Source organism: Parasteatoda tepidariorum, chromosome 8, assembly GCF_982258835.1.
Source record: "Parasteatoda tepidariorum strain Cologne lab strain chromosome 8, Ptep-v5.0, whole genome shotgun sequence".
Taxonomy (NCBI): domain Eukaryota; kingdom Metazoa; phylum Arthropoda; class Arachnida; order Araneae; family Theridiidae; genus Parasteatoda; species Parasteatoda tepidariorum.
This window is the reverse complement of record NC_141762.1, coordinates 106998239-107142417: the sequence shown is the minus strand read 5'-3', so window position 1 is coordinate 107142417 and position 144179 is coordinate 106998239. Positions and strand designations below refer to the sequence as shown.

Below are 144179 nucleotides of genomic sequence, written 5' to 3'. Positions count from 1 at the left end.
AATTTCAAACTCCGCCCAAAATTAGAATTTAATGTATCGAACACTTGTACCGAAGGATTTTTTTATATACCAATTAGTGGACCCACAATCTGCCAAAGTAAGTTTTGTTTACTGACCGGGAGGTGGTGATTTAAGCTAAATATTCGCGGGGCGGCATGTGAATCATGGCACAGTTGGTAAAGCTGTGTGGCAAATTAGATTTGTTGTCCCGGAGGCTATGGGATCGAAACCCTGCGACGGTCGACGTTCAAATTTTTTTCTTTTCTTATATATTATTTTTTAAATATATTTTTTAATATTTTAACGTGAATCAAGACCTCTGTATATAAAAAAAAATATTTTTTCTTTGGGAAACAGCGAATAATAGCTAATAATCAGATAAATTTTATTTATTTATTTATTATAATTTATATTATTTTTTTAACTTCTTTTCAATATTTTAAAGCGAATAAAGTGTTCGATATGTGAAAAGAAATATTTTTCTTTGATAAAGAGCGAATAATGGCAGAAAAAGGGACAGAAGTCATATCAGGAGGCACGCATACATCACACCAAGTAACTCCCTATAATATTAACCTATAAATTTCAAACTCCGCCCAAAATTAGAATATAATGTATCGACCACTTGAACCGAAGGATTTTTTTATATACCAATCAGTGGGCCCACAATGGGCCAAAATAAATTTTGTTTACTAACCGGGAGAAGGTGTTTTAAGCTAAATATTCGCGTGTCGGCATGTGAAGCATGGCGCAGTTGGTAAAGCTGTGTGGCAAGTTAGATTTGTTGTCCCGGGGGCTATGGGATCGAAACCCTGCGACGTTCGATATTCAAATTTTTTTCTTTTTTAATATATTAATTTTTTTTTTTATATTTTTTGATATTTTAACGTGAATCAAGTGCTCTGTATACAAAAAAAAACTATTTTTTCTTTGGGAAATAGCGAATAATAGCTAATAATCGGATAAATTTCGGATGAATTTTATTTATTTTTTAATTTTAATTTATATCATTTTTTTTAACTTCTTTTCAATATTTTAAATCGAATAAAGTGTTCTATGTGTGAAAGGAAATATTTTTCTTTGTAAAAGCGCGAATAATGGCTGGAAAAGGGACAGAAGTCATATCAGGAGGAACGCACACATCACACCCCGTAACTCCCTGTAATATTAACCTATAAATTTCAATCTCCGTTCTAAATTAGAATTTAATGTATCGAACAATTGAACTGAAGGATTCTTTTATATACCAATTAGTGGGCCCACTATAGGCCAAAATAAGATTTGTTTGCTAACCGGGAGGAGGCGTTTTAAGCAAAATATTCGCGGGGTAGGCATGTGAAGTATGGCGCAATTGGTAAAGCTGTGTGGCAAGTTAGATTTGTTGTTCCGGGGCCATGGGTTCGTAACCCTGCGACGGTCGACATTCAAATTCTTTCTTTTTTTAATATTATTTTTTTTAATATATTTTTTGATATTTTAACGTGAATCAAGTGCTCTGTATATAAAAAAAAACTATTTTTTCTTTGGGAAATAGCGAATAATAACTAATAAACGGATAAATTTCGGATAATTTTTATTTATTTATTTATTTTAATTTATATAATTTTTTTTAAACTTCTTTTCAATATTTTAAAGCGAATAAAGTGTTCTATATGTGAAAAGAAATATTTTTCTTTGCTAAAGAATGGATAATGGCTGAAAAAGGGACAGAAGTCATATCAGGAGGCACGCACACATCACACCCCATAACTCCCTATAATATTAACCTTTAAATTTCAAACTCCGCCCAAAATTAGAATATAATGTATCGACCACTTGTACCGAAGGATTTTTTTATATACCAATTAGTGGGCCCACAATGGGCCAAAATAAGTTTTGTTTACTAACCGGGAGAAGGTGTTTTAAGCTAAATATTCGCGTGTAGGCATGTGAAGCATGGCGCAGTTGGTAAAGCTGTGTGGCGAGTTAGATTTGTTGCCCCCGGGGGCTATGGGATCGAAACCCTGCGACGTTCGATATTCAAATTTTTTTCTTTTTTAATATATTATTTTTTTAAATATATTTTTTGATATTTTAACGTGAATCAAGTGCTCTGTATACAAAAAAAAACTCTTTTTTCTATGGGAAATAGCGAAAAATAGCTAATAAACGGAAAAATTTCGGATGATTTTTATTTATTTATTTATTTTAATTTATATTATTTTTTTAAACTTCTTTTCAATATTTTAAAGCGTATAAAGTGTTCTATATGTGAAAAGATATATTTTTCTTTGTTAAAGAGCGAATATTAGCTGAAAAAGGGACGGAAGTCATATTAGGAGGCACACACACATCACACCCCGTAACTCCCTATAATATTAACCTATAAATTGCAATCTCCGCCCAAAATTAGAATATAATGCATCGACCACTTGTAACGAAGGATTTTTTTATATACCAATTAGTGGGCCCACAGTGGGCCAAAATAGGTTTTGTTTACTATCCGGGAGGAGGTGTTTTAAGTTAAATATTTGCGGGGTAGGCATGTGAAGCATGGCGCAGTTGGTAAAGCTGTGTGGCAAGTTAGATTTGTTGTCCCGGGGGCCATGGGTTCGAATACCTGCGACGGTCGACGTTCAAATTTTTTCTTTTTTTTTTATATATAATTGTTTTAAATATATTTTTTTATATTTTAACGTGAATCAAGTGTTCTGTATACAAAAAAAAGCTATTTCTTCTTTGGGAAATAGCGAAAAATAGCTAATAAACGGATAAATTTCGGATAATTTTTATTTATTTATTTATTTTAATTTATCTCATTTTTTTAACTTCTTTTCAATATTTTAAAGCGAATAAAGTGTTCTATATTTGAAAAGAAATATTTTTCTTTGCTAAAGAATGAATAATGGCTGAAAAAGGGACAGAAGTCATATCAGGAGGCACGCACACATCACACCCTATAACTCCCTACAATATTAGTCTATAAATTTCAAACTCTGCCCAAAATTAGAATATAATGTATCGACCACTTGTACCGAAGGATTTTTTTATTAACCAATTAGTGGGCCCACAGTGGGCCAAAATAAGTTTTGTTTACTATCCGGGTGGAGGAGTTTTAAGTTAAATATTCGCGGGGTAGGCATGTGAAGCATGGCGCAGTTGGTAAAGCTGTGTGGCAAGTTAGATTTGTTGTCCCGGGGCAATGGGTTCGAATACCTGCGACGGTCGACATTCAAATTTTTTTTTTTTATATTATTTTTTTTAATATATTTTTTGATATTTTAACTTGAATCAAGTGTTCTGTATACAAAAAAAACCTAATTTTTTGGGGGGAAATAGCGTAAAATAGCTAATAAACGGATAAATTTCGGATAATTTTTATTTATTTATTTATTCTAATTCATATTGTTTTTTTTTAACTTCTTTTTAATATTTTAAAGCGAATGAAGTGTTCTATATGTGAAAAGAAATATTTTTCTTTGTTAAGGAGCGAATAATGGCTGTAAAAGGGACAGATGTCATATCAGGAGGCACGCACAAATCACACCTCGTAACTCCCTATAATATTGACCTATAAATTTCTAACTCCGCCCAAAATTAGAATATAATGTTTCAACCACATGCACCGAAGGATTTTTTTATATACCTATTAATGGGCCCACAGTGGGCCAAAATAACTTTTGTTTACTATCCGGGTGGAGGTGTTTTAAGTTAAATATTCGCGGGGTAGGCATGTGAAGCATGGCGCAGTTGGTAAGGTGTGTGGCAAGTTAGATTTGTTGTCCCGGGGGACATGGGTTCGAATACCTGCGATGGTCGACATTCAAATTTTTTCTTTTTTTTTATATAATTTTTTTAAATATATTTTTTGATATTTTAACGTGAATCAAGTGTTCTGTAAATAAAAAAAAAATATTTTTTCTTCGGGAAATAGCGAATAATAGCTAATAAACGGATAAATTTCGGATAATTTTTATTTATTTATTTATTTTAATTTATATCATTTTTTTTACTTCTTTTCAATATTTTAAAGCGAATTTTGCGAAATAAAGCGAAATAAAGCGAAAGTGTTCTATATTTTAAAAGAAATATTTTTCTTTGCTGAAAAATGAATAATGGCTGAAAAAGGGACGGAAGTCATATCAGGAGGCGCGCACACATCACACCCCATAACTGTGGAAATAAGTAGTTTCCATTTATAAACTTTAGTGTTTGAGTTTATTTTTCAGATTCGTTTCCAGGAAGGAAGTGAAGGGAATTCAAGAAACAAGCATTCAATCAATGTGACGAACGAAATCGTTATCTATAAAAGAACGAACAATTTCTTCTTTCATGCTGGTGGAGAGGGATGAGCCGCCAACTCATCTTTTGAGTCTTTGGCCGACTGTATGATGATCCTATATGTATATTTTATTATTCAATTAGAATTTTAGATTTAAGTTAACCATTGAAAGTAAAAATAAATGTGTTCCAGTTTATTTGTGTACGTCATGATTTTTAGCCAACTCTGCTTTGTGAGTTAAATCCACAAAGGTTATGGGCCTTTGCCCACCTCAACGCTATTTGCCAACGTCAACGCCATTGCCCACCTCAACGCTATTTGCAAACGTCAACGCCTTTGCCCACGTCAACGATATAGATTCATAAAAAATTTTATCTGGGAGCTCAAAGATTTATTTTAATAGCAGGAAGAAACCAAGTTTTGAATATGGAAGGAAATTCCGAATCAACGAACTTAGCCTTTCCCAAACTTGGAGCATTCAACTACGATAGTTGGAAGTGTGACATGAGAGTGGCTCTGATGGATCGTGGAAGTTGGGAATTCGTCGGTGGAGCTGAACCCCCACCACCACCTGTAGATACTGCTCCAGAATCAGTTAAACAGAATTTCGAGATAAGGAAAGCTAGAGCTTATTCTACAATATATCAAGGTGTTGAACGTCAATTTTTAAAGTTGATTCAGTCTACGACAGATGGAAGAAAAGCTTGGGACATTCTAAAAGAAAATTTTGAACCTAAATCAAGAGCAAGAATTGCTGGCCTGGTAGATGAATTTTACGAATTGAAATTTCAGCCAAATGAAGAGGTGATTGGAATATTCTGTCAACGAGTTCGAGATAAAAGTGCACAGATTAAAGAAGCTGGATTCGAGATTCCCGAACTATTAGTTTGTTTCCAGATAATAAGAAAACTTCCGGAAGAATATGACAATTTAGTACAGATCTTATATCGTTTAAAGGATTCGGAATTTACAATAAATAATATTGAAAGTCAATTGATCAGCGAATCCGGAAGAATCCAACTAAAAGCTCGAGATAGTGGGTTCGATTCAGTTACAAATGCTTACTTAGCTAAAACAGACATAAAATCATCAAGAGAAAGGAATTTGTCGAAGCACGAAGACATTCCACACAGCGGAAGTGGTCTGGGCCGGAGAAGTACACAAGAAACTGGATACAGACGAAACTTGCAGAGCAAAGGATATCGACCTAAAGGTATGGGGCCGTGTTTCAACTGCAATAAACAAGGTCATTATTCAAGAGATTGCAGAGCAAGCAAAACTGCAAATAAGATGCAAGATCGTCAAAGTGTGAGGCAAAATCCCGCTACTGGTCTTTTCTATACGGATATTGAAATTAACGAAGAAGTTGCCTCGGTCGACAGCACGGAACTGGATTTAGAAGAATGGCTTATTGACTCAGCAGCAACATCCCATTTCACGAACAGACGAGAATGGTTCGAGACATTTAGACCTCTGAAGAAAGCAAAAGTACTCGTCGGGGATAAGAACAGTACATCAGAAGTAGAAGGGGTAGGTGACATAATTTTTTTTGTTAAAGATAACTACAGATTCGTAAAGCTTATATTAAAGAACGTATACTATGCTCCAAATCTACGACGCAACTTAATAGCTGGATCTAATATTGATATAGCGGGATATAAAATTGTTTGGCAAAATTCAAAAATGATAATCTACGATAACCGTAGCAGATATTTCTTCAGTGTACCTAGAATAGATAAACTGTACATTGTGAAAGGATTACCTGACAAACGTAAATCTGAAATACTTAAAAATGAAATTAACGCTGCATTAGACGTAACACTGTGTCATAGGAGATTTGCTCACCTGAATGACAGTTTTGTTAAGCACATGAGTAATAACAATGTTGTAAAAGGAATTGAGCAACTTAAAGGTAAATCTGAAACTTGTATTACTTGCAAAGTGACAAAGTCTACCCGAGCATCTTTTAAAAGGAATTATCAACGTCTAACAAATAAAGTACTGGATAAGGTGCATATGGATTTGTGGGGACCTTCTCCAACACCTTCAATGGGTGGAAGTCGATATTTTTTATCGATAATAGATGATTTTTCCAGAAAAGTGGAAGTTTTTACTGTAGAGAAGAAAACAGAAGTTTTTAAATGTTTCAAAACATATCTCGTAAAATCTGAAAGAGAATTAAACTACAAATTGAAGTCAGTCCGAACAGACAACGGAATGGAGTTTTGTCACGCCGAGTTTGAAGATTATTTAAACAATCTGGGAATTCGAATAGAGCGAACTTCAACTTATTCACCAGAACAAAACGGGATTGCAGAAAAATTCAACCGTGACGCAGTTGAAGCTGTTCGAGCATCACTTCACGATAGTGGACTAAATGACCGATTTTGGGCTGAAGCTCTATATATGTACGTTCATGTACGAAACCGAAGTGAACACAAATTAACAAATGGATTAACACCTTTTGAAATTTGGCGTGGATACAAACCATCAGTTCGACATCTAAGAATATTTGGTTCTTTGGCATTTGTTCACGTACCCAAGATAAAACGCAACAAATTGAACAAGACATCAAAACTAGGAATCTTAGTTGGCTACGCAACAAGAACGAAGGGTTATAGGATCTATATTCCAGAAGAAAGAAGAGTAGTAGAAACTATTCATGCTAGTTTTGACGAAACGAAAAATGGAGTAGAGACATTATTTGGGAAGAATAAGAAGTGTGAATACGTAAGATACAAAGACAGCTACCAAGAACAAGTGTTAGACGATAACGAAGAAACTGTTACAAAGAAAGAAGAAATGCTACCAATAAAAATTGAAGAGTGGAAAAGAGTTGAAGCACCAAGAAAATTAAGTTCAAGAATAGATGTTTACTATTACCCACCTTCAAGCAAAGAGAGACTTCGATCAACTATGGACGTAGAACGATTTTGTGCTAAGAACGGATTAAAGTTCCAACCAGAACTATTTTCATTTAAGTCGACAAGTCCAAAGCAAGAAGATAGCGGAGATTCATCGACGGATTGTGTAGTTCAAGATTTCGAAGATATTTTTGAAGACGAAGTATACAACTTGGAATCGCCTAGAACGTACGAGGAAACCCAAGAATCAGCCGACAAGGATAAGTGGAATAAATCCATGGAAGATGAAATTCAAATGATGAAAAATCGTAAAGTATGGGATTTAGTTGAACCTCCAGAAAATGCAAAAATCATCGGAAGCAGATGGGTGTATAATGTGAAGCGAGATGATAAAAACCAGATAAAGAAGTTCAAGTCCCGGCTGGTAGCTCAAGGATTTAAACAGGTAAAAGGAAAAGACTTTTCCGACATTTTTTCACCTGTAGTAAATTTTTCAATTATACGATTTCTATTCATTTTATTAGTAAGTTGTTTATGCTGGAAATGTGTACAACTGGATATTAAAAGTGCTTATTTATACGGTAATTTAAGTGAAACTTTATATATGTCTCAACCGAAAGGATTTGAAGTTAAAGGTAAAGAATATATGGTTTGTAAATTAAATAAAGCTATATATGGTTTAAAACAAAGTGGACGACAGTGGAATATTGAGTTAGATAAAACTTTAGGACAACTAGGTTTTGAAAAACTACTTTGGTGTAATTGTGTTTATAAATTAAAATCTAAAGTTATTCTTTTGGTGTATGTCGACGACATAGTATTATTTGGGGAAGACCAAAACAAAATTGATGAAGCTGTTGACTTACTTAAAAGTAAATTAGAAATTCAAGATTTAGGCAAATTGAAATATTTGTTAGGTGTAAACTTTGAAACCGTAAATGATAGGGTTTATTTACATCAAGTAACTTATATTGAAAAGTTAATGAAGAAATTTGAAGAATTACCTAAAACTTTTGTAAATTTGCCTTTAAAACCTGGAATTAAATTACCACCTAAAGTTAACGAAGAAGAAATTTTTGAAACAGATTTAATGAAAAAATTCCCATATAGAACTTTGATTGGTTGTCTTTCTTTTATAGCTAATAGAAGTAGACCTGATATTGCTTTCTCAGTTAATATTTTATCGCAATATTGTAATGGTTATTCTTATCAACATTGGAATATAGTTGTTGATTTATTAAATTATGTGTTTAATACGAAAGATTTAAAAATTAACTTGTCAAGTGTAAATCAAAATAACTTAGTAGCTTTTTCTGATGCTAATTGGGGATGCCATTTAACCAACAGATATTCATCAAGTGGACATATAATATATTTTGGTGGTGTACCGTTCACTTGGAAAACAAGTAAACAAAAGTGTGTAGCTCTTAGTTCTATGGAATCAGAATTTATCTCACTTATAGAATCTGTTAAAGAAATTATTTGGTTTTCAAGAGTTTTAAATGAATTGAATGTATTAGAAAATATGGAAGTACCAATTCAACTCTGTGACAACAAAGCTGCAATTTATTTTTCCAAAAATTCGATTGAAAATGTGAAAACTAAGCACATAGACGTAAGATATCAGTTTATTAGAAATATGTTAGAAGAAATCTTATTTAAATTGGAGTACATCTGTAGTAAAGACAACTTAGCAGATTTTCTCACGAAACCTTTAAGTAAAGAAAAATTTCAGTATTTTATTGATAAAGTTTATAATGGGGCCGAATGTGGAAATAAGTAGTTTCCATTTATAAACTTTAGTGTTTGAGTTTATTTTTCAGATTCGTTTCCAGGAAGGAAGTGAAGGGAATTCAAGAAACAAGCATTCAATCAATGTGACGAACGAAATCGTTATCTATAAAAGAACGAACAATTTCTTCTTTCATGCTGGTGGAGAGGGATGAGCCGCCAACTCATCTTTTGAGTCTTTGGCCGACTGTATGATGATCCTATATGTATATTTTATTATTCAATTAGAATTTTAGATTTAAGTTAACCATTGAAAGTAAAAATAAATGTGTTCCAGTTTATTTGTGTACGTCATGATTTTTAGCCAACTCTGCTTTGTGAGTTAAATCCACAATAACTCCCTATAATATTGACCTATAAATTTCACACTCCGCCCAAATATAGAATTTAATGCATCGAACAATTGCACCGAAGGATTTTTCTATATACCGATTAGTGGGCCCACAATCTGCCAAAATAAGTTTTGTTTACTAACCGGGAGGAGGTGTTTTAAGCTAAATATTCGCGGAGCAGGCATGTGAATCATGGCGCAGTTGGTAAAGCTGTGTGGCAAGTTAGATTTGCTGTTCCGGGGCCATGGGTTCGAAACCCTGCGACGATCGACATTTAACATTTTTTTTATATATTATTTTTTTTAATATATTTTTTGATATTTTAACTTGAATCAAGTGTTCTGTATACAAAAAAAACCCCAATTTTTTGGGGGGAAATAGCGAAAAATAGCTAATAAACGGATAAATTTCGGATAATTTTTATTTATTTATTTATTCTACTTCATATTGTTTTTTTAAACTTCTTTTCAATATTTTAAAGCGAATAAAGTGTTTTATATGTGAAAAGATATATTTTTCTTTGTTAAAGAGCGAATATTAGCTGAAAAAGGGACAGAAGTCATATTAGGAGGCGCACACACATCACACCCCGTAACTCCCTATAATATTAACCTATAAATTTCAAACTCCGCCCAAAATTAGAATATAATGTATCGACCACTTGTAACGAAGGATTTTTTTATATACCAATTAGTGGGCCCACAGTGGGCCAAAATAGGTTTTGTTTAATGTCCGGGAGGAGGTGTTTTAAGTTAAATATTTGCGGGGTAGGCATGTGAAGCATGGCGCAGTTGGTAAAGCTGTGTGGCAAGTTAGATTTGTTGTCCCGGGGGCCATGGGTTCGAATACCTGCGACGGTCGACGTTCTAATTTTTTCTTTTTTTTTATATATAATTGTTTTAAATATATTTTTTGATATATTAACGTGAATCAAGTGTTCTGTATACGAAAAAAAAGCTATTTCTTCTTTGGGAAATAGCGAAAAATAGCTAATAAACGGATAAATTTCGGATAATTTTTATTTATTTATTTATTTTAATTTATATCATTTTTTTAACTTCTTTTTAATATTTTAAAGCGAATAAAGTGTTCTATATTTGAAAAGAAATATTTTTCTTTGCTAAAGAATGAATAATGGCTGAAAAAGGGACAGAAGTCATATCAGGAGGCACGCACACATCACACCCCATAACTCCCTACAATATTAATCTATAAATTTCAAACTCCGCCCAAAATTAGGATATAATGTATCGACTTGAACCGAAGGATTTTTTTATATACCAATTAGTGGGCCCACAGTGGGTCAAAATAAGTTTTGTTTACTATCCGGGAGGAGGATTTTTAAGTTAAATATTCGCGGGGTAGGCATGTGAATCATGGCGCAGTTGGTAAAGCTGTGTGGCAAGTTAGATTTGCTGTTCCGGGGGCCATGGGTTCGAAACCCTGCGACGATCGACATTTAAAATTTTTTTTTTCTATATTATTTTTTTAAATATATTTTTTGATATTTTAACTTGAATCAAGTGTTCTGTATACAAAAAAAACCCAATTTTTTGGGGGGAAATAGCGAAAAATAGCTAATAAACGGATAAATTTCGGATAATTTTTATTTATTTATTTATTCTAATTCATATTGTTTTTTTTAAACTTCTTTTTATTATTTTAAAGCGAATGAAGTGTTCTATATGTGAAAGGAAATATTTTTCTTTGTTAAGGAGCGAATAATGGCTGAAAAAGGGACAGATGTCATATCAGGAGGCACGCACACATCACACCTCGTAACTCCCTATAATATTGACCTATAAATTTCTAACTCCGCCCAAAATTAGAATTAAATGTATCGAACAATTGCACCGAAGGATTTTTTTATATACCGATTAGTGGGCCCACAATCTGCCAAAATAAGTTTTGTTTACTAACCGGGAGCAGGTGTTTTAAGCTAAATATTCGCGGGGCAGGCATATGAATCATGGCTCAGTTGGTAAAGCTGTGTGGCAAGTTAGATTTGTTGTCCCGTGGGCCATGGGTTCAAATCCCTGCGAGGGTCGACATTCATATTTTTTCTTATCTTTATATTATTATTTTAAATATATTTTTTGATATTTTAACGTGAATCAAGTGTTCTGTATATAAAAAAAAACTATTTTTTCTTTGGGAAATAGCGAATAAACGGATAAATTTTGGATAATTTTTATTTATTTATTTATTTTAATTTATATTATTTTTTTAACTTCTTATCAATATTTTAAAGCGAATAAAGTGTTCTATATGTCAAAAGAAATATTTTTCTTTGTTAAAGAGCGAATAATGGCTGAAAAAGGGACAGAAGTCATATCAGGAGGCACGCACACATCACACCCCGTAAATCCCTATAATATTTACCTATAAATTTCAAACTCCGCCCAAAATTAGAATTTAATGTATGAAACAATTGTACCGAGGGATTTTCTTATAGACCACTTAGTAGGCTTACAATCTGCCAAAATAAGTTTTGTTTACTAACCGGGAGGAGGTGTTTTAAGCTAAATATTCGAGGGGCAGGCATATGAATCATGGCGCAGTTGGTAAAGCTGTGTGGCAAGTTATATTTGCTGTCCCGGGGGCCATGGGTTCGAATCCCTGCGACGATCGACATTCAAATTGTTTCTTTTTTTTATATTATTTTTTTTAACATATTTTTTGATATTTTAACGTGAATCAAGTGTTCTGTATATAAAAAAAAAACAATTTTTTTTGGGGAAATTGCGAATAATAGCTAATAAACGGATAAATTTCGGATAATTTTTACTTATTTATTTATTTCAATTTATATTATTTTTTTTAACTTCTTTTCAATATTTTAAAGCGAATAAAGTCTTCTTTTTGCGAAAAGAAATATTTTACTTTGTTAAAGAGCAATTAATGGCTGAAAAAAGGACAGAAGTCATATCAGGAGGCACGCACACATCACACCTCGTAACTCCCTATAATATTGACCTATAAATTTCAAACTCCGCCCAAAATTAGAATTTAATGTTTCGAACAATTGCACCGAAGGATATTTTTATAGACCTCTTAGTGGGCCCACAATGGGCCAAAATAAATTTTGTTTACTAACCGGGATAAGGTATTTTAAGTTGAATATTCGCGGAGTAGGCATTTGAAGCATGGCGCTGTGGGTAAAGCTGTGAGGCAAGTTAGATTTGTTGTTCCGGGGGCCATGGGTTCGAAACTCTGCGACGGTCGACATTCAAATTTTTTCTCTTTTTTAATATTATTTTATTTAATAAATTTTTTGATATTTTAACGCGAATCAAGTGTTCTGTATACAAAAAAAAAACTATTTTTTCTTTGGGAAATAGCGAAAAATAGCTAATAAACGGATAAATTTCGGATAATTTTTACTTATTTATTTATTTCAATTTATATTATTTTTTTACCTTCTTTTCAATATTTTTTAGCGAATAAAGTGTTCTATATATGAAAAGAAATATTTTTCTTTCTTAAGGAGCGAATAATGGCTGAAAAAGGGACAGAAGTCATATCAGGAGGCACGCACACATCACACCTCGTAACTCCCTATAATATTAATCTATAAATTTCAAACTCCGCCCAAAATTAGAATTTAATGTATCGAACAATTGTACTGAAGAATGTTTTTATATAACGATTAGTGGGCCCACAATCTGCCAAAATAAGTTTTGTTTACTAACCGGGAGGATGTGTTTTAAGCTAAATATTTTCGGGACAGGCATATGAATCATGGCGCAGTTGGTAAAGCTGTGTGGCAAGTTAGATTTGTTGTCCCGTGGGCCATGGGTTCAAATCCCTGCGAGGGTCGACATTCATATTTTTTCTTATCTTTATATTATTATTTTAAATATATTTTTTGATATTTTAACGTGAATCAAGTGTTCTGTATATAAAAAAAAACTATTTTTTCTTTGGGAAATAGCGAATAAACGGATAAATTTTGGATAATTTTTATTTATTTATTTATTTTAATTTATATTATTTTTTTAACTTCTTATCAATATTTTAAAGCGAATAAAGTGTTCTATATGTCAAAAGAAATATTTTTCTTTGTTAAAGAGCGAATAATGGCTGAAAAAGGGACAGAAGTCATATCAGGAGGCACGCACACATCACACCCCGTAAATCCCTATAATATTTACCTATAAATTTCAAACTCTGCCCAAAATTAGAATTTAATGTATGAAACAATTGTACCGAGGGATTTTCTTATAGACCACTTAGTAGGCTTACAATCTGCCAAAATAAGTTTTGTTTACTAACCGGGAGGAGGTGTTTTAAGCTAAATATTCGAGGGGCAGGCATATGAATCATGGCGCAGTTGGTAAAGCTGTGTGGCAAGTTATATTTGCTGTCCCGGGGGCCATGGGTTCGAATCCCTGCGACGATCGACATTCAAATTTTTTCTTTTTTTTATATTATTTTTTTTAACATATTTTTTGATATTTTAACGTGAATCAAGTGTTCTGTATATAAAAAAAAAAACAATTTTTTTGGGGGAAATTGCGAATAATAGCTAATAAACGGATAAATTTCGGATAATTTTTACTTATTTATTTATTTCAATTTATATTATTTTTTTTAACTTCTTTTCAATATTTTAAAGCGAATAAAGTCTTCTTTTTGCGAAAAGAAATATTTTACTTTGTTAAAGAGCAATTAATGGCTGAAAAAAGGACAGAAGTCATATCAGGAGGCACGCACACATCACACCTCGTAACTCCCTATAATATTGACCTATAAATTTCAAACTCCGCCCAAAATTAGAATTTAATGTTTCGAACAATTGCACCGAAGGATATTTTTATAGACCTCTTAGTGGGCCCACAATGGGCCAAAATAAATTTTGTTTACTAAGCGGGATAAGGTATTTTAAGCTGAATATTCGCGGAGTAGGCATTTGAAGCATGGCGCTGTGGGTAAAGCTGTGAGGCAAGTTAGATTTGTTGTTCCGGGGGCCATGGGTTCGAAACTCTGCGACGGTCGACATTCAAATTTTTTCTCTTTTTTAATATTATTTTATTTAATAAATTTTTTGATATTTTAACGTGAATCAAGTGTTCTGTATACAAAAAAAAAAACTATTTTTTCTTTGGGAAATAGCGAAAAATAGCTAATAAACGGATAAATTTCGGATAATTTTTACTTATTTATTTATTTCAATTTATATTATTTTTTTACCTTCTTTTCAATATTTTTTAGCGAATAAAGTGTTCTATATATGAAAAGAAATATTTTTCTTTCTTAAGGAGCGAATAATGGCTGAAAAAGGGACAGAAGTCATATCAGGAGGCACGCACACATCACACCTCGTAACTCCCTATAATATTAATCTATAAATTTCAAACTCCGCCCAAAATTAGAATTTAATGTATCGAACAATTGTACTGAAGAATGTTTTTATATACCGATTAGTGGGCCCACAATCTGCCAAAATAAGTTTTGTTTACTAACCGGGAGGATGTGTTTTAAGCTAAATATTTTCGGGACAGGCATATGAATCATGGCGCAGTTGGTAAACCTGTGTGGCCAGTTAGATTTGCTGTTCCGGGTGCCATGGGTTCGAAACCCTGCGACGATCGACATTTAACATTTTTTTTTTAATATTATTTTTTTAAATATATTTTTTGATATTTTAACGTAAATCAAGTGTTCTGTATACAAAAAAAAACTATTTTTTCTTTGGGAAATAGCGAAAAATAGCTAATAAACGGATAAATTTCGGATAATTTTTACTTATTTACTTATTTCAATTTATATTATTTTTTTAACTTCTTTTCACAATTTTTAAGCGAATAAAGTGTTCTATATGTGAAAAGAAATATTTTTCTTTGTTAAGGAGCGAATAATGGCTGAAAAAGGGACAGAAGTCATATCAGGTGGCACGCACACATCACACCCCATAACTCCCTACAATATTAATCTATAAATTTCAAACTTCGCCCAAAATTAGAATATAATGTATCGACCTCTTGAACCGAAGGATTTTTTTATATACCAATTAGTGGGCCCACAGTGGGCCAAAATAAGTTTTGTTTACTATCCGGGTGGAGGAGTTTTAAGTTAAATATTCGCGGGGTAGGCATGTGAAGCATGGCGCAGTTGCTAAAGCTGTGTGGCAAGTTAGATTTGTTGTCCCGGGGGCAATGGGTTCAAATACCTGCGACGGTCGACATTCAAATTTTTTTTTTTTGTTAAGGTTTTTTAATATATTTTTTGATATTTTTACGTGAATCAAGTGCTCTGTATACAAAAAAAACTATTTTTTCTATGGGAAATAGCGAAAAATAGCTAATAAACGGATAAATTTCGGATAATTTTTATTTATTTATTTATTTTAATTTATATTATTTTTTTAAACTTCTTTTAAATATTTTAAAGCAAATAAAGTGTTCTATATGTGAGAAGAAATATTTTTCAAATGCTTAAGAGTGAATAATGGCTGAAAAAGAGACAGAAGTCATATCAGGATTCACGCACACATCACACCCCGTAACTCCCTATAATATTAACCTATAAATTTCAAACTCCACCCAAAATTAGAATATAATGTATCAACCACATGTACCGAAGGATTTTTTTATATACCTATTAGTGGGCCCACAGTGGGCCAAAAAAATTTTGTTTACTATCCGGGTGGAGGTGTTTTAAGTTAAATATTCGCGGGGTAGGCATGTGAAGCATGGCGCAGTTGGTAAGGTGTGTGACAAGTTAGATTTGTTGTCCCGGGGGACATGGGTTCGAATACCTGCGACGGTCGACATTCAAATTTTTTCTTTTTTTTTATATAATTTTTTTAAATATATTTTTTGATATTTTAACGTAAATCAAGTGTTCTGTATACAAAAAAAAACTATTTTTTCTTTGGGAAATAGCGAAAAATAGCTAATAAACGGATAAATTTCGGATAATTTTTACTTATTTACTTATTTCAATTTATATTATTTTTTTAACTTCTTTTCACAATTTTTAAGCGAATAAAGTGTTCTATGTGTGAAAAGAAATATTTTTCTTTGTTAAGGAGCGAATAATGGCTGAAAAAGGGACAGAAGTCATATCAGGTGGCACGCACACATCACACCCCATAACTCCCTACAATATTAATCTATAAATTTCAAACTTCGCCCAAAATTAGAATATAATGTATCGACCTCTTGAACCGAAGGATTTTTTTATATACCAATTAGTGGGCCCACAGTGGGCCAAAATAAGTTTTGTTTACTATCCGGGTGGAGGAGTTTTAAGTTAAATATTCGCGGGGTAGGCATGTGAAGCATGGCGCAGTTGCTAAAGCTGTGTGGCAAGTTAGATTTGTTGTCCCGGGGGCAATGGGTTCAAATACCTGCGACGGTCGACATTCAAATTTTTTTTTTTTGTTAAGGTTTTTTAATATATTTTTTGATATTTTTACGTGAATCAAGTGCTCTGTATACAAAAAAAACTATTTTTTCTTTGGGAAATAGCGAAAAATAGCTAATAAACGGATAAATTTCGGATAATTTTTACTTATTTACTTATTTCAATTTATATTATTTTTTTAACTTCTTTTCACAATTTTTAAGCGAATAAAGTGTTCTATATGTGAAAAGAAATATTTTTCTTTGTTAAGGAGCGAATAATGGCTGAAAAAGGGACAGAAGTCATATCAGGTGGCACGCACACATCACACCCCATAACTCCCTACAATATTAATCTATAAATTTCAAACTTCGCCCAAAATTAGAATATAATGTATCGACCTCTTGAACCGAAGGATTTTTTTATATACCAATTAGTGGGCCCACAGTGGGCCAAAATAAGTTTTGTTTACTATCCGGGTGGAGGAGTTTTAAGTTAAATATTCGCGGGGTAGGCATGTGAAGCATGGCGCAGTTGCTAAAGCTGTGTGGCAAGTTAGATTTGTTGTCCCGGGGGCAATGGGTTCAAATACCTGCGACGGTCGACATTCAAATTTTTTTTTTTTGTTAAGGTTTTTTAATATATTTTTTGATATTTTTACGTGAATCAAGTGCTCTGTATACAAAAAAAACTATTTTTTCTATGGGAAATAGCGAAAAATAGCTAATAAACGGATAAATTTCGGATAATTTTTATTTATTTATTTATTTTAATTTATATTATTTTTTTAAACTTCTTTTAAATATTTTAAAGCAAATAAAGTGTTCTATATGTGAGAAGAAATATTTTTCAAATGCTTAAGAGTGAATAATGGCTGAAAAAGAGACAGAAGTCATATCAGGATTCACGCACACATCACACCCCGTAACTCCCTATAATATTAACCTATAAATTTCAAACTCCACCCAAAATTAGAATATAATGTATCAACCACATGTACCGAAGGATTTTTTTATATACCTATTAGTGGGCCCACAGTGGGCCAAAAAAATTTTGTTTACTATCCGGGTGGAGGTGTTTTAAGTTAAATATTCGCGGGGTAGGCATGTGAAGCATGGCGCAGTTGGTAAGGTGTGTGACAAGTTAGATTTGTTGTCCCGGGGGACATGGGTTCGAATACCTGCGACGGTCGACATTCAAATTTTTTCTTTTTTTTTATATAATTTTTTTAAATATATTTTTTGATATTTTAACGTAAATCAAGTGTTCTGTATACAAAAAAAAACTATTTTTTCTTTGGGAAATAGCGAAAAATAGCTAATAAACGGATAAATTTCGGATAATTTTTACTTATTTACTTATTTCAATTTATATTATTTTTTTAACTTCTTTTCACAATTTTTAAGCGAATAAAGTGTTCTATATGTGAAAAGAAATATTTTTCTTTGTTAAGGAGCGAATAATGGCTGAAAAAGGGACAGAAGTCATATCAGGTGGCACGCACACATCACACCCCATAACTCCCTACAATATTAATCTATAAATTTCAAACTTCGCCCAAAATTAGAATATAATGTATCGACCTCTTGAACCGAAGGATTTTTTTATATACCAATTAGTGGGCCCACAGTGGGCCAAAATAAGTTTTGTTTACTATCCGGGTGGAGGAGTTTTAAGTTAAATATTCGCGGGGTAGGCATGTGAAGCATGGCGCAGTTGCTAAAGCTGTGTGGCAAGTTAGATTTGTTGTCCCGGGGGCAATGGGTTCAAATACCTGCGACGGTCGACATTCAAATTTTTTTTTTTTGTTAAGGTTTTTTAATATATTTTTTGATATTTTTACGTGAATCAAGTGCTCTGTATACAAAAAAAACTATTTTTTCTATGGGAAATAGCGAAAAATAGCTAATAAACGGATAAATTTCGGATAATTTTTATTTATTTATTTATTTTAATTTATATTATTTTTTTAAACTTCTTTTAAATATTTTAAAGCAAATAAAGTGTTCTATATGTGAGAAGAAATATTTTTCAAATGCTTAAGAGTGAATAATGGCTGAAAAAGAGACAGAAGTCATATCAGGATTCACGCACACATCACACCCCGTAACTCCCTATAATATTAACCTATAAATTTCAAACTCCACCCAAAATTAGAATATAATGTATCAACCACATGTACCGAAGGATTTTTTTATATACCTATTAGTGGGCCCACAGTGGGCCAAAAAAATTTTGTTTACTATCCGGGTGGAGGTGTTTTAAGTTAAATATTCGCGGGGTAGGCATGTGAAGCATGGCGCAGTTGGTAAGGTGTGTGACAAGTTAGATTTGTTGTCCCGGGGGACATGGGTTCGAATACCTGCGACGGTCGACATTCAAATTTTTTCTTTTTTTTTATATAATTTTTTTAAATATATTTTTTGATATTTTAACGTAAATCAAGTGTTCTGTATACAAAAAAAAACTATTTTTTCTTTGGGAAATAGCGAAAAATAGCTAATAAACGGATAAATTTCGGATAATTTTTACTTATTTACTTATTTCAATTTATATTATTTTTTTAACTTCTTTTCACAATTTTTAAGCGAATAAAGTGTTCTATATGTGAAAAGAAATATTTTTCTTTGTTAAGGAGCGAATAATGGCTGAAAAAGGGACAGAAGTCATATCAGGTGGCACGCACACATCACACCCCATAACTCCCTACAATATTAATCTATAAATTTCAAACTTCGCCCAAAATTAGAATATAATGTATCGACCTCTTGAACCGAAGGATTTTTTTATATACCAATTAGTGGGCCCACAGTGGGCCAAAATAAGTTTTGTTTACTATCCGGGTGGAGGAGTTTTAAGTTAAATATTCGCGGGGTAGGCATGTGAAGCATGGCGCAGTTGCTAAAGCTGTGTGGCAAGTTAGATTTGTTGTCCCGGGGGCAATGGGTTCAAATACCTGCGACGGTCGACATTCAAATTTTTTTTTTTGTTAAGGTTTTTTAATATATTTTTTGATATTTTTACGTGAATCAAGTGCTCTGTATACAAAAAAAACTATTTTTTCTATGGGAAATAGCGAAAAATAGCTAATAAACGGATAAATTTCGGATAATTTTTATTTATTTATTTATTTTAATTTATATTATTTTTTTAAACTTCTTTTAAATATTTTAAAGCAAATAAAGTGTTCTATATGTGAGAAGAAATATTTTTCAAATGCTTAAGAGTGAATAATGGCTGAAAAAGAGACAGAAGTCATATCAGGATTCACGCACACATCACACCCCGTAACTCCCTATAATATTAACCTATAAATTTCAAACTCCACCCAAAATTAGAATATAATGTATCAACCACATGTACCGAAGGATTTTTTTATATACCTATTAGTGGGCCCACAGTGGGCCAAAAAAATTTTGTTTACTATCCGGGTGGAGGTGTTTTAAGTTAAATATTCGCGGGGTAGGCATGTGAAGCATGGCGCAGTTGGTAAGGTGTGTGACAAGTTAGATTTGTTGTCCCGGGGGACATGGGTTCGAATACCTGCGACGGTCGACATTCAAATTTTTTCTTTTTTTTTATATAATTTTTTTAAATATATTTTTTGATATTTAAACGTGAATCAAGTGTTCTGTATATAAAAAAAAAATATTTTTTCTTCGGGAAATAGCGAATAATAGCTAATAAACGGATAAATTTCGGATAATTTTTATTTATTTATTTATTTTAATTTATATCATTTTTTTTACTTCTTTTCAATATTTTAAAGCGAATAAAGTGTTCTATATTTTAAAAGAAATATTTTTCTTTGCTGAAGAATGAATAATGGCTGAAAAAGGGACGGAAGTCATATCAGGAGGCGCGCACACATCACACCCCATAACTCCCTATAATATTGACCTATAAATTTCAAACTCCGCCCAAAATTAGAATTTAATGCATCGAACAATTGCACCGAAGGATTTTTTTATGTACCGATTAGTGGGCCCACAATCTGCCAAAATAAGTTTTGTTTACTAACCGGGAGGCGGTGTTTTAAGCTAAATATTCGCGGAGCAGGCATGTGAATCATGGCGCAGTTGGTAAAGATGTGTGGCAAGTTAGATTTGCTGTTCCGGGGGCCATGGGTTCGAAACCCTGCGACGATCGACATTTAACATTTTTTTTTATATTATTTTTTTTAATATATTTTTTGATATTTTAACTTGAATCAAGTGTTCTGTATACAAAAAAACCCAATTTTTTGGGGGGAAATAGCGAAAAATAGCTAATAAACGGATAAATTTCGGATAATTTTTACTTATTTATTTATTCTAATTCATATTGTTTTTTTTTAACTTCTTTTTAATATTTTAAAGCGAATGAAGTGTTCTATATGTGAAAAGAAATATTTTTCTTTGTTAAGGAGCGAATAATGGCTGAAAAAGGGACAGATGTCATATCAGGAGGCACGCATACATCACACCTCGTAACTCCCTATAATATTGACCTATAAATTTCTAACTCCGCCCAAAATTAGAATTAAATGTATCGAACAATTGCACCGAAGGATTTTTTTATATACCGATTAGTGGGTCCACAATCTGCCAAAATAAGTTTTGTTTACTAACCGGGAGGAGGTGTTTTAAGCTAAATATTCGAGGGGCAGGAATATGAATCATGGCGCAGTTGGTAAAGCTGTGTGGCAAGTTATATTTGCTGTCCCGGGGGCCATGGGTTCGAATCCCTGCGACGATCGACATTCAAATTTTTTCTTTTTTTTTATATTACTTTTTTTAACATATTTTTTGATATTTTAACGTGAATCAAGTGTTCTGTATATAAAAAAAAAAACAATTTTTTTTTGGGAAATAGCGAATAATAGCTAATAAACGGATAAATTTCGGATAATTTTTACTTATTTATATATTTCAATTTATATTATTTTTTTTAACTTCTTTTCAATATTTTTTAGCGAATAAAGTCTTCTATATATGAAAAGAAATATTTTTCTTTGTTAAGGAGCGAATAATGGCTGAAAAAGGGACAGAAGTCATATCAGGAGGCACGCACACATCACACCTCGTAACTCCCTATAATATTAACCTATAAATTTCAAACTCCGCCCAAAATTAGAATTTAATGTATCGAACAATTGTACTGAAGAATGTTTTTATATACCGATTAGTGGGCCCACAATCTGCCAAAATAAGTTTTGTTTACTAACCGGGAGGAGGTGTTTTAAGCTAAATATTCGTGGGACAGGCATATGAATCATGCCGCAATTGGTAAACCTTGGTGGCAAGTTAGATTTGCTGTTCCGGGTGCCATGGGTTCGAAACCCTGCGACGATCGACATTTAACATTTTTTTTTTAATATTATTTTTTTAAATATATTTTTTGATAATTTAACGTAAATCAAGTGTTTTGTATACAAAAAAAAAACTATTTTTTCTTTGGGAAATAGCGAAAAATAGCTAATAAACGGATAAATTTCGGATAATTTTTACTTATTTATTTATTTCAATTTATATTATTTTGTTAACTTCTTTTCACAATTTTTAAGCGAATAAAGTGTTCTATATGTGAAAAGAAATATTTTTCTTTGTTAAGGAGCGAATAATGGCTGAAAAAGGGACAGAAGTCATATCAGGAGGCACGCACACATCACACCTCGTAACTCCCTATAATATTAACCTATAAATTACAAACTCCGCCCAAAATTAGAATTTAATGTATCGATTAATTGTGCCGAAGGATTTTTTTATATACCAATTAGTGGGCCCACAATCTGCCAAAATAAGTTTTGTTTACTAACCGGGCGGTGGTGTTTTAAGCTAAATATTCGTGGGACAGGCATATGAATCATGGCGCAGTTGGTAAACCTGAGTGGCAAGTTAGATTTGCTGTTCCGGGGGCCATGGGTTCGAAACCCTGCGACGATCGACATTTAACATTTTTCTTTATATTATATTTTTTAATATATTTTTTGATATTTTAACTTGAATCAAGTGTTCTGTATACAAAAAAACCCCCCAATTTTTTTGGGGGAAATAGCGAAAAATAGCTAATAAACGGATAAATTTCGGATAATTTTTATTTATTTATTTATTCTAATTTATATTGTTTTTTTAACTTACTTTCAATATTTTAATGCGAATAAAGTCTTTTATATGTGAAAAGAAATGTTTTTCTTTGTTAAAGAGCGAATAAAGGCTAAAAAAGGGACAGAAGTCATATCAGGAGGCTCGCACACACAGTGCCTGTAACTCCCTATAATATTAATCTATAAATTTCAAACTCCGCCCAAAATTAGAATTTAATGTATCGAACAATTGCACAGAAGGATTTTTTTATATACCGATTAGTGGGCCCACAATCTTCCAAAATAAGTTTTGTTTGCTAACCGGGAGGAGGTATTTTAAGCTAAATATTCGCGGGACAGGCATATGAATCATTGCGCAGTTGGTAAACCTAGGTGGCAAGGTAGATTTGTTGTTCCGGGGGCCATGGGTTCAAAACCCTGCGACGGTCGACATTCAAATTTTTCCTTTTTCTTATATTATTTTTTTTTCAATATATTTTTTTAAATTTTAACCTGAATCAAGTGTTCGGTATATAAAAAAAAACTATTTTTTCTTGGGGAAATAGCGAATAATAGCTAATAATCGGATAAATTTCGGATAAATTTTATTTATTTATTTATTTTAATTTATATTATTTTTTTAACTTCCTTTCAATATTTTAATGCGAATAAAGTCTTTTATATGTGAAAAGAAATGTTTTTCTTTGTTAAAGAGCGAATAAAGGCTAAAAAAGGGACAGCAGTCATATCAGGAGGCGCGCACACATCACACCCCATAACTCCCTATAATATTGACCTATAAATTTCAAACTCCGCCCAAAATTAGAATTTAATGCATCGAACAATTGCACCGAAGGATTTTTTTATGTACCGATTAGTGGGCCCACAATCTGCCAAAATAAGTTTTGTTTACTAACCGGGAGGCGGTGTTTTAAGCTAAATATTCGCGGAGCAGGCATGTGAATCATGGCGCAGTTGGTAAAGATGTGTGGCAAGTTAGATTTGCTGTTCCGGGGGCCATGGGTTCGAAACCCTGCGACGATCGACATTTAACATTTTTTTTTATATTATTTTTTTTAATATATTTTTTGATATTTTAACTTGAATCAAGTGTTCTGTATACAAAAAAACCCAATTTTTTGGGGGGAAATAGCGAAAAATAGCTAATAAACGGATAAATTTCGGATAATTTTTACTTATTTATTTATTCTAATTCATATTGTTTTTTTTTAACTTCTTTTTAATATTTTAAAGCGAATGAAGTGTTCTATATGTGAAAAGAAATATTTTTCTTTGTTAAGGAGCGAATAATGGCTGAAAAAGGGACAGATGTCATATCAGGAGGCACGCATACATCACACCTCGTAACTCCCTATAATATTGACCTATAAATTTCTAACTCCGCCCAAAATTAGAATTAAATGTATCGAACAATTGCACCGAAGGATTTTTTTATATACCGATTAGTGGGTCCACAATCTGCCAAAATAAGTTTTGTTCACTAACCGGGAGGAGGTGTTTTAAGCTAAATATTCGAGGGGCAGGAATATGAATCATGGCGCAGTTGGTAAAGCTGTGTGGCAAGTTATATTTGCTGTCCCGGGGGCCATGGGTTCGAATCCCTGCGACGATCGACATTCAAATTTTTTCTTTTTTTTTATATTACTTTTTTTAACATATTTTTTGATATTTTAACGTGAATCAAGTGTTCTGTATATAAAAAAAAAACAATTTTTTTTTGGGAAATAGCGAATAATAGCTAATAAACGGATAAATTTCGGATAATTTTTACTTATTTATATATTTCAATTTATATTATTTTTTTTAACTTCTTTTCAATATTTTTTAGCGAATAAAGTCTTCTATATATGAAAAGAAATATTTTTCTTTGTTAAGGAGCGAATAATGGCTGAAAAAGGGACAGAAGTCATATCAGGAGGCACGCACACATCACACCTCGTAACTCCCTATAATATTAACCTATAAATTTCAAACTCCGCCCAAAATTAGAATTTAATGTATCGAACAATTGTACTGAAGAATGTTTTTATATACCGATTAGTGGGCCCACAATCTGCCAAAATAAGTTTTGTTTACTAACCGGGAGGAGGTGTTTTAAGCTAAATATTCGTGGGACAGGCATATGAATCATGCCGCAATTGGTAAACCTTGGTGGCAAGTTAGATTTGCTGTTCCGGGTGCCATGGGTTCGAAACCCTGCGACGATCGACATTTAACATTTTTTTTTTAATATTATTTTTTTAAATATATTTTTTGATAATTTAACGTAAATCAAGTGTTTTGTATACAAAAAAAAACTATTTTTTCTTTGGGAAATAGCGAAAAATAGCTAATAAACGGATAAATTTCGGATAATTTTTACTTATTTATTTATTTCAATTTATATTATTTTGTTAACTTCTTTTCACAATTTTTAAGCGAATAAAGTGTTCTATATGTGAAAAGAAATATTTTTCTTTGTTAAGGAGCGAATAATGGCTGAAAAAGGGACAGAAGTCATATCAGGAGGCACGCACACATCACACCTCGTAACTCCCTATAATATTAACCTATAAATTACAAACTCCGCCCAAAATTAGAATTTAATGTATCGAACAATTGTGCCGAAGGATTTTTTTATATACCAATTAGTGGGCCCACAATCTGCCAAAATAAGTTTTGTTTACTAACCGGGCGGTGGTGTTTTGAGCTAAATATTCGTGGGACAGGCATATGAATCATGGCGCAGTTGGTAAACCTGTGTGGCAAGTTAGATTTGCTGTTCCGGGGGCCATGGGTTCGAAACCCTGCGACGATCGACATTTAACATTTTTCTTTATATTATATTTTTTAATATATTTTTTGATATTTTAACTTGAATCAAGTGTTCTGTATACAAAAAAACCCCCCAATTTTTTTGGGGGAAATAGCGAAAAATAGCTAATAAACGGATAAATTTCGGATAATTTTTATTTATTTATTTATTCTAATTTATATTGTTTTTTTAACTTCCTTTCAATATTTTAATGCGAATAAAGTCTTTTATATGTGAAAAGAAATGTTTTTCTTTGTTAAAGAGCGAATAAAGGCTAAAAAAGGGACAGAAGTCATATCAGGAGGCTCGCACACACAGTGCCTGTAACTCCCTATAATATTAATCTATAAATTTCAAACTCCGCCCAAAATTAGAATTTAATGTATCGAACAATTGCACAGAAGGATTTTTTTATATACCGATTAGTGGGCCCACAATCTTCCAAAATAAGTTTTGTTTGCTAACCGGGAGGAGGTATTTTAAGCTAAATATTCGCGGGACAGGCATATGAATCATTGCGCAGTTGGTAAACCTAGGTGGCAAGGTAGATTTGTTGTTCCGGGGGCCATGGGTTCAAAACCCTGCGACGGTCGACATTCAAATTTTTCCTTTTTCTTATATTATTTTTTTTTCAATATATTTTTTTAAATTTTAACCTGAATCAAGTGTTCGGTATATAAAAAAAAACTATTTTTTCTTGGGGAAATAGCGAATAATAGCTAATAATCGGATAAATTTCGGATAAATTTTATTTATTTATTTATTTTAATTTATATTATTTTTTTAACTTCCTTTCAATATTTTAATGCGAATAAAGTCTTTTATATGTGAAAAGAAATGTTTTTCTTTGTTAAAGAGCGAATAAAGGCTAAAAAAGGGACAGAAGTCATATCAGGAGGCTCGCACACACAGTGCCTGTAACTCCCTATAATATTAATCTATAAATTTCAAACTCCGCCCAAAATTAGAATTTAATGTATCGAACAATTGTACTGAAGAATGTTTTTATATACCGATTAGTGGGCCCACAATCTGCCAAAATAAGTTTTGTTTACTAACCGGGAGGAGGTGTTTTAAGCTAAATATTCGTGGGACAGGCATATGAATCATGCCGCAATTGGTAAACCTTGGTGGCAAGTTAGATTTGCTGTTCCGGGTGCCATGGGTTCGAAACCCTGCGACGATCGACATTTAACATTTTTTTTTTAATATTATTTTTTTAAATATATTTTTTGATAATTTAACGTAAATCAAGTGTTTTGTATACAAAAAAAAACTATTTTTTCTTTGGGAAATAGCGAAAAATAGCTAATAAACGGATAAATTTCGGATAATTTTTACTTATTTATTTATTTCAATTTATATTATTTTGTTAACTTCTTTTCACAATTTTTAAGCGAATAAAGTGTTCTATATGTGAAAAGAAATATTTTTCTTTGTTAAGGAGCGAATAATGGCTGAAAAAGGGACAGAAGTCATATCAGGAGGCACGCACACATCACACCTCGTAACTCCCTATAATATTAACCTATAAATTACAAACTCCGCCCAAAATTAGAATTTAATGTATCGAACAATTGTGCCGAAGGATTTTTTTATATACCAATTAGTGGGCCCACAATCTGCCAAAATAAGTTTTGTTTACTAACCGGGCGGTGGTGTTTTGAGCTAAATATTCGTGGGACAGGCATATGAATCATGGCGCAGTTGGTAAACCTGTGTGGCAAGTTAGATTTGCTGTTCCGGGGGCCATGGGTTCGAAACCCTGCGACGATCGACATTTAACATTTTTCTTTATATTATATTTTTTAATATATTTTTTGATATTTTAACTTGAATCAAGTGTTCTGTATACAAAAAAACCCCCCAATTTTTTTGGGGGAAATAGCGAAAAATAGCTAATAAACGGATAAATTTCGGATAATTTTTATTTATTTATTTATTCTAATTTATATTGTTTTTTTAACTTCCTTTCAATATTTTAATGCGAATAAAGTCTTTTATATGTGAAAAGAAATGTTTTTCTTTGTTAAAGAGCGAATAAAGGCTAAAAAAGGGACAGAAGTCATATCAGGAGGCTCGCACACACAGTGGCTGTAACTCCCTATAATATTAATCTATAAATTTCAAACTCCGCCCAAAATTAGAATTTAATGTATCGAACAATTGCACAGAAGGATTTTTTTATATACCGATTAGTGGGCCCACAATCTTCCAAAATAAGTTTTGTTTGCTAACCGGGAGGAGGTATTTTAAGCTAAATATTCGCGGGACAGGCATATGAATCATTGCGCAGTTGGTAAACCTAGGTGGCAAGGTAGATTTGTTGTTCCGGGGGCCATGGGTTCAAAACCCTGCGACGGTCGACATTCAAATTTTTCCTTTTTCTTATATTATTTTTTTTTCAATATATTTTTTTAAATTTTAACCTGAATCAAGTGTTCGGTATATAAAAAAAAACTATTTTTTCTTGGGGAAATAGCGAATAATAGCTAATAATCGGATAAATTTCGGATAAATTTTATTTATTTATTTATTTTAATTTATATTATTTTTTTAACTTCCTTTCAATATTTTAATGCGAATAAAGTCTTTTATATGTGAAAAGAAATGTTTTTCTTTGTTAAAGAGCGAATAAAGGCTAAAAAAGGGACAGAAGTCATATCAGGAGGCTCGCACACACAGTGCCTGTAACTCCCTATAATATTAATCTATAAATTTCAAACTCCGCCCAAAATTAGAATTTAATGTATCGAACAATTGTACTGAAGAATGTTTTTATATACCGATTAGTGGGCCCACAATCTGCCAAAATAAGTTTTGTTTACTAACCGGGAGGAGGTGTTTTAAGCTAAATATTTTCGGGACAGGCATGTGAATCATGGCGCAGTTGGTAAAGCTGTGTGGCCAGTTAGATTTGTTGTCCCGGGTGCCATGGGTTCGAAACCCTGCGACGATCGACATTTAACATTTTTTTTTTAATATTATTTTTTTAAATATATTTTTTGATATTTTAACGTGAATCAAGTGTTCTGTATATAAAAAAAAACTATTTTTTCTTTGGGAAATAGCGAATAATAGCTAATAAGCGGATAAATTTCGGATAATTTTTATTTATTTATTTATTTTAATTTATATTATTTTCTTAACTTCTTTTCAATATTTTAAAACGAATAAAGTGTCAAATATGTCAAAAGAAATATTTTTCTTTGTTAAAGAGCGATTAATGGCTGAAAAAGGGACGGAAGTCATATCAGGAGGCACGCACACATGACACCCCGTAAATCCCTATAATATTTACCTATAAATTTCAAACTCAGCCCAAAATTAGAATTTAATGTATCAAGCAATTGTACCGAAGGATTTTTTTATAGAACTCTTAATGGGCCCACAATGGGCCAAAATAAATTTTGTTTACTAACCGGGAGGAGGTGTTTTATGCTAAATATTCGCGGAGTAGGCATGTGAAGCATGGCGCAGTTGGTAAACCTGTGTGGCAAGTTAGATTTGCTGTTCCGGGTGCCATGGGTTCGAAACCCTGCGACGATCGACATTTAACATTTTTTTTTTAATATTATTTTTTTAAATATATTTTTTGATATTTTAACGTGAATCAAGTGTTCTGTATACAAAAAAAAACTATTTTTTCTTTGGGAAATAGCGAAAAATAGCTAATAAACGGATAAATTTTATTTATTTATTTATTTTAATTTATATTATTTTTTTAGCTTCTTTTCAATATTTTAAGGCGAATAAAGTCTTCTATATGTGTAAAGAAATATTTTTCTTTGTTAAGGAGCGAATAATGGCTGAAAAAGGGACAGAAGTCATATCAGGAGGCACGCACACATCACACCTCGTAACTCCCTATAATATTAACCTATAAATTTCAAACTCCGCCCAAAATTAGAATTTAATGTATCGAACAATTGTACTGAAGGATTTTTTTATATACCAATTAGTGGGCCCACAATCTGCCAAAATAAATTTTGTTTACTAACCAGGAGCAGGTGCCCGCTGCTGGAGGGGGTTCGAATCCCAGGGACGGACAAATTTTCAAAAAATGTTCTTTTTTTTTGTTTGTTTTAAATAATATTATTTTTTTAATGTGTTTTTCGATATTCTGGTGGGTCCTGCATGTAGGAAATAATTTTTTTTATTAGTAAAATTTGAAAAAGCTGGAAAAATCCAGGAAAATCAATTTATTTGCTCTTTTTCGACTTCTTTTGTAACATTTTGAATATTTTAGCATGCATGGGGTGTTTTCTGTGTATGAAATCCAGCAAAGAAAGCGTAATGGAATAATAAAAAAAAAAGAATAAAAATATAAAATGGCGCGAGTAAGGTTCAAACTTCGAGACCCCCTAGCTCCCTTTAATATCAAGGTATAATTTTCAAACTCGGACCCTAAGTAGGGCTCTATGGTCCATACATGGCTGCCGAAGACAATTTTTAAAGGCTAATTAAAAATTATTTTTCGCATGGAATTATCTTTGATTGATATAATGAATTTTACATTTGTGTGCAAAACATTTGTCAGTTAGTTTAAAAAAAAATTTGATTTTTTTTTAACTAATTAAAAAAATTTATTAATTTTAAAACAAAATTTTCTTGACCAGTCTTAAATAAAAAATATAGAATAAAAGTTATTCTTCGCATGGAATTATCTTTGATTGATAAGATGAATTTTACATTTGTGTGCGTGATTCGTCAGTTTAAAAAAAATTTGAATTATGGCGAAATACCCAGAAAATAAAATTAACATTAAGGGGTCCAAACTTTGAACAGCTGTCCTGACCAAACTATTGGCAGAATTTGTACGAGATTGTCGCTAACGCCGTGTCTTTTGTCTGAAATCGTATCTGAAGAAAAAAAAAAGACTATTATTGAGTAAAAATACGTTTTTGCATCTGATTTCGCATCTTAAAATATTGTGTGCACTAATTAATTAGCAAATTTGAAGTCACCTTTTCGAAGCATTGAGTCCTCGAGCGTGAAAATCCGATTATTATATCAAAAGTTATTCAGATTTTTTATTTTGGGCACTGTACATTTATTATTTCAAAATAGTTTCTATTGCAGAACCGTTTCCAGCTTTCTCAGAGATCCTTTAGTATAAGTTACTTTATAACCGTCGTTGAACAGTTAACCCAATTTTGGGTTTACTACTGCTAAAGTTCAACTCCGTAGACTTGTAACTTTGAACCCAAACCTGAAGACAAGGAAAAACCCTAGATCAGGGATGGCGAACCAATGACACGCGTGCCATTTATGGCACGTTATTCAATATTTTGGGCACGTCACCGATCACAAAGAAAAGATTAAAATTAAAAAAAATTAACAAGCTAACAATAAATAACTAGCAAAGAAAAATTAACAGTTCTGCTTAAACTAACATCTTATATCACTAATATAAATTGTCATCTAATCTGCAGCAACAGAAGTCACACTGTTACTTTAAGTTGAATTACGCCTATAACTGAGACATTGCAAAATGTACTTTTTTTTTCTCAGTAAAAAAAGAGTTTTGAGTTGATAGTATTTAATATTATTATTTATCCAATAATCACGAAGTCAAAACTATTTGTCGGCGCGTCTATGACCTCATTAAACAATTTTCTAGAAAAAAATGGCACGCTGGTGCATAAAGGTTCGCCATCCCTGCCCTTGATGAAGTATTGCGAGAAATTTGCCTTCATGGAGGACCTTTTGATGGAACTTACATTGCCTCATTTTTATATTTGATCTACATTACAAAAGTGGCTCATTATCATTCACAGATATTTTTTCTAAAAAATTCTTATATATACATTATAATTTGACAATTTTGATAAAAAATTTTTTTCTCAGTTCAAGCGGATTTTTGATGCAAGATTCAATAGTAAAAAAGCTGAAAAAAAGTGATGAAAAGCAAAAAAATTAAAATGCAACATGTAGTTAAAAATTTCATCCTTTATTTGGGCACAAAATGTTTTACAAAATTGAAAAAAAAATAATCAGTGAGTAAACAGAATAGCAACACAATCAGATAAAACAAATTGAAAAAGAAATCATATATTCTAATCACATTAGTACCTTTGCAAATAAAAATAGATAGCATCGAAAAAAACAGTTCCAACATAAAATATGCATGAATTTCAATCGCTCTACCAAGTATCTTGAATTATTTACTTTTGAATTAAATAATTCATTGAATAATTAATTATAATAATAATTTATATAAATAACAATTCATGTAATTAATTAATGAAAATTAATACAAATAATAATTAAAATATTTCATATAATAATTCATATAAATTGGTGAGGAAAAATTACAAATTTTTGAAATAGTAAATTTATTTGAAACATAAATAAAAAGCAGAACCTTTTCGCTGTATAATTTTTTTATTTTTATTTGTAAAGATAGATTCGAAAATTGTGTATTTTTTAATGACATATTTCAAATCTACTCATGCTTCGGAGTTAAAATTATGAAATTTTTTTTTTTCATATAATGTTTTTCCTCTTATAGAAGTAGATCATAAAAAAAGGTGTCAGAAACTTAAAATTGAAAAACAATCATATAAAAGAAAAATTTTGAAAATTAATCTTTGTTAATTAAGATTTATTTTGCAAAAGGCAAATCGTATATATTAATAAAAATATGCAAAATACTAAGGAATCTGAGATCATTAGTTTCGATATATAGTCAAACCCAGCTATAGTGAACACGGTTTATAGTGAACTCCCGAATATAGTGGACAAAATGTTCGCTCCCGTGCCTTGCTACACACATATAATGTTACTTTTTGCAGATATAGTGAAACAAAAAAAGAGAGATAGTTGGATATTACAAACTTTTTTCTGTCTTCGACTGATTTATTTTCTTCATATTTTGTAATAATTTTGAAATTTCTACTTCAAAATAAATACATATACCGATTTTTAAAACTATTTAGCAATAAGCATTTTTTTCTTGTTTGCTTCATTATTGAATTCGTTCAGCATTCAATGAAGCCGCCATCTTCTAGTATCTGGACAAAGGCTTCAATTTAAAGCCGATGAATTCGGTAAGTGTACTTTTATGTGTTCGAATGGCTGGATAGACAGGTTTAAAAAAAGCGGAATAACATAAATTCAGGAAAAATTATCGAAGAGTCAGGAAGTGTTTCCCTATCTGATGTTGAGGATTGCTCATCAGCTAGAAATTATAAAAAAAAAATTTACACACAAGACAAAGAGTAATAAAAAATAAAAGTTAAAATTTTTTTTTTACTACGCATTATTTTTCAGTCATTTTTGTATTTCATTTCATTGATCATTTATTTAAATGATGTGTCATAAAAGCCATTATTAGAACCATTAGTTAAAACTGTTTGCGGAACAGATATAGTGAAGTCCTGGTTAGCGAAAAATCCAGATGTTTTCCGGAGCACAATCATCTCTGACTATAGTGATACTGAAAAATTAAGGACTTTTAAAAGCCTTGCACCAAAATTAAGTACATTTAAAAGCCCTCATTTTTCAAAAAAATTTTTTTTTGAAGTTTTTAAGGACCGTGGGAACCCTGTTGAGTTTCAACCAATGATAAATATTGTTTTAATGAAATAGCCAATTGAAAATGAAATATGAGCCTATAAAAATAACAATTAATTTTGAACAGATTTCATTTTGCAACTAGGGTTAGACACAACACAATATTGAAACGCAAGCATTGCAATCTGTTTTAAAAAGTTCAATTATTAATAAGAATTGAGATTCAAGAGATTCAGATTTATTGAAAATGTGAACAACCACCACAACTACAAAAATATAACACATTTATGAAAGAAATTTTTTTTTTTTAATAGAAATTACAATTTTATAGATTCTGGGCATCTGAGACTACTAACTAAACAAAAAAAAGAAGCATTTTAAACAACTAAAACCAACTCATATTTATATACTAAACAATATAATTTTGCATGATATAGTTTAACAATATATCATATCTAGTCAAAGTATTAGACACACTGTATAGTCTATCACCTGATAATTAAGATTTTACATAGAATCTTACAGTGTGTCTAATAATTTGTCCAGGGGCTGTAGATATAATTTATTTTGTTATTAAAAAAAATAGTCATAAATTTTATCGTTATTTGACATTAAAATAAATTTCCCTTCTATCATTGCATACTATGCTCAGTTGTTAATATTTTAAGTTCATCCAAAATATCTGTGTTCTGAATATAAAATCCCATATCTTAAATAATAATTAAATAATCAGAAAAAACAAACAAACAAATAAGTAATGAAAGAACAAATGGCTTATAGTCTAAGCATTGGGTGACAGAGAATACAGTGAATGAAAACAATCAGCAATTATTACAACTCTCAATTAAAAAAGAAAAATCATAGACATAAGAGTGTATCATGAAAAACAATTTTTTTCGATATTCAAAATTTTGAGACCATAAATAAGTTTTCGCTGTAGTAACATACTCTCCAAAAATATTGAGGTCTTTTAGAATGAGCCTACAGTTAAGTTCTTTTTTAAGCTCAAAAACATACATTAAAAATTTTTTTCCCTTCAAATCATAATACAAATTTTAGTTTTTAAGTTAACAAATGTACACAGGGGTGATTGTGATCCCAACTGAAAAATCCTGAACATTTCTTCAGTAAAATCATTAATGACACGTTTCAAAAAATTATCGTCTTTTTTAAATTTAGACCATTGATATTTTCACAACATGAAATTCTAAATAAATTACATGCAGCATAATTTAAATTAATAATTATGTATAAGTTTATTTTTATTTCTAATCACATTTATTATTTCACCAGAAAAAATAGTTTCAAATGGAAGAGAAGTCAAACATAAATTCTAGTTCTAATATTTTTAAATAAAAAATATTTTAATATATAAATGTGATCAATAATTTCTTGAAACTTCTAGACTTTGGATTTCCGGAAATTTCTGGATCGCGGTTAGCGAAAAGTCCAGATTTTTTCCGGAGCACAATCATCTCTGTGTACAGTAACAGTCGAGCATGAGATTAGAAAATACTGATCAACCCAAATCATGAAAAAAAAATAAAAAAGCATGTGAAACTATTTTGCTTAAAATGTAACTATTTAAATTATTTACATATTTATTTAAATTTTTTTTTTACTGCATATGTATTGTTCATTTACCAGGAATTAGCATTTGGTTCCCTCTTTGTCACCTGACTTTATTACGCCACTTTTGGGAGAAGGATGGGAACAATTCCGAGAAAAGTTGCCAATTGGCGACCATATGACAAAAATATTGATATTAAACATTTAAAAAATTTGATGGAGTCAAGTTTTACTTAATATATTTTAAACTTATTATTCTGAGTATTTATGGTAACAATTAGGCTAGGTAACAACGTTATGCATAATGATTCTTTTTATATGACCATAAACACCTGCTATTGAAGAACTTCCCAGTTTCATTACAAATTCACTATTCCAAATAGAGGGAAGCGGTTAAGAAAAATAAATACTCAATACAGCATTTTCTTTCATTACATTAAAGTTTAGGAAGTTAGGAAGAGTCTCATGTAAAAATATTATATTTAAACCCTCTGTTATCTACTTAAATATCTGGAATCTGGATAGTAACCTAACCTATAGATGGAGTTGAAAATTGAAAATACAGTTAAACCTGAAAAACAATTATTTCTAATTCAGATTTCAGGTGACCTAAATAATAAATTCCATGCATAACCTTTTAAAAAAAGTAATTTTCTTTCTAAATATTAAATTTTTAAACTTAAAAACTAAAATTTGTATCATGCTTTTGTTTCGAAAAAAAAATGTAAATTTTAAACTAGGGGTGCACAAGCTTTATAAGTGAAGGGTCATTTGCACAGCGGGTAGATTAACAAAGGGTCGCACGCATATTTAGTCATGTCCGCGGCAAATATGATAATTTTTATAAAAACATTAATGTTCTAAGCATTAAATATTTCTGTCAGAAAACTTAATAACATACTTCAGAAAATTAAATATTTTTAATTATTTGAATTTATTTATAACTAAAACAACCAATACTTTCTTTTAAAAAAACTTTTTCCATTTTTCTCAATAATTAGTTTATTTACCAATATATATAGGAGAGATACAAATTCTTATGGAATGAAAGTGCTAAAAATATACATATTTTATAGAGTAATATAAATTTGAATTAAATATTTTAACTAAATAAAATTTATAAAATTTAAAAAAAAAAACGAAATTGAAAGGAAATTTTTTATGCATTCAGAAGCTCCTGCGGGCTGCACAACAACAGTTGGCGGGCCGCATGTTGTGCATTCCTATTTTAACCAAACTTTTTCACCTAAATAAAAAATTAAAAAAAACTTTTTCACTTAATAATAAATAAAATTTTAGGCCCATTGAACAAAATCAAAATACTTTTTCTCAATAAGGCTAATTTTTTTTTCAAATAGTGACAACTATTACATTGTCAATGAAAACTTTTTACAGCCTTGAAATTTTCATATGATTACATATGTTTTCCATTTTTGTATACAAATGATGAGCTGATACATATATGATATCTGATGAAAAATATACATATTTCATGCAACAGATGAGAATGTCTGTTCCGTATCACAAAAAGATATTTCATATCTAACAGGAACATCAACAGTACACAAGTGGTTTTCGTTACTTACACCCAAATTAGGATGTAATGTTAGGATTCCATGTATTTTTCACTCAATTTCAGGCCAAGGTAAGGAGGATTCAGTTCAACTTCAGGCCAGGTATAGCCCAGTTTCAGATTATGGACAGGACTGGACTTGATATCTTTGGAAATAAACCAGAACAATTAATTTAAAATCTTATTCAGGGTGTATAGCCAAATCTTTCAACAAAAAATAAGTACTTTTTAAGCAATTAAAAAATATTTTTAAGCACAATATACATTAACAAAATGCAAAATAAATTTCAAAGACTTTACATGATCATGATAAAATAACTAGTTTCTGACAAAGAACTCTTTTCTTGATTATATCAGCCATTATAAAATACTGGAGAGATTTTTCAGCTCGATATCAGAGGGTGGAAAATGAAGCTTGAAATTGAGAATATCTTGCAAAATGCAGCAGAGTTGCACACGAGCAGGGTTTGTAATTTTTTTGATTTTTTTTCTTTGAAAGAAAAAAAAAATCAGATTTTTTTTATTTAAATCGGATTTTTTTGATTTTTATTCAAATATATTGTAAAAACTTGGATTTATAATTAAAAAAAACTTTATAAATGTTTAATCAATATGAAATTAATATTAAACTATATTATAACAATATTTTAGAAGATTTAACTACCTAAAACAATTTTTCATTATAATACATAGCTTTGAATGCATAGCAACCATTTCGAAACAAATGCAAGATTGAAATTTAAAGACTAGATGAAATAGAGAATTTAAAGAATACTTAAACTATTAAACCAAAGTTTCAATTAGCGAACCATAATTTTAATTTAAAATTGTGATTTTCTTTCTTTTGATTTTTAAAATGACAAAATAAATGTAACAGACTGTGTTTATGAATGTAGTCATTCATCAAAAAATAAACAAATATTTAATCTATAAATTTTAATAGCAAAATATTCATTCTTAATTCCAAATCAAAATAGATAAGTTAAGCTAAAAAAAAAAAAAAAAAAAAAAATTAAAAAATCTATCTATGTACTCATTGGAATTTTTTTTTCAGAAAATTTCTTTCTGATAATGTCAAAGATGTACACTGTAAACATGCACACTGTTACCAGTTAATAACCCTACAGCTTTAAATAGAGTTTAAAGGGGAAGAATGACACTATATCAGAAAAAAATATCTGAATCAATCAGCATTTTTATTCTATTTTTAGCAAATTAGGGCAATTTTTTTTAAATATAACCTCAAGCTTTAGAAATATACATTTTCCACCAATAAAATATAATGAAGATTTTACCTCCATGCTTTTTCAATCATAAGGTAGAATTTAAATTAACATTATTTGTATTTTTTTTTTGTGAAAAAAATTCATGTTTATTAATTATTTTCTACAGCTATGCAAGTCCATATTAAGACAGCCCTGAATGTTTTCTTTAATCTGTACTTTCAATTTCAAGCATTAAAAGATTTTTAAAAATGTAATTTCTAATGTGTTGGAATTTATCACACACGAAGAATGAAAGTAATTTTGTTAACTAAAATTAATTAATGCAGCACTTCATTTAAAATAAATTTTAAAACTAAGAAAAGAAAATAATAAAAGTATCAATAATTTTAAACACTGTTTTTTAACTTTTCAAATCAATATATATAAAAAAAATCTGTTGATTTAAATCAATGATTTTTAAAAAAAAAATCATTTGATTTAAATCATGATTTGCACATGAGAGTGCAAGAATCTCACTTATCCCAGCTCAGTGGACGCGCATGCTAACTCACAAGTATTTCACTAAACATGCAAAAAGATTGGCGCTTTCATACTCTATAGACCAATGATTCGCCGAAGTAGCCTGTGGTTGGATGAATTGTGGAAATGCTGAATAGAACAATGTGTAAAGCACGCTTTTGCATACTATGTGTTGAAAATCAACATGGTAGAGAAAAAAATCAAATTTTCGAAAATGGAAAGTTACACACTTTTTAAAAACACTCAATGAAAATAGCATCTTTCAGGGCTTTTTAAAAAAGAAAAAAAGCACCTTTAAGCACTTTTTAAAAATGCACCATGTTATTATTATTGGGTTGGTAGAAAGTATTTTTTTAAGAGTGAAATAAAATATAAAAAAAATTGTTAAACTTATTCAAGTGATACTTATTTAAAAAGAACATAACTGAAGACAAAAAACATTTTTAACAACAAATATCAAACCATTCAAAAAAGAAACTAACAAACATATAAATAATCCATAGATGGCTAAAGTTATTCCATATTTATTAAGTTAAATCAAATAGTATAAATAACCAAAAAGTAATGCTTTGAATTAATCAAAATAAATAAATAAATGAAAAAAATATAATATTTCATTAAAAATAAATAAATAAATGAAAAAAATATAATATTTCATTAAAAATAAATAAATAAAAGAAAAAAATATAATATTTCATTAAAAATAAATAAGTAAATTATCTTAAAATAAGAAGCAATGCTGTTGGAAAATGAAAATTAAAGGAAGAACTTATTAATCAATAAAATAAAAGATTAACTTTTTAACAACTAAGTCACACTAAAAAAAATACATCACCCTGAATTAATAAAATACAGTTAAACTCTGCTGAACTCCCGGACATTGTGAACGAAACGCTCGCTCACGTGCCTTGCCATACACATATAATATCATTTTTTGTGGATATAGCGAACCAAAAGATGAGAGGAAATTGGATATTCTGAACTTTTTTCTGCCCTTGAGTGATTTTTTCCTTCATTTGTCGGTAATTTCGAAATTCCTACATAAAATACATATACCAATTTTTAAGACCTCTTATTGAGTGAAATGTAGCCAGAAGCATTTTTTCTTATTTGCTTCTTTTATCTCAGTTTTTCATCCCTAAATTTTTTGCACGCAAGACGATGAGTAATAAAAAATATAAGTGAACACATTTTTTGTTACTACATATTGTTCTTTAATCATTTTTGTATTTCTTTTCATTGGTCATTTATTTAAATAATGTGTAATAAAAGGGAGCAGTTTGGAAAAATTAATTAAAATTGTTTGCAGTATGGATATAATGAACTCCCAGTTATAGTGAACTGAAATTTCGGCCCCTTGAAGGTTCACTATAGCGAGGTTTGACTGTATTATACAATAATATGTGATTAATTGAAATTAAATCATATTTAACCACTTACATAGTTTTTAAAACCAGAAGAAAAACTTTTAAAGATTCAATATGCTTAAATTTTCTATTTTACAAAGAAATGAATCAAATAAAGATGGAACCAAAGAATTGGGTTGAAAAAGCTCAGAAGAAAACATCAACAATAAGAAGGAATTACTTGAGATAGATGGCTCTTTTTCCACAGACTCAACAGGATGACTCGTTGAATGAGGTTCAAATTTGGACAAAGCACGACTTGAATTCTTTGTAGTAGGTCTAAGTGGTCCTTCTAACCTAAAATCATAAACATTTTGTTATTCTTCGAGCATTGAAGGATTTTTAAAAAAATATATACATAGCTTAATCCAAGCAAAAAAACGCTTACAAAAATTGAGTATTAAATGAAAAGATATAAAAAGTTAATTCCACGTGAGTCGGTGACCAATCGCTATTGGTCGTCGACACACTAGGTTTGAGAAATAAGTGGTCACCATGGGTGCCCACTCTAAAAATATTTCAAGACAGAACTTATTTTTTTGATAAATGAACACAATCTAGAATTATTTACTAGAATTTTCAGACATTTATAGTTCATCGACTTCAGAATGTACCTTTCTATAATAAGGACTTATATATTAAATTAATTATAAAGATTTTTTTCATTCATTATATTAATTTATTTTTTACAGCAACCAAGATTAAAATAACAGCTAACCTTGTACATCTTTTCACATCAACCACTGAATAATAAATAAAAATTTTTTTCTAAGTTATACATATCTCTATTTATTTTTTCACTTCATCATTATTTATTTTTTGCTCCATCTCCATAATTTTTTTTTAAAAATAATAATCTCAATTTAACTTGGGCCAGCATTAAAAAACGCTTTAGATACACTAATAGTACAAATTTTGTTTAAGCAGGTAGGCGTTGAAGTTCCATCTCATTCTTTGCTACATCATGAGCTACATCATTACTTGATCATTTCACAGTAATTATAAAAATTACCAATGTTTACATTAAAATGTAACTTTTATTTTTCCTTAACAGCAAAAATTTGTTACTTTTTTAAGGAAATACATAAATTTTAAAATTAAAAACAAATTGAAAAGAGATATTAATTTAATTTTACCTACTGATTTTCTTTCAAGACTGACTTTAGTTTATTTATAAAAATAATTAAAAAATTCCAAACTAAAGTCATAAATAAGGTTAACGAACAAATATTAATAGATTTCAAAAAATAAATCTTAAGATTAATAAACTGAGCAACCTGAATTTGCAAACTGAGTTATAAATGTTAAAATATGAGATGTTTGTTACGTATTTTACTTGAGAGGAAAAGAATTAAAAATTTCAATCATTTAAAAAAAAAACAATAAGGGACAGTTTTGTTGTTGACTAAAGATTTCCAAAAAGTCCCAACATCTTTTGTTGTGAAATTTTTTAAAGCCTGTAATTAAAAAATTGGTTAAATAAATATCAACTCAATCAATCTAAGCTAAATTTAAATAATCCAATTCCAATTTCTTACAAATTAAATTTAAATTTCCAATTTCTTAAATTTTCAACCCAAGTGGAATAAACCCTTTTTCAAAAAGAAATATCAGATATCTAAACAGTTTAAAATAGCAATCTAGTTTAAATAATAACATTAATTTTAGAGCTATTTAATGTCATTCTCAAATAAGTGAAAACAAGAAGAAAAAAATTATGAATTTCTTAAAAAATTAAAATAAGTGATATTTATTAATATTTTATATAAAAGAATTTAGGTTATGTTTTCAATAGTTTATGGACAACTTTATTTTATATTACTTAAAAGAACATAATCAATTTATCAATACCACTAAATAAACAAATCACATATTAAACATAGATACCACTAAAATCATATATTGAATTCACACAATTAATTACAAATAGCATAATAATTTTCATTATCAAATAATGTTAAGTATGATTACCCAAACCAACTCCTGAATAATATGAAAAATAGATTATAAAATTCTCTTTAAAACTAACAAATGTTAATTTTTTTTTTTAAGTTAATGTGACAAACTTTTTGTAACTATACTGAATTCAATTGGCTTACATACGAGTTATATAATACCTATTGTTAAACAATTGTATTTGTCATTTTTAATTCTTTTCCAGTTCGCCCTCTTTTTGTTTGTTTTATTCAGTTTCTTCCACTGTTCTGGAAGAAATATGTTTAGCGTATCTGCTACATTTTAGATTTTCAAATCCATGACTAATTCCAAGAAATTTTCATGACTTAATGAAGTTACTATTTTCTTTGATAAAAACAACCATAAATTTAAAAAAGCATTGTAATAACATTAATTGAAATGATAGGTATAACCAAAACTGTTATACTCTGCATCTTCATATTTACAGATTTTAAATTTAAAAAACAGAGTAAAGAAAAAGTTGAAGTAATAAAATAGCTGAAAAAAAATAAAAATAAAATAATTTTTTTTCCCTTTCTCCTGCAAAATTATATTCTAAAGATACTTTTCTTGTTCATCTGAAAGGAAAGATATTCCTGATTTTTCTGTTCTCATTTCGGAATAAAAAAATTCGCCATTGACTGGCTTGCTTTAGCTAGAATTTTAAATTTATAAAATAAATAAAAAAATAAATAAAAACAAAATTTCTGAAATCACAGAAGTATAAAAGATAATTCGCTCTAGAAATGATGTTCCTTCATTTTTTGATAGAAAACCATAATTTTTAAAGAACACAATAAAAACATTTAATAAAATATGACTGTGAGTGGGGATTTTGCTAGAAATTTAGATATTTGGAAAATCATGAAATTGGGAGAGGGGGAGGAATTCAATTAAAAAAATTTGATTTTTCAGCAAACTAAATCCATGACTTCCCATGATTTCTTTGAAAATATAATTAAAATCATGACAAATTTGGTTCAATACCAAAATTCATGAATTTTCATGATTTTCCAGGTGAGCAGATACCCTGTATGTTTCTTCCGGGCTGAAATGCCAACAATGTTTAGATAGATATTTTTGTTTAAAACTTTTTCTATGTTTATTTGAAATAATACAGATTCCCATTAGAAATTTAGTTCAAAATTGGAAGAAAATATCCTTTTTTTATATTTTGTTACAATTAAACTGAATGAATTTATATGAAGAACATAAAATTTAACTATATAAAATAGTTTAAAAAAAAAACTGTTTGGTTTAAATCACATAGGTCTTTATTCAACTATCCAACCGTCTATCCATGTTAGAAATTATTCCAAAAATATATGTTAAATGAAAATAAATAAAAAATTAAAAATTTTTAGAAAATTTTAATAAAAAAATTAACATTAATGAATGACTCACTCACTGCCTCATTTTGGCAACAAGACATCAATGAATGCCTCAGCTCATAAATTAAATAAGATAGTGGGACTCTATCATGCGTCACACCAAAATATTAAACACTTAGACATTTAAAAGCCACCATCTTATATTAACCGCAAAAACATTGCTTTATATAGTTTGTCTAAAGTAAGAATTCCCCTAACCATTTGTCTGGGCCTGTGGAGGTGACTATGGTAATCAAAGAATAAAACTAATTGACAAATTCAGAAAAAGACAAAATAAGTAAGTAATATTTAAAATAATAAATTAAAATCGAAAAGCAACTGAATCCAAATTTGTTTTATCTTAATTTATAAAGTCAGAAATACAATTCTGGCAGGACAGTACTTCATCAGGGGACACACTGCCGGACAACACACAGGAGCCTTTCAGTTGTCAGTGGTGAAATCAAAAACTGACTGCGTCCCCAAGGCCTCATAATGGAAAATTAAATAAGAAAAAGCAATTAAAAAAATTGAAATGTAAATGCAAAGAAAAATTAATGACAAACAGTCCCAATTTAAAAGTTGAACAGCGTAAGTCTAAGTAATGATTTAAAAGTACACAGACTAAGATCTAATAAAAAGATGCCCACATATAAGAAAAATATAAATTGCCAAATCATTAAGAAAACTCTAGAAATAAGTCAAGTGCTGACCCCTTTTTGAAAATCCTGAAAAAATAAAACAGAAAAACATTAAATGAGTAAAAAGTTTTAAAAAGTGCTGCCATCTATATGGGGTAACGAAGTATAACTATTTCAAGTGGGGTCGTTGTTTAGAACAGCTTTTGGCTCGAGTCGACGAAAGAAAGGGAATCCTTTTCTTCGCTCTATAATGAAGAGAAGCTACCCTCCCTGAAATGCGCTATTCTTGGTTCCATAGCTACAGACAAATGGCTACAGACTTTGTGGCGGGCAGAGTTCATATCATAGACAAACTATACCTATGTTTAACATATTAACCAATGTTCATAACGAGTACAAACTGGTTTTACAAGTAAAACTGATTTAAAATAAAGTTTAAAATAATGGCCACTTATTAATCTAAACAATTAAATATGTTATAAAATAAAATAATGAACACGTTGCATTCATTTTTATAACAAAAAATTTAATCTTTAACAACTAGTATGAATGAGTATTAGAATTGTAATAGATTAAACATCAAAAACATTTAATGCACTCAAAAAATTTTAAAAACTAAATAAATGAATATCTAACTATACTTTTCACTCACATTTAATTTAAAATATTTGCTTAACAGACCAATTGAAATCCTGAAATTTTAAGATTATTTAAATAAGTTTTAAAATGCATGAGTATATAGAAAATGAATTGCATAAACTCAAAGAATAACCAGTAGTCTGTCCAGGGTAAATTTACTACCGTTTAGCGGTACCTCCACAAAACCAACTTTTGAAAAAACGGTAGTTTAACAAAATACTTTAAAATAAGTAAGTTCAAAGATTCTCCACCTCTTAAAATTTTGTTTCTGTATCCCCATAAAGAAACTATAAATCCTAGAGTTTTTTAAAATGAAGCAATGAGATTCTCTCTCTATAAACTTTAAAGGAAGACAAAATTCAAACATCATTCTAAACATTTGAATATTATCTTCAACATTATTGTAAATTTATTCTAACAGATCTTTATTTTTGTATGAAACGTTTTTTTCTCTGTGAAACTTTTTTTTGTATGACCTAGTCGAAAATTTTCTCATAATGAAAATAACTTATTTCTAGTACTGTTAAATGCAAGTTGAAATTTAACTGTGAACAATGGATTTTTAAATTTGGAAACAATTTTAAGCCCGAAATTTAACAATAGCGAAATTATTTTTTAATACAGTCAGACGCCAATTATCCAAACCCTTATTATCCAAACGTCCAATTATCCGAGCTACGTCCGAATTCGCCTTTTTTTTGAAGTTTAGAATACTTCTTAACTTATCGACAATTTTTCTAAATTTAGAAGAATGAAAAATATCCATTACATCTGAAGTCCATATTTAATTTACAGCCTTTTTCAGCAGTTTAACCTACATACCCCTTTAGCCCTCTTCAATTGAAAATTATCTTAAAAGAATGCAAGCTTCATTTTGACAATCTACAATGGTTGGAACGAGGAAAGTGTTTATGAATAGACAAGTGCTGAAGTTCTACAATTGAGGGATGGGTAGTTGTCACTTATGGTTAATGATTAGTAATAACAGTGCTTGGAATCTTAAATCTTGGAATAAAATTCTTAACAGAAAAACAAACGAAACTGAAGTTTCTGAATGAAGTTTCTTTGGGTGAAAAGGTGCCAGGTTATACAGCAGAAGAAATAGAAGACTGGTGTCGAGACAATGAAAATGACTCAGGATTTAAAATTTTAATTGATGATGAAATTGTTGTTGAAATTTTGAATGAAAATCAAAACTCCACAGACTAAGAGGAAGAAGTAGGTGATCAAGTTCAAGATAGTGGACTTTCTCATATAGCAGCATGCAATTTATTAGATATTGTAATGAATTGGTTAGAATGTCAAAATGATGTTGATCCAGTTCAGTTGATTAATTTAAAAAGAATAAAGGATATGGCTGCACAAAAACAGCATCTTCTTTGAAACAAAAGTTTTTGCTGGATACTTTTGCAATGGAAAATGAAGAAAAATGTGGTAAAAATCAGTAATTGACAAAAAAATTATAAAAAAGCAGAAATATGATAAAAATAATTTAAATTGAAGAAAAAGTAATACAAACAAATATTTAAAAATTAAAAAAAAAAGTTTTAAACACACCAGAGCTATTTTAGATAGTACTGCCATTCCTAAGCCTAGAAAAAGTGTGAAGGGAAGCTAGTGCATAAATAATAATTATTTAAACTAGATTTTAAACAACTTTCCGAACTTTTCATTATCCGAACCGCATTCGGTCCCGAGCAGTTCGGATAATCGGCGCTCTACTGTACATGGACAAAAATTTACTAATCATAAATGATTTTTATTTGTAGTGACAATTTTTGAAAATAATTTCTTATTTTACCATATTTTTGTGTTGATTTTTTGATGCAACTTTTAATTTTCACAAATTATGCCTAAATTTTCACAAAATAGGTACCTCTCAAAAACACCTAGGCAGACCCCTAATAACTTTATCCTTAAATCTCATAACAGTTTTGAGTCATTTGTAAAAGCAGCTATTTCTTTTAAATATATCTTAAAAAAGAAATCTCCAGAAATTACAGCTTGATGAAACGCCATTGTCTCAGTTGCTTAACACAAAACTACCTTGCAATGTCTAGTTTTTAGACTAACTAAATGAGAAAGGAAAAAACTAACTATTTTTAAACACTTTGATCAGCATTTAATAATAATTTAAATAATGCATAGTTAATTTTGAGTTACAGTTTATTGCTACTCAATAATTATGTAATGCTTAACTTTTACAAAGTCTAACTATGAGGCTGGGATAGCCTGGTTGGTAGGGCACTGAAGCACTAAGAGTTCGTGGGTTCGATCTGCGCCGGCCGAAGACTCCTGGTTTAGTAAATGGTGACTGATGCACGTTAAATCTGTCGAGTCACAAAGTCCTCCATGTTCCGATAACAAATCATACCTCTGGGAGTACTGATACAGGAGTTTCATTGTCTTCTGGATTATTTCAACATTACAAGGGTACGGAGTTGAACATTAGCAGTAGTCGTAAACCCAAAATTGAGTAGATTGTTCAATGACGAATATATATATTAAAAAAGTCTAACTATGAACAAAAAAATTTTGAGATAGTTTTGATGTTTTTAAATCTAACCAACCACAGTTTTTATGGGAAGTTTTACCAGCCAAAAAATTCCAAACTCTGAAGAGAATAATACACAATTCATGTTTATTATTATTATTTTTAAGAAGCAAATATTTTCTACCTGTGCTGTTTTATTTAAATACGATCTCCTCCCATTTCAACTTTCAGTTCATAGATATAAAGAAAACCTTCGAAAGATGCAATCATCACACACGGAACATTTTGTATTCTGAAATCATTCAATAAAATTAAACAGTGCAATGTGTAATACAAAACTGGACAATCGCAACATTTATTTTAAATTTTGAAACTTTTATTACTTTATTAGACACAAAGTGTTAAAATAAATGTTGAGTACAAAATGTTAAATGGAAAAAAAAACAAGAAAAACAAGAGCTTTAATTTTAAAAACACTATTTCCAAAAAGGAGTTTTAAGGAAAAAATATACATAAAATTTAAATTTGTAGATAGTTTTGCTCCCAGATGACAGACTTTGAACAAGCCCCCAGCTTTAACAAACTTGTTTTTATTATTATTTCATGGCAGTAAGTTTCAAAAAATAAAATGGTAAGAAATTTGTATAGTTCTCATTTTTCCTTTCGGTGACATAAGTGATTTGACTGTATATCATCAAAAAATTAGTTTTTTACCCATCAGCATAGGAAAAATTCCAGTAGATTTCATGAAATATTATAAATTTCATGATAATTTTTGCATAATGTACTAAATATTTTACACATAAGGAATTTTAGGGACTTTTATAGTAATAAAAATAGATTTTTTTTTTATATTTTCCAGTTAGGTTTCTAATCTAATAATGATACTGATGACTACCATAGAAATCACACATTTAAACATGGCAGTGAAAAAAGGAAAGAAAATCAGTTCAGAGAAACAAAAAGAGAGAAAAACTAGTGATTTCATTTCCACATTTGATTATCATGAACACAATGCCACATTTATATTAAAATCACACAAGCAGGCCAAGAGCAATGCTTTGAATTATCTTAAATAAAATTTGACTGGGTAACACTGGACATATTAGAGACAGTGAAGATGTAAATTTTGTTGAACTTTTTTTAATTGTTCGTTCATAGTTATGAAAAGTATTTTACTCTATCTTATCAAATAATAGATATATAATAACACAGTTTATTTTTAAAATAATAGTATTTAAATTATAAATTATTTAAGACTGAGAAAGACTGTTTTAAAATATAATTTGGCTATTCTTTTTTAAAAAAATCCTGCTATTACATCTTTATTAAATTTTCTTTTCTTAGAGTCATTAATTTTTAGATATAATTAGTGAGATATGCACAATTCTGAAAATGGCACAAAACTTAAAGAATTTCTCAAAAATAAGGAGAACTCGTACACACAGAGAGCATTTTAAACAGAAATATTTTTCAAATGGTATCTAAAGTAAACATTTTTTTAAAAAAATGAGTAATTTATTTAAAAATAAAGAGAGAAAAAATCATGTTTCAGAATAAAGGAAAAAAACAAGACATATTTAAGCAATAAAAAAAAGCATTTACTATCTCTTAGCTCTGTGGCTAAAGTATGACGGGCTGCAACGAGCAATTCTTTGCACAAGTGGGCCACTTCTTGAGGACATAGACACAACAATCCTATCATTCCTTTAGCAAACTATGAGGAATGTTCATTCACAACATACTACAAAGAAATAATCAAATTAAAATCACAGCTGGGTTAAATTATTATCAAAATTTGAATTAAAATTAAATTTGCAACTAATTTAGGATAATATTACTCAGATAAATATAAATACAGTGCATGCTGTGTATTAAAATTACATCCGTTTTGAGAACACTCGATTTTAAAAAGCAACAAATTTTAAAAACCAAAATGTAGGAAAAAATCATTTCGAAGTTGAATTTTAAACTAAATTAAGTTGATTAAAAACTAAATTGATTACTACATCTTTGTTTTAACAAAACAAAAACTACATTTGACATTAACATGAACTACATTTTTTAACTTAGGAGGGTTTTAAAATATTATATTTGATAAGTGAAATTTCAAATTAAAGATTCACCATAGTTTGAAAGCATGTAAGAGTTTCTAAAACATTAAATATCCTTTTCTTTTTTGTAAAGTTCATTTTAAGAAATCAAGAGTTCTTCTGAAATCCATTGAAGTTTGATTTACCTTTTTGAATGATTGAGGATCCATGACATTGAATGATAGACATTTTACAATTTTTTTTAGTATATAAACAGTTTTCTTTTGGATTCCTTTAGACTCCTTTTTTCATAATTTTTTAAACTTTTGCCCTTCAATTTCAGCACAAAATGCAATCAACACCAATAACTTTGTTCATAGAGAGCAGATAAAAATTTATTATTTATATGTATTCAGAACTTGAGAATATAGAAAATTCTAATCATTCAAACAAGAAAAAGCAACGTTTTTCATTGTTTTAAACAAAAGCTTTACAAAATGTTGTCACATTTTTCTGTATTTAAAAATAAAATTTCTGTAAACATTCTGCATTTTGTCTGCATATTTCCCAAAGAACAAATTAAATGTATAAAATTTTATGTTTAACTTTGTCCCACAGAGTCATTGAACATAAAATTCTTTCACAGAATACAATTGAATAAGTAAAAAACAATACTGAAGAGTTTTATTGTATAAAAACACTCTGACTTGATCATTTGGTATGAAATATAAAATGAGTCAAAAAGAAAGACATTTAAGGTATATCCTACATGCAAGTAGTTAATTTAAAAAGTTTCTCTCTATATTTTCTGCTACAGTTTGACTGTAAACATTATAAAAATAAAATTAAAATGACAAGGGTGTCAAAGATAAAACAACAATCAAGATCAAAATCAATAAAATAGATTTTACAGCAAAAATCATGCAAGTTGACCATTTGTAATGTACAAATTTTTGTACCTAGTTTGAGAAGTGGTCAGTATATTAAAAGGTGATACAAGAGTGGTGTTAATTATAGTCTTGGTATACCTAGTGGGCTGATCAACTTAATAAGTTACATTGAACTCCATAGTAAAATGTTTGTTTCAATTAAGAAAGCTTTATTTTTAATTAGTGTAACAAAGTAATAAAATATGATATACACGATATCATCAATATTCCTTAGACTATTTTTGTAGTTGAATATATGACATCGTTTTAAGATATTTAGAAAAAAACTTACTCACACTTTGCAATATTTTTGCTGCAAACCTTTTCAAAGAAAAAGAAAAGACATTCCAGCTTCAATCAAGGATAAGAATAAAAACTGAGACGAATAAAATAAATCTGATTTCATTTGGATACAACATTTGTTTTAATTAAAAAAAGATTAACAAGCTTTTATTTTTGAAAAAGATTACAAAATGTCAAATTTTTTGTGATATTGACAAATATTTCTCAGGCTAACTATTTTGTAACTAAATTATGAGCTGGTTGTAAGATATTTAAAAAAAATTATATTCTAAGTTTAGATGATTTGATCCAAACAGAATAAGAATTAGAAAATTATATATCCACATTGAGATGCATTTTATCAAAGAGAATACTTTATCGTTGCGAATTAATTGAAACTTTATGGGATGTATGAGTTTTTCTATAAAATTAGAAATTATTTTTTCATGACTGTTCTGAAATTAATCAAAATTATATATTTTAGTGATATTTCACATTGCTAAATTTAAATTAGTTTTTATTTAGGTACTAGAAAATTTGAATAAAACAAATACTATTGTAGCAAATATGAGAATCAATGCTAGATAAATCAAAAGTTATGTAAATACTGACTATGATCATTATCAACTGAAAACTGCTTCCTCTGTTGAGCTGTGGGTTGTAAAGTATTAGTTGTCACTATCAATGGCACAAATTCTTCGACATCTTTATGAACACTCATTTTATATAGCTGGTACATCAAGACAACAATTATAGGTAGCTCTGTCAGTGCCTTTAGGGACATAGTAGCTATTGGGATTAAATAAACCTGTAAAAGAAATCAAATATATAAACAATATAAAAAAAGAAAAATCACAAAGTAACAATTTTTAATGCTAGAAAGTATAGAAAAAAGTAATTTTGTAATTTTTAGTATAACATTTTTCTTTAAACACACATAAAACTGGAGAACCATGCTATTAATTTGGTTAAGAGAACTATCAGTTTAACTTTATAGATACAATAAATTGTTATGCCTTCATTATGTATTATAAGCAACAAAGTATGACATTTATAAAAGGATGGGTGAGTTCAGGGACAGGGAGCTTTTGGAGCTTGCTCTAAGTCCTTTCGGTTTCTGAAAAGTAAACAATAATTTGAAAGTTGAGTTTTTCAATGATCCAGTACATATTTTTCACATGACATCATTTTTCTTAATCTAATAATTTTTTTAACAATATTTTAAACAATTCTATCAAGAAAAACAAACAACAAAAAAAACAGTCCAAATTTTGAAAAATAATGAAATACAAATCACGATTTTTGGAAACCTAAGGAACATTCTTACTGATTGATCCTTCTGTTTAAAATGCATCAATCAAATTTTCAATTTCTGAGTTTCATATGAATTTTAATTTTCTTGAAAAGGATAAAATAAAAAACTGTCTGTGTACCATTGGAAATACTTGCATAAAAAATTAGTTTATTTTTAAAATATTTTAATTCAATACAAAATTGTTTGTTAATAAAAAAAAATTTAATAACTCTACTCTTTATCTCAAAATTAAAGCAAATAAAAAAAAAATCTGTTTTTGAATTATATAGCTAGAATACCTAAGAGCAAGTTCCAAAATCTCCAAGGCAGAGAACTAACCCAATGTAAAAGGACACAGGTAATGCTGAAAGTTAAATAAATATTACACTAATACAGTGTCTTTTCAATGACTTAACAAGGTTATTTTTCAATTTTTGTAAGTCTTTCAAATTGAAACATAATAAAAACTTAGCTTGAAAAGTAAATTTCCAAATTCTAAATTTAACTTCTTTTTTTTTTTAGCTTGAATATGTAATTAAAGACAGTTAAGTCAGCTGCATGTTTTAAAAAAAAATTATAAAATATCTTAAATGTAAAAACCACACAATGTATGTTTTTATGCAATCTGTAGTCAAAAGAAATTGTATGTAAATCTTTCACATTTATTAAATTTAATATTTATACTGTGAAAGATTAACAATGCCTAACTTTCTAAACAATATTTTAATTTTCATAAAAATTAAAATATTATTATAATATTGTTATCATTTAAATTAAAATATCTTCAGCTTAATTTAGATAAAGTTTACTCCTAAAAACTTTGTATTAAAAATGCAACAAAAAAAGCTAAATAAGTATATGTAATTCAAAACTGTGGGATAGGACATTGAACAAAGGATTAAAACTTTTAAATAAAAATTTTAAAAAGTTTGATTTCTAAGGTTTGTACTGTATCTAATTATTCTAAAATAGTATAATTACAAGTTAGTATAATTAGTAGCTCTGTAAGTTCATGTAATTAAGTTGATAAATCCATAGATTAAATTGATACTAATTAATAATAATTAAAAAATAGATTCTTAAGATCAAAATTAATGTTTTCTTTTCTCTTCCAGCCTATTCTCTTGTAATTTATTTAAAATTAATGTTTTAAAGTTGGAGTATATTCCCTACTAAATGCTGAATCTTATTTTGCACTGAAAGGGTTTTGTTCTAATTTTAATAATTTTTATCCCTACAAACTTTCCATTGATAAAAGAATTTTACTGGCATTTATTTTATTAAGTAGAATATTTATTTTTTTAAAAATTTAATTCTATGAAAGTTAAAATTTTTTAATGTTAAAATGTATGTTAAATGGACTTTTGCATTATGTAATGTAATAAAAAAAAACATGAATTTTTCCTTTTTTTAATATTTATTTCTAATTATCTGTTCTTTTCTCATAAATTGATTCTGATTGTGTTTTTTCCCCTGGGTAATCAGTTTTTAATTTTAAACATTTAAAAGTATTTAATTTAATGCAAATATATTACAAGGTTAACTGATAAAAAGAATTTAGTGCCTAGAACAATGATGTTTATAAAACAATTACTACCTATAATTGCTGTCAACATGCCTGTCTAAATTCTTGGGCATGCAACCCTTCATAGGTCAATCTGATGTGCATGTGGCCCCTCAGGTCAAAAGGTAGTGCACCTATTATAATAATAGTAAAATTTTTTCTTAACTTTGAAAGCTTATACAGATTGAAAGCATGCATATATGATTTTTTTAAGCGATGTTAAAGTAAATACCACTAAAAATTGACCTGAAGTTCGAATTAGCTAAGCAAGAAAAAAGATTCCAAGCATGTTTTAGAATTAAATTACGAAAAAAATGCTCCTCACATTAAATTTTTAAATGAAGTTACTTCATAACTTTTTTTATCTTACTTGAATATCATTTTTGAAATTTAATAGCACTAAGAATAATAATGAAAACAATTATAAATTGCAATTGAAGTCCTCAAAATTAAAATATGAATGAGCTTTAAGAAGGTTTAGAAAGAAAAAGAAGACCTTTTAATGGGCTCCTAAAACCATATTTAAATTTAAGGCTTTTTTAGGAATGGAAACCCTTTTATACTTGTGAATAAGCTAATTTTTAAATATTACCAAAGCTACGTCAAATAGTTTAAATTTTACAATGGTTTAGCCAAATAACTATTTTTATTGCTTACTCAGGAAATGAAAGAGAAAAAATACAATAATCTAATCTACATGCATTTAAAAAGGCTTTCAAACACAAGACTTGAAATTTTCATATCATATGAACTAATAATTATTTTAATAACTAAAAAAAAAACTGATACACAGACTCTAAAATTATTCTTACTCACCATCTCAGTAGTTGAATCTGGGCCTTTTTTCACTTGTCTGAATTTGAATCGGTGTGATGGTAAATGTTTCTTTCAATGAAGGTTCCAACGTAGCTGCCGATAAATCCTTTACTTTTCGAGTAGGCCGTGTTTCAAATATACCATGCAAGTAATTAGGCAGTTCTTTGTAAGTATTCTTTACATAAAGCAGAAACATCTGTGTCTAAAAATAAATGGAAAATCACAACAGCTTAATCATTTTTTACAATTTAGAATATATTTTCTTCACACAATTAGTATGTAGCATGATAATGTAACCAATCGATTTCATGATGCTGTTAAGAATCATACTAATAATAATCATACATCATACTATTGCTCTTTCAAATATTTTGCCTTTTATAAATATAATCATAATTAATATCATGATGCTATATGATATGATAATTATATGATATGGTAAACACATCATATAATTATTATAATTTCATATGTTATCACAATAAAGGTGGAGCTTGTTTTATAATCACAAAAATGTATTCATATTGAACAATGCAGAGAATTAAATATTTATACACCATATTTTTTCTTCTTCAATAAAGAGTTTGTCATAAACCAATTCTGATTAAATAAATAACACACACAACAAAAAAAGGCATCCACAGTCAATCATTTTTAATTAAAATTTTAGAAGTAAAAAACACATAAATGTTTCGTAAAATTTCAACAAGAAAATTAAAAAGAATATAGTTTCTTTAAAAAAAAATACAGCAGAAAATTGCATTCAGTTAAAATATTTGTAAGCTATTAAATTTATGATGAAATCTACTTTATTTTAATACATAGATTTAAATTTGTTGAACCCTATTTTCAAGCGACACAACCATATCATAATTAATATTTTACATGCTTTCTTTTGCTTTGAAGTCACACGATGATTATGCTATTCTTCACGAATTTTTTTTATTTGTTGTAAGTTGAAGAGGTGTTAGTAATAGCTAAATTTTTTAAATATATCATTATTTTCACATCTCTGCATGCAACCCTTAGATTTCTCACTCAGTTAAGTTTTATTTTAATATGCTTGATGTTTTGGTATATTGTGGTTTAACAGGATGGTGAAGAATACCAAAACGAACAATATAAAATAAGTGAATAACAGAAGTATTTAACCCATGGAAGTAAAAAAAAGAGGTTTTAATTACATTAAAAAGATTTATTTAGAACAAATTACCAATGAATTGAGAAACTTATAAACACTGAATTGAGAGTATTTCTATATTTCTCCATAATTCTTTTTTTTAATTTATTTTTCTCTACTTAATAAATCATGAAAATTTTAAAGGTTTCTTTCACATTGGACTTTAAAATAGTCAAAAAAGTTTAAATAATTCAAAGTATTAATAAAATCGTTCTGTTGTGTTGTGGGGGAATCATTGATATTTCACATCCCCTAATATTTTGAGACACCAAAATTAAAAAGAGCCCACAATATTTTTTTTTTCATTATGACTTCCATTTAAATTTAGTGCAAAAAAAGCATTTTATGATATTTAAAAAATAAATTTATGATTAAGACTCGTTATAATTAAAAATATATATATATATTTAATGATCAGAGCGATTTGGATTGGAAAAACAATATTCCTCAGAATTTTTCATTTAGTAAAAGCAAAAAAATATGGAATTCTTTTATGCAATGTCTATTAAAAATCTTGAGAAATTAAAACAAAAAAATTTTAGGAACAATTTGCCAAGAAATTTCTGTACAGAGAATTTAAAATGAGTTCACTCCTTGTGATCATTAACATTTATATTGCAAATTATAGGCCAATAAACTTTATTTATAAATTGATTCATTGCAGAACTAATCCTCTGCAACGTTTCTATATCCTCTGTTTATTTATAAATTGAATCATTGCAGAATTATCTTCCTCTCTTTCCTTCCCTCATTTTATCAAGAATTATTCATAGAAGCATTTATCAATGTAATGGAAGCCGACATTTGAACTTTTAAGTGCTAAATAACTAATTAATCAAACAAATGAAAAATCTAAAAAAAAAAATTTAATTTTATTTTAAGATTTAGTTTAAGATGCATTAATAAAAAAAATAGAAGCTAGAGTATTGTAAAATGATAAATAACTTGTAGTATTATGTATGCTATCAAATGACATCTGCTCAAGTCAATATTCTTTTCCCCATGCAAATGCAAGTTAATAAACCTATAGAAAAACCTTCCACTCAATATAATGCAAAAATTTACAAAAGTTGAATAATAAAATAGTTTTCAATGAATCTGTACACATAAATATATTAATACAATGAATTTGTACAGTGAAATATATTAATACAAAAGCAAATTCATTGAAAATGATAAATCATATAAATAACACATTCTTACCTCCACATTGCATGGTGGCCTTATGAAATTCTATGATTATTCTAAAAACTACTAATGTTTTCCTCATTTTCCAACTGAAATATGAATATTTGATATGAATACTTGAATAATAATAAAACAGCAATAAAATCAGTATAGGAGAAGTCACAAAATTCTAACATTGAACATATAGAGGAAATATATGTTGAGAAAGGAATCTGCATAATTTCTCTTCAAGTTCTCATAAAAGCAACAAAATTATAAATAGCAACATTTTATTAGCTAATCTGTTCAGATGTAAACATCAATCTTTTGTAGTAAGGTAATTTCTGAAAAAATTAAAAAAAAATTATCAAGTATTTAAAATAAAAAATTCGGTTTTGAGAATTGAATTGAATGTATGGTTTAGTGGCACAAAGTCCAAAAGAGGACATGCTGCGCCAAACAATACGGTAAAACAGTTCAATAGACAAAGTACAGGCACCACTTTATTTGTCATACCATTATAACTGATAAAATTGTATAAGTTTGTAAATGGAATAAGTTTGTATATAGAATCAGATAAAAGGTATGAATAAAATCACATTAAAGGGTATGAATGAAATCGGATAAAAGTTATGAATACGATATAAAATACACGAAATAAGTAAAATAAGTTGTTCTCTAAAGTGAATTCGGTTTTGAGATGAAGCACAGTAAGTCAAATTTTATTTTCACTTTAAATTCTGTAATAAAAAGCACCACTCTTTTCCCACAATTTGAAGGAAATACAAACTCTTAATCTTCTATTTATTATTATAAAATGTAGAGAAGTAAATTAATAATGCTAGAGAAGAAAATTTTTAGTTTTCAAAAAATATTTTCAGCTATTCAAAATTTTGACCAAATAAACTTTACTTTGCACAATTTTTGTACTAGTATTTCAGCTTGTACCCAATATTTCAGTAAAATATAGCACTTTTTTTAATCACACAGTATGGCTTATAAAAATGAATTACTAGAAGTTTAAACTTTTCTAGATCCATGCTCTTTATTTTCATGTATTTCAATTATACTCAACAAATAACAATGCATGCAGAACAAAAATATACTGTAAGTTCTTGTTCTGACTATACTGTTAGGGAAATTAAATTGATCGATAATTGTTACTATTTGAAATTATACATAACTGCTGGCTGATTTACAAACGACTTATTAATAAAAGAAGTTTTTTTTAAATATATATATTCAGAAGATAGTTGTCACTTACTTCTAATAATTTGAACATTAAAGACAAGGTTGGTTTGCTATGAGGTAGCAAATGATTATTCATAGGGAGAAAGTGAATTATTTCTGAAATTGTCTCACAAAGTTGTTGAAAAAAATAATACAATTCAGTGGAAATATTTTTTAAGGAAATCGTAATAAATTAAGCAAATTAAGCAAATTAAAATATATAATTAAATAATAATTTTTAAAAAATATTTTCAAAACAACAAGAATCATATTAGTTGAGCAACAAAACATTCATTCTTAACCATTGTGATAACAATATTTGATTTATATTGAGTAAATTTGAATACATATTGAGTATATGATAATTTTCAACAATGATAATTTTATATTTTGTTTGGTTAACAAAAACTTGACCAAAGTCAATAATTAAATTTGAAAAATATTGTAATACACAGTGAAATATGTATGTTTCATGACAAGTTATCATAATATTAAAATTCTAATTAGGTCTGATATGATATATTTTCAATAAATTGTCAATAAAATATTAGACAACAGACAAATTTTCATGCTTAAAATATTATATAACAAGAAGTAGAGTTCTCAAATTTAATTTTGAAATTATATGATGAAAATATGGAATATCCTATTTGCTAGTAAATTTAAAAACATTTAATAAATCTCTAAAAACTTGAATAGACAAAAAACTGCAATACCTTTAAATTTAAAAAAAAGTCTTTATGCATTATTATTAAATAAAATACAAACATTGCCCAAGCTGAAGACATTAAGCAGCCTTTGTAGCAGGCCAAAGAAAAAATCAGGACATCAATAAAAACAGGATAAAATTGGAACAGCAGAGCATTTTCTGGAACAGTTAATTAAAAAGTATAATTTACTCTACTTAATAGTAACAAAATAAAATTTCACAGCAAAAAAATTACTTGTTCATAGCAAAACGTTTTAACAGTTTCCAGAATAATTTTATCAATACAGAAAAACAAATAATAGTTCCAAATCAAAACATGGAAAATTTGATGGGACTGTTGCATTAAAAAAAAATGAACAGCATTAATTCGTCAATATTTTACTCATACCAATACATAATTCAAATGCGTAATTGAGTTGAAGATTTCTTTAATCTAATTAAAGTAGGGTTTCAATAATCTCAAAACTAAAATGCAATGAATATGTTGCTTAACGTTTATGTACAACACTAATTTTAGTGAGCAATCCTCCAACCCATCATTTAAAAGTTTTATGACTGCTTGTTAACTGAAATCACATGAAAGAAAACAATCAAAATTTAGACAAAACTGGGAAATCTTACAAGATTTTCTAATGTATTTGGTGAAAATAATAAGTAAGCATATCACCCTTGAAATCGACATCATAAAAATTTGATGTTGCAAAATTGCTTATCAATTTTCCTTTTCATTGAATGACTTAATTCCCAACGAGGTTGAAACAATGAATCCTCTGGGTAAGGCCTAAATATCTAAGCCATGTAAGTAATCAATAGACAGTCCCTATATTGGAACTATCAAATATTGCGACTTTGACAAGCATTAAAAAAAAAAAAAAGATATTGGATCAAAATTTTTCCATTCTTTAAATCTACTTTTTCAAAAATCTGCATTTTTATTCCTGGAAAATTGAATATTCTATACACACATAAAATTCAGGACAAATACAGATAAAATACTTTTTATCAGAAACATCAAGATTATCAGGACAATTACTAACAGTGATTTAATCTAATTTTTAAAAACAGCAGTCTTGAGTATAAAAACAAACTGAGATCAAGCGTAAATAGAGAAAACCTGATTGTTCTGCCAAGTTATTAAAATGAGTTTGATTTGTTCAAATTTTGGTATCTTAAACCCATATCAATGACTATTAATTGTGTTCAATAAGCTTATTAGTTATGTTAACTAATAATTGACAATACAATGTATAGATAAAAAAATATAAAAGAGTAAAGGAAAAAAATTTAGATTGGCTATGTTCATAAAAAATAATACAGGATATATATATATATATATATATATATATATATATATATATATATATATATATATATATATTATTATATATATACGCACATCAAAATATGCAAAATGATCCATTGGTATGACATGAAAATATATACATGTGTAGTTTTTACTGCAATGAATTGTGATTCTCCATCTCCTAAAATTCTGATGAAAATTTTTTCTAGCATGATCTAAAAATGAAGGATATTGTGGATTGCTAACAATAGTCTGAAAAAATAAAAGGATACATTAATTACAAAATTGTAACATAAATATTTTATTTAAATATTATTCTTTTTATTATTGTTAGTCAAACATCTATTCAAATTCTTTTATTTTTATTTGTTATTTCAAAAAATATATAGATATAATTTTATAAACATAGTATGCTTTATTTCAATGGTGTGCCTCTAGTCTTTAACTATCAAATTCAAACTGTGATGTATCAAAATAAATAATTTTTTTTCATTCATTAGAGTAATGAAACTAATAACATGTTTACCATTAATAGTCTATTAATACTAACATAGGAGGGAAGATAAATAGTGATTTTATGTCTCAGCTTGCTGAAACAGTTTTTAAAAAGCTTTTGAGCTAAACATATCACTTTAATGCTTCTTAATTCTTAAAATTTAAATTCTTATTTGCCATTCAATTAAATTCAATGACCTTGATACAATTGGTACTAAAACGTTAAATTTTTAATAAATAAGTTTATTGGTAAACTAAACTGCCAATATATTTAATGTAAAAGAAAAAAAAATTGGCAAAAAAGTGAAAAATTAAACCAAAAAATATGAGGCCAATTTCAATAACTAGAAAATGGGGTGGGGTTTAAAAGGTTCCTGTAATTCCATAGTCAAAATTGAATTGAATGCTGGGCTTAATGGCACAATGACTTCAATTGTGGCATATATAACTTGTGAAATTACGAAAAATAAACTGTCATATCTGAAACTGAAAAAATTAATTTAGAATACCCGATAAAATGACATTATGAATACAGCATTTTACTATATTAAATTAAAACCTTACTTCAACCTCTCCACTTAATTCTTGCAAAGCTTTAAATTTACTTTCATCCTCTATAAAAGAAAAGAAAAAGAGAAAATTAAAGTTTTGCAATATAAAAATCAATAGCAATTAATGATAGATAAATAAACTTAAGTGAATTAATGATAGATAAATAAATAAAAAATAAGCTATAATTGCAGGTTACTACAATAAATACATAAAATATATTTGATCAAAGTTTTGCTTTAAAAAGAAATGTGGATAGGATTAAATTAAAAATGAGAAGTAAGAATATTTAAGTATGCTTTTTGATCAAGTGCAGATAAATACAATGATTTATTTATTGGTATATAGTTATGTTTAAAAAGAGACAAAAAAATATTGAAGAATAATTTTGTATTTGATGCAGATAAGTAAGATTTATTTATAAGTATGTTACTTTGGTTATTTTATTTTTATGAATATCAATGAATGAGAATTGTAAACATTATCAAAATAAAAAAACATGAGCCATAAATATATAGTTATTCATTAAGTACATCTTTAGTACTAAATATATCTACGTAATCTCTATTATTAAATTGCAATGAGAAATTTTTAAGTGAAAATAAATTCTGATTTTTCAATTCCCAATGACTAATTAGGTATTAAACTTACTTGCAACAGGATCTTGGAGCATTGATACATATGAGCTGTAAGAATTCATAACGGCAACATGATCATTAATGGGTGCTGATACACTCATTACGGGTATCCCTGCCATGCGTAAGGACTCCAGAAAAAGCTATTCAATGATAAAACTCACCTCCAATTTTAACAATTCTATAAAAAAAAATAATAATAAATAAATATTTTTAAGAATTTGCATAAATTGTAAGGACTGCAATTATTCACAGGCAAAATCAGTGACCATGTATTAGAAATTTAAAAAAAAACAGACATTATTCTGTTTTATAAGAACAAGAAATGTTATATTAGAGTTTTCACCTAACACCACTTAAAGCTTCAGTCTCTAGCTGAGTTATATGGTATAAAATACAGTGTTTTCATTACAGAAAAAAAAATGAGAGAGAATTTCTCACCCTTTCTCAAAAAGTTAAGTGAGATTTCTAAAAATTTAAAAAAAACGTGAATAGACTTGGAAAAAAAATATTTCTTTAATTATAATACACTTTTAACATCTTCCAATTTTTAAAGCATTGAATATTTTTGCTGCACCATCATATGGAAAACGTTCTATATCTACTTTTTCATCAGCTTTTCTCATTAGGTTGCTCAAATGTTTATCAGTCATTTGTATACGATATTTTGTCTTAATTCGGTTTTGAGTGCTAAATGACCTTGTAACAGATGCTGAACAATTCGGAATCACTTAGAAAATTTGTAGCATTGAAAAAAATTTTAATGTCTTACATGAAGAAATCTTACCTTTCGTGAACACGTGGTTGCAGATAAATGTGTTCTGAAAGGTGTTCCGTCATTCGGGGAGGGGGGGGGGATTGTGTTTTGCTGTTCGCACCTGTTCTGAACAATACTGGTAAATAGGGAAGCTAGATAACAGGGATCCGTGTTGAAAATAATGAAAGATCAAGGAAGAAAAGTGAAACGGATATTATTCAAAATGGCAGAAGACTAATTTTTTTCCAAAATTCGCTCATTTTGAAATTGATTAATAGAGTGTGCGATCTTCTCGCGTTAATAATTTTTTAATGCGAGAAAAGAAAAAAATAAGCGAGATTCTCGCGCTGTAGTGAAAACACTGAAATAATATAAATACAGTTGACGCTCAATATAATGACCCCTCTGGTCCAAACAAAAGCGAATGATAAAACATGAGTTTGCTATATCGTGATTATATATATGTAGTGCACATATTTACTTAGATTTTTTACTAGATACCTTTTTAAAGAAGTAGAGTTTCAAGTATTTTGAGATTTATAATCCAAAATCAAGACAATACATAACTACAAACTCATATTATGGAACTATGAATTTAATTTTTGCCCTTTACATGCTCACGCTTTCAGATCTGATCATTTTAAGATAATTTGACAAAAATAGGTATCGTGGTGAGTTTGTTTTTAAAATGCTAAGTACAACATAGGCTAACACTTTAGTGTAGGTACTGATAGAGATACTCATACCCCTAGATACTCATATTCTTAAAATCTTTTCAAAAATGGATATTTATTAGGTCTTTAGTACATATTCACACAAACACATAATAACAACTAAGAAAAGCACATGTATACATTTTTAGTGACTTTTTGCTTGTGCCCAGTAAAGTGAAAAGTGTCAGTAGTTATACTCCAACAGCCATGAATTTGGTTACCATTGATAAGTTTACCCTCACATAAGGTTTATCAATTGTGTAATATTTTCAGATAGATTAATTAAGAAAACAGAATTTTATTTACAATTGTTAGTTAATTTTTATCTAGTACTAATGAGGGGAATATTTCCGTATCATGCCGACTATAATCATCAAAGTTATAAATTTATTTCAAATTTGCAAACTAAAATAAATAAATAAAACAAGTAGAAGCTTGTCTGAGGTATGAGTAATATCCTTTCAGTAGGCCCCCTTTTATGTTATTTTTTTTAGAGGGCCACTGCCTGAAAACTTATTTAGCTATAGATCAGGATACAGAAATCTTCCCATAATGAGCTACAGTAAGGTATAATAAACTTACTGCAATAAGTGATTAAAGTAATAAAAGTTTAATAGGGTTGCAAAAAACTACGTTTAACCAATTTTAAAAAGGGAGGGGGGGGGGAAGGTATTAAAAAGATCGGTCATTACAGCAACTTTGGCTCATTGAACTTGTATAATTATGAAGATAAAGCAACTGCTTTTATACCGACACTGGGTTTATGTTACACAAAATTAATTTCTTCGCAAAATTTTATTTGTATTTAAAAGTGCAATACAAAATTGCTGAGCATTTAAATAAGTAATTCTAAAGGCTATTTTTGCGTAGTTGACAGGTCCCGCAGTGGACTGATCGTTAAGACACGGTTCCCAGCAGATCACCGAAGTCAAGCATCACTGACTGCGGTCAGTGTGCGGGTGGGTGACCACTTGGATCAGTCTGCGTAGGGACCGAGGGTGTGCGGTATTGGTCCTCGTTAAACTGTGCTACCGTAAAGTGCTCGACTTCGCACGTAGGTCGTCGGGCTACCGAAGCGGGGGTGCCATTCCCTCTTCAGAGGATCAAAATTGTGATGGCATGTCTTCGGATCATCCTCAGGGATCTTTCCCAGACCGTCGCCAATAGCCCATTGTGCAGCTCTAGTGCGACGTAAATGAACAAATCAAATCAAATCAATCATGCAGAGTTGACAGTTAATAATTAGTGGTATCAACAGCCAGTTGTGCTTTTTAACTTTTGTGAAATTTTTTTATAGTAAAAAATGCATTCATTTTTGTATTAGTGGTACACAGCGTTACGAAAAATTTAGAAAGGGTACACAAAAGTCATAAGTTTGGAAAACACTGACCTACCTACACGAACTCCGAGCTTCGCGGTTCCACATTGTTCCTCACCCTTTATCTGCAGGAACTTACAGCTTCTTGACTCCTTGTTGGTTCGGGTTGCTTTCGGCAGCATTGCTGCGAAAGATTATTCACACTAAATACGAAAAATTCGAATATGTGAATGGTCCAAATTTTAGAGCCATCTGCGTTGACCAGCTTTGCATCATAGTTCAACGCTTCCTTTGAATTCTCAGCACTAGAATTTTAAATTCAAGTCGAAGGGTTAAAAATTTTTTCAGACCTGCTTGCGATGGCGAGTTCATCTGCCAAACGAAACTCATCGATTCAAGGTTCTACATAGTCGTCCACTACTATGAATCACCTCTTTACGGTTTAATGGAATAAAAGCCGGAAATGGCTATGCTGCGCTAAGTACAAGGGTATAATTTGAAGAAACATGTTATCTAGCATAACTGTTGAACAGTTTAATTACCCTGATGGTTATAAAATATCAAAATTGTTCCTTTTTTATTTTTTTTCCTTTGTCTCATAAGAAGCACATAATCTATATCTATCTTGGTAAAAACGTGTTATTTAACATTAATGGGGTAATTGGGATAATTATAAAAACCTGAAAGTAACCTTCTTTTAGCTTTTCTTATTCTCCCATAAAGAACACGTGGTCCAAATTTGAGTATTTATTTCGCATTAGTCATAATTTTGATAACTCATAAAAATAATAATTAATACCAATTACCAACTTGTGTATATTATATTTTTTCCTCTGTCTCATAATCACCCCTTAAATACAAAATATCGAATTTAAGCTTTTAAAATTTTTCTGTTTACCCTAAATTTTAACTTCCTAACTTCCCGCGATGTGAGAAAATTAAGGATGAAAGAGGAAGAGCATTTTATTATATACCGATATTATAACATTCGGTATTACATATCATGCATTATACATCATGTATATGGATTTTCACATTAAAAATGTTATTTCGGAAAAGAAAATATAAAATTTGATTGAAATGTATATGCGATGTTTAAATAATACCACGATTGCAATTTGAATTATTCAAAGCATTTGCTTTTTCTGCGCTATGTACAAACACGCTATACATACACATGTACATTATATGTACATTGCGCTATAAAAGAAAAGAAAAAACGGAACACCAAGAATAACTTTTGATTCAATGATTGAATTTTCACATGGTAAGACTTGATTTTAGTTGTTATACTATACCGTAGTATATATACTATATGCTACTATACGGTATAGTTAGACTATACCGTATAGTAGCAATCTGGAAAATATGCCAGGAGAGCTACCGAAAGCTTGGATTAATGTTAACTTTGCTTTTGCGTATTTCTCCCTATTAGAAAAACCTTTTTTTAACGAATCAAAATTTTTTCACATACAATCGTAAAATTCGCTTTTGCTAAGATAATTCCACGAAAAAAAATTCAATTTTTAATAATTATTGGTTATTAATTTACGTGTCAGGGTCGTTTCACCAAATCCCTCTGATTCCCCCTTCTTATGGACGTCACCATACTATCGACCAAACCATAGACTAGATTGACAGTTCAGTATGAGCCATGATAATCGCCAAGTGAGGGAAGGTTAATGGAAAGGAATGGCTCTTTCGTAAAGAATGACCAGTATTCGTTTGTAGTCGTCTGTCGTAGAAGGTCCAACAAGGGGTCAAGCCCAAGTTTGAGGCCCTCCGAAAGAGGGCCTCAAACAAATTAAATCAAAATATTTAAATTAAAACGAATTTTATACTTTACATTTTTTTCTCACATATTTTTCAAATGTGTTTCTAAGAATCTAAAATCACTAATATTGATACCATTATGCGCAGATTCATTTTAATGTCAATTTAAATCGCATTTTTTTCTGTTATCGATGTATTTTGTACAGTATGGTGCAATTTACCACACATTGTAAGCTTAAAAATTACTTCTGCAATAAAGAAAAATAGTTGTAGCAGTCACCGTCATTTCAAAAAATTTCCACGCTTTTGACTCTCATAAAGTAAAAATTATTCGATAATAAAAAATTGAACTTTCATGCACATTTAACAAAGCATTTAAGGAACATTTTGATATGAAAATGTTATTTTTATATGCATCGATTGGGTTTTGAATCATTTAAATGTTTTGAAAATAAAGTTATAAGTACATTTTTTGCATCCACGTATTTTATCTAAGGATATGATGCCCCGCTTTGCGGGAACTTCGAAATGGTTATGCCCGTTAAATTGTAAAATTCGAATTTTTTTTAAATTGTTACAGAATATAATTTTAGGAACAAAAAAAGGTCTATTCTAATCAGGGCACTTTATGTTAATATATATTGCAAATAAATACAAAGAAAGTTTTAAAATTTATCCTTATGATTCCCATTTCGCTTCGAAGATGCTTTCAAAGTGAACATCTATGTTTGGTAAAATGCTAATTTCTCCATTTGAGAAAAAGAGTGAGTTCCGTCGGCTTAAAAAATAAAATTCAAACAAATATAGCTAAATTTGTAATGATTTTTCAATTTACAAATTTTAAATTTGAGTCCGAGAAACGAATATTAACTAACTTACATTTTAAAAATAAATGCCACATATGGCTGCTGTTTGTCTGCCTGTGTTTTCGTTTCTCTGCAGAGCTGAAAGCAGACTTTTCACCAAAATTTCCGTTTTGCCCTGTATGCCATATTGGCATACGCCTGCACCGAATAACCTTTCACACAGTTAATTAATTATTGTTTACCACATATCAATGAGAAACACCTTTTTCTTCTACCATTTAAATTTGCTTTTGCTTTTATAGTTAAGAATTTTAAGTCGCAAAAATAGACAAAATAATAATTAATGAGTTAGGAGACCAAATTTCGAAAAGTATGAGTTTTTATTTTATTTTTCAGGATTTATTTGACCGATTTTGCTTAAATTTTGTATTTTGACATTTAAAACTGCATTCTTTCAAATGATGAATAAATTTTATACCTTGGATTTCTAAAGTTTTTCGACTTTCATTAAATAAAATAATAATAAACGTTTACTAAAAGTTATATTTTACATGAAATTAACTTTAGAAAAACGAATTGGAATTGGTTGATGTGATTGGAATTTAATGCAAAACTTCTTCAATTCGCTTAAAAGAAAATTGGGGATATAATGAACTACGAAAAAACTAAAGTTAACATTAAAGGGTCCAAACTTTCAAACGCACTCCTAAAAAACTGTTAAAACAATATTTCCTGATTGAAGCTACTATATTTTAAGGGCCAGAAATCCTAGTTCGTCGAAAAAAGGTATGTTTAATCAGAGAAAGTACAAGTACGTCCTTATGCCTTATTTCCTAGCTTAAAATATCGTTGGCACAAATTAATTAGTATATTTGACGTCACCCTCTCGAACCATTAAGAACGAGTCCTAGAACATGAAGATCCGAACTTTAGATCAAAAGTTATTCCAGTGGGTTCATTTAATTTTTGCGCACTGTAGATTTATTTGAAGTATATGTCAATATTGCTGATAATAGTAAAAGATTTTTTCATTTTTATATAGAAAGGTAATTTAGCTGGTGGTTATCCTCATATATATATGCTTTGAAAACTTTATGGATTATGATTGGAAGAGGAAAATAATGTTAAATGATGTTCACTTTCTATATTAATATCGGAAATAAGTAAATAAAAGCGTCTTCTATTTTGTCATTTTTCGTTAATTTTAATAAAAGAAAAATGCATTTTCCCCAAAGCCGCTATTGCGGAAAGCTAATTTTTTTAAAACTCGTTATAAACAAAGAATTTCTGTACCTTAAATATTAATGTTTTTAAGGTATCGTAAGAACGGACATCTCGCAATATGAATCTCGATATATCAAACTTTAAGTGGATGGGTGCCGCAGTTGGTTTGTCGCCGGCCTTCTGAGCCCAAGTCTGCGGGTTCGATCCCCGGCCCAGACACCGGATTTTCGGGATGCAGAAAATCCTCAGCGGCCATGTCGTATGAGTATGCGGCATGTAAAAGATCCCTGGAGTGCTTTATTGGCTCTTGGCATTTTCGGCATTCCTAGTGCACTTTAGCATCCAATTAGAGTCTCGGTGCTGCCATCTAGTGTGGCAGAAACTAGACGTCCAAATTAACATGACCAACGGTATCTCACCCAGTGTGGTGGTCCTGAAAGAGTGGATGCCACCCCTGGAGAACACACTAGGTCTGCTCATCGGCAAGACCGATTGTGCAGCTCATTGGAAATAAAAAAATATCAAACTTTCACTGTACTTTAATTTGCAAAAATACGAAAGGAAATTTTGGTTTAAAGAATAAATATTTGTACCAATGGAAAGTGTATTAAAATTATACTAAACTAGTTTTGATATATGTTGCTAAAAATTTCCAAGAAAAAAGTTACTATATTTATATTTTATTTAAATTAAGAATTTTTTAACTGTTTTTTTTTAAATTTTAAAACATATTAAATTTAATGTGTATTATTGACTACTAATGAAAAAGGAAGGGAAGGGGAATGCAATGTATGTACATTTACAAAACAAAAATAAGTTAATTCTAAATGATTAAATGAGAATATTTTTCATTTCATACAAAATTCTTGTTAAATAAATAAAAAGAATTAACTTTTACCAAAAATAAGTGAATAAATATTAACAAAAAAAAATTGATTAAGATTAATTTATTGCAAGATTTAAGGTATTAACTTTTATTTTAGTACTGGTGTTAATTCATACATATGAATTTTGCTCTTAACACTGAAACCAGCAGTTTTGCTATTTTGAACCTAACTTAGAGTACAGTCGGCAAAAAAAAAAAAGATATCACCCTGAATAACTTTTGTTCTAATGATCGGATTTTCCCGATTTAAGTGTCAATCTTAATGGTTCCTGGGGGTGACCTCAAATATGCTAATTTACTAGTGCTAACTATTAATTAAGTTACGAAATCAGACACAAAAACGTACTTTCTCTGAATAAACATGCATTTTTTTTTTACATATTTGGAATCCTGACCCTTAAAATAGGGGGGGTAGACAAAATTTCGAAAAAAAGGGGTTGTAAATTAGGTCGCAATAAGGATTTATATATCTGGCGATGGTTTAAAAATATGCCAAGTTACCTCGCCATAGAAGGGGAAATAATTTATAACAACCATAAAGAAACTGAATGAATGACAAGATGGGAAAAGATAGTGCTTCTCGTTGCTAAGCAACCAAAAGAATTTTTCGCGTTGCTTTCTAGGCTTTTTTTTTTTTTTTTTAAATCTCCTTTAAAAAGGAAATTTAAATAAATTAATAAATTATTTTTGATTCTCCAAGATTATAGAATCTTTGACTTTTTATCTGACATTATTTATTTTTTTAAATCTGTTTTAATGTAATTTGTAGGACAGTTTTGAATTAAAACCAATTTTCATAAGTTATCATAAATTTATGAAGAGTTGTAGGGTTAAATGCTTTTGCCCCTCACTTCGAGCTTCTTAGGAAAGGAAAAAAAAGTGATCAAGCAAAGGTGGACCTGAAAAAAGATAGCTATTCTGATGCATAATCGCAAAATTTTATAGAAATCACGGTATTTATTTTCGATAAAATTGTAAAACTTAATAAAGTTTATATGGCATTTTAAAAGCATTTTGAGATATATATATATATATATATATATATATATATATATATATATATATATATATATATATATATATATATATATATATATATATATATATAAGGTAGGTAGGAACTAACTATGATAAACTATTCCTAAAGCCACTGGACGGAATAGTTTGGATGTATGACCTTTTATACTGGATTAGTTAAATATTTTTTAGTTACTTTTTAATATTTGTAGCCTCTTAAAATTAATTTATTTTTAATTGTCCAGTATAATAAACAGTTTATTTATTTATTTATTTAATTATTTTTATTTTTGTATAAGTGGAATGGGCTCTGGTTCGTAAAGAACCACCCCAAATGAATGCAGGTGATACGTGTATACTTTAAAATTATGTAAGGTTGTATGAATGAAGAATAAAATCTATAAACGGTTTTCTATTCCTGTATGCAGGCTCTGATTTTTAAATAAGTCACCCTATGAAAGATGGATATGTGTATTCTGTAAAATTATGTTAGATTTTATGAATGAAGGGTAAGTCTATAAACGGCTTTCTATCCTGACAGACTGACTTTTAAATTAATTTCCCTATTAATGATTTTTTTTTTTTTTTTTTTTTTTTTTAAAGACTGCTAATTTATTCAATCCGTTAAACATTTTTATTATTATTTCAATTTTATTACCTTTTTACTAATTGTTTCTCATAGATGGCAGCACTAATATTTTACCTAAACATTTTTTTCTTCTTCTTCGATCAAATGTTTTTTTTAATTTTATTATATTCGATTCAAGCTATAAGCAATATTTCACATCTTCGCGATTTTTGTTAACTGTTTTATTATTGTACTTTTAAACCTAAACCGCGTTTTAATTCACGCCGGTAAGTTTGATTTCCTTTTACATTTTTCTTTTATTTCATGATTTTTACAACATTAGGTTTTTGCGATATCGACACATATAAAGAATAATTTTTATCTTAGGATAATTATTCTTTATTCAGAAATATCGCATTATTTATGGCAATTAGATGTGTCTTGACAACGACTATTTGCCTTTACCATTCTTGTTTCTCTACCATTTAGTTTTTTATTTTTATTTTATTCATGTTTTTCATGTTAATTTGTGTATATATATATATATATATATATATATATATATATTATATATATATATATATATATTATATATATATATATATATATATATATATATTATATATATATATATATATATATATATATATATATATATATATATATATATATATATACATATATATATATATATATATATATATATATATATATATATATATATATATATATATATATATATATATATATTATATATATATATATATATATATATATATATATATATATATATATATATATATATATATATATATATATATATATATATATATATATATATATATATATATATATATATATATATATATATATATATATATATATATATATATATCAATATTATAATAAATAAAAACAAAAAAAAAACACGAAGAAAATTACGAGTTGATGTTATTTACACACTCCTTTCGTTAGTTCTTTAAAAAACATGATTAAAAGAAAATTAGGTTTATAATACCCTTAATTAAACAAGAGTAACAATTGTTACAGTTTTTACAATACTTTTTCAACTCTGACACTCTTTTCATGAGATAACTTCTTTTGCCAACGATTTTGTCCCTTTTTTTTTGTTAATTGAAACCAGCTTACGCATTCTTGTAATTTTTACATTTTATCTTTGAAATTTCAATCTCGAAAGACAAGCATGAAGTGACGCCTAGTCCAAAGAATCTAAGTTAAATAGTTGTAAGGCCGATTATTACGAAAACAATTAACTACTCTGGTTCAATGAAACAATTACAGTAAAACTTGTGTAAGTTGATCACTTCATGTGCATTGTTTTAGTGGCCAACGTAGACAAGTGGTCAACTTATAGAAGGGGTGGGACATTGTTTACTTTTTCGTTTCCTACATGTTGCTATACATTTAATTTTTTTTTTACTTGACTTAAAAATTTGATTTAGCAAATGGCCAAATGAATATCTCAAGAAATGTGTTTAAACCTAAACGAACTTCAATTTGTTACACAGAAATAATTTTAATATTTAACTAACTTTTTTAAAAAAATTATTTTGTTAGTTATGCATGTGAAGTGTTTAATAAAAATAATTTCTTAAAATATCAGAACACGAAAACATTGAAAACTTTTACAAAACAAAATTATTTTAACACTTCAAAATTTATTCTGTTATTACTACACATATAAGCCTATTTGCTCACTATTGCAACTGGAAGAGCAACTTTTCAACTAACACACCTGTTTTCAATGAATGGTCAAAAGCTGAGTCCCTACAGTTTCCCCAGATGGTCAACTCACAAAAGGGTTTAGATTAGCTTTTTACACTATTTCACCAAACAAGTGAAATATTAACATACATTGCAAAATGACAGAAACTTTTCTGAATTTTTTTTTCTGGTCAACTTATGAGGGTTTTAGAATAGAATTTCATAATACTCCTAGACAAAATTAACTTATTTCAGTGGTCAACATACAAGATAGACAGGTGGTCAAGTTACAAAGGTTTTGCTTCTTTATTATGTAGGAAAATTTCCGTTCTTGATAATTGAGGTCAACTTATTCAGATGTAAAACTTACAAGTGTGGTCAACTTGGCAGGTTTCACTGTATAAATAAATCATTAATATTCTTGTTTTTTTATTACGAAATATTAGGAATTTGTTTACATAATTTCTTCAAAACGTGTGTTAAAACTATGATTATAAGTTATTTAAGAAGAAGAAAGTCAAATGGAGTAAAAGAACAATTTTTGAGATGATGATTCTAAAAATAGCACGTTTTTCTAATCTTTTTACAATTTTTTATTTTAGTAGTTGTTTAACAAAACAAGGCATATCAAACATTTTCCTGATATAGCAATATTTTTTTGAACTGTGCAAAAGTTGAGAAATCATACAAACAACTTTTAAAGCAAATATTTTCAACTTCTTAAGACAAAAGGGTTAGCGCACAAGATTTTCTTTGAATGTTGAATTAAAATTGCATGCCTATAGTTTTTTTGTTCATTTAAAAAACAAAACAATCTGTTAAATTTTTCCCCTGTGCGCACATACGCATTTACTTTTCATTACTCGAATAAATAAGAAGCAATAAAAAAATAAAATTAATAATTTATCTTCATTTTTCGTAAACAATAGTATTTTTAGTAAATAGTCAGCTGTTCTGCTTCGAATGATATTGTGTGTGATCAGTAGAATATTTTTAATTTCTTAACAAGATTTAATTCTCAGATATCTGGCAATAATTCTAAGTTTTCTTTCAATAAGAACTTAGCAATAATTTAAAAAGTAATTTTATTTTAAAGAAAAACATAAATTAAAGTACTTAAACGATTGATTAATATATTATTGGACAAAAATATACATAATAGAATTTAAAAAAAATTGCATTAAAATTCAATAAAAAAGTTAGAAAAATAATTCTGCGAAACACGCACAGACAGGTAATTTACAAATTTATTTTAAGATTAAGGCGATATATAAGATGTAAAGAAGTTTTAAAAAACTCTACTCTAAACTCAGCTGCACGACAGCCCATGGAGGGCCAAGGCCTACTGTGCCCATCTCAGTTTTCTGGACCTAGGGCTCTGGGGTGCAGGAGCAGATGTTCCGTTCAGGTGGTCAGCCGAACGCGGAACCCCCAGTGTTTAGTTCCCAATCATGCTTGGTACTTATTTATCGACCCACTGAAGGGATGAAAGGCTGAGTCAGCCTTGCCCGGCCCGAGGAACGACAGCGCGAAGCGCTACCGCTCAGCCACCGGGCGAAGTTTTAAGATGATTAAAAATGTTGACTACGCATTCGTATTAATAATTATAAAATATATATTCAAGAAATTGATAAATATATTATTCCAAATCTATGCATACGTATGTATATTATTGAAATTGTATCAGTTATTGAAAAAGAAAATCAAAAATTAAAAAATAATCACATTAAGTAAGCACAATCTGGTGCATAATCATATTCTATCAGAAGCACGCCTTTATAAAACTAGACATTCGTTGAATAAAGTGTTTTTTATTCAAAATGCTTTATTTATAATTTCTTTACTAAATTACAAATAAATTATTAAATGACTAAAAAGAAACATCGTATTTTATAGTTTGAAAGAAATAAAAATAAAAGGATTAGCAAACGATTATTAGCGAAAAAAATATGAATGAAATTTTACACTACGCGCGAGAAGTCAAGTTCCTCGCAAGTTTATCACATTTTAATATTAATCGCCCCATTTAATCATTTTTTTATTGTCGCCAAATTATTTTTTCAAAAATAATTAATTTTAATTTTTTTCAGCTTCTAATAAATAAAAACAGTTGAAAATTTAGATTTTTGTATTGAAAAATATGTAGATTATTATGGTATAAAAAAATTCTTACCTTATAATTCAAAATTTTTTCATCCTCAATTTAATTAAATAATAAAAAATAATTAATAATTACTAAAAATTATTTTTTTTATGAAATTATCTTTGGGTAAATGAGTTTTATGAGTGGGCGCAATTTTCTTCAAATTGCTTCATTAGTTTTGAAAATATGACTAAAAACGTAAAAAGTGAAATTAACATTAACGGGTACGAACTTTGGATCGCTCTCCTGACCAAACTATGGGGACCATATTTCCCAGATTGCGGCTACCCCCTATATTTTGAAGCTTAGAAATCCAAATATGTAAAAAAAAAATACATGTTTATTCAGAGAAAGTACGTTTTTGTGTCTGATTTCGTAACTTAATTAATAGTTAGCACTAATTAATTAGCATATTTGAGGTCATCCCCGGGAACCATTAAGATCGACGCTTAGATCGTGAAAATCCGATCATTAGAACAAAAGTTATTCTGGGTGATATCTTTTTTTTTTTGCGGACTGTACAAGAGAACTTTTTGTAAAGTTTTACGACAAATTCACTTTCATGGAGGACATCAGAATTGAAAGAAGCTCACATTTGTTTTACATTTGTAGAAAGGAAAGAAAAAAAAAACATGAAAATGGTTAGCTCGAGGGCAAGATTATTATCTTTACTAATGCAAGTATTGTATGTCGGAACTGTACAAACCAAAAACAGTATATGAATTAACATGGTAATTCGAACCCAAGTCTCATCAGTAGGAATCAATTATCAAAGAAGACATATCGACTCTAGAACATTTATTATTTAAGTTGAAAAAAACAACAGAAAATTTAATATGCAGTATTATAAATTTCGCTATAATCTAAACGCGCTATATGTCGATTAAAGAAGTTGCTGTGCAGTTTTGCCATTCCTCCATCGCGCAATTTTGGAGAAAGCGGCGTCTATAACGATACAAAAAAACTAACAAGTAAATAAAATTCGGCGTAATAGAATAAATTCTTATTTTTGTCGCTTTTTTTTAAAAAAAACATTTCCTCGACAGGTAGACGAACTTTTCGAACGAGAGCAGAGATTAAAATCCTGATTTGTATGTCCATTTTGTTGATCCTAATTTTCTTTATTATATTAAAAAAAAAATTGTGTCTTTTCATGATTAGAAAAACTGTTTCTGATGGAAATAGCACTTGCGCTTTAACTGCAGAATGAATGAGGTCCTCCTTATTGAAGTTCATAAGACAACTTGGTAGATATTACAAGTCCATTTTAATATTTTAATTCGTGTATGAGCTATTATAATTGATATTATTAGCATATATAAGTATATACGCTATTTAAGAGCAAATTAAAAAAAGAAAAAAGATTGACAGATCAAACTTAGTTCTTCACTACTTCCAAGTAATTTAAAAATAAAATTCTTTACATTAAACGGCGTGACGCTTAACAAAATACTTTTTTTTATTGAATGCGGAGAAAGTGCATGCATTATTATAGTCAATCTGAAAAAATGTGGCAACATGAATACGATCATAATCACCTAGAATAGCTTTCTAGTAGGTGTTGATATGATGGGGTAGGAGCTAGGACAGTCTTCTTGTCTCCCCCCATCTCTCAGGGAAGTTGAATAACTTTCTATATGAAAACAAACGAAAGACTTGTCTCTCAGAATTTTCTGAGGAAAAGTGAACAGGAAGTTGGTGGTAATGTGCAAGTAAAAAGAACACATTTTCGTCTTTAATTTATTCTCATCTACAAAAAAAATAACAAATAAAAATTAAATAAAAAAGCTAGATTTTTTTTAATAATGTAATATTATATTTCTTTTCAGGGTTTTCCCGACGACATTTAAGCAGTAATGTATGATACATTTTAATACGGAAGGGAATACGAGACAAATAAAAATATGTTATATCATGGCAAAAAGATGCAAATAAAGAAATTATAATTTTATTGGTCTATTTATAAAACTGCTACTTTAAAAAAAAATTTAAAAAAATTTAAAAAAAATATGCGGGTGGGTGACCCCTTGGATCTGTCTGCGTAGGGACAGAGGGTGTGCGGTATTGGTCCTCGTTAAGCTGTTCTACCGTAAAGTGCTCGACTTCGCGTGTACGTCGTCGGGCTACCGGAGCGGGAGTGCCACCCCCTCTGCAGAGGATCAAAATTGTGATGGCATGTCTTCGGATCATCCTCAGGGATGTTTCCTATACTGTCGCCAATAGCCCATTGTGCAGCTCTAGTGCGACGTAAATGAACAAATCAAATCAGCTACTTTAAAATAGGTTCTAAAGAATTTATTCAGAATCACATGATATACATATAAATTCCAAATGGAAATATTATAAACATAAACACTGCAATTATTTGCAAAAAAGCCGACGTATATAACATAAAAATAGAACAATATAGACTAATTAACAAGATAGATTAAGAATAGATTTTAGCGACACCTGTGCTAATAATCTAGACTGACGCGGACAAAATAAAACTTTTTTTAAAGATGTTTAATATACATTCTTCAGCATATGTATATATTATTAGAAATTTTGACACATATGCAATGATTTAAAATTAATACGAAAGTTCTCATGCATACCAAAAAAATATAAAAAATCATTAAAGTGTCCGCCAAATGTACCCTAAAATGCAGTATTTGATATTAATTAGAAAGCAAGGGAGAAAAATGTCTATCTCAAATAGACAATAGTGTACCTAAAAAGTAGTTGCTGTAGTTGTAGTTCATTTACGTCACACTAGAGATGCCCAATGGGCTATTGGCGACGGTCAGGGAAACATCCCTGAGTATGATACCAAGACATGCCATCACAATTTCGATCCTCTGCAGAGGGAATGGCACCCCCGCTTCGGTAGCCCGACGACCTGCAGGCAAAGTCGAGCACTTTACGGTAGAACAGTTTAACGAGGACCAATACCGCACAAACTCGGTCCCTACGCAGACTGATCCAAGTGGTCTCCCACCCGCACACTCACCTCAGCCAGTAATGCTTGATTTCGGTGATCTGCTGGGAACCGTGTCGTAACGATCAGTCCACTGCGGAACACTTAAAAAGTAGGCCAAAAAGAATATTCCTAACCCTTTTCATATCATATTTGCGTCACTATCGATTTTAGCGACACCTGTGCTAATGGTCAAGGGCGACACGTCAAACACGTCCCTACAAAATCAGCTATTTTTACCTTTTTAAGGGACTTGCGTCTTCACCTCACTAAAAATATCGAACCGAACGTTATACTGATATAGTTACTTGATTGTTCCGTTGATACTACTTTTTAACGTAAAAAAATATTTATGGGTGTTTTTTTAATTATTTAATTAAGAGTAAATTACTATTAAATTTAATTTCCGTTACCGTATTTATTTTGATTTTGACCAATAGACTGCGATTACGCTCCGGGATGAAAGTATCGAGTTAACGTACACATTAATTTAAAAAAAAAAAAAAAAATGAAAACCAAGCAAATTTAAAGCTTAAAAAACTGGATTTTCACAATGGGGGGTGTTGAAAAGATTTTTCCCCCTTAAGGGGGCGGCAACGTTAAAAAGGTTGATAATCTATGGTCTATTGTTATATAACACCCAGATCTAGGTTAATATTAAGGGGAGATTTAAGGCAATATATATATACAATATATGAGCAACAATTTTTCCACTAGATATGCATTAAGAAATGTACACATACATTCTTACATATTACCCCATATTCTGCCCCCCCCCTAATTGGTTTGAAATTATTTCCTTTGGTATGCTATATTATAATTTATATATATATATATATATATATATATATATATATATACACAGTATTTAAGCAACAATATCTTTTTTTTTCCTCCAATGGCAGGCACTGAAATTTTTGAATCTTTGCCTATACTATGCCAGAATTGTTGCTCATTTCGCGTTACCCAGTGGGCACCTGTGAACCAAAGTCACGGAGGCGAGCAACATTGCCCACGCCACACTGCCACAACCCATTTATAGGGTGGGCCACATTCACACATCATACACACATACAACAGAAGACAGCACAAAGAGAGCGAGAAGCATCCATTCGAACCCGCAGCCTATGGCTTCGCAGTCAGGCACGCTAACCGCTCGGCCACCTGGCCGGCGCAACAATATCTTTATTTTAACGTTTTTTGTAATTAACACAGTTAGAAAAGTAAAAAAATAATACTTTTAGGTATACGTTTCAATTCATAAAAATAAATACACAATTGTTTTTTTACTAAATATAGTTTTTTAATTGTGAACTCAGGACCCACGGAACTAGCAGTTTGTGGCTTCGCACCACTTAACCCTACCAGTCGTATCTGACAGTCTGATTTAGAACAAGTTGTGTATGTGGTATGTTATAACATAACTCTTGACCGAGGAAAAGCTATGGTTCAATAGAAATTATTATGGGCCATATACATTAACCCTAACAAAATAAAAGTGACGCTTTCCTGCATCTCCTTTAATTCCTCAAGAAATACTTAATAGAATATTTAATTATTGTTTAGTTCATGCGATTTCTCATACTTAGCAGATTTAAAGTATTCAAAAGTTAGGGAGACCCTGAACCATTAAAAGTGTGAAATTCCAACACATGCCATTTATGAATTTTGAATTACAAAAAACACTTAAAGATTAAATTTATAATGTGGCAATTTTAAAAATATATTAGTTTTAAAATTCATTTAATGTCATTAAATTTTAAACTGAAGTTATCTAGTCTATCAACGGATGAACCAAACTTAGTTTGGCAATCTGACTGGTGTAGCATAAGGGGGGAGGGATACGAAAATTATTTTGTCTTTTAGGACTGTCAAAATACTGATGGGTAATGGAATAACAAAGACGAATTTCTATTAAAATTATTCCGCATGGTAAGCTTAAACTTTAAATGTAAGTACGCTACATTGGAAACATGCATTCTGTTGAATTTCATGAATTTATCAATAAATCATTTTTGAAAGCTTATTTCATGTCAATCAACCCCTTAACTTGTCCGCTCGTGTTAATTCGAGTGCGCTAAACTGTGCACACTCCCGATAATTCGAGAGGCTTTGTATTTTATGTTGCTTTTCACACTCGAATATAATCGAAAATTGAAAATAACAATGTGAAAGCGAAGGAAAATAATCCTTTTATTGATATTTAAAAAAAAAAATCTGTACGTTAACTACCATAAAAATAACTATATAGTAAGGTTTTTCCCCTCCCGATTTTATAATGGTAACTCCCTAATAACCTGTATTGTTACGTAATTTATACTCAGTGGTAGATGGATCATGGCTTAGAGTCCTCTTACCGTTAGGCTAACTATGGGAAGGTTTCCTCTGCATGCAACGCAAATGCGGTTAGTTGCATCAAAAAGTTCTCCTCGAAACCAAATTTCTCCCAATGCTTGATCCAGGAGTTTCCTTGTCTTCTAGGTTGAGCTCTAAATTTCAAATTACGAAATTGAAGATTGGTAGCCGTATCTTCAGATCGGCTGTTCACCAACGGCTATAAAGTAAAATAACATGCAATGAGCCGTGGTGGCTCAGGGAATAGAGCGTTCACCTTCCAATGAAGTGAACCGGGAGCAAATTCCGCACCCTGTTCGCACCGACCATAGTGCTGACAATCGACAGTGGTAGACGGATCAGAGGTTAGAGTCTCCTTACTGTCAGGCTAACCGTGGGAGGTTTTTCTCACCATGTAACGCAAATGCGGGTTAGTTTCATCAAAAAGTCCTCCACGAAGGCAAATTTCTCCCAATATTTGATCGAAGAGTTCCCTTGTCTTCCGGATTACAATAAAAATTTCAAGGCTGCGAAGTTGAACATTAGTAGTCGTAAACCCAAATATTGTGCCGGCTGTTCAACGACGGTTATAAAAAAATAATAATCTGTAGTTAGAGCAATGGTGGCTAAGGGAATAGAACACTCGCCTCCCAAAGAGATGCTCGGGATAAAAGGCTACGGAGTTGAACACGGTAGTCGTAAAGACAAAAATTGGGTCGGCAGTTCAACAATGGGCTATAATATAAAATAACCTATAATTGTCTTCGTTACTATTAATTCATTTTCTTGTCTTCGAGGATAGAATTTTGCATTCAAACTATTTAGGACTAGCTAAGAGACATAAATATTTACAAGAAATCTTTTCCTGTTGATAATGCTAGCAAGTAGAATTTATCATCGTTTTGCCTTTAAAACAATAATTTATTGCAGGCCGAGTTGTTTTTCATAAAAAGGGGGTGTCTATTCCTTCTTATGAAACCAAATGAATCATGCGGTGACAAACAATTTTTCTAGCAGATCATAAAAATTGAACATCCTCGGTGTTTTGTCTCTCGATAGCTCTCAATCTTTAAATACATCTCAAATTGTGAAACCACAGATGGACTGAATTTCTTTCACATTTTTATTTCACTCTCTCCTCCACAATTAACACTCTCGGTCTCTCTTACTTTCTTTCTTGCGATTACAGCCCGGCTTTTACAGTGGCTAGGCACAACATGCCACCCGCCTTGACAATTTCACAAAAATAAACAATATTCAACAGATACAAACGACAGACATAAACTACAGTGCAATATCTAATACAAAAATCACTTAAAGTTGGTTAGAATTAAATGTATAATTTCACAATTTACAGGTCTTTTATCGATACCTTTGTTTTTGATGTCACCACTCTAATTATATTATCATCGCCTGGGTGAACCTTAATTATTTTAGCAAGATTTCAATACCCTTGAATTCAGTACCCAATTCAGTACCCTTGAAATATCCTCACCTTTCACTAAAACCACTTCATTTTCTTTAAACTCTTCGCTTCCCTTACTCCATTTAGGTCTAGTCTGCAGACGATTTAAATAATCTGTTGAAGAAATGAGTTGAATGTTCGACCCTCTTTTGATAATAGCTATCAAACTTTACTCTGCTAACAAATTATTTCTGTTCAAAAATATAGTATTCATACATTTTCTGGGTATTCCTTATAGTTTTTTTTAAATATTTTAATGTTAGAAAAATATCTCAATGGTTGCCGTCATCATTTTTTAATTTTAGTTTTCAACTTTTACTGTTAAATAAATGAAAGCATATAAGAAAACGTTTATAGCATCATTTTGTCCGATATTAATCTGAACTATAAAAGTGTCCTATTTTATTAATTGGAATGTCTAATTTTAATATAGTTTCTTATTTATAATTGTAATAGTAATTTTTTTTGTATATATTATCACTAGGAAACAAAAATCTTAAATACTAATTACTAAAAAATTAATCTTCGAGCATATAATAATGGAAATATTACACTCAATCATAAATACTTAAGGTTAAGGCGTTATAATTAAAACATAAATATTTTGAATAATGACATTAAAAAATATATTATTAAATTGGACGAATTTTTAAGCATTAATAACTTTTACTTTTAAAGTTCAGAACTTCATTTCTTTTTTTCTTTTTTTTCGGCCTTGTACATTTTTTTTCTTTTCTGTTTAAAGCTATAAGGCGGTATCGATTTCAATGGCGAAATTAAAAGTTCTTAAGCGTCTCAACAAAAAACACGAAACATAATGCTTTAATTCACCGCATTATAAATTCTTCCAGCACATTTTATTATTCTTTTGACGTCACCTTTATATTTTCTGAAATAAGACATGGAAAATCGCGTTTACTCATTTTGTGTTTCATAAACAATTCTTGCCGGTTGCTATCGCGCAAGCTCATATTTGACTACTACTGTAAAGTTTTTGCAATCAGATGAGAAGAAAATCACCTCAAATTAAACAAAAACTATAGAAAACAATGAATGCATTGAAATAAGTTTTAAAAAAATGCTAGTTATATGGGAAGCAAATTATTTTTAAAGAGAGATGTTGTGCGCCGTGACGTCACTGATTGAAATCAGAAGCTCGCAGCGGCACGAGTCTCTTCAAAGGAGTGACCTAGCCTTTCTATTGTCTCTTTAGCCCTGCTTGCACTAGGCAAATCTGCCATCACTTGGTTTTTACTTTTAGAAATTACCTTAAGACATTTAAGAATTTTTTTTATTATTCTCTTAACAACTACCAAACAACTACTAAACAATCGTACCAAAGAGAAATCCTGGTGGGGCGGGAATTCGCATCGACTGGGATTCGAACTCAGTTCGCCTCACTGGAAGGCGAACGCTCTATCCCCGCAGTGAAACATCGGGATAGCCGGATTGGTAGGTCACTGGGCCCATGTCCAAGAGATCGTGGATTCGATCCCCGTCCACCGAAGACTACCCGTGTAGTAAATTGTGACTGATGCATGTTAAATTTGCCTCCTCCATATTTGCATAACAAATTATGCCTCTGGGGAGTTCCCTTGTCTTCTGTATTTCTTCAAAATGACAAGGATACGAATTTGAACATTAGTCGTCGTAAACCCAAAAACTGGGTCGGCTGTTCAACTACAGATATGAGAAATAAAACATCGGGAGCCGCGATGGCTCAGGAGAGCGTCCGCCTTCCAATGAGTGCTGACATGAAATATCCTCATTGGTGGATGGATCACGGGTTAGAGTCCTCTTGCCGTCAGGCTAACCGAGGGTGGTTCTCGTGGTCTTCCTCTCCATGTAACGCAAATGCTGGTTAGTTCTATCAAAAAATCCTCCATGAAGGCGCATTTCTCTTAATACTTGATCCGGAAGTTCCCTTGTCTTCTGGGTTTGGTTCAAAATGACAAGGCTACGTGGTTGAACACTAGCAGTAGTAAACCCAAAAATTGTTTCGGCAGTTCACCAACGGTTATAAAATAAAATATAATGTAACAAAATAATTTCTCTCTATGATGTAAGTGATATTTTTAAAACCATTTAATTTTTATTAATTTTATTTAAATTCCAAATCAACGATTTCAATGAAGCAAAAGTATTATCATTGTAAGTTTAAAATCATAGTTAGTAGTTTATTTGGTTTTATTTAAGCATTATATAATTTTTTAAAATTATTTTCAATATAATCACAGTGTAATAATCTGTAACGATACTTTTCCTGAGTACTAAAAGTTTTCTAGAATCATTTTAATTCATTTTCGTTTCATAGCAGCAAAGAAACTTAACATTGTGTTAAAACTACTCAAAATTTATATTCTGATTGACTTAAAACATAAATGTTTTGGGTAGAAGTTTTGTTAAATAGCTTCATATAATAATCTTGTGATTAAAAACCAATAAATTCTTTTTCTTACAAAAAATATTTTTTTAATTACTAATTAATTTTAAATATAACATATTTCGGTATGTTTCTAGCGAATGTGTTCGAAATTATACTGGATTCCCAAAGAACTTTGAAAAATTTGGCTTCTAAATTGGAAGACCACATCATCCTAAATGTGCAAAATATCAAAAAGTGGCATACTGTTACAAATAATAAAAATTTTATAATTTTTGATTTTAAAGTCATCTTATAAATCATTCAATCTAAAAATTTCATGGTTAAATTATAAATTATGTTGCATTTACTTCTCTTAATATAAATAAATATACATCATATAATATATGATATACCATCAAAGTTGGAATAAACTAATTTCTAAAATAAATAAAACGTTAGTCGTCCCTCTCCCTCCCTCAAAAAAAACCCCTTTTATCATACGTATATAGGTCAAAATTTGAGGCTATTATGAGAAAATTTGTTTTTCATGCAAATTATAGGAAATAAATCGCTCTCTTAAATAATTTAAAAATAATAAGTAAAAAAAAAGCATTCAAATGCCCAAATTCACCATTCTGATGTAGGTAGTCTTTGTTATAATTTAAAAAAAAGAAAAAAAATTCTGATGGGAAAAAATGAACCTAATTTTCGAACCTAAATGAATTTTTCGCATATTGAGATATTTTGAACTCGAAATATAATTTCCTACTACATACTGTTATTTACATGCTAATTATTACAAGCATCTTAAAAATCATCTAAAAGGGAGGGAGGTCTAAAATAATTTTTTCCGCAGTACATAAAAATAATTTAAAAAAAAAAGCACGAGAAATCTTAAATTCGAAACTAGAGACCCTTTCCACATTCGTGCTATAGATCATGCCCACTGATTCAATATAAATTTTAAAAAAATAAAAAAATTCTTAACGGTTTTGCTCTTTGGAAACTATATTTTTTTCTTCATTTTTAAAAAAAACATAAATCACGTTTGTAGCTCGTAATACCTGTTCTTGAACTTTGAAAAGTCCAGCTGTGTACTGTAAAGACATGACTCGCAGTAGAACACCGAAGTCAAGCCTCACTGGCTGCAGTCAGTAAGCGGGTGGGTGACAAATTTGATCAGCTTGCATAGCGACCGAGGGCGCGCGGTATCGGTTCTCGTTAAACTGTTCTACCGTAAAGTGCTCGACTTCGGGTGCAGATTGTTGGGCTACCTAAGCAGTGGTGCCATCTCCTCTGCAGAGGATTAAAATTGCGATAGCATGTCTTCGGATAATCCTATGGGATGTTTCCGGGACCGTCGCCAATAGCTCATCGTGCTATTGGCGACTTTAATAAAGTGCTTACCTTATTTTTGACAGGGATTTAAAAACCACAAACCTTTAGATGTAGACTCCCTGGTGGCGCAGTCGGTTCGAACATAGCTAGTCGAGAGCTTGGGTTCAGGGTTCGATACTGGCGTTCATCTTTACAGTCGCCCAACATGATGCACGTTAAATCTGTCATGAATAAAAATCCTCTCGTTAGTATGGTATAGAGGGGGGAGTATCTACTCAGGACCAGACATATCGTCTGACAAATTTACTTCGCTGAAGCTGTTAAATATCTTTATTTTATGTATGCAGGCTTTGTGAGCTCAAAGTACAGCTTAATAACCCTTTGTTAATTTAAGGAACAGATAGCTCAAGTTGGAGATATCCCACTAGGGAAAAAAACAGGATATGCTTGGAATAGTTTAAGGGATAGACCATCGACGTGGCTGGAAATGAAGGCATTTTTAGGAAAACACATGACTCGTTTAATTTAAAGAAAGAACCTGATATCTTAGTTACCAATCTAGTATTTTTTTAGGTAATTAAAAAAAATTCCAATTAGAAATGAGGAAACTTCCTCACATTCTTCGTTGAACTTTGTAGGGATGGTTTAACATAGTGTTTCCCAAAGTGGTCCTTATGGACCACCAGGGGTCCGTGATAAATAAAAACTAATCTAGGGGTCCCTGAACAACGTCAGGGAGTCTGCGCGAGGTTTAATATAAAATAATAAAATTGTTATTGGTTTTTATTACGAAGGAAATTAAGATAAATAAAATCGTAGCGATTTTTGCATCCTAAGTAAACTATAAATAAAGGTGGGTGCTTATAATTATTAGCAGTGGTTTGTTACAAATTAAACAGTTGATTTACAAATTTTCTTATATCTTTTGCTCCCTTTTTAAGAGATAACAGTATGAATGAGTCGAAGAAAAAACGCCGAAAATACAATGTTGAGTATTTAAAATATGTCTTTATTTCTTCACCAGGAAATTGTACTTTACCTATGTGCCTCCTATGTAATAAAACTATAACAAGTGATTCAATGAAACATTCCAAGCTTAACGAATAATTGATAAAAGTCCATAGTGATGAAAAAGATAAAGATTTAACTATTATTCAAACAGTCAAAGAAAAATATCTGAAAACACCGTCACTGCAACAACATCTAAGAGAGGTGACGATGGATTGCATGCTTCTCATAGTTTCGCATTTTTCTATATATTACATGATTGCAAAGTTCGGAAAGCCTCCACACTATTGAAGAACTTATTTTACTAGATGTAAGTGAGGTAATACTCACCGGGTTGCACAAACCAACTTTTAACATTGTAAAAATAATTCCACGGAGTAATAATAATGTACAAAGAAAGATTGATAATATATCTCAGTGCGTAGAAAATTCTTTACGCGAGTACTTAAAAATATCAGAATTTCTATACAGCTTGACGAATCTACTTATCCAGGAAACGAAGCTCTTACTTTTAGATTATGTAAGATTTGTAAAAGAATGAAAATTTTGCAAAGAATTATTACTTGCTAAATGTTTGGAAAGCTATACGAAAGGTGAAACGCTATTGATTGAATTAAAAGATATACCTTTGACTAATATCATTTCTGTAGCTACTGCCGGTGCTCCGGCAATGGTGTCGAAGATACCAAGGTTTTCTGGTTAACTTAAAACAAGCTGCAGCGAATGTATTTTCAGTACATTTGCCAAACTTAGCGAAAGTAATTTGAAACTACAAGATGAATAATTAAATTTAATCAAAACTAAAATCGTAAAACTGCGCTTGTTGCAAAATTTTTTCCGTATAAACAAAACTTGGGAAGAGAATATTGTTCTCTTAGTTTCAGTGCCGTAGGGAACCTCATCATAAAAAAAATAAATATAAATAAACGATTAGAAATTAGTGCTCACAAACATTGAGTCGGACATAATCAAATCTCATCACATTCATCCAAGTCTTTAATTTTTATTTTATTTTATTTTAAACAAAAGATAATGAATAGTAATAAAAGATAAATGATTTCAATAAATAGTTTTTCAACAAAATATTTTTTGTTTTTTAATTTGTAATTTTTATGCCGTTCATATATGCAATTTTTCACTTGGGGGTTCGTGGGCAAGTTTTGACTATAAAAAGGGATCCATGGGTCAAAAAAAGTTTGGGAACCACTGGTTTAACGTAACAGGTACTATTCAATGCTCCAATTTCAAGGGACGGAGCAGCTCTGTTCTAAAAAATTTTTGGAATCTTCATTTTTTATCCTGCCTTATCAGATTAGCTAATAAGTGTTCTTTAAATATGATCAATATAAATTAAACTCAAATGTCTTGGAGTTTCATCGTTACATATTTCTATGTAAAAATTGAATTTTCTGTTATTTAAAGCTCTGGTAGCAGAAGTGTAGAGTCATAACATCTTCGTATAAATTGGTAGGATATTTTCAGTTAAATTTTGCGAATTCTTTTGATAGCTTTAAGGAAATGCGAATTTGAATAAGGAATTTGTACTTTTATATGGATCAGACTTTTTTCGAATAATAAAAGACTTTGAAAGCTAATAAAAAACTCAGGCGCAACGGAAAGTATTTGCTGTTGTAATAAAACCATCTTGTATTATGAGGATGAAAAACAGTTGAGAAAACTTCATCTGAAGTATGCGCACTTTCGCCAGAAGAAAATTTTCTCTGTCGAGATTATCAATCTGGAGAATGGAATATTACGTTCGTGCAATAATGGAAAAGTAAGATTGAGATTTAATGATTTTGAAAAGGTCTTTTCCCAGCTCTTCAGCATTTAGAAAATGCTGAAGAAACTGGAAACTATTTGTCCAGGTTAATTAAATTTGGTCTATTGAACCTAGTCACAGAATTTTACAAAAAAGTTTTGAAGTTTTTGAATTCGTAAGTTTTAAAAATGCTTTAAAATTTAAGAAACTTTTAGTTTATCCAGTAAATACAAAACTTTTTAACTTTGGTAACTAAGTACAAAAGAGCTTTCAATGAATAAAAAGAATTAGATAAAATAACGGAATTTAGTTTGTTAACCTACTAATCTATAATGATAAAAATTCCCTAACCTTTGATGCAGATTAGACAATTTCCCTTTCACATATTTTTGACACTTGTAAAAATATGTTTGGTACATTTAATCATGAAAGCAATCTAATAGTTACTAAAAGTCTGTTAAATTATCTGAAATCTATACTGAAATATATAATCCAAATAGTTCTTTTTTATAGTCAGAAACTTGGTTATTGATTTTGTAAATTGATGAAATTTCTATGATGAATAACTATTTCGATCTGATTAACTGCAAATAAGTGTAAATTGTTTAGAAGTGAGCCGCGTTAGAATTTTAATTTATCAGGAAAAAAAAACTGGTATGGTTATGAAATAGAAGATGGCACAACTAATAAATAAGCTAAATATTTTGTTTTATTTTGACTTTTATACAATATATTGAAAAGTACAAAATATTTAATAAAAATAATGCGTCAAAGAGTTAACACTTTTAAGGTTAAACGGGTTACGGAAGATGTAAGCCATATTAAGAAATTTAGGATAATTCTCCACACTTAATTTTCCTCAGATATTTAGGAAACAATACTCTAAAAATATTTTCGTACCTGTTAAAAAGCTCTTTCATTCTTGCTGGAGAGGATAATTTTACTTTCGATATCTACTTGCTTGAATTAGATTCTCCACTTTAACTAGGAAAAACATTCCTTTTAAAAAGAGCAGATACTGACTGGTATAAAAATGCATCAAGTTCTTTTAAAACTAGTGACTTAATCTTAAACTGAATTTAGTTCTGACGACATTCACTTTAATAACCATCCGTAAAGCACAATTATTTACAGAAAAGTCCAACTAACATCCTAATAATTCCTTATTGCGAATTTTAAATAAAAATCACGATAAATGTATCCTCATTATCTGTAAGGTGGTAATTTAAAACTGAATTAACTTATTTCGGTGAGAAATAAACAAAAATTTATATACATAATAAATTAAAACCACTTTGTCTATCAAATATTTTTATTCAAAAGAACATTTTATAATACACATCTTTATTTAAGACTGCCTCTGGACATTACATGTTTAAAACTAATTTGTAAGTGAGAGTAACAACATCTTCCTTAATTTACATGGAGCTCTAATAAAATTTACAATGAAGTCTCATTAAAAATTTACATGAACTACATTAAGCTTTTGTCCTATTTACAGAACATTTTTCATAAATAGAAAAATTTTACACAACTTACTCATTTACAACAAAACATTTATATTGACATGGACTTTAAGTAAGAAATGAGCAGTGAGTTAAGAAACAGCAACTTTGCTATTTAGTTACACAATACAGAGTCAAAAATATTTATGATCCTCTATTGAAAATTCTCAAATCAAAAATATGTATCATTCATCACAAAAATTAACCTATATACATTTAAATTTTTAATTTACATTAATTTTATTTCTTTCTAAATAGTATATTACGCAAAAGAAATCAGAAAGTTAACACTAAAGATTTTACTTCAAATTTTCTCCTTCAACTAAAACTATTCCATTAGTTTGATAAATTTAAAAAAAATGTTTAAACTTTTATATATGAAAAGCAGATTTGCGCATTTAGTTTAATTTCTAGACTGCATTTTTAGATAAAACAGACACTACTTTCGCTTGAGGTTCCAAGTTATCAGTTTAAATTTTTCCCAGCTTTTAAATTACCAATTTCAAGAAATGGCATAGTTAGAAAAAAAATATTTCCAAAAATTTAGACTTTTTTTAAGAACGGAATTTTTCCCTTTCGGCTGGCGTTTATTAAACTCCCGAGGGCTTAGTGCTACTTATCTAATTTTTTGTTGAACATATGATCAATATAACGATTGAAGAAAGCTGGAAACTCTCGCTTTCGCAAAAGTCATTGCAGTATCATATTAAGAGTAAAAACTGAGTACATATTAAAAATTAACTAGTTTCATGTTCTTTAATCAATAGATACTTCCGTTAAAGATTTAAGGTCTCTTCACAGCACGAGGATACTGATCCACTACTAAAGAGTGCATGTGTGAATAGAGAAGTTCCGAAACGGCTAGACGAGTGTGAAGCATGACGAGAAAGCAGAACGGCCGTCCACCACTTCCACGTCATATTCCACGATAGTCTAGAATAAGGCTCCTATACTATCAGAGCTGACCTATCAAGCAATATTGGAGCAAACAAGTTAGCAAGTTAACGTTATGTTAGTATTAGTTATGTTATGTGCTTATGTTAGCTCTTTGCTCCAAAAATAAATGATAAGTCAGCCTGTCTAATTCAGGGGCTCTAGTCTAGAACATACCGATTCACACTTATGCTGCAGATCGATGTCCCCAAATTGCGTAGACCTACTATATCATCAACTATAAACCGCGCTTACAAGGCTGCACTTCATTCAGCTGTCTTATAATCGATGTCTTAATATTTACGTGCTATCAGGTTTAAATTTGGTTCTCTGCAATTATAAAAATGATACAGTTGCAATTTCGATATAGTATCTCAAGATTTATTTTGGTGTATCAAATTTTTATGGCACTCTACTAACAATGGCGTTACCATGTTTGTTTGTGTTGAGTTAAGTGGTACTATTTTTTAAAGTTTAATACCTAAAAGTAGATGAGAATTTCATATAAATTTTCCTTTTTGGAAAGTTAGACTTGAAAACAGTTCAGATTCCGAAAGGTAACATTTTGTAAAATATAACCCTGGTGTTCTAACATGATTGAATTTTAAATTGGTGTAAAAATTTCTAGCCTTATAACAATGTTTAGCTTAGGTTGAAACGTAAATGAATAAAAATTTTGAGATGAAATTTTAGGAATTTGCAAATCTGCATTACATATAATACACTCGTTTTAACTTAGACAAGCTTATTGTTATCTGTGTCATTTATTCTTATAGAAGTATTAAACGCATAAACATACCACGAGAATAAGAAAATTTTTCAAAATTTTACTGTAAAAAAGATTTAAAAATGAATAGATTTAGAAAATTAGTTTATACTTTACCTCGTGGATTTTTTCTTCAAATTGTCGATTCATGTTTATAACGGAAACTTTCATTCTCTGACTAAGAACCTATATTTTTTGCACTTTCGCACAGAAATGAGTTTTTTTTATCAAATCGATTTATTTGCAATAACTAGTTTAGTTTAAAAAATATGCGTCCGAGAGATTTTGAAATAATAATTTGATTCATTACATATTCACTTTACACTGCATCAAAATCAGATTTTTGAAACTTAAGTTAACATTTAAAAATTCTACTAAATACGCTGGTTATAATGTTTAAGACACGTAGGTAAATACACATATACAAAATATCTTTTGCATTTTATTAGAAACATATACACGTTGAAAGATTTATTTTATTTCTTAACTTATTTTAACATAGTTAATTTTTAAATTCGGATAAGTTGGATAAATCTCTTGGCACATTCTTTCACATTTTCGAACAGATTTAGACTTTTGATGTAATATTAAAATGTTCAAATTTTGTTGTCTAACTTTTATTTTAAATTTGTCATAAAGTAAATTCTAAAATTTGATTTGGATCTCGAAGGACGTTATGAATTATGTACCTATTTTCGAAATTATGAAAACTATTTTTTTATCAGATTAAGGGATTCTGTTCTGTAATGATTGTTAATTTATTTTTCAATTAAGCTCCACCATGCTTACTTCGAAAACTATTTTTTCCAATCAATACCCACTTTCCCAATTTTAGAGTAGCTTAAGTCAATTCTCTATTGGATATGTACTATTTTTTTTATGAAATTCCTCATTGCTTAATGCCTAGCAGCTATCGTGCATTATCCTTTAATAGCTATACACGTTAAAAAAGATACGAGTACTTTCCACGATGTTTAAAATCTGGGCGAACAACGATTTATGATGCGGATGGATGACTCCACATGTAAAACGTCGCTAACCTACAATTTTGATTCATATTGAGTCGAAACGAATTTATAATGAAACTAGTTTCAAATACGGGTTGACATTAAGAACAATCTTGCTTTTATAATCGCGAGAATTAATATCCCCTATGATTAGCTGGACTGCATTAAAGAAATTTAGGATTTTCTATCAACATTTATGACAAAAATAAGCCATATATACATAGTGGTCGTCATAGCGAGAATTAAAATTAGACTAATTTGCTAAAATGAGTATTCTCCGTAACTAACCCGAAGTTTACCAATTTACATCGTTAAGTTCAGCAGCGGTAGTAACCGAACAGTAAAAGTCAGAAATTAAATGAGCAGAGGCTTAATACGCAATATAAGAATATTTTCTTACAGCAATGCGTACAAGTGACCCGAGAAGTTCCGAAACGGCAGAACGAATGTGAAACACAAAGAAGCAGAAAGGCAGTCTACCACCTTTTCGCTGGGTTTCATACTTGTCCGGACGTTACGGAACCATTCGCTTCAATTATACCCACTTTCTGTTACAGAACAAAGTCCCAATATTGCACAGAAAATTAACGAATCTCAATTTCAGCAACGGCACTCGAGTTAAACAGACTTGTGCCTGCCTTAGCGTTTTGAGAACTAAACTTTACAAAAATTCCAAAGCTTATATTTGCTTAAATGTCAGATTCGAAATGACTCTTCGCATCAAACTAAGATTTATTGTTTTATAAATTAAATTTATGCACTAAATGTATCGAGATTTTGTCACATACTTGCTAATTAATTTTGTATTGCATTGTTCTGCCAACTCGTTAAATTATGAATTAAGTTTTCTACGTAACTTCGTAGACCTGAAATATCACTCAACTAGGCCAGTCAGGCTCAGGAATTTAACATTTGGAGCCCTGTATCCACTAAACAAATTTTATAGCTTGTGATAACTCTGCGTAAGAATTAAAATTTCGGGAAAAATTTCAGCCATAAGTCTTTTTACAAACGTTTCTATGTTTGATCAAACCTTACAACCAACCTTAAATTGTATTACAAGTAGACAATATTCTGCTCTCTTATTGGTATTAAAATAGCGAACATTTAAAAAATGCCCGAAATAACATACGAGACTGTTTCAGGGTATTCAGATTATTGTTTAGGGTTTGTTTAATAGGAGAGACCTACAAAAACAAAGCTGGCAAGTTTAATTTTTATAAGTTTTTGTATTTTTTTAATTTCAGTTTCCTTTAGAATAACTGGTACAGGCATTTCAGTCTTAGTAAAATTCACTAGTTATTGTAGAATGTCTACAGATTTAATTTGTTTTTAGTTTAAAAAGTACTATTTTCACTCAATTTAAAATAGATACACGTTTTTAAAACTCCTCTGTCGATTTCTCTAATAATGTCCCGTTTACAAATAATTTGTTTAATTTATGCAAATTTCAAAAATTTTATGCATTGAAACAAGACAGGATTTTAGTAAAATTTACACTTTCTTTTAAAAATCTCTACATATTTTCTGCATCATTTTACTATTGCACAACTTCAGTTATACGAAATGCTATCTCGTAATTAAGAAAAACTTCAATAACTTATACTGCGTAATTATGCCCCGTTATTTAAACTTACTTAGCAGCAGAGTCCATGAATTAATGTTTTATGGTTAAAATATATGTTATAGTTAGTCGTATGTTAGTAATTAGCTAGAATTAAGTGAAATAATGAAATAACGTGATGAATGAATAATATGAATGACGTGAACGTGAATATGAATGAAGTGAATATGAATGCATAACGAAATTCCTTAAACATAAACTGCTTTAAATTTGCTCATCCAGGCATAATTGCATTAAAAAAAGGGAACTAAATTTCAATTTTAATCTTCCAAATTTGTTTACTTTTTGAAACTACGACTAGATATAGCTTTAGCATTGAAGCTTTTCAAAAATTTAAAACATCCTTTTATCACGCGCGGTGTTTATAGCTGGCTAGGCATAACTAAATTGACCAAATCATCCGTAATAAATATTATTTAGTGTTGAAACTTCCAATCGAACAGATTTTACTCGAGTTACTTTTGAACACTGAATGAATACCACTATAAATATTTAGAGGAAAAGCAAATCGAGGCATATCTATTTAAGGAATTTCGTTATACAAAATAGACTCTGCTGAGAAATAAGATTAAAAACGAAACTAGTTTTGCATAAACCCACAAGTCTATTTATAAAAATATATCGAGCGTATTTAATTAGAAATATAATTCCAGTTTATCTTAAAGAATTACCTGACGAAGTTGAAATATTTGTTCCTACCAAATTTCTTCCTCAATTCATATTAGGTGAGAAAACATCAGATTTTAACTATAGATAATTCAAAAAATTTCCGCTCTACCAAAATCTAGCAGTTTTTTCCCCCAGAGTTACGAAATGCGAAAGTTTTTTTGCCGAAATGTATACTTCTGAACAATAACTTTATTGTTTAGTTTTTATTTTTAAATTTTTTTTTAACAGTTTCGTTCTTAGACTTCTATTTGATATAGAGTACATTAATTTTTTTTAATAGAATACGTATAATTGTTATTGCCCATATATACTACATAAATGCTTGACAAATTATTAATTTCTTTGTTTAGAGGAATTTATATTTATAAATACGTACATAAAAATACGACGACAGACTAAATTGTGAAGTATTAACATGTCAAATATACAGCATTTAATGTTTTTATTAAAGTTCACTATAAGGCGAAAAGAAACGTTAAAATGTAGTGCTATGACACGTGATAGCTAGCCGTGAGCTTTAAGTGTTTTAAATAATGTAAGCGGTAATTACACAAACAGATTCTGAATTGTCCGATAAAATTTTTTTATTTGGAACAGAATGTGTTACCTTAAATATTAAAATTTGTACTGAATAACAGTACACTGACGAGGCGGGATTTATTAAAAAGTATTTTATTAATACCGTGCGTTTTATTTAGGTAGCCCTAAATATGCAATATTGTATGTTCTAGTTCTTTGGTTTCCAAGCATCTCGATACCTCAAATACTTTTCAACTTTCTAATTTTAAAGATTGTGTATTCAATAAACTATTCCGGTTTTTCCCTGTACTCTTGAATTTTACATTGAAATAAGTTTAAGAGTTTATTTAGTATATTTTAATAGCCGGCAGTTGAGCGATCAATTTTATAGATTAGATAAAAATTTTATTAAATCATTAGTTTTAAAGTTTGGCCTAAACTCTTATATTACGTGTATTCTAAGTCGTAGATATCATTTTAAAATTAGTATATTTACTTCAACTGATTCTCAAATAATGCGATAACAATCACGCATCTGAAAATTTGGTGGAGATTTATTGAAAAATATATAATTAGTATTATACCAAAATAAAATTTTATATTAAGCTTTCTTAATTTAAATATGTTTTGTTTGAGAATCGAAAGCCAAGTAATTTAGTTTAATTGCCGTAATTTAATTTTCATTTCAAATTTAAACTGGCACTCTCAAGGAATCAATTTTTAAAATTACAACTTTACATTTTAGCTCTTGTACTGGACAACAGTTTGAAGACAAAACAAATAAATCGAAATTAGTTTTTATTCGTTGAAAGTTAATTCTCATAAGTATTCTAGGTTTATTTTTAAGACATAAGTCATAATTTATTAAGAGCACTAGCTAACAATAAGCTTGTCTTAAAACGTTTTGATACTTAAGTGTACGTATACATACACTTCGCAGGATAAATGAAATACTTAGTGTCCGCAAATTCGACGCACATTCTCTAAGACTTTAAATTTAATTTATGATATTTAATGGATAAACAATTTACTATTAAAATAATTCATGAACAAAATTTTGGATATAATAAACTTTAGATCAATTCGATTAATTATATTTAAGAAAAATCTTAGAAATAAATTTACTTTATTACTGAGTACTCTTAAATTGCATGCACGGAATTGAAAATATGGATTTAGATTTCGCAAAAGACAATATGTAGCTTAATTCTTATTAAAAAAATTATATTTAAATATTCATATAATACAAGTGTGGAATTTCCATATTAGAGAATATAAAAATAAACCTTTTGAGTCGAGGAAATAAGGTAGGTTTAACTCTTCAGTTCGGTCATGGCAACAAAAGTCAATCATTTTGGCACACATGTTTATCACGGTAACTAGGTCGGTAATCAAGCTGATCTTGGTACACATTGTTCTCATGACAACTAGGTCAGTAATTGAGGTCATCTTGGCACACATAGTTATCACACTAAGTAATCGAGGGCATCTTGGCACATGTTTCCTATGGCAACTAGGTCCGAAATGGAGATCTCGACAAATAGGGTCCTTAAGAGTTACTATACGTCGTTGAGGTATCCAGTACAAAGCCTAGTTATAAAAATAAAAATGTCCTTACTTTCACGGTAAAATTAGACAAGTCTTTTAGTAAGAGTGTTCGATATCAGTGCGTCGAATCAAGTTTTATAATCATTTACCAAGCTAATGATTCGTTTCAACCCCTTCGTTTGTAAGCTTTTGAAATTGATATTTTTGTGAAATGGCCATAATGATCACATTAGTACAAACATTCAATTCCTACTCACAAGTCCTCTGCACTTTCCAAATCACTGGAGTAAAACACAAGCATTTATTAACAAACGCAGACAAAGTTAAAATGAAAATCCCCGAGTCTAACGGTGCAGTCGAAATTTTAAATTACTAAAAATTTTAAAATCACCACGAAAGTAAGTGAAACAGCTTTCATGTATGCATGGGGAATATTGCATTCGAAAGGTAATTAGAGTTGAAATTATTTGGTGAATGACATTGGGCCGAATTCATTAGCCTCCCAATAGTTATAAGCAGATTAAATCAGTAGACGTTAAAATCCTACACCCCCCCCCCCCACTAAGAAACTAAAAAGGTGAAATAAGTTTTAAACGTAAGGAACAATGTTAACGCAATTAACTTCTGCCCTAACGAGTTAAAAAATTAATACATTTGAAAAACTTACCTAGCTTATTTAAAATGATGCTTACCTCAACGATGCTTACACACTGTCCAGTCCACACCCCTCTCTCTTCCCCTTGGTAACATATACGAGAAACCCCAAAACATTTTTAATTAGAGGAAGCCAAGTTTTCATAAAAATGAAATTCCCTTAAGGTATGCGACTAGTTTCAACATATTTTTACAAAGACTAAATTTAACTTGTTAGCAAGAATCCGAAAATTAAAAAGTATATTTCAAAACAAATTAGTTCAAAAACCAAATTTTCCTTGCCATACTAAATCCTCGACAACAAATTATAATTCATAAAATTCAATATAATTTCTCTAGATTAGTGTAATTACGTGTGTTTTGAACTGAAATCTTTAAAAAAATATTTAGGAATATTGAATCTTCAAGAAAAATTTTAAATACACTAAGAAATTCACTCAAACCCTAGCTTTTAGTGCAAATAATTGACAACATACAAATCTACAAATAATCTCAAATTCTATAATAAACTGATAAAAAATCTTAATATAGACGCTTAGAAAATGAGTACTTTAACGTTCATAAAATTCATTTTCGTCCTCTGAATAAATCTAAAATATAATTTAATGAAATGGAAAGGTTAAAATACTCTAAACGTTACAAATAAAGTTTCGTTTTTAAGAATCTACTTCCGACTCCATTTGTCAGCACACGAAAAAACTACTATAACTTAATTCTAAGAATCTGACAAAAAGTTATGTTTTGGCCAATTAAACCATGTTCAAACATTAATGAAAAATTAAAATTTTCGTCGAAATTTCTCCTTTTTATCCAGTTTGATATCCGAGTAATTTGATTTTTGAAATAGTTTAGAGATTGAATTATAAAATATTTTACACACTAATCAAATGCTGTATTTGAGTTTAAATACATTAAATAAATTATATTAAACAATTACTCGATCAGATCAAAATAATTCTTACCAATCACTAAACTTCCAGGTAAATAATCAATATTCTGCTCTAGGGTATATTCTTTCAAACTAGCATAATTTACTTCCTGTGGTAGAGTATCAAACATCAATTTCAAGGAAATCACGGTAGCTTCTTGGATTCTGCAACAAAGACAATTTAATTAAAAAATAACCGTTTAATATGGTTATGTTTTATTAGTCAAATATTTAACTAATCTAAATTGCCCAAGGAAGTCATTTTGACTGCTTTTTAATTTCAATTAGAAAAACAATGATCACACAATTTCTTAGAATTTTGTAACTTTTAGTACAACATAAATTTTTCTCTTCTTGTTCATATTTACTTATAACTTGTTATACAACTGTAAATAGTATAGAAATAATAAAAATTAATTTTAAAACAAATTTCTTTACACATTAAATGACTGCATTGTGCAAGAATAACCAGACTGCTTTCGGGCAATATAGATATATACTAAGTTTCAGTTTCTCTAGTGTTAATAATGCTGTGCGCACAGAGTCCTAAGAACAACGGCAAAACTATTTTAACCCCCCTGAAAAGGTATCGCACTAAAAAAAAAAAAAACAGGTAATAATTTAAATCTACCTTTTTTTAAATGCAAATATATTGTTTAATTATAACTTAGTATAATATTGTTAATTTCATAAATTTAAAATGACCTAAAACTTATAGCTAAGTTTTGTTTGAATAACACTATTTTTGACCGAATATTTTCCTCAAAAAAACTTGTGCCCATTAAATATAGTAGCTGTTAGTTTAGGTTTTGGTAGCCTTGGTGGTAGAGTGGATGTCTTTGGTTTTATACCCAAGGGCCACTCTAAACGTTTTGGGCATACAAAACATTTGTTGAAGACAAAAAATTGTACCTGAAGTAAAGTTAATGAAGTAATGTTTCATTTCTTTGCAAAATTTGACCAGTCCCACGCAGTGGTTTGATCGTAATTACACGGTTTCCAGTAAAAAAACCGAAGTCAAGGATCACTAGCTGCTGTCAGTAAGCGGGTGGGTGACCACTTTGAAAAGCCTTTGTAGGGACCGAGGGTGTGCGGTATGGGTCCCTGTTAAGCTGTTCTACCGTAAAGTGCTAGACTTCGCGTGGTGGTCGTCTGGCTACCAAAGCAAGAGAGTCATCCCCTCAGCAGAGGATCAAAATTGCGATTGCATGTCTTCGGATCATCCTCAGGGATGTTTCCCAGACCGTAGCTAATTGCCCATTGTGCAGCTCTAGTGCAACTTAAATAATGTACCGTACCGTAAATCTGCAGACATTTTCAAGCTACAGACACTTCGTATTCGTAAGTTTACCATTTATCAAACATTTCGCACTAACCTTTCACTGAGAGGCTTGTTGGTATGATTAAATGACCAATCAAAATATGATCCCTACAAAACATTAACTTAATATAACACATGACTATCCCAAAATTATAGCGACATTTATATCAAAACCTGAAGTTGAATATTAAAGTTTTTATAAACCAAATATGTAAATTTCCGCTAAAAAAATTAAACTTTTTATTATAAAAGTTAAACCAATGATTATAATTAGGTCAATATCGATGCGCCTAAGCAAAAGCCATCGTGAACTTTTAAACAAATGTTCCAGTACAATGAACATCAGATATTTAAATTTTCGATTTGTAAAAAACAGAAGAACAATCCTAACTAAAACAAATAGAAATATTTTAATTATTTTAAATTTGCTGCTTAATACTGCATACTTATGACTAATGTATCACTAATATTAAACTAAAGTTCTGAAAAGAAAGAATTTAAAGACTTAATATTTTTGTTCATTTTAAGACAATTCTCACTTTAGTCCAAATTTTCGAATGACATTAACTGTTTAGAATTTTAAATCAGTATACTACAGAAATCATGAAAAATTGCTTGATACAGATAGTTATCGAACACAATTCCATATTGGTTCCATATACAAAAATATTAACATATCACTAGCTTAAAATTATAAAGACATTTATATCAAATCCTGAAATTCAATGTGAAGGTTTTTATGAAACGAATATGCAGATTACTTTCCCCCAAAAAAGAATTAAAATTAAACTTATAAAATTTAAACCAAAGATTTCAATAGCCAATACCGGTGTGTCTAAGCAAAAGCGATCGTTAACTTTTAAACAAATGTTCTAGTACATTGAACATAAGTTTTTGAAATTTTCAACTTTTAGAAAACAAAATATTTAGATTTGTTTTAGTTAGGATTGCTTTTAAGTTTGCTGCTGAAAATTTTATACTTATGATAAGTTCTAAGATTAGTTCGGTGCAGCATATTTATGCCATTAAATTAAAGCCTCAAATTTTGAAAAGAAAGAATTTAAAGACTTAATATTTTTGTTCATTTTAAAACAATTCTCAATTCAGTCCAAATTTTCGAATGACATTAACTGCTCAGAATTTTAAATCAGTTTACTACAGAAATCCTGAAAATGGCTTGATACAGATAGTTATCGAACACAATTCCATATTGGTGTTCGCAGCTTAGCTAAATTGGGCTGCGATGGAAACTTGAAGTAAGCTATAACCTCCCGATTAGAAATACCTTTTACAAATTTGCAATGCTGTACGCATTTAAATATCACGAAAAAACAAATGAAATTAAAATTAGCCAACAATCATTGCAAAACCTTTAGTACACATCCAGTAAATTATATACAACAATCTGATTTTATGTTTCAGTGTGATGATATTTAACATATTTAACCGAAATTAACAAATAGTTTTCAGATTTTAATGCTTTGGGGTAAATGCTCTATTAAAATACAGTAGAATCTCCCTATAAAGAGAGATTTTTAATCTGAAAGTTGCGCAACCCTTTAATGTTTTCTATACTAATAGATCAACTTTCTAATTTTCATAAATTTCAAAGAAAGTTAAGAGTTAGAATCTCTCAACAAATATATTATTCACCTCAGGAATTGCACAATTGAATTAGGAACGAAGTTTTCCGACAAAATAATAATTAAAGGAAAAACTTATTTTACAGCAATCCTGCATTTCGTATTGATTTACTTTCAATTAAGAGACATTCATTTGAATTTATTGCTGAAAGTTGAGATCATTTGCACAACTGAAAACAAGCTACTTAACTGAATAACGAAATTAAACGGTGTTATCTGGTCCAAGGTCTGGAAAACAGAAGGGGAGCAAAGATACCAAGATTTACAAGGGTTATTTAACAATAAAAATTCTGTGCAATTAAATGTTTTCTATTTAGGTTGACTGGAAGGGGAAAATAAAATTTAAAAAATGCTGTGCTATGTCACGTGACAGCGAGTCTTAAGCTTTAAGGGTTTTAAATAATGTAAGCGGTAATTAGACAGATTCTGAATTGTCTGATAAAAATTTTGATTTGGAACAGAATGTGTTACCTTAAATATTAAAATTTGTTCTGAAATAACGGTACATTACTGACGAGGCGGGATTTATTAAAAACTGTTATTTTATTAATACCATGTGTTTTATTTAAATAACACTAAATATGCCATATTGTATGTTCTAGTTTTTGGTTTCCAGACATCTAGATACCTGAAATAGTTTTCTAATTTTAAAGAATGTGAATTCAATAAATTGTTTTTCATTGCACGCTTGAATTTTACAATGAAACAAGTTTAAGACTTTATTTAGTAAATTTTAATAATAGCAGACAAAATTGAGATATGAGCAAAAATTTTATAAATTAGATATAAATTTTATTGGATCATTTGTTTTAAGGTTTGGCCTAAACTTTTATGTATTTATGTAAAAGTGAATTTTAATCGTAGACTATATTTTGAAACTAGCACATTTACTTCAACAGATTCTCAAATATTGAGATAACAATCACGCATCCGAAAATTGGTGAAGACTTAACGAATATTTAATTAGGAAAATACCAAAATAAAATTTGATATTAAGTTCTATTGATCTAAATATGGTTTGTCTGAGAATCGAACGCTAAGCGTTTTAGTTTAATTCCCGGAATTTAATTTTGATTTCAAATTATAAACTGACACTCTCAAAAAAAAAATCATTTTCAAAATTACATCTTTACATTTTAGCTGGTGTACCGGACAACAGTTTGAAGCAAAAACACCGCCGGCTAAAAGTTGAAACCATTTGCTCAACTGCAGCAAGCAAACTACTTAACTGAATAACTAAATTAAACTGTGTTACCTGGTCAAAGAAAAGAACAGAAGGGGGTCAAAAGACACTAAGTAGTATGGGAGTTGTGAAATATAAAATCTGAGAGATCTAAGAACCTAACTTGATTGCAAAAGACATTTTCTTTTACCAAACTAAAGCTTATGCAAGTTAAATTAGTTTAGGAAATGTTGGTATACATTAATCTTTATTAAACTGTTAATCATAAATAGTTCAAATTAGTGGGATTAAAAATATTTAGAGTAAAAAAAAGTTATGCAACTCAGTTTAACATAGCGAGTTAATACCGTTGTATGAAATATACATACGTATACAAATTTATAAATATACGATATTTCTTAATATTGAGAGGGAATTACAGTTTTAAACAAAAACGAGCTTCGAAAATTCAATATTGGGGAACACAAAATTTTAAAAATTACGTTTAGTATTTGTTAGTTTTATTTTAATCATGCTCAAAAAATACGACGAAAAATATTTTTTAAAATTATCCAAGTGAGTCAATTATTAATACAGGTATACTAATCTTTTTGAAAAAGTAATCACAAATTATGGAGAATTAAAGCGTACCACTAATAATCACGAAAAACTTAAATGCAAAAAGTATAAAAATTAGAAAAACTTACTTTAAAAAAACATCAAGAGAAAAGTCATATATAAACGAGCATATTGGTAATAAACTTATTGCTTGAAGATCTTTAGAACGAAACTAAGTCTTTGGATGAAGGCCTTGAAGAAAATTTCAGGGATAAAGGTATCCATCCTAGCATTAATAATTAGACTAAACCCACAAGACTACAATTTACAAATAACACAGTTCGGAGACTTTCGGTCGTTGTAGTGGAACTGGGCGTACGGCCCTTACAGTTCGGAGACAGGAAGAGCTCATTCGATACCGACCGTGCCTCTTATTTTATATCCCTTAATGTAGATAACGATTATTTTCTATCAAAGTTGAGTTGAGTTGATGATGTGGTAGGTAAGTGTATTATTTACGTCACACTAGAGCTCCACCATGCATTATTAACAACTGTCTTTGAAACATCTCTGAGGATGATCCGAGGTCATGCCATCACCATTTTGATCCTCTGCCACTCTCGCTTTGGTGGCCCTATAACCATCGTGCCAAGTCGAGCACTCTCTGTACGGCAGTAGTTTAACGGGGACCTCACATCTTCGGCCCTACGAGTTTTGATCAAAGTGGTCACCCACCCGCTTACTGATCGCAGTCAGTGATGCTTGACTTCGACGTTCTCCTGGGAACCGTGTCTTTACGAACAATCCACTGCGGGACTCAAATATTTGAATAACTGAATACGGAATAAAGTATAACTGAAGAAAAATCAATCATAGATAAATTAATAGGCTAGTACAATTAAATCAAAGAACGGGCAATGTGCCTCTAATTTCGAAAGTAAAGTTATTCAAAATGCAGGTGGACATGAAAACCTAATGTAACATGGTTACGATTGGAATCGAACCTACAAAATTCCACGCTTAAGTGTTTTGTAGTAGACAAACTTTCATAAGCACTATACAATTTACACATTACTTTATTCTTTACATGATTTATAGGATATTAGATTGCAACTACTAAGGTTCTTCGTGATGAGCAATTTAAACCAACAGCATTCTCTGTCGCAACTTGGGTCCCGCAGTGAAATGATCGTAAGGACTACGGTTTCCAGCAGATCATCGAAGTCAAGCATCACTGATGGATCTCGGTCAGTAAGCGGGTGGGTGACCACTTTGATCATCCTGCGTAGGGACCATTGAGTACGGTATCGGTCCCCGTTAAACTGTTCTACAGTAAAGTGCTCGACTTCGTGCTTCCAAAGCAGGGGAGTGGTCACCTCTGCAATGGATCAAAAATTGCAATGTTATATGTTTGGATCATCTGCCGACTAGTTAGCGTGCCTGACTGCGGAGCCGATAGTTGTGAATCCCGCTCAGGGCATGGATGTTTTATGCCCTTTCTTCTGTGTGATTGTAGCCCGCCCTATAAACGGGTTTGTGGCTATATGACGTGGGCGACGCTACTCCAACGCCGTGGCTTAGCCATAGGTGCTCACAGGGTAACGATAAGAGAGTAGCAATTCTGGCATTTCTGAGGCCATTGGGAAATAGATCCTAGTGCCAGCCATTGACCAAAAAAAGTGTGTGTTGGATCATCCTCAGGGATGTTTCCCAGACCGTGCCCCATTGTGCAGCTCTAGAGCGACGTAAACAAAGTACCCAAAAAAAAGTACTTGGAGATATTGTTGTAGTTCATTTACGTCGCACTAGAGCTGCACAATGGGCTATTGGCGACGGTCTGGGAAACATCCCTGAGGATGATCCGAAGACATGCCTTCACAATTTTGATCCTCTGCAGAGGGGATGGCATCCCCGAATCGGTAGCCCGACGACCTGCAAGCAAAGTCGAGCACTTTACGGTAGAACAGTTTAACGAGGAAACATACCGCACACCCTCGGTCCCTGCGCAATCTGATCCAAGTGGTCACCCACCCGCACACTGACCGCAGCCAGTGATGCTTGACTTCGGTAATCTGCTGGGAACCGTGTCTTAACGATCAGTCCACTACTTGGAGTTATAAATGAAAAAGAAAGTCACCGGTTTTATTACTTTATTGAAATTACATATATTTGCAGGCTTGTTTTCTTAATTTAGGCTTCTAAACCAATGTAAAGTAGGGCAGATAGAACAATTTAGATAAGGACATCACAAAGAATACATCCAGGGTTATGGCGGGATTCGGACCCGCCACCTCCACGCTTCACACTGCTTTCGGCGGGCAATACCGCTAGGCCAGGGAGGCCCCGAAAGTCACCGGTTCCGCCTTCAAAACCGCTCACACTCATTGTGTTTAGCGCTTACAATTGAACAGCGTGTAAGGGATTCATAGAGGTAAATTCCACTTCAAATTTAATGTCAACAAAAACAAAATGCTAATAAGCATTTGCTGAATTAAATTATAATTCATATAGAAGAATACATTATATTTAATATGAAACAAATTTTAAGTAAGAAACCACTAAGAAAGAGTAAAAGTTGAATTAGATTTATGTTGAAAATCTACTGTCTTCTCTCCAACTGTCAGGGCTCATATCTACATAAGGCTAGTTTTTTTTTGGGGGGGGGGTGAAGGAGGGATTGCTTTAATTTAAGTATTTGCTTGTTGATCTTTAGAGAAGTATTACAAGTATTTTTCACTGTCCGTCAGGCCTTGGGATCTGCCGTTTTTATTGGGGATACTTCCGTGTCGTGATCTGCCAGGCCAACTACAGTCTCCACAGTGTCAAATTGATTTTTTTTTTATAAAAAGAAGAAAAAAAAAAGCCTGTAGATGGCCACGATGCCGGGGATGGCTCTTGCCGGGGATGGCCACGAGTTATTCCCGTCGAGTTGGTCTCTTCCTGTGGTTTTTTAAATTTTTTTTTAGTTTCTCGCTGGCTGCTGCCCAGAAGATGGCAAGACTTGGCGATTATTCTACAGTAGATCACGATACGGAAATCTCTCCTTTCTATTTTTCCCTTTGACCAATAGAAGCAATTTTTAATACTGACCGGTTAGTATTAATATTAACCGTATCTACCACTTTAGCCGTAACACATATACAATGAGGCCTAATGCAATATAAACCGTTTAATAACATTGACCAAATTTCACTGGTTATTATTGTTAATAACCGGTTAAAGTGAATAATTTGAGATATTTCTCACTTTGACCAAAAAAGCGGTTGTTATTAAAATTGACCTGTTATAGTATTAATAATAACCTGATTTATTACTTTAATTGTAACATATGCACAATAGATTATTAGAATTAAGGGAGTAAATTTTCACGAAAATGTAGGAGTTCATCAATGTTTTTTATTTATTTATTTTTGCCATTTTTCCCATTAACTACACCCATATTCAGGTTGATTTCCACTATTATTTATAAAAAAATAATGCAATTAAGGGAGAAAAAAAATTAAAAAAAAAAGGGAATAATGGAAAAAAATCGAAAATAAACGCTTTATCAATATGAATTTGGTTTCCAAATACTATAGTTTTAATTTTTAGGCAAGTGGAATGCTGTTTTAATTTCAGGACAAGTTGAAATGAGCAAGCTCAGATAGCAAAACTATCTGAAAAGCACTTCTGAGGGTTCGCTATCGACAACGAGTATTAAACGTAGCTAACGTATATAACATAAAATGAGTTATTTTAAGTCAAAGTGCAATATTGTTTGCGTCGCATAATTAGTTTAGTGAATAGTATTAGATCTGATGGATTTTCTAATGAAATTCTGATCTTTTGATTTCTTATGAATGCGAATAAACTATGTGTTTGTTTTTTATTTCATAACCGTCGTCGAACATCAGACCCAGTTTTGGGTTTACGACTACTGACGTTCAACACCGTAGCCTTGTTATTTTGAACCCAATCCAGAGGACAAGGAAACTCCTGGATCAGTACCCCCAGAGGTTTGATTTGTTATCGGAACATGGAGGACTTTGTGACTAGACAGATTTAACGTGCACCAGTCACCATTTACTACGCGGGGAGTCACCGCGAGACGCTCAGTGGAGATCGAAATCATGACCTCTTGAACATGGGTCCAGGGCACGACCAGCCAGGCTAGCCTGGCCTTATGTCTTTGTCTACATTTCTGATCAGTTTTGATGTATTTAAATTATAAATTTGTGCTTTTTTTAACGAATATCAGCATGTATCAACAAAAATTTACCGCTCAATTAATCCGTACCTCTGAGGAGTGGACAGCAGTTTCTGGAATTGGCAAGTGGAATCTTTAATAAAATGTCATGTCCATATATGGCAGTACTTTTACTTTCGTTACTTGTACCGCCGGTACAAGTAAAAAGTACGTACTTTTACTTGTACTTCGTTACTTTTTAAATTTAGTACTTTTACTTGTACTTTCGTTACTTTTTTTGGGAAAAAGTACAAGTATTTGTAACGGAAATGTCGAATGAAATCGTTACTTTTTATAAAACTCGGTGAGCTTTCTAAAAAAAAAAAAAATTAAAAAAAAAAAATGCTGTCAAAATGCAATTATTTTGCAAAATGAATAAAAATCTTAGTTAGGAAGTTATTTTCATTCATTTTATTCATTTTCGAGTTTTATGCTTCTGTTTAATACATTTTAAATAAAAAATGTTGGATTTTGTTATTAAGTTTTTCAATTTTCTTTTTGAACTCACTAATAACACATTTTTGTCTTAATACATTTTTTACTAAATACATTTTTACCTAGTACATTTTTTACTAAAATTATGTTTATGCCCGACCTAGTCAAACAACGCCCAGTCAAATCTCTAAGAACTTCGGAACTATTTGTGCTACTGAAAACTATTATAATTACTATTTTAACTCTTGAAAACTCGAAGGTATTAATTTAGTCGCTGATACTAAAATTCGTTTGCAAATTTTAATTATTCCGTTTGGAAGAAATGTTCGGAAAATGATTTTCTCGCATGACTTCAGCATTAGCCATTGTTACAAATAAAACTGTAGACTGTTCTGTTCCAACTTATACTGCACATTCAATTATTTTTTACTAGCACAAAGATCACAAAGCTATCTGAAACCCCGTGTTTGCTTTGTTTATGTTTGTGCTTTTAAAACGCGTTTCTAAAGAGTAAAACAATTTTAAATCAATGACAATTTAAATAAATAAAAATAATAAACTAAAAATTTAAATCAATAGATAAAAAAAAATTTTCGTGCAAATCCATTAAAAGTTTGATATTAAAATTATATTTGATTTTAAAATTATATTAGTATACGATTATATCTTAAAATTATACTATAATATTCCTCCGAATTTAAAAATAAATTAATGTCCGTAACTTTCAAAATTAAAAATAATTAAATAAATAAAACCAATTTTGCAAAAACATTGAAGAACATAAGAATATTATTCAATAAAATTTTAGGTTACTTTGTATTTTCGATTTCCTAGAAATGTACTTTTAAATCGTTACTTTTTTTGTTTAGAACTTGTACTTTTACTTGTAATTTTTACTCGTTACTTTTTAAAATAAGAACTTTTTACTTTTTACTCGTTACATTTTTTAAAAATACTTGTACTTTTACTCGTTACTTTTTGAAAGTAACGTTGCCATATATGGTCATGTCCTTATAATGTCACGAAAACTTAAAACCACATGCTTAACATCTATTTTAGCCATAAAATTAAAATCTTTGGCAAATTAAAAAAAATTTAAAACTTGGATAATGTTAGGCAAATAAGAAAAAGTGGACTAACACATTTAATAAATTTTTATTAAACTATGTATTACGTAGACAGCAATAATGAACAGAATGTCTTCTTCACAACCAACATCTTCTTAACTTTGTTCTTGTACTTTCTTCTTTTTTGAGTATGAAAAGTATACTCACATACCTATTAAGTAAAAAACAACACAACTAATTTGTTAAACTTTTGAAAATTTCAATTGAGGAACACTATTTCACTTCACAGTTTTTTTTTAAAGTAACGCCACTTTCATTAAAATAACGTTAACGTAATATTTTTTTAAAAAAATTATTATTAAATTATTATTGAGAACAGCGGTTCTCAATTTTTTTTCCGTCTACGGAACCCTAAATGATTGACCTTTTTTTCAAAGTTCTTTAGCAATACCGGCAAATGACGTAGTGTAGGCACCTCGATCCTGATTGTTTGTTTAAATGTGGCATTTGTTTACGTTAGCAACTGTTTTTCTCCTTCTATTCCGAGTAAGCCAAGCCTGACAAGGATCAATTCTCTTAAGCGACACAGTCTAAATTTTTTCGCAAAGATTCTTTCTCAAAGATTTCAATTCGTTCACTATATATTTACACAGAGACTTAACACAAAGACGGGCACAAAGTCACGTGGAACATAAACAAACTAATTATGCATCGAAGTTGCCAGATACACAAAACAAAAAATATATCACAGTTACAATAAAATACATAAACAGATAATAAATCTAAGTTAAGTTAAAGAAGTCGACGAAAAAGAATTATATTTCAACAAATTCGATGTGCGATACGGTTCTGTGTGTAATTAACTTATCGTTAATTAACATTTTAACTTACGTGAAAAAACTTAGCTCAACTTTGTCACGTCATTTTGTTAAATGACAATCGGCTGGAGCTGACGTCATAGGTCATATGTGCGGGTTAAGGCTCCTATACTATCAGAGCTGACCTATCAAACAATATTGGAGCAAACAAGTTAGCAAGTTAAAGTTATGTTAGTATTAGTTATGTTTTGTTATGTGCTTATGTTAGCTCTTTGCTCCAAAAATAAATGATAAGTCGGCCTGTCTAATTCAGGGGCTCTAGTGTGGGTATGTTTGATCTTCTTCTTCTCGAAGTGCAAGTACCCAATTGTAAACGTATTTGCCGAAGAAAGACTACCAATAATATTGAAACTATATGAGGTGAGGAATTAAAATTTTTTGTCCATCGTTTTAACCTTTTCAGCACAACAGATTTTGAGTTAAAATCTTAAATCGGTAGCAACAGTGATTTTTAAGTAAAGAAACATATTTAAGCTCGATCCTGTTTAAAAAAAATTGGTTGCTAAAAAACGGTGGACGTTTAGAAGCAAATAGTTTTTCATTTTTAGTGGTTCATAGTATTTTTTGTTGTTATTTTATTCATTTATTATTATTTTTTTGAATAAGTGTTGCCAAAATGGCAGACTTCAAATGGCAGACAGACTTCAAATTTGTTAATGATTTTAAAGAATACTTAACTCTCGGAACCACGGTGATCCTTCAACGGAACTCTGGAATTTTGCGGAACACCTTTTGGGAACCGCTAATTTAAAACCTTGTTGTCCCTGGAATTTCGTTCCCATTTTACTACTGATGTCATAATTGGCGAATTTAAGATTAAAAAATATTTAAAAAAAAAACTTCTTTAATTATTGTTTGGACCTTTATTGTAATATGTATTCATTTGAAATTTCTTTCATATTTCAAATTTCTTTCATATTGTGATTTTTGACAAATTTGAATGCTACGAGAAAATTCAGTACTAGCAAATCGATTTACTACAGAGATGTTAATTTTATGAAGGTAATTATCCCTACAATTCTACTTATTGTTGTAGTATTTACCTTTTTTGATTTTCAACAAAACACAAATAATTTCGCAAAATTAAATATCTAGCGCCACGTAAATCCAATGAAGTTCCTGAAATACTTAAAAATAAATAAATAAATAAATAAATAAATAAACAGCGGTCGTGACGGCCATTTTCTTTTATGTTATAAAAATAAAAAAAGTAATAATAAATAGTTAAACTCACGTGCGTCTGACTGATCAAAAAATACCATCATTATAGCGTTATTCCATTTTGTATCCACCGGAAATTTATTTATTTATTCAGGTATGTTTTATTAATTACGATATAGTCTGAAAATTTAAATACTGCCTGAACTTCAGCGTATGCCAAATCTGTTTGCTGCATGCAAAATTCATTTTAATTTATAACCGTCGTTTTAGGTTTACGACTACCAATGCTCAACTCCGCAGCCTTGTAATTTTGAAACCCAATCTTGAAGACAAGGGAAATCCTGGAACAGGCATTGGGACAAACTAGCCTTCGTGGAGGATTTTCTGATGGAACTAACCCACATTTGCGTTACATGGAGAGGAAAATCTTCCACGGTTAACCTGACTCCAAACCATAATCAGTCTACCATTGAGAATATTGTACGTGAGCACTGTGGTCGGTTCGAGCCGGGTGTGGAATTCGCATTGACTGGCCATCGTTGGGATTCGAATCCAGTTCACCTCATTGGGAGGCGAGCGCTCTAACCACCTGAGCAATTTAAAATTCATCGCCATATACCTGATTATAACAGTGATTCTAGTGTTTCATGACTTATCTTTCTGATTAGTATTAGTTTTCTGTTTTTCGTTAAATATACAGTGTTCAGTATTTTCGCCTCATACGAGGGTTGCTATTTATATTTCTGGCCTAATAATGAAAAAACAAATATGTAGGATCGAAATTGGTTTTATTGGTTTTCAAAATATTCTCCATGATGATCAATACACTTTTGCATGCGTTTGAATCAATTTTCAAAGCACTTTTTCCAGTCCGATTGAGGTAACTCCAAAACATGCGTTTTGAATGCATCAACCGCTTCTTTGGGGGTTGAAAATCGTTCTCCACGTAATTTATTTTTGATGTGTGGGAATAAGAAGAAGTCATTGGGTGCCAAATCAGATCTGTACGGCGGATGACCCATCAGTTCGATTTTTCGCTCCGTCAGAAATGCCTTTGTTTGAGTCGATGTGTGAGAGCTCGCATTGTCATGATGAAGAATGATTCGCCTGTTCTTCTGCTTTTTTCGAATTTCTCCGATGACTTCTGGCAAACAAATGGTCGTGTACCATTCAGAACTGACCGTCCTGCGTTGCTCTAACGCCACTGTTGCCACATGACCGTTAATGCCGAAGAAACAGGCAATCATTTGTCTCGATGTGCTTCTTCCTCGAACAACTTTTGTTGGTTTTGCATCGTCTTGGAAGACTCATACAGTTGATTGCTCATATGCATAGATCCATGATTCGTCACCTGTGTAGATGTTATACACAGCCTTTGATGTACCTTGAACGTATTTTTCCAACATTTCCTTGCACCAATCGACACGAGCCTTTTTTTGAGTGTTTGTCAGATTATGCGGAATCCAACGCGAACAAATTTTTTTTACGCTCAAATGTTCATGTAATATTTTATTGATGCTAGTCATACTAATGTCTAAAGACGCCTCTATCTCACGGTATGTCACATGACGATCTTGCTTTATCAGTTCACGCACAGCATCGATCTTTTCTGGCACAACAACGGATTTTGGACGACCTGTACGGGATTCGTCCTAGATCGAATATCGACCACGATTAAATTCGTTATACCAATTTTTTACAGCGCTGTAGGATGGCGCTTTATCGCTGAATAAAGAATTAAGTTAATCGAAGCACTCTTGTCTTGACAATCCACGTCGAAAGTTATGAAAAATAATGGCACGAAAATGTTCACGATTCAATTCCACTTTTTGAAAGAGAAGAACTTTTCAATTTACTGTCAACAACACAAATGAAGCTATAATGGTAAATCGTCTGCGGAATTTATGTTTAAAAATATCAAACTTTCGATTACAATCTTCTGCGGTCGCCTAACAACACTTAGTGTTGCCAAGGCCAGAAATATAAATAGCAACCCTCGTATATAGCATTCAGTATTTTCGCCAAATGAAATATCTAAGAATGCAAATGATCATTAAAATAACGTTGACGAAATATACATATTTTTTTTAAAATAATAATTTAAAATGTTACGTTTTATATTTAAATATTCTAAAGCAATTTTCTACATTTTTGTTAAAATCGATATTGAAATTTTTACTCGTTATTTACAGTGGTTTCTCACCAGGTTTTCCTTGAGGCTTTTCAGGTTTATTAGGATCTTGACCAGGAATAGGAGGATCTTTCCTTTCAGGAAATTTTTCAGGTTTCTTTGGATTTTGACCAGGATTTGGATTTTTATCAAAGGGATCTGACATTTCAAAGATCGAAAAATAAGAATTGAATTACAAATAAATTAAATTCAACTCAGCGGATAGAAAAGAGAAAAAAAAATCGTGTTAAAATTTATTTCCTACTTGTTAAATTACTGAATTTTGAGTGAGGGAATTTGTAAAAAAATTTTTCGAGGATGGACTGGATTAAGAACTGATGTTATTCCTGTTAACGGTTACAATCAAATATTGTTTTGTAGTTATCCAAATGTACTCTTATCAAATGTTCACAACTTATAGAGATGCCCAATCCTGAAGCTAAACGAACTTTTATTAATCATTCAATTAGTGGTTGCTAATAGCAACCAATTGTTGAAACTATTTTACTTTAAAATAAAACTTCTGATTGCATATGATCCACCATCATCCAGCTTAACGCAAGGACAAAAGAAGACTATTCGGTCGTTCTTATATCCAGAGCCACGTTATCACGTCAAAGAATTGAAATTTAGCCAAGATCGTCGATTCGTGATTGGTTTTGTCAACGGTATATGCAATTTCAGAGGTTCTACCGTTGGATGTGGCAGGTAAGGTTAATTTTGCTTCAGGTCCGGAATTACAGAAAATAAGGATATTCAAGCTAAATAAAGTGAGTAGAATTTCTTCCTTTTTTTATCTCCATTAATTCTTATTTCGATTCGAAATGCATTTTATTGGGTCTATTAATTTCGCTTACATTGTGTTCATTGCAATTTTATTAAGTTTTGGCTATAGTTTTGTTTTATTTTATAACGGTCGTTGAACAGTCCTCCATTTTCATGGGTTTATGACTACAAATGTTCAATTCCGTAGCCTTGTCATTTTGAAACCAATCCAGAAGACTTGATGAAACAAACCAGCATTTGCGTTGCAGGGAGAGGAAGACCACGAGAACATCCCACGGTTAGCCTGACAGCAAAGAGACCCACGATCTGTTTACCACTGAGGATATTTCACGTCAGCACTCATTGGAAGGCCGACGCTCTCCTGAGCCATCGCGGCTCCCGATGTTTTATTTCTTATATCTGTCGTTGAACAGCCGATCCAGTTTTTGGGTTTACGACTCCTAATGTTCAAATCCGTAGCCTTGTAATTTTGAAACCAATACAGAAGACAGGGGAACTCCTGTATCGGTACCAAATATGGAGGACTTTGTGTCTCGTCAGATTTAACATGCATCAGTCACCATTTACTACACGGGGAGTCTTCGGCGGGCGGGGATCGAATCCACGATCTCTTGGACATGGGCCCAGTGACCTACCAACCCGGCAATCCCGATGCTTCACTGAGGGGATAGAGCGTTCCTCATCCGGATCATGGGTTAGAGCAGGGCCGCCTCGAAAGAAGGAGGAGTTACAGTTCAGTTGAATAGGGGGCCTCGGTACTGAAAATGGTCTTCAGCTCTGACGTCATGCATCACGATCCATGTTTCAGCTGGTTTGTGTTGTATGCTGTGTTGATTACATAACAAAATTGTTTTTTTTTTCCAGAAAATAATGAATGCACTACTAGTTATTATTTTAACTGTCCATGTTTTGTTCTTATTCTTTGTTATATGATTGCATTAAAGAAATATTAGCTTTTGGAATTTTAAGCATTTCCATTAAAATTCTAAGGAATTTCTTCTAAGGCTTATTAAAAATTTGTTATTTTACGAATGGTGATGAAAAAACAAATTATATTTTGCTTTACTTGGTTAAAGCATCTAACAACACTGTCAGGCTTAAAAACTTCCTTTTGAATAATTTCTTCTGTTTGACTATTTTAGTGAAACACATTTCAAAACGTAATTTTTATTTATCTATTTATTTTTTTGTATATTACGAATTGTACAAAATTGTAAAAAATGCAATGCTATTGGTAAATAGTTTTTCAACTTTTGGTAGGAGAATTCAATGTATTTTTTATACAATTAGGGGAGAAAAAAATATTTTTAAATATTGTAGTTACCCATGAAATTGGTTACGTAATACTAGTACATAATAATTTTGCACATTTTATTAATAGTACAATACTTAAAATATGTTTCTAATACTTTTCTTTTGTTATTCTATATATTTGTTTTTAACCATGACTGGTTTAAGTTTTCTTTTGAATAGTTCCTTTTGTTTTGCTAGTTAAACAAAAATTATTGCAAGATAGTATTTGTAAGAACAAATGATTCACCGCCAGTTATTTTAATTTTTCATATCTTGTCTGTATTTTTATTTATTTATTTTTTGTATGATTGCATTAAGAAAACAGTTTTAGATTTTAGTAACAATGTTAACATTTCCCCTCTACATTTCTATAATTTAGATTAAGGTGACAATCTCTTGTATTTATATCTTGATACATAATGTAAATGTAAAAATAATTATATTAATGTTATTCATGCAAAAGTATTGTTTGTATAAAGAATGAATAAAAAATTTTTTATGGTATTCTGTACCTGCAAAGTTTATATAACTCATTTAAATTCACCTACACATTTGACGAAATATGTCTGCTTTTTTTCCTATATTAATTTAAAAAATTTTTTTTTGAAGTTTTAATTTCGTTATATACATTTTTTATCCTCTTAAATTCATTCTTTAGTATCTTATAAAATATGAATCTTATGCCTTTTAAACACTATTTTAATAGTCCTGTTTTGTTAAAAGTTCAACACGAAATATTTTTACAGTATAAGAATTAATTCTTATTGATTTTTTTTTTATGTGACTAGTCTCCTATCTGAAAGTATTCCAACTATTTGGCTCAAAACTTCTTACTAGTAAATATCAATAGATTGAATAGGTATTAGTTGAATCATAAAAAGTGTAGTTGGTTGTTCAACTTATGTGGAATTAAAATATAATTTGCAATAAATAATTGTTAAGCAACATCATAGCTAAATCACATTTTTATTTTGTTGAATTTGAAAAAAAGGTTATTTGGAGAAGAAATATTTACCATCTGTAATTAAAATGTTCTAACGAAACTCATAACATTTATTAAATTGACTAGTTATCTCTCTATACATTCAGATTCAATTTTCTTATGGATGATAATTTCATTTGCACTAAATTTTATGAGGTTAAAGGTTTGGTAATTTAGGATGCAAAAGAAGCTGGAATACTTGTATAAAATAAATTATGTTTAATTAGAATAAATTAAATTCCAAATAATGTCACGTAATTAAGGCAGAAGAGAAATTTTTAAAAATTACTTGAAATTCATGAAATTTTATGAATTAAGCTATCTCTTTTTGACAACATTCAAATTACTAAAGAGAAAGTGAAGAAACGTGTCTGGATCGTAATGCGTGATGTCACAAAACGAGTGCCGTGGCCCCCTGAATTGTAACTCCTCCTTCTTTCGAGGCGGCCCTGGTTAGAGTCCCCTTGCGGTCTGGCTAACCGTGGGAGGTTCTCGTGGTCCTCCTCTCCATGTAAAGCAACTGCGAGTTAGCTCCATCAAAAAGTACTCCAAGAAGGCAAATTTTCCCAATACTCGATACAGGAGTTTCCTTGTCTTCTGGATTGGGTTCAAAATGACAAGGTTACGGAGTTGAACATTGGTAGTTGTTAAATCCATTAAATTGGGTCGGCTGTTCAACGACGGTTATGAAATGAAATAGAATGTTTTAATGAAATTTCATTATGTTTTTGCCGTCATTTCTGTTTGCACGGTGTACCACGCAAACAGGAATGGCGCTAAATAAAAAAAAAGAATTGCCAATTTCGTCAAGGAGGCACCCTCTAATATATTTCTACCGGCATTTTTAATGTATTTATACATAATAATAATTAAAAGTATTTTTATATTCTTTTTGTTATTAACTTATAGTTACTGCCTTGAAGGTGATTCCAATATAAATATGTATGCTGAAGAAGGTAAAGTATTTTGTGATGAACACGTGCATAGGCAGGATATGAAAACCAATCCGATGACAAACATCAATTGATGACAGCAACCCATGATTTGAAATGTTTAACGGAGTCAATACAGAAAGAAAAAAGGATTTGACCCATGGGTATCCAGTGATCATAAAAAGGTGATCACAACTTCTGTTTCTTTGTATCTGTTTTTTTTTTTTAAATTTATTTATATATATATATATATATATTTGAAATAAGCTAGGGAATGCATATCTGCATTTTCCCTGAGTCCGTCGCAACAGACATAATTTATTTTCCATTTGAGAATTTTGAACATTTTTTTTCGCTTAGTGGTGGTTACGAATTTCTATCCATGAATAGATTTTATGACTATCGCTGAGAAGCCGACCCAAATTTAAGTCTTCGACTACCATTGTTCAACTCCGTAGTCTTGTAATTTTGAACCCAATCCAGAAAACAACGAAGTTCCTGAATCAATTATTGGAGAAATTAAATTAGCGCTTTGGAGATGTCTTCGATGGAACAAACCCGTATTCGCGTTACATGGTGAGGAAAGCAACGAAAACATCTCATGGTTAGCCTGACGGGAAGGGGACTCTGATCCATCATCAGTCTAATATTGAGGATATTTTAAGTTAACACTGTGGCTGGTGCTCTCCATTAATTAAGAAAAATTTGAGTGCAAGGAATATCGAGTGAAGGCCATTTACCGTAATAAAAGAAATCTGAATTGTAAAGAACAATCGGAAACGGTCATCAACGCTTGCAGCGACAAATTGGTGAGCTACACAACTGACCACTTCCTACGATTTCACATGGTCATTCACCTGCTCGAATCCAACGCTACGCTGCTCTATGCTTGATCGTGAAATCATTTTATAGATATTAATGGATGAATAAGATTTAAAAAAATTTTAAATTAGTAAAGGAAATAAATATATTTTTCACATATATTTTTCGAAACCATTTTATTCTAATTACTTTTCCCGTTATTCTTATCACATAATCTTATCTCTAACAATAATCATATAATAAGTATAATTTATATTTCGTTATTTCTCAGCTAACTCTAAGTATTTTTTCGTTCACACCTACTAATGAAACAAAACATTTATAGCACGTTAATTAAAATTCTAACTTATGAAGAGAAACTTGACTTTAACCCACCATTTTGCTTATAAACGATCAGCTGTGATCTTCTTCTTTAAGTAGAATTACTCGATTATAGTCTTGAAAATTGGATCAACCACGCACCAGATTAATTTCTGGGATTATATTTTCCAGATCGCGGTTACTCCCATATTTTTTTACAGCCTGGGTCATCTCATCTTTAGGGTAGAACTCTATCCCCTGAGCCACCACTTAATAGTTTTATTTTATAATATAACCGTCGTTGAACAGCCAACCCAATTTTATGGGTTTACGACTACTAATATTCAACTCCGTAGCCTTGTCATTTTGAACCCAATCCAGAAGGCAAGGGAACTCCTTGTTCAAGTATTGGGAAAAATTTGCCTTCGCGGAGGACTTTTTTTGATGCAGCTAACCCGCACTTGCGTTACATGGAGAGGAAGACCACGAGAACCTCCCACGGTTAGCCTGATGGCAAGGGAAATCTAACCCATGATCCATCTACCACTGAGGATATTTCACGTCAGCACTGTGGTCAGTGCAAGCCGGCATTCGTATCGACCAGCCATCGATGGGATCAAACCCCGGTTCACCCCATTGGAAAGTGAACGCTCTATTCCCTGAGCTGCTCCCACTTAATAGTTAACATATTTGCAGTTAGATTCTCGAACCATAAATATTGTATTGTTACAGTACTTAGAGCTCTCTCCTTTTTTTATTTCACGAACTCGAATCTGAATAATCTTCGTAAAAAAAAAAAAAAATTTATGGATCGCAAACTAATGATTGAGGGAGGGAAAAAAAACAACGAAGTTATCAAAATCTTTCAAACCATAAAAGAAGTCAGCGATCGTAAATGCAAAATTTAGATAGTCAAAACCAGTTTATTTGTTGGAAAAAATTAAATGGTGGCGTCGGTCATTTCGAGTTTAATCAGTCCAATTAATTAGGTTTAATTATCTTACTGGAACCTACGCTTAGATGGTTCTCGAGATTGATTTGTCTGATTTAGGTAACGAGTGCTTGTTTTCCTTTCTCACTTATATATTAAAATGAAACTAAAAATACGTAGGTTCTAAATATTGACGACCTACGAGAGGATAATATTAATAGTATATAAAGGGCGGTATTTTTTTTAAGGGCTCAATAGGTTAGTTACACCACTGGTTACACGATATATTCTTTGACCAAATTGTCTTTTTAATGCCCATATCATTTTTTTTTTAATTCACTAATAATGAACAACAGTATTTTATTTCACTTTATTCCAAACGATACTTCTCAATGCGATTCACAGATGGCAGCACATTTAAAAGAATTTGGTGCAGAGAAGAAAACACTTTCTTACAATAAAAGATGCGAGTAACAATGACAAGAAAAATGATAAAAATAAAGTGGTTTCGAAAACTATTTAGGAAATAAATTTTAAAATTTTTTATTCTCATTCTTCCATTAAGATGCATAATATAAAAGCTGTGAAAGTAGCTCATTGAACTATACTTTTATAAGTATTTTATGCGTATAATGATTTTACAAATCACAAGAATTTTTTTTTACATAGATCTGTAAATTAATGTTATTTCATGCGAACATATTTGTTTAACTATCAGTAAAAACAGTCACTTTAATAATGTAACAAATAAAACTAAGTTATAAATAAAGTAGTAACTGAAATCATATGCAGTACAGGTACAGAATTTTGCATTTGACTTCATTAAAATATAGGCAGTATTTAAAATTTGAACTTTTAAAAAAATAATTATAATAATAATAAAAAGAATGGTTCAGAAACATTTATTATTGAAAAAAGGGTTTTATTATTGTATAATGAAAATTTTAATGCAAAAAAAATATGTCTATATAAATATATATGTATATAATAGATTAAATATTAGTCTAAAGTATTCACAATGACTATTTTTTTAGTCGAATGAAAGCAAGAAAACATTATTTTAAATAAAAAAACAATTAAAGTAAAAAATATTATCTAAATAGCAAAAGCTCATTTCGTAATTTTATTAATGCTAATTTAGCTACACTTAAAAAAAAGAAAATGTTAAATAAATTGAGTGATAGGTTAAATTTTATGTAATTCTCTACGATATGTAATTCATATTACGGTATTGAACGCTCATGGAACCAAACTTTTTACTTTCGAGATCTTCATCCCATTCTCGGTAGCTCATATGGTAGGGCCCTGCAGTCTTCGGAAATTCTACCAATCCGTAAAGTTCTCACTTCGGTACAAAACTACCGATGTTAGTTTTTTGCTAATACGTGCCATGACTTTCGGAATGAAAATAATATGCTCAGCAAAGCTTTCAAAAGTTTGAACCCCTTAATGTTCATTTTACTTTTCTGTATTTCGCCATAACTTTGGCCATATTGGGTATTTTCTTAATGAGTTGACAGATTTTGGCACAAAATTATAAAATCTGTTAACGCAGTCCCAGCAAAATTTTTTTTTGTTAATTTTGCTTTTAATATATATATATTTTTTTCTGTAATTGATAAGGTATATATTTTTTGACGTCACTCTATGTAATTTTAACCGGTAAAATATCAAATTTGAACGAAATCGATCGAATAGTTCGTGTTTAATTTTACAACAAGCATTTTTTTAAAGTTTGATTATTTAGAAACTAATCAACGAATTTTGTTGACAGGAACATTTTCATATTTTCATCTGAAATTTCAAAGTTGTAAGTGTATCAGGTCGAGAGGGGCACACAAACATTTTATTTTACTACATGAATATTAGCATACTATATGAATATTGCATTAATCACTTAGCATGAAGAACAAAATTAAAATGTTACATGAATTACATTAAAATGCTATATTTAGTCAAAATCTACTTTCATTTGCTTACGCTTTTAAGGGCTGCATGCACTTTAAAACATAAACAAAAGGTAAATTATCATATTTTAAGAGAGCTTCTACTAAGATACTACAAGGTACCATACATCAGATTTTAAATTAGCTGAAATAAATAACTTTTCAAGTTGTGAACAGGTTGTAGCTGCTACAACAAAGATTAAACGAAACGAACAACAGTAATACGAGGGCGAACAATTCTGAAACAAGCTTTCGAACTTTTATAAATCTCTCTCACAGGCACTTCTCGTTCCATGATTGGTTCACCTAATTTAAAATTTACTACCGGTAGAAACTACACAATTTGAGCTGTGAACATTTCTTTAAAAACCCATTTTGTTTTGAGCTGTGTATAAATTCTGCATTTTGACATGGACGTCCTTGGAAATGGGGGAGGGGGTGTATGTCTGCCTAAATAATTAGAAATCTTTAAATGATACCCCCCTCAATATTTCAGACAAATAAAGTTTTAATTAAATATTATCGATTTTAACTGTTTAATGTAAGAAACGAGAAAGAGCTAAAAAATGATATTTTTCTCCGGTAATTAATACATTTAAGGCAGTTTTTCGAATGCTCCGTTAAAATATGCAAGGCTTTTTTTGCGAATAACATGCTCTTTTCATAGCTGTTGTGAGTTCGCAGCAGTTACTTTCATGAACTGTTAGGTGAGATTTAACCTATCTAAAGTCATTGCTGTTTATGCTTATTCTGAAAATGGTACCAAACGTGAATAGGGTGAAAAGCCACAGTTATGAGAAAATGAAAAAAGTTTGTGGCCTAATTTTTTAATATTTAAAAACTTATCAATTATTAGGACTGGGCGATGATTTCAGCATCGCCACTCAAACATCACGATGCTTCGATACATCGCGATGTTACGCTGTTTCACATTTGTTTCAACTCAATTTTGCTTTCTTGCAATTTTTGAGCACTTGATTGGTTATGGCATTTATATTCTTGTAATAAACTCAATCTTTAATTATCTAACACATAATGCATCGAGAATTTTATAAATTTGTCTAATTACTAAATATAAATCATATTAGTAGCACGCATTTAAACTGGGCTTTCTCATATCCATTATTTTCTACAAAATGCTATCTTTATTGTAACTATCAATTGTCAAGTAATTTTTTCGACTGAAAAAAAAAGAAAAAAGACAGATGAAAGTGTATACTATATAAGAATATAGAGTGCATGCCTATGAATATGTTAAAAGCAATATAATTGTTTCCAGATATTGAAAGTTAATTTTATTAAATAACCATTATTTTATAATGATTACCTATGTACCTTGTTATTTTACATACCTTATTATCAAATATTGATAACTTAAAATACCTTTTTGTAAATAAACTGTACAAAAACCACCGTTTATGATTACTTTCGAGACAGAAAAAAAACTGAGTATGGTTATATTTCTTTTATTTGGCATAAAATTTTTATTTTCATTGTATGTATCATAAAACGCCCGGTGGCTGAGCGGTAGCGCTTCGCGCTGTCGTGCCACAGGTCCCCTGGTTCGATCCTCGGGCCGGGCAAGGTTCACTCAGCCTTTCATCCCTTCAGTGGGTCGATAAAATGAGTACCAAGCATGCTTGGGAACTAACACTGGGGGTTCCGCGTTCGGCTGACCACCTGACCGGAACATATGCTCCTGCACCCCAGAGCCCAAGGTCAAGAAAACTGAGATGGGCACAGTCAGCCTTGGCCCTCTTAATGAGCTGTCGCGCCACTGAGTTAGTTTAGTTAGTTATGTATCATAAACAAAATTATGTTGTACGCAATAACAGTACAAAATAACAAATTAAAATAAAACATTATATGAAAATCATCCACAAAGTTGCTATATGTAGTTAGAAAAAAATTCTTTAAATGATAAAAGCATGAGGACAGCCTGTATCAAATAAAAAGAGAGGTTAAATTGCAAATACTACAAAAAAATAATTTCAAAGAAAGAAATTTTAATTGTTATGTAATATAGAATTGTTATGTAATATAGATAGTACATCCAAATTATTTTATATATTTTGGAATAAAAATACTAGCATTTTTTGTTATAAAGATGCTCTGTGTTCAAAACTTACATTCCCTGCAGTGCTGAAAATTCGTTCGGAAAGAACACTTGACCCATGAATAGTCAAATAATTTTTTTGCAAGAACTTTCCCCAGATGAGTAGATTTTTATTCAGGCCTACTTTAGGCATAGATAAATAATTTTTCAGTTCTTTTCTTTATTACAGGGAAGAAAATTACCTGTGCTTTCAGTCTCTTCGTCTTCTTCTAAGAGTTTATCAACTCTTTTTTTTGGGCAGTGAAATTATTCTTTCACAGCTCGAAGGTGCTGGAAAGTTAGGTATACAGACTACTCATCTTCCACATAGCCGAGACGAAATCGCGGATAGCAGAATGTGCTAAGTCTCAATAAAATCATTAACTCATTATCGTCATACCTCTGAAATGACAAAATTTCTACTTTGATTTGTCTCCGCAAACTGCTATCATATTTCTCGACCTTTAAGCATAGTATTACTTTCCGAAAAAGAGGAAGAATCGATGACACGGTAGGGTAGTGTTCGCTAGAAAGGTTGTAACGCCTATGGTAGATTTGCTGTTGAGGACTTTCCGTAGTTTTAGCTTCCTTATTATTAAGCATTAGATGCTTTTTATCTTTATGAGTTTGAAGGAGCTTGCATGGTGACAAATTGGTCATCCAAAAATCTACAAAGCTTCATAATGCTCCCCCACCTAGTTATGCATGAGCTGGGCAAAGAAACGACTTACATTTGAAGAAACTCTTAGGCTTCTTTAAAATCCCTTGCCACAGCTATGTGCTGTTGAGCTTTCTTAGTCTTTCCACAGCTTATTTAACACTGGTATTTTCAAGGCTTCATTGATTCCTATATTCATTGTATGAGTAAAACATGGCCTATGACACATGTTTAATCATATGTGCAGCGATAGCAATATAAGGGGCATAGGCAACTGATGTCAAACAATTAGTGAAAAAAAATTCGGCTAGGAATATTATGTCGTAGATTCAAGGTTTTAATCATATTTATGAATGACTGAGATTGAACAATGTTATATGGTTGCAAGCTGCCAACAATGCATTGTGCTACAGATTCAGTGCACTCTTTTGCAGATTTTCTATCAAGTGGTTGAAAATCATGTGTCGTTTTATGCTTCTTTTTCAGGGGCAATTCACCAATATGACCAGACTTTGAGGTCATTTTCAGTCAGAAATAACGGGTACAAGACCATCATATTCCTCGTCAGCAATTACTGCAACCTGCATGCATTGATTATCAAGAGAAGTTTGTAAAAAAAAAAATCATTGGATGGTTAACCTTTAGGAGTACTGTTAATTTTGTTGTACTTCCACCTTTTGAAGAAACGGTAGCCTTGCATATAATACAAATAGCAATGTTGGTTGACACTAACTGGCCTTTTTCATTGGCTAGTTGACTGAAATGTTCCCAAACAGAAAATTTAGTTTTCTTTATTTTAAACAAATCGTTCACACTTTGGGCAGTCTAAACCATGGTAGGATCCATCTTTCAGCTGCAAAAATTTGAATATTTATTCAAATTTTAAGAAGAAAAGCTAGGGGTTATATGAAAACCAAAAACATATTCAAAATTTCATATTTTGTAACGAATAATGACAAAGGGATATTACAAAAAAAATGGATACACTATAAATAACTTAATTGAAAAAAGATATTTCCTTTTAAATTTAGAAACATTAAGTTTGTTTTAACTTATCAATGAAAAAGAAAAACAAGTTTTGAAACATTAAATTCATAAAAAAAGTTAAAATAAAATGTCCTGTGTCAAATGACAATCCTGTGGTAAAAGACAATGTGGCAAAATAAAATATTAAAAAAATTGTAAACATTTTGGTTTTTATTTATTTCATACTACTGTAAGTAAAACTAACTACATAATTATAAAGTAAAACTAATTATATAATTGTAAAGTAAAACTAATTATATAACTGTATAGTAAAACTAACCCGAAATTTTAAATTTTTTTTTATTATTTCTAGCAGCAGCACTTGATGTGTACATCATTCACTGGAGTGTAAAAACACTCCACACTGGAACATAAGAAATAAAAATTTTTTTTTTAAAATTTAAAATTACATTAAAATTAAACATTAAAACATTCGAAATATAAAAACAATTAGAACAAAGAAACATTAAATATAATATCAACAGAACTAATCTTGCTCTGTTTACAAGATTATGATTTATATAATATGTAAAAAAAAATAGCTAATTATATAATTAATTTGCAGCCTATTACTACAGCAGTATATAAAGTATCGATAAAAAAATTTAAACATTAAATATTTATTGGGTCAATTCTTTTTTAAAAGCATTTTAGATCTTTTATGCTTTTACACATAATACAAGAAGTATATTAAAACATTAGCTACATCAGGTCTCTATAAGAGTAACTTGGGTACCTTTTATAACAGTGTCTATTAACACAAAACCTGTAGCAAACTAGTAACACCATTGAAAAAGTATCCCTGGCATCAATAATATTTTGTTTTATGCTCCACCCATGAAAAAGATAAGCATATTTTATTTTACGTTTTTTTTCTTCTTTCAGATTTATGAAACAGGTAAGTGTTAAAATTAAGCATCTTAAATTGGACACGATTGCAACAATTGTAATAGTCTAAATTAGAAGAAAAACACTTATATCATAATATTGGTGGTTAAAACACATTATGATTTTCATAGTCCATTTAAATGAATTTTTGAATCCAAGTATTAAGTAAGTGAACTTGATATAAAATTTAAATAAAAGTTTGTTAAAAAAATTCTCTTTTTTTTACGGTAAATATAGAAAGTAGTTGTTAATTTAAATTCATACAGCATAATAAGTTGATGTAAAATTTTTTTAGTTCTAAGGATAATAGTACTAGGCACTTATATTTGTTACAAAATTTTTATATTCATTATTTTAAAAAAGATTTATTACAAATGATTACCTAATAATAATTAAGAATGGAAATATAATTGAAATTTGTTCATTTACAAAATTGCCAAAACAAAGTAAAAACAAATGGATTCAGATAATTTTAAAGTATTTAGATTAAAATTAAGAACTTTCTTGATTGAAAAAGTATCGTCATTAACTTCTCTCATCTAGTTTAAAAATTATAGACTTTAATTACTTTGTTGCACTTGTACAGAAAATCTTATTCAGTCTGTACTTCTATTTAAAATATTAGTGCTAAGTTACTATAAATATTATTCAATTAAAATGTATTTTATCTTGTTGAAGATACAATTTCATATTACAGAATTCGCTGTAACAGATTTATCTGGAAAAAAAATTTCAGTTACCAAACTCACAAAGTCAAATGTTAAAAAGATACAGATTTACAATCTATTCCTAATGCTTTATAGTCAATCATTATAAAAAAAAGATATTGCAATTATAAATTTGTAATACAATAAATAAAACTATTATGATCATGAATAAACAGTCCTGAATTGCTTACATAATTTTGTTTGATTTTATGATAAAACATTTCTCCGTAAATAAAAAAAAATTACTACTTTGATGCTTTCTTTACATGCAATAGTTTTCACAATAGACTAAAAAAATTTTCATCGCAAACACTTTTTATTTTACACATCTAACCCACACCTTTATTATTTAAAAATCATGAATAATTTGCAAAACTTTAAATTTAGTGAACTTATTCTGCAAAATTAAATGATCTAACATCAGTTTTACTCCTAAAATTATGGAACATAAAACTTAAATTTACTAGTTATATAAGATCATTAAATTTAATAGAATCAAGTTTTTGAACGATTAAGATATCGCTCGAATATCCAATAAGAATATCTCTGAGATATCCAGGTAATACATACAATTGATGTATAAAAGAAGTCCCTCAGATATCTCGTGGATATCTGTAATAAGTCACATATATGACAGTGAACAGAAACTCATCTATGTATCATAGTTTTAGTATAAAATTTTCTATTTCTGGCAGCAACAAAAAAAAAATCCCAATGAAGAAGAAATTATTCACAAAGTAAAAAAATCATAATTTATTTTTCTTTTACATCATGCAACCTGCAATACAAATTTTTTAGATAAACTTTGTTGGCAATACAAAAATGGGTATAAATAAAAATTATCTAAAAATAATATTTTTATAAAAAATTACAAAAAGATATTTTAAAACTTCTTACTTTTTTTTGTACTAATATTTTCTATCAATGTTAATTTTCTGATTTACAAAAATAAATTTGTAGCTTAAGATTGATATTATCACAATTCTTTAAGTCATTTTCATATAAGTTTGCAAAATTTCCATTTCTTTTCAAATTTCATCAAAATCTAATATGTTTCAGTTTTACAACCTATAGGTTAGTATGATCATTGAAGCTTAATTTCATACAATAACAAATGCTTGAAAAAATAATATTTTACTGTCAGAAAACTACTTTATTAAAAAGCATTTTGTATTAGCGTATTTTGAGGAATCATCATGAAAAGAAAGATCTATAAAACTAATAAATGTTTTATGGAGTATGTAGTAAGGATAAAATACATGAAGATAAAAATCATAAGTGTAAATTATTGCTCTTATTTACACACAAAAAGGAATTTAAACATGTACATTTATTCAAAGGGCTATAGTGGGCCTGGCCTACTTAGACATGTGATTGACTATCGCAGAAATATTGGATATCATCACTTTCAAAATAGAAACAAAAATATTTATTTCATGTATCATTTTGTTTAACAAGCTGTACTTTAAGCCTGTTTCTCCATTGACCATAAATTATAAAAGTTTTTTTTCTATTTACTGTTCAAAAAAGCAAGATCAATTAGAAGTTAAAACTAGATGAATAGCAAAGATAATTGTATAACAGTTATTAAATATAATAGACAGTATACAACTGTATAACTTCAAAAAAAAAATTTGAAAACCTTTAGAGCTTTAAAACCAAATTATTTAAATTACACTCATAATTATTCTAATTTATCAAATCTGAAACAAGTGTAATTCAATAAAGGGATTTTGTTCAAGACTACATTTAAAAAATTGTATATTAAAATACTGCAAAAAATTTATGACATAATTAAAATGAACATACTCATTGTTTTTAATTTCCAATCTTGTCAAGAAATAACATCAATTGAGCACATGGCCAAGACTTTATTTGATGAGCTGTTACCACAGGACACTTTTTGACTTGCTCAGGCTAAATGTGAAAAATTGATAAAATGAGATCCAATTAAAGACATTACAAAAAGAATGAAGTTTTTTATTTTTTTCACAAATAAAGTTTAAAATTACTAAATTTAATTTAAAAGAAATAATTAAGAATAATTCATAGAGTAAAAAAGTTATTTTATACATTAGTATTTTCATTTCCTTAATTTAATTTTGGACTTCGTTAGATATCAACTATTTTATAAATTTTTAAGCAAATGTCTCTAAAGACTATGTTTATCAAACAATGCCCAAGATTCATTGTTTGGAAATTAAAATTATCACAGTTTTTCAATGAAAACTCTTAATCACTTAACAATCATTTGTCCCATTTCTCTTCATGAAAAAGTGCTTTTCGAAATTTTATTTTTTCAGTTCAATTTCAGATTTGTTTTCTGCTATTTAGATAAGGAAATTTGAATTGTATACACATTTGAATTTTATGCTTTACATTAATTATTGTAAAATACATTTAAAATATTTTTTAAGCAAATGTTTCTTAATTTTGCACTATGTCAATAAGAACATTATATTTAAAGCTAAATTATGATAAAATAAAAGACCTAAAAGTAAATAGTTTTTTGTTTTTCCCAACCTAAATTAATTATTATATGTGTGCGTATATTTATGTAACACATTTATCAATTTTATTTCTTTTCATCATTCTGTTATTAAATATAGCTTTATAAATACATCTTATAATTGAAAAAAAAGCATTTTCTTAAATATCTCATTCTCCTTTATATTAAAATTCGTCACAATGTGCATACCTATTCACACATTACTAAAATAACATTTAGATATTAAATACTATTTAACCTTTCGTTTAAAATAAAAATAAAAAATAAAAACACAACTGTTTTTCTGAAGGAAAAAGAAAAGATTGCCCTAAAACAGAAACTTGATCAGCAGACAGACTTTAAAGTGCTTTATCTCATAGATGACAATTTTATGTTTTAATCTTAATTAAGTCCCTAGCTAATTTTTTCTATTTAAGATGAAGCTTTGAAGTAAACTTTTTTATCTTAAGTGTAAAACACATATTTAAACTGCGTGTGGGATAAGCATTTTATGAGGTATTACAATTTTTACAGCATGTTGTATATACCTATCAGAAATTTTTAATCTTTTTTCCTACTTTTTTACAAAATAATCTGTAAAAAATGTTTTAATTGATATATCAACAAATGAATGCATAAAATTGTTAAGATAAATATTGCAAGAACTAAAAAAAAAAAAGTGAAAATATGTTAACATAAAAGCTTTAAGGATTTATAAATGTAATTTTTTCTTTTAAATTTTAAAAAAATTAAACAGTTTAACTATTTTTTGAAGATAAATTATTGATTATAAGTTAAATGAGCATGTAAAGCATCCACAAAAGGAATGATAATACTTCTATTTTTAAAAAAAATGTTGCAAGAGTACTGTGACTCCTTAAGCAACAAAAAGTTTCGTACGTATAATGAAAACTTCTATAAATGAATACTAATAAAACATATTAAACAAATTACTACACATTAAACAGAACTTAAAAAAGAAAAAGATGTGTTATCGCAGCCATTAGGATGAAGTCTATTAAGACCATGCTCATTTAATCCTAAAAATAAAATATATTAGAGATGCATGTTGTAGGAAATTATTAACAGTTTGAAATTTCTAACTTTTTGGATTGGTTAAATAGGTCGGCATCATAAGAACTAGATACTGCAACGAACTTGATTTATAAGGTTTATGCCAATATGGCAACAATCTTTGTTAAATGTTCGACAAATGTCACCCAAATGATATGCATGGGTGCCAAATTTGTCGAAATGTTTGGATTTAGCAAAATAGGAATGAAAAAAATTTTTTTATACTGAATTCCATGCGTTTAAAAAAATTGTTCGAAATTTATTATTCTAAACTGAAGGCTTCTGTAACGAATATTATAGAAATAAATAAGTACAGGAGTTCTTCCATGAGTTGCAGGGTGGCCACTGTCTGGAAAAATTTTAAAAGAAGGGCCAATTAAGGCTTTAATTATAGGAACATTTTAGGAATGCAATTTGTCAGCTGTAGCATAAATTTGCAAATATTTTTGGATGACAATTGCAAACAGCTTTTTAATTTTTCTGGAAAATGGCTACACTTGAGATGTTTCTCCATCCACTCCCCTTTCCCCCATGAGATGAAGCATTTTAAATCTAAATGTTGAAATTTTAAATTTACATGCTTTCTGTGGACTGACAGCAAGATTTGTCCACCAGCTAAAAGAAATATCTTTTGGGCTTTGAGAATTTTATTTAGGATTTTTTAGTTAATTAATTTTTAATATATTTTGTTAATTTCACAGTTTTCCTTATTATCTAAACTCAACATTTCACTCAGTATGTTGAATTTATTTATAAATGTTATAGTTTTTTTTTACTGAATTTTTGATAAATAGTACTCTTAAATCTTTATGGGGTAATAGCTTTTAAGTGTTATAGATAGTGAAGAACAGGATATTGAGGAAAAATCATTTTACATAGCTTATATTATAACACTGGTAAAAGCATACTTAATATTAATAATAATTATTCTTAATGTTGTTGATAAAAATTACTTTACATGATATTTACTATTTTAGACAATGTATTTGTTAACAAAAAAAAAAAAAAAACTGAAACGATGCATGTTTCTGAACGATTGCTGAAACGATGCATGCTGAAACGATTTATGTATAAAATGCATTGCAGTGCAATGCTATTGATGTGTATGATTTTAATTTTCTATGTCGATAGAAGTCAATGAAAACTGCATTTATCTAAACACAGAGAACTTTAAATTCAATTTTTTAATAATATTTATTCATGCAAATAAATTCTAGTGAAGTTTCATTATTATATGCGTCCCAATTTCTGTTTTTTTATTCTACGCAACTGTCTCTTATTTCATAACATGTGTACCATAACATGAATTATGCAAATGAAAAGTTCTATTTTTTTCCCTCAAGCCACATTAAGTTTTCGGAAGACTAAAAGAATAGTAGTCCCATTGGTCTACTAAATTTTTCTCGTTTGGTGTGACACTAAAAACTTACAACACTATAATTTATGCCTGACCAAGTTCTACTAGACAACAGAAAAGTCTGAAGTACCTGAAACAGGCTTCCCCGACCCAGGGGTGACTATTTCCTCCAATCAGATAGCTTATTCTAGTCACTAACTAGGCTTGTTATAAGAGTGGGAAAAGAATAAAAAAAAGCTAAAATACACATATCAACTCGTGAAAAAATTATTTTAAAAAAATGCAAAACTAATTTTCATTATTTACATATTTATTTAAAGTTATCTTTAATTTGTGCACATTAACAGTCTAACAAACTAAAGATTATCATGATTAAACAGGATTACATAGTAAAGTAAAACAAAATAATGTAGAAAAAGAAATATTAAAAAAAATAGGTACTAGAGAATTTTTTTTTAATTCAGGAATTTTTCTATAAAGTTTAAAAAGTTTGAAATTTTGTCCAGGGACAAGTCAGATCAATCTCTTGCCTGGCTATAAAAGAAATCAGCTATAAAACTGAAATGTTATGAATATATTACACCAAAGACCGTAATAATCTTCAATTAGTAACAATCTTTAATAATTAAGAGTTTAAAAAAAAAGGATGGTAGATTTTGACTTGAAAATATTTCGTATTTCATGCAAATTTTGCAGTTAATACACAATAGAATTATTTACTTAATGGACAGAAAACATTGAGGAAAATATTATAAAAACTTTAAAATGGCGAGCATAAATTATTAAATTGATCATTAATTTTTGCAAAAATTTAAAAATTTTTAGCTGAAGCAATGTAACAAGAGCAAAAGAAACATTAAACAAATCGTATGTGAAAACTAAATACTAATCTATAAAAATAAGCAGACTTTAAATAAAATAATTTCATCAACAAATAATTTGAATGAAATGTCTATTATTTTACAATGCTTAGTCAAAACTTACAATTTAAAAGAAAAACAAAAATTTTAAACATAGAAATGTTTAATAAATACAAATTATTATATCTTCCTCCTACAAAGTAAACATCACATTTAAAAAAAAAGCCACAAAATATAAGTAAACAGCAAAAAAAAGAAGAAATAATTACATCTGCATAAACAAATATTTTTGGTGAAAAATGTAGACCTCCAACGTATAAAAACGCATAAAAATTAAATAAAATAATTAAATTTATTGTGCCAAGCTAACTGAAAAATACCTTGTTTTCGAACCCTCTTTTGCACCGATACCACAAGGATAAATAGATACAGAACCTCTGTTCATCATCCAGTGTACTTTGAAAAAAGTCATTTCAAACTATTTAACTGAGAATATGCTCTGAAAGAGAATAGAAAAATTTTATAAAATTTCAACTAAATATTCATAGAAGAGTATTTAACAATGTTTTCGAGTAAAGGCATGACAACTTACTTCATCGAAATGAAGTAAATTTTCATGCCTGGGAAAAAAAATCAAAATTGAAGCAAAGAGGACAAGGTTTATTCACAGTGGAGAAAACTGACAAACCACTAAAGTCAAAGTTGGCACACATTTGACAATTGACTGTTTTATCCAGATTTAACCATAGTTTTTAACAGTCATATCAGATACCTAAAATTTTAGATAATTAAATAATTATTAGCTAATATAAATGTGAAGTAATTATAAATAAATATGCATAGAAAATAACAAGTGACCAACTAGGATGTTCAATCGTTCTGACATTAACCCCCTTTTAGTTTTGACAATCACTGTCGAAAATCATAAGTTTTGGTGAAGAGAATGATTGATTATCAATAATAAATATTGAACAATTATGACTAAGAATTTGTAAAATTGCAATTTATCTAATTCACAACTAGAAAAATTATGAATTTTTTTTTCAGCACAGAGTGCAGTCACTGAAAAAAAACAAAGTCTAATAAATGAAGTTATGAAATTTAAAAAAAATATATAAGTAAATTTTGTTTCTTCGCCACAGATCTAATAAAATAAGTCAGAGTTTAACAGATGTAACAGTTGCTACAGTTAAATTTTTAATTTTCACTTCAAATCTATTGCAGTTTATTAGTAGTATATTTCATTTGAATTACCTATATGATAACCAAAATTTATTGAAAATAATCTATTTGATTAAATTTGTGTGAATACAATATTTTAATATTAAGTTATGCTGAAGCTACCAAATATTATACACTCATTTTTAAATTATTTTGCATACAAGCAATGGACAGATTTAGTTTTATCTTATGCTTAGCAAAGTGCTTCTTGTTAAAATTCTTAGTTGAACTATTACTAAATTAGTTATCACATAGTTTTCAAAATTTTTACATTTTATGCATATCTTTAAAGTAGATATGTTTAAATAATTTCAAAAAGTGACCTACAACAAAAAAAGGACACAGAAATTTAGAATTGCTGGCTCCTGAAGATCTGGAATTCCATCAAATCTAGTGAAATCACTGGAGTATTGGGAAATTTATTTTAATAACTATACTAAATATTACTAGCAACTTGATAAAGCATTTTAACTGATTGATTGAAAAAAATTGAATTGAGTTAAACAAATTAATCATGTAATGATTACATGGCAAAATTATTCTTTAAAATATATAAAATTGTGTACCTTACAGTTCAAAATTTTTGAAAATATTATTAAACAAAATAAAATAAAATATGCAAGTTACTTTTTTGCATAGAATTATCATTGGATAAACCAACTTTATCATTGCAAGCAAAAAATTTTTCAATCAGACTAAAAAAGTTCTTCAGATATGGCGAAATATTCAAAATATAAACTTAACATCAAGGGATACAAATTTTGGACTATTATCCAGATCAAACTATTCGGACCATTTTCCCTGATTGGTGGGTCAGAAATTTTAATTCTTCAGAATACTTTGGGAGACATATCTTAATCCGTCTGATTTTGTACTGTCATCTGCATTAATTGATTGCCATATTTGAGGTTACCCTTTCGAGCCATTAGGACTGAGTCAGAGAATGTGAAGATCCGATCATCAGATCAAAAATCAACATGTGTGGTCTGTTTATTTTTTCACACTTCACACTATGAGCATGAACAACAAATATTGTGAATTAAAAAAAAATTCACAGGTTGAGATTAGACAATTATTAGTGACAACTTTAGTTTTAATAAAGCTAAGAAATATGCTTAAATTGTACCATCAATATTCAGATGGATAACTACCAACTCAACAATTAGAACAATAGTAATTATCTGTAATATAAACTTAATAGTTATAATATATTAAACATAATAACCTTAAAATATAAATAGTACATTAGTCATTAAGAAAGGGAATAAATTATTTTAGATACATTTTTAATACATGATGTATAATATGAATAATAATTATATTAGTAATTACAATGCAATATTATACATGATTGAAATAATTATGTAGATGGATATTTAATAAAATATCTTCAATGACAAAAAAGAAACTTGTCACTGGTTTTTGCCACATCCCGACAAACAGTTTATTATAATTTTCGACAGGTTTTTGACATGTCGTGTCAAAACCAGCTTTTGATGCAAAAACTAAAACCCTGGATAGTAAATGAAATCTCACCAGGAATTTTTCCATATCACAAGAACCTGTCGTGCAAACTGCAATTGCTAATGTATTTAATAGATTTTAAAATCTCAATTTAAAAAAAAAAGAAGATTATACAAGCTTGATTGGAGGTTATGAGATGCATATCCTTCAAGTTGGTCCTCGTCTGTAATGTGTCCAGTACCTTGTAAACCACTGACAGGAAACTGCAAATATTTGGAGATTATTCAATCACAGATCATGATAGGGAAATCTTCTCATTGCCCAAGAATATATATGTTTTTTTTTTCTTCTCCCGAGTAACACTTTTTTCTAGAGAAATATCAAACATTAAAACAACTTTTTTTAAAGCATTTTATAATTACAATCTAATTGATAATATATATTGTAATAAAGATTTTCAAGCTATAATAAATCTTTTTCAAACATGTGATAACTAAAAAACAATAAGCAAGAAAAATAAATTTAACAAATTTAAGGGTTTAAAACAGCTGTAATCCTTCAATATTTTACATAAATAAGTAATATAAAACCTTTTTTTGAAAAAAAATTATGATGTAAAGAATTATTAAAATATAATGAATTTTAATTAATATACAACTAAATATAACAGGTACACAACTACAAATCACAAATTTAAATCAAAACTACTAATAGCATAGGAATTTTTATATTCATATAATGTTAAGTATGAATACTTAAACCAAATTTTAAATATAATATACTACTGATACTACACCTACATTTTTGAAAAATGTAAAAATAAAAAAAATTATTACATTTTATCTTTTAAGAAATCAATATAGAAATGTATAGAATATTTACTATATAATAAATAGTTAAACTGAGCTCAAAAATGAATAACCTTAAGATTAAATCATGAAGTACCCATTGCATTTTCACAATGTAACCCATATTGAAACTTAATTTAGGCCAAGGGTCAGCAAATTAGTAGATAGAAAGAATAAAAAACTAAAGAAGTAACAAAAATTGCAGATATGCTATGTAAAATCAAAACAACTAACAAAATGCTTATTTGTTACTCCAATTAAATGGTCAATTCTAAGTAGTTAAACTATAAAAGTATCCTTTTTAATTTGTCAATTTGAGTGTCGTAAAATAATATTAAAATAAGATTAATACATTTTAAAATGTAAACAGTTGTAAAACTCAATTTAGACCATCATAGTAGAAAAATAAATAAAACACAAGAAACAACAAATATTTCAAATAGTAGATTTGCTAAGTTATGCCAAAGAACTAACGTCATCAAATAACAAAAAGTCAATTTGTTACTCATATAATATGGTCAAATCTATATAAAAAGCAATAAAAAGCGAGCATTTTAACTTAAAGATTTCATGAATTATTTCTTTATGGCAGCAGAAACTGAGAAATACTAATTGTAAATGCATAAAATTGTCAATAAAGACTCCAGAGAATTAATGAATTTAAAATAACGGAAGTGATGTTCTACTGTATTTACAAAAATAAAATTATAATATATCTACCTGGAATACTGAAATAAAGGCAGATGTACAGACAGAGCGACTACAAATTTAAGATTTCCAATAACAGCGCTTCGCCAAAGTCTTGGATTCTTTAACCAATCAAATTTAACGATGCGCGTAGAAATTTGCACCTCAGAACTTACAGGGTTACGACGATGATGATCATAGTATCTTTTTAAAAATTCTAGTTAACGACTTTGATTTTAATCTTTTTGTTTTAAAAACCCATTTTTCAAGATATGATTATATGATGTGCCATAATAAAAGTGTTTTTTTTTGTGATGTATTCTTCTTTTGAAATAAAGAGAAATACTTGAAATTTTTTTTTTATATGGTAGTGGGGGAAAAAATGTTTGTATGCTGGTTTTAACGGCGATGAATTAAATTTCATTTTACCTTATCGCATAAAAACGAATAAAAAAACAGACTAAAATATGTTAATTTTTCGAGTTGAAAACATTTCTTATATGATTTAAAATAACATTAAAAACTTTATTTATTAATATTAAAGGATTCTACTTTTTCTTTTTTCCTTGAGTGAAATACGAAGAGGTCGAGCTAGATTTATTATTATTATTTTAAGTTTGTTATGAATTCGAAATCCGAGGATTTAAAACATCCAGAACATGCAGTGTGTTTCGTAAAAAAGTTTTTATTATAAACTTTCAGAATCCTTTTAAGAAAATATATATATATGGCCATTAGAAGTCTCAAATCAGTATTAAACTTGGTATTTCTAATAATTGCTTTATAACTCTCCATATTTCCTCCGTCAGTGAACCAAGTTTTGATGTTTTCAGACCGACCCCCCCCCCAGGAGGCGATTGATAGCGTTTTCCTTTCCTCTCTATTAAATTTACGACTCCCACTACACATACTTTTATGATTTCTATTTTTTACATGGGTACTAAAAATATACATCGAGGCAGTTCTTACGGAACAACCTATATTTTGTAGCACTAAATTCTCTATTTATTTAGGTTTATGCGATAATATAAAAAAATAGGCTTGTTTATTTTTCTCTAGTTAGCTAATTGACTATAATAATAAGTTAAATTATTTAACAAAAATCACTACAGAAGGGCTGTGATAGCCTGACTGGGGCCATGTCCGAGAGGACACGGGTTCGAACCCTGCTGGCCAAAGACTCCCCGTGTAGCAAATGGTGACTGATGCACGTTAAATCTGTCTAGTCACAAAATCCCTCATGTTCCCATAACAAATCATACCGCTGAGGGTACTGATCCAGGAGTTACCTTGTCTTCTCGATTGGTTCAAAATTACAAGTCTAAGGAGTTGAACATTAGTAGTCGTAAACACAAAAGTGGGTCGACTGTTCAACGACGGTAATAAAATATAAAAAAAATCACTACCATAACTTTCAAACATACATATTGTACTACTAATTTGTCATGCATTTCTACTATTTTTATCCTAAAGGAAAGGGTATATACATACCTACTTATCGTAAGTGTGATTAGTTTCTTCAAAAAGTCCGGCACGAAGGCTAGATTTTCGCAATGCTTGTCCCAGGAGTTTCCTTGTTTTCTGGGTTGGGTTCAGATTTTAAGGCTACAGAATTGAACATTGATATGTGTAAACTCAGAAAAGTGTTACCCATTCAACGGTGGTTATGAAATAAAATAATATCAAATTTACCATATTCTTTTCATCTGCTTTCTTTAAAAAAATTTTTTTATAAGAAATTCTTTACGCCACATTTTAAGATAAACTTTTCGATAAAATGAACATAATATCTGAAAAATTAAGGGAGACTCAACTCGATTCTTACAAGTTATACCTAATATTTATTTTTTGAGCAGAGCAATAAAAAAGTTTCTTTTTTTAAAATATTTCTTTTACATTTATTTTACATTAGTTTAAATATAATTCAACATTATTTGATTTTTGTTATTCATATTCAAAATAAAAATACTATTTATATACGGAAATACACCTCGGAAGGATAATATTCTAAAGTAATACACATGTCACAGGAAAAACAATTACATTTAATTATCGAGAACGAAAAACAATTAGCATGTTATTTTTTGACTAGTTGTTATTTATCACACGTTATTCGTTGGGACAAATAGAAACAAGCATGTTAATTAGCTTTATGTGCAAGCATTTTAGTTAGGAAATGAGTTATTTTAAACGCTCCGTTAAAACTTAATATATTAAAAAAGGCATTCACGCTACAATACATAAACATATTAACAATTTTGGAAACAAAACGCGCATCGCATATCACATTTTATTTTTACATTTTAACTGCATGCTTGTAATGACATTTGTAAGCATAATAACATGTGTACTTATTTTGATGAAAAATATATAAACAGTACAAAAACTAGTTATAAAAATTATTTAATTAAAAATTAAATTTTTTTTATTGAGTTAGCAAGTTTGAAAGGAAGCTATAAAAAAGATAATGGTTTAAATATGGTAACCATGCAAAAAAAAAAATTAGAATTCCTTTCTTAAAAAGAGATCTTTTCTCTTAAAAAGAAAAGATTGAAAAACACAAATGGATCAGAAGGGAAGGGAAGGAAGAGGGCGAAAGTCACTTTTTAAATAATTAATAAGTAATCAGAAGAATTTTTGCAGCCGTAATTTAAATCTTTTACTTAGTTTCTCATTTTATACATTTAATTCTTTTTTTTTATCCTCCTCAGTTTTTATTTCTTTATTTTTTTCACAGTTTTTATAAAATATAACTCAACTAAACTCAAGCACAAACCCGTATTTTCCTTGAAGTAAATGCAATTTTTTTCCGAAGGATTTCGATTCTTCATCATCAAAACATGGAGGGTTGTTGCCCTTAATCTATAAAACACGGGTTCCAAATATTTAGGCTGGTGAGCGATTGAAAGTTTGGGACCCTAATTGTTAATGTCGCTTTGTGCGTATTTCGCTATTACTTAAAAACTTTTTAAGCAAATCGTAAAATTTATGCACACGATTATAAAATTCCTTTATCCGAAGATAATTCTACATAAAAAATAATTTTTAATAATTATTTAAACTAATTCAATAATATCCTCCTCAGTTTTGCGTGTGAATTGTGTTTAACAGATGAAAGGACCTCGAGTGCAAAAAGTTAAATTTATTTGCTTTTTTTTTTTTAAATCGTTACTTTTAAAAATAGCCGTCATTCAGGTGATTTGCAGCTTCCGTATCCATGTATTGCAGTCCCTCAGTGGACTGATCGTTAAGACACGGTTCCCATCAGATCACCGATGTCAAGCATCACTGGCTACGGTCAGTGAGCGGGCGGGTGACCACTTGGATCAGCCTGCGTAGGAACCGAGGGTGTGCGGTATGGTTCTTCGGTAAAATGTTCTATCGTAAAGTGCTTGACGTCGCGTGCAGGTCGTCGGGCTACCGAAGCAGGTGTGCCATGTTTTCTTACGTTTTTACTCGGCCGAAAGCATAAAAAAAAAAAAAATTCTGCTGTGATCAGAAGTTTTGCTGTTAGATTGTGGGACTGCAAACGTGTTTTGTGCAATTGTTTATATGATGGTTGCTGAACATAGAAAAAAAAGCGTAAAACAAATGGGACATCACTTCACTGGCTGTTGTAAAATATCAATTTGTGTTGTCACTTTTAAAAACAATCATACAAAGACTATTTAATTTTCTTCATTTGCCCGAGATAACACGGGATAGCAAACTAATAGTGAATTAAATATTTTTTTACAAATAAAAAAAATAAAATTTTAACTTAAAACTTGTTTATTATGTTTTGTTTCCGTTCCTTGCATTTATTAATGAAATGAAAAATATGGCTATTTTAAGCATTTGTTTCAACAAATATTGGTAGGAGAAGCGGTTAATATATGGGTCATTCTCACGAAAACTGTCATTTTTCAGTTCATAAAATCCCAATAAAGTAAAGTGAGTAAAAAGCTCTGAAACTTTTTATATTAATAGAAATATGTAATGGCATTATAAAGAAAGTATATATCCTATAAATTATACTTAATGTTTAAATAAATTAATTAATTTCACTGTTTAAAAAGTTTAATTTCACTGTTTAGTTTTACTGTTTAATGATATTTTATTTTAATACATGTTTATCTCTAGGTTACAGCTACCTCAAGTTTGAAAATGATAACATACTAAGTATATCTAACATTTATTACAATTTAGTTTTATATATTTAATAGTTTTTAAAGGTTTGGGAAATAAAATTGGCTGGCACGATTGAACAAAAATTGTTTTATATAATATACTCATCTTGAATCATTCCCTCACTTCAGCATCATTCCGTCACTTTATACACTAGTGAGGGAATGACAAATTTACTAAAATTTAAAAATAACAGTTAGGGCTAATTAATTTCTGAAATCAATCACATACCGTTATATTGATACAAGAAAGCAACATATAATTATCCACTTTCTCGATGAAGTTGTATTTTATTTTACTCTAAAAAACGACATGAGGGAATGACAAATGTAAAAATTTTTACCAGGTTTGATTCATTCAAATTGATTCCACAGCAAGTTGAAGATGGAAACATACTGCAATTTTGTTCTATGGGGCCAGCTGTTAACTGCTAAAGTTTTTATTAAAATATTTTTATTCTAAGAAGATAGAAGGTGACAAAAACATTGTTGTGAGGGAGTGACGCGAAACACTAGGGACAAAATTTAAAATAGTGCTGTGTTAATATTTTTATCAGAAATTAAATTTAAGATTGATTTTCTGAATTCTATATTTCAAAAATCTGAAAATCTGAGTCGAAATTTATCCGTTTTGAAGATAATATTCCCTCTTTCCCAAAAAGAATAGTTATTTTTACATATAGCACACTTTATTCATGCTGAAATGTCAAAAAAAGGTTTCAAAAAAATAAATAAAATAAATAGAAAAAAAAATTAATCCGTGACCAGCACCGAACCCCTGACCACCGGGTCAACAAACTTCTTCACCGGCAGCGCTAACAACTACGCCACGGCTCACACGTTGCTTCCACGAATATATAGCCTAAAGAACTTCCTTCCGGTTAATTAACAAAATTTATTTTGGCCTATTATGTGCCCCCTAATTAAAGTATAAAAATTTCCTTTGGTACGATTATTTGGTACATAAAACTCAAATTTCTGGCACAGTTTGAAAATTATAAGTTAATATTAAAAGGAGTTACGAAGTGAGACGTGTGCGTATCTCCGGAGTCAAAATTTATCCGTTCTGAAGCTAATATTCCATCTTTCCCAAAAAGAATAGTTATTTTTATATATAGAACACTTTATTCATGCTAAAATGTCGAAAAAAAGGTTTCAAAAAAATAAAATAAAATAAATTGAAAAAAAAAATTGAAATTAATCGGTGACGAGCACCGAACCCCTGACTACCGGGTCAACAAACTTCTCTACCGGCGACGCTAACAACTACGCCACGGCTCACACGTTTCTTCCACGAATATATAGCTTAAAGAGCTTCCTTCCGGTTAATTAACAAAATCTATTTTGGCCCATTATGTGCCCCCTAACTAATGTATAAATATATCCCTTGGTACGATTGTTTGGTATATAAGACTCTAATTTCTGGCAGAGTTTGAAAATTATAAGTTACTATTAAAGGGAGTTACGGAGTGAGTCGTGTGCGTAGCTCCGGAGTCGAAATTTATCCGTTTTGAAGCTAATATTCTCTCTTTCCCAAAAAGAATAGTTATTTTTATATATAGAACACTTTATTCATGCTGAAATGTCGAAAAAAAGGTTTCAAAAAAATAAAATAAAATAAATTGAAAAAAAATAAAAAATTAATCCGTGACCAGCACCGAACCCCTGACCACCGGGTCAACAAACTTTTCTACCGGCGACGCTAACAACTACGCCAGGGCTCACACGCTTCTTCCACGAATATATAGCTTAAAGAGCTTCCTTCAAGTTAATTAACAAAATCTATTTTGGCCCATTATGTGCCCCCTAATTAATGTATAAATATATCCTTTGGTACGATTGTTTGGTATATAAGACTCTAATTTCTGGCAGAGTTTGAAAATTATAAGTTAATATTAAAGGGAGTTACGGAGTGAGTCGTGTGCGTAGCTCCGGAGTCGAAATTTATCCGTTTTGAAGCAAATATTCCCTCTTTCCCAAAAATAATAGTTATTTTTATATATAGAACACTTTATTCATGCTGAAATGACGAAAAAAAGGTTTCAAAAAAATAAAATAAAATAAATTGAAAAAAAAAAATGAAAATTAATCCGTGACGAGCACCGAACCCCTGACCACCGGGTCAACAAACTTCTCTACCGGCGACGCTAACAACTACGCCACGGCTCACACGTTTCTTCCACGAATATATAGCTTAAAGAGCTTCCTTCCGGTTAATTAAGAAAATCTATTTTGGCCCATTATGTGCCCCCTAATTAATGTATAAATATATCCTTTGGTACGATTGTTTGGTATATAAAACTCTAATTTCTGGCAGAGTTTGAAAATTATAAGTTAATATTAAAGGGAGTTACGGAGTGAGTCGTGTGCGTAGCTCCGGAGTCGAAATTTATCCGTTTTGAAGCTAATATTCCCTCTTTCCCAAAAAGAATAGTTATTTTTATATATAGAACACTTTATTCATGCTGAAATGACGAAAAAAAGGTTTCAAAAAAATAAAATAAAATAAATTGAAAAAAAAAAATGAAAATTAATCCGTGACGAGCACCGAACCCCTGACCACCGGGTCAACAAACTTCTCTACCAGCGACGCTAACAACTACGCCACGGCTCACACGTTTCTTCCACGAATATATAGCTTAAAGAGCTTCCTTCCGGTTAATTAACAAAATCTATTTTGGCCCATTATGTGCCCCCTAATTAATGTATAAATATATCCTTTGGTACAATTGTTTGGTATATAAAACTCTAATTTCTGGCAGAGTTTGAAAATTATAAATTAATATTAAAGGGAGTTACGAAGTGAGTCGTGTGCGTAGCTTGGGAGTCGAAATTTATCCGTTTTGAAGCTAATATTCCCTCTTTCCCAAAAAGAATAGTTATTTTTATATATAGAACACTTTATTCATGCTGAAATGACGAAAAAAAGATTTCAAAAAAATAAAATAAAATAAATTGAAAAAAAAAATGAAAATTAATCCGTGACGAGCACCGTACCCCTGACCACCGGGTCAACAAACTTCTCTACCGGCGACGCTAACAACTACGCCACGGCTCACACGTTTCTTCCACGAATATATAGCTTAAAGAGCTTCCTTCCGGTTAATTAACAAAATCTATTTTGGCCCATTATGTGCCCCCTAATTAATGTATAAATATATCCTTTGGTACGATAAAGGTATATAAAACTCTAATTTCTGGCAGAGTTTGAAAATTATAAGTTAATATTAAAGGGAGTTACGGAGTGAGTCGTGTGCGTAGCTCCGGAGTCGAAATTTATCCGTTTTGAAGCTAATATTCCCTCTTTCCCAAAAAGAATTGTTATTTTTATATGTAGAACACTTTATTCATGCTGAAATGACGAAAAAAAGGTTTCAAAAAATAAAATAAAATAAATTGAAAAAAAAATTGAAAATTAATCCGAGACGAGCACCGAACCCCTGACCACCGGGTCAACAAACTTCTCTACCGGCGACGCTAACAACTTCGCCACGGCTCACACGTTTCTTCTACGAATATATAGCTTAAAGAGCTTCCTTCCGATTAATTAACAAAATCTATTTTGGCCCATTATGTGCCCCCTAATTAATGTATAAATATGTCCTTTGGTACGATTGTTTGGTATATAAGACTCTAATTTCTGGCAGAGTTTGAAAATTATAAGTTAATATTAAAGGGAGTTACGGAGTGAGTCGTGTGCGTAGCTCCGGAGTCGAAATTTATCCGTTTTGAAGCAAATATTCCCTCTTTCCCAAAAAGAATAGTTATTTTTATATATAGAACACTTTATTCATGCTGAAATGACGAAAAAAAGGTTTCAAAAAAATAAAATAAAATAAATTGAAAAAAAAAAATGAAAATTAATCCGTGACGAGCACCGAACCCCTGACCACCGGGTCAACAAACTTCTCTACCGGCGACGCTAACAACTACGCCACGGCTCACACGTTTCTTCTACGAATATATAGCTTAAAGAGCTTCCTTCCGATTAATTAACAAAATCTATTTTGGCCCATTATGTGCCCCCTAATTAATGTATAAATATGTCCTTTGGTACGATTGTTTGGTATATAAGACTCTAATTTCTGGCAGAGTTTGAAAATTATAAGTTAATATTAAAGGGAGCTACGGAGTGAGTCGTGTGCGTAGCTCCGGAGTCGAAATTTATCCGTTTTGAAGCAAATATTCCCTCTTTCCCAAAAAGAATCGTTATTTTTATATATAGAACACTTTATTCATGCTGAAATGACGAAAAAAAGGTTTCAAAAAAATAAAATAAAATAAATTGAAAAAAAAAATGAAAATTAATCCGTGACGAGCACCGAACCCCTGACCACCGGGTCAACAAACTTCTCTACCGGCGACGCTAACAACTACGCCACGGCTCACACGTTTCTTCTACGAATATATAGCTTAAAGAGCTTCCTTCCGATTAATTAACAAAATCTATTTTGGCCCATTATGTGCCCCCTAATTAATGTATAAATATGTCCTTTGGTACGATTGTTTGGTATATAAGACTCTAATTTCTGGCAGAGTTTGAAAATTATAAGTTAATATTAAAGGGAGTTACGGAGTGAGTCGTGTGCGTAGCTCCGGAGTCGAAATTTATCCGTTTTGAAGCAAATATTCCCTCTTTCCCAAAAAGAATAGTTATTTTTATATATAGAACACTTTATTCATGCTGAAATGACGAAAAAAAGGTTTCAAAAAAATAAAATAAAATAAATTGAAAAAAAAAATGAAAATTAATCCGTGACGAGCACCGAACCCCTGACCACCGGGTCAACAAACTTCTCTACCGGCGACGCTAACAACTACGCCACGGCTCACACGTTTCTTCTACGAATATATAGCTTAAAGAGCTTCCTTCCGATTAATTAACAAAATCTATTTTGGCCCATTATGTGCCCCCTAATTAATGTATAAATATGTCCTTTGGTACGATTGTTTGGTATATAAGACTCTAATTTCTGGCAGAGTTTGAAAATTATAAGTTAATATTAAAGGGAGTTACGGAGTGAGTCGTGTGCGTAGCTCCGGAGTCGAAATTTATCCGTTTTGAAGCAAATATTCCCTCTTTCCCAAAAAGAATAGTTATTTTTATATATAGAACACTTTATTCATGCTGAAATGACGA

The 144179-nt window shown here is 29.9% G+C and overlaps 1 protein-coding gene and 1 long non-coding RNA gene across 28 annotated transcripts; both read right to left on the bottom strand.

The window, feature by feature from the left end:
• Window positions 1-31409: 31409 nt before the first annotated feature.
• Window positions 31410-102007, bottom strand: LOC147806650 (transcription-associated protein 1-like). Of its 21 annotated transcripts, none has more exons than XM_087149222.1 (17): window positions 101722-102006; window positions 96923-97053; window positions 95045-95348; window positions 87636-87719; window positions 84068-84186; window positions 60591-60755; window positions 59955-60004; window positions 58989-59147; window positions 55690-55763; window positions 55432-55510; window positions 53307-53508; window positions 52524-52624; window positions 50245-50440; window positions 47994-48132; window positions 46573-46680; window positions 39470-39585; window positions 31410-36283 (listed from the first exon to the last, which is right to left on the bottom strand). In XM_087149222.1, exons 6-9 carry the CDS (start codon window positions 60694-60696, stop codon window positions 55731-55733), a joined length of 348 nt encoding a protein of 115 aa, XP_087005348.1. In that variant the 5' UTR covers window positions 60697-60755; window positions 84068-84186; window positions 87636-87719; window positions 95045-95348; window positions 96923-97053; window positions 101722-102006; the 3' UTR covers window positions 31410-36283; window positions 39470-39585; window positions 46573-46680; window positions 47994-48132; window positions 50245-50440; window positions 52524-52624; window positions 53307-53508; window positions 55432-55510; window positions 55690-55730. The 21 variants fall into 21 exon arrangements, with proteins under 21 accessions (XP_087005348.1, XP_087005362.1, XP_087005360.1 ...); XM_087149236.1 differs by lacking the exon at window positions 52524-52624 and adding an exon at window positions 57652-57751 and having other exon boundaries at window positions 59036-59147; XM_087149234.1 differs by having other exon boundaries at window positions 59036-59147.
• A 19552-nt stretch (window positions 102008-121559) lies between these two features.
• LOC107445329 (uncharacterized) lies at window positions 121560-135149 on the bottom strand. Of its 7 annotated transcripts, XR_015428446.1 has the most exons (6): window positions 134661-134860; window positions 133580-133707; window positions 131246-131425; window positions 131034-131152; window positions 126684-126791; window positions 121560-123106 (listed from the first exon to the last, which is right to left on the bottom strand). It is a non-coding gene; the product is annotated as an uncharacterized LOC107445329 (long non-coding RNA). The 7 variants fall into 7 exon arrangements; XR_015428444.1 differs by lacking the exons at window positions 121560-123106; window positions 134661-134860 and adding an exon at window positions 134907-135084 and having other exon boundaries at window positions 126620-126791; XR_015428443.1 differs by lacking the exon at window positions 121560-123106 and having other exon boundaries at window positions 126620-126791; window positions 134746-134881.
• Between the last annotated feature and the right edge of the window lie 9030 nt (window positions 135150-144179).

Bases quoted from the DNA above. Each gene is read 5' to 3' on its own strand.
- LOC147806650 (XM_087149222.1), bottom strand. From the start codon at position 60,696: ATGGCAGGGATACCCGTAATGAGTGTATCAGCACCCATTAATGATCAT. The intron at 60,005-60,590 runs GTAAGTTTAATA...TTTCTTTTATAG, and splicing joins GCTCCAAGATCCTGTTGCAA to AGGATGAAAGTAAATTTAAA. The intron at 59,148-59,954 runs GTAAGGTTTTAA...TTATTTTTTCAG, and splicing joins AATTAAGTGGAGAGGTTGAA to ACTATTGTTAGCAATCCACA.